A 144179-nucleotide genomic window follows, 5' to 3' on the forward strand; every position below is an offset into this window, starting at 1 on the left:
AAAGACTGGCTTCAGGTACATTGTGACCGCTGTCAATGGGCCTTAATTCTGAAGGACAACACCAATATCCCGAGTTACTCTCAAACATAGTGTCAATGTGCGGTGGGTTAGTCACCTATACAGATATGGGCTAGGCCAAAGTGCACACATGTAAATGCCCACTGTCTCCAACCTGGTCACATATTCCATTTGAGATGCCAGACACAAAAAGTTACATTCCTTGTTAAACCTAAGGTTACGTATTATACTTCGAGCAGGTACAGCAGATTAAAAAGGGCCATGAAGACTGTAAAAAATGAATCATAATATAAATTTCTAAATGGGAGCACATATATAGAAATTATGCTGCCCGGGCACTTTTATCATTTAATAGTATGAAATTTTCTACTTACAAACAGCTCATTTGGAAAGTATTTAAAAAAATCTTATATTTTTATTTCTAGAGAATACAACCACCTCTTGGGACAGTGTTAAATGTGAACAAGCCACAGTAAACACTGAAAATGCAGTTTAACATTACCTTTTCCTGGAGCTAACAGTCCATCTCATTCACCTAGGACATACCGAGGGGAGACAAAGGAGATTTTGTTACAGGGAAAGAAAATATTTTAAGAAGACATTAAGCAACAACATTTTTAAAGAGAACAAATCTGTAAAGCAGCCACAAAAACAGGCCAACCTATTTTATTGCAGAATTGGGCTTTTTTATTTATGACAAAACTGGCATTCAACCTGCCACTCACTTTATCATAACATTGTAGTAAGGGTTTTGACTCTATTTGGGAGGAGAAATATAAATTCCCATAAATTTTTATATTGCACAGCAATCTACAACAAGTGAGGAAAATCTATGCTGCATCCTCATTCGTTTTATATATATTTTAAATTTTTATACATATATTTATTTTCCTTTACATATTGATACATGTAAACAAAAAATATCAAAACCTTTTATTTTATATACTGTCTGAACTCCCTTTTTTTGTGCCAGAATAAACCATTAAATTTTATGAGAACTAGATAGAGTAAAAGGATGGATGCAATTGATGTACGTTATCTATTTGATGACTCAGTTTCATTGTACTTTAGGTAACCAATAAAAGATCTCGGTGCCCCAGGTACTGTGCTGTATATTGCTCTGAGAACCCCTAGTTCTGCCAATTATCATTGGCTAAATGTAAGTGAAATAGAAATATACCTGAGCTACTATTAATTGTGAAAAGTCTAACCTACAAAGGAGAAACACTACTGTTTTCTCTCACTTCAAGTAAAAATTACTGCAAGCAGGAAGGCAGCTGAGGCCATCTTGATCACCAAGTTACCATGTTTGGGATTTTATCTGCCATTTTTTTCTGGAACTACCAACTCTTGTGGTTCTTTGTAGTCAATACAGCTCCACTTGAAGAAAAAAACTTTGCCATGTGAGTTACTCTAACAAAGCCCTGAGAGCCCATTCTCTTCCTCCCTTTCCTCCAACAGCTCTACACCTTCTAATTTGAAGGCCATACATTACAACTACCAGCCTTCTGGATACCAGCCAGACAGCAGGCATTCAAACCCTATTTCTTAATGGATCAGACCATTTCCTATTAGGCCAACTTGAGAATAAACACTATTTTAAAACCTCAATGATCATAGGTCAAGAGAGAAGCAGGTTCAACATGGAATGGAATAGAATAGCAAGCATGTTTCATGCAGAAAGGGAACTTACGGAAATCAGATGCATCTGCATTATGCAAAGAGTCAGGCATGATGTGCCATCAAGACACATTCAATGGGAAGGGTTTATGCCTAAGACAGAAGTTGTAGGTGATATTTTACTTAATCGTCTACTTTTATTTTGAAAGATAATAGTCTGCAAGGACCAAAGACGCCGGAGTAATGGCAAAGGTACAAGGGCTTGCCTGAAATTTAGTAAGAATTAAGCCTTGACTCAGCACCATTAAAAAAAAAGGCAGCAGCAAGGCATTTTAAACTTGAGGGACAGATTTTCTATTCTGCATTCATTTTTTTGACGTGAGATGCAGCTAGACAGGTCACTGCATAAGGGATGCAACATCAAAAGATATGCTGGCAAAATAGAGAATGAGCTATCGCCAACCACGTATCCAGGTACTACTCATTGAGAAGAACTCTTGTCCCACTGAAAGGACTGGCTGAATTAGAAAATCTCCTTACAAGCAAGAAAACGAAACAAAGGACAATCTTTCCATCTTCCTTGCTGAACTCTAACAACTCTTATGGAGATTTCGGAGTAAAACACATGGGTTGCTGCCTGTGAATAAAATCCCTGTTCCTCATGACTGCAATAAACCAACCTGACAACCAAAATGTTTGGTAGTGCAGCCAGTTCTCAAGAAATGGACATTTAGTGCCAATAGCCTTGGCAACTATTGTCACATCTGCCATCATTCCAGCTTTCCTGAACAAAATTATCAAGGAGGTGGGTGGTAGCATCCGAACTCCAACATCATTAGACCTTTGGCCAACATGCTAGCAACATGTTTCACTTGTGTTTAGATCCAGTTGAAGGCCCTGGTTCTAATCTTTGGAATCCTTATTGCTATTTTGGAGACTACTTCTCCCATCACACATACTCTCTGAGGCAGCTGAATGCAATGGGATGTTGCAGTTGACGGAATAAAACTTTCAGGAGTTGATTGTTTTCAGAAGAGGGTGTCCAGTTATGGAATTCCTTATTTAGCATATGTATAATGCACTTGTATGGTGCTAATCATCACAGTGTCCTTATGTTATGGAAATCCAAATCACCCGCAGCCTGATTGTTTGAATGAACTGGGTTTCACAGTGTACTCTCATACATCCTTCTCTAATGAATGCTCAAAAATATCCTGGCATTGTTAGCAGACTAGAACCACCACTACTGTAATTAAATCATTTCCAGAAAGCATTCAGTCCTCCATCCCTTTCACAGTCAGGGCCCTTTAAAGATGCCTCTCGCTGAACACCTAATCATTGAGGCATCCAAAACTAGTTTCTCAAAAATCTTGGCTGACATATTTCTTCTCACACACACATTTATATCTTTAAATATTTCCTTTTTTAAAAAATGGCAGCCCATCACAGATTTGCCTTACCTCTTCTCCAACATCAGTGCTGACTAAATAAAATGAAATAGTGCAGATAAAAAGCCAATGTCCAAAAAGCTTCATTAAAATATTATCCTCAGCATACTTATTGCAGGAAAAATAACTTCATCATCTTCTGCCTACTAGGACTATGCTTGCTCTAAATATAATTTTTAGTCCAAAGACTTGTCTACCTCCTCTACACTTAACCCCTTTAATTCAGAGCTCACAGCAACCAATTTTAGAGGTTATACAACTTGCTGTAAAACTATACAGCTCAGACTTGGAAAAAGACAACTATCTTAATTTATCTACTTTTCAATTATTGCTTTTTTGCAGTCACTTTCAACCTAGATTTTGGACCACTTTAACTCTATTTAAAAATTATTTAAAAAGTTTCATTGAACTTCATAGAACGGATTATAAATGAACTTGTAATTATATCAATTTCACAAGCCTTCAAAAAAGCATAATTGACATTTGTTATTAGCTGTTTGTAAAGGCACGATAGCATCTTCCCTAACTTTCAAAATTATTTTTCTTAACAGCATGAAAACTTCTATATTCGGCAAGAGCCCTGGATCTCTGGAGAACACAAGTCTGTTGGATATCTTAAAAAACTTACCAGAGAACAATGCATGTTAAGGAAATGCAGGTTGCTTCCCTGTAACTGGAGGTTTTTTGAGATGAGCCGCCGCATAGTGACATTTGTGGGATCAAGGCGCAAATGCCACAAGCTTCTGGAACCTTCTGGAAAGTGGCGTTCACTGTGCCCACTCACCCTCCATCCCCTTCCCATCCTGGAGGGTTTTGTTGTATTAATTTAGATGGAGTATATGTGCCCAGAGAGTAAAAGATGTTAACATGACTGTGTCACTGTCCAACATTAAACAGTTTTAAACAAGGGTCAGGGTCAGGTATAAAGAAACCTTAACCTGCTTAATAACATGGCAAACACACCATTAAATACCTTCTTAACCTTTTATTAAGCATACAGAAAAGGAAAAACAGTTAAAGCATTTGAAATGTAAAGTATCAAGTAATGTTTTCATTTTAACAACATCCCTTGCTCCCCCTTCCCTGGAGTTTTTAAGAAGGGAAAAAACCCTTTGTTTGACAGTCTCTAACACGGCATTAAAGATGGCAATAACTCTCCTTTTAGGGGGGAAAAAAGTTAACTGAGATGGGTTGGAGCTGTCGACACTGCGGTTGTTAACGGCCAATCCCATTTCCTAGAAGACAAAACAAGACCAACAAACACCTAGGGAAAGTAAAAAACAGCAAAGATAGAAAATGAAGCTTCTGTTTCTGGCATTGACTCTCACTTGCAACCCCAGTGCTTGAGAAACAGAGGCATTGCACAGGATTTTAGCACCCACTCTGAGACCTGGCAAACTTTACCAGCATCAGGCTGCTTAGGGCACTGCATTCAGCTGCTTTTTTCTGGTCTCAGGCTTGCAACAGTGCTGCAGAATATGTAGCTTTCTCTAATTACACAGACGGAAAAAGGAGAGAGATAGAAAAGAAGAAATAAGCTGTGGAAGGAAAAGGGCACATGGTGGGTGGATGGAGGGTGGGAGAGAGACATCTCATGTGACAGATGATGTTCTGAGATTCAGCTAGGGTGACCAGATGAGAGATGTGAAATATTGGGACGCAGGGAGGAGGGGAGGGGTGCCAGCAGAGCAAAAAAAACCCAAACAAACCCCAAGAACCGGGGCGGCGGAGGAAAAAACAAACGAAAGCAAAAAACCCCAAGACCATAGGAAAAAATGTTGGGGGCTGAGCACCCACCGGCAGCTCCACACCAGCTCCCCTTCGCTCTGCCTCCAGCTCCCGAGCTGGCTGCCGCGTCCTGCTTGGCCCCCCTCCAGCGCTTGCACCGCCATACAGCTGATTAGCGCAAGCCGGGGAGAGAAGGGGGAGGAGGAATGCAGCTTGCTTGGGGAAGAGGCGGGGCCCAGGGCAGGGATTTGGGGAGCGAGAGGCGGAGTTGGGGTGGGGCCAGGGTGGAGTTGGGGTGGGAGGGCACAAGCCCCCTCACCTGTGCGCCAGAGGGCAAAATATTGGGACAATTCACGTCCAAAGTAAATATCAGGACGTTTGGTCACCCTAGATTCAGCCAATGCTGGTAGAAGTGGAAGTATTGTCTGGGTCCTTCTCTCTGGCCCAGTCTGGTCAGGACATTTCAGAATTAGGATGAATATCCACAGTCTCAGGAGATGGGGGTGGCAGCCAAGATCATGACGCTTGCTCCCACAGCCAATATTTCTCCCTGACATCTTTCCTTAAAAAGACTCCAAAAAAGCAGTGATGTGTGGAATAGCCCATCTCCATTATTTTGTCCACCAATTAGGCCAAATATCTGAAACGACAATTTTGGTTTATTAGTCTTGAACTCCTTTGGTTTATTAGGTATGGTTTTAAACACAGGCCTTGAGTTATATTGTGGGCCTTTTTCTTTGGACTAATTCAGTCTCCCCTTTCCAATCAAATTTTGTTATAGGTTATTGTGACATCTTGTGAACTTACTTATTACTGTTGCGCTCACAATTATGGTAAATGTGTAGCTCCCATTATTACAATTCCAAGGATATAGAAGAGGTAGCGGCCCCTACCACCCCTGAGTTCCTGCCATTAACTGAGGAATTCCTGAGATTCTGAAGTGGGGAAGGTGGACAGGGAATGTAAACATGCAGAGGATCATCTCAAAGAACTCTGTTTACAGTTACACCTCTACCTCGATATAACGCTGTCCTTGGGAGCCAAAAAAATCTTACCGTGTTATAGGTAAAACCGTGTTATACTGAACTTGCTTTGATCCACCGGAGTGCACAGCCCTGCCCCCCCCCCCCACCCAGCACTGCTTTGCCGTGTTATATCAGGTGGTGTTATATCGAGGTAGTGGTGTATATTTCAATTTTTTTCCTTTGAGTGGTCTTTGCATATTTCTATTTGTGGGAGTTTAAGGAGTAGTACAGCTCCCAAAAAGAGAGAGACTGAGGAGACAGAACTCTGAAAAGAAGCACTGGCTCTGGATGCCAGGTCATGACTGAACAAAGACCACTAAAAATCTCATTCTCCCCAAATCAAATTTTAACAAGGAAGAATTTTTTCTAAAACCATATACACCTCTACCTTGATATAACACGAATTTGGACATGACGCAGTAAAGCAGGGCTGGGGGGAGGAGAGGGAGGGAAGGAGGAGGGCTGTGCACTCCGGTGGATCAAAGCAAGTTCAATACAACAAGGTAAGATTTTTTGGCTCCCAAGGACAGCGTTATATCGAGGTAGAGATGCAGCTATCGTAACAACAATGCAATGAATATAGCACAAGGAGATGCCTCAGAACCTGAACTAGGACTGACATTTCCAGACAGCTGACCCTGTTGGGTCATAGTTGTAGAACATATAGTGCATTTTACATAGATAACCTTTCACTCACTCTCCTGGCTGATGTAATAAAAGTCCTCATGTATCAAGGCAAAGGAAGATCAAGCATACATCAGACCCCACCTGGGAATCCTCCAGGATGGGAGGTGGAGAGAGAGGTAAGTGGCCCCTCTGGCCCAGGTTCCAGAAGGCTCCAGATGCTCACAAGGCAGGACAGTGATCCATCCCTTCAGCGTGAAAATGCAGAGGCTCATCTTGAAGAACGAAGGGGGCTGTCGCTGAAAACAACAGATATTTCCAATGTGTTCCGCACACTGGAGTTTAATGAAGGATAAAAAAATTCTGTAGGCTGTGTGAAAACCAACTCTGATGTAACACAATGTATGTGCTTAGACCATTTGATGAACTAAAGAAGCTGAAAGGTGTGTTTCAGTTCAACTTAGCAACAGCATCGCCTGAGGAACTGCTTTAACAGAAAGTAAAGAAAAACACACTCACAATTAAGCAACCTCCAACAAGTGTGTAGCTAATAAAAGGTGTTTCTCTCCTCTTTTATTGTGTAATTCTTTATCACAGAAACATGATATTTACATATATACAGACAGACAGCTGATCATAAAATCTTACTGAAGAATTAGTCAAAAAATCAATTTACAAAAACCAAAAGCTGTCAAGAGAGATTCTGGGTGCAAAAAGTCGAGTTCCAAGGGGACAGCTCCGTACTGATAAGGTTTTCAGTTCTTCAGGTTTTGATAACTTTAGACAAAAGAGAACTGATCCAAAATGAGCTAAATTTGCCGGCTGTACATTTGAGATGAGGCAGTTTTTTAAAGTGTTCCTCTTCACACCGTTTTCTTGATGGTCAATTCAACAAGTCTCAGGAGGCACTAGTTTGTATGTTTTTGGAAGCTGCAAGCATTGCTCTCACTTTGGCCATAAGATCCTGTAGGGAGAATAGAGGAAAAATAGTAAGAAGTTTCCTTAGTTTTTAATCAAGAGTTTGAAATGTATAACTCAGGGATCAGCAACCTTTCAGAAGTGGTGTGCTGAGTCTTCATTTAGTCACTCTAATTTAAGGTTTTGCGTGCCAGTAATACATTTTAACGTTTTTAGAAGGCCTCTTTCTAGAAGTCTGTAATATATAACTAAACTATTGTTGTATGTAAAGTAAATAAGGTTTTTAAAATGTTTAAGAAACTTCATTTAAAATTAAATTAAAATGCAGAGCTCTGTGCCACTGATAATCAGCTCGCGTGCCAATGGCACGTGTGCCATAGGTTGCCTACCCCTGGTATAACTCTCCACACTGAAGTCAGCAGTCCTACTGGTAATTTTCCCAGAGCACTGGCCTCTTGATTTCACAAAACCACATACTGTAATTATAAACTAATATATCTGCTGGCTAGCAATTTTTAAATAACTAAGAATTAAATCTCACTGTAAATAATCTCAACAATATGAAAGAAATGAAACAACAAATGATAGGGTAGAAAGTGTGTGAGGTGAGTAGATGAAAAGAATAGAGCCGAGGAAGTGGCTATAGACAATACACATGAGAGGAAGGTTTGTTTACCTGCCATGTCCACAGATTCGGCCAACTGAGGCTCCCGCTGGCCATGGTTCACTGTCCCAGGCCAATGGGGGCTGCAGAAAGCGGCGTGGGCCGAGGGATGTGCTGGCCGTCACTTCCTGCCGCCTCCATTGGCCTGAGGGCTTACCCTGGCGAGCCACGTGCCAAAGACTGCCGATCCCTGTTCTACATTATACAAAATATCTAAAGGAGCATGCTACAATGATGTTAATATACTTCAGTAAGCAATAAAGAATGTCTTAATTTATACCTGAGTTATTTTACTTTGCACTGAAGACACGATTGCTGAAGAAATCTGGCCGTCTTTTTCCTGAGAAACGCCCCTAAAAATTAAAACTTAAGAATTAGAAATGTATATATTTTCTAGCTATATCTCATGCAAAAATTCTGTCTTGTATGTGCATGAGCCTCCCTCATATTGCTCAACAGTTTTCATGTTTCACTGGATTATAGTCAATACAGGCCACTGGCACAAAGGTTCGCTCTCACATACCTGTGGCCAACGCTATACAACAGGGGTTCTCAAACTGGGGGTCGGGATCCCTCAGAGGGTCGCAAGGTTATTACATGGGGGGGGTCACAAACTGTCAGCCTGCAACCCTGCTTTGCTTCCAGCATTTATAATGGTGTTAAATATATTAAAAAAGTGTTTTTAATTTATAAGTGGGGAGATCGCACTCAGTGGCTTGCTATGTGAAAGGGATCACCAGTACAAAAGTTTGAGCACTACTGCTATAGAGAGCTCTGAGTATCAGCGCAGGAACTGTGAAGAGAATCTACTCAATGGGGTAATTCAGTTATGAATCCTCAATAACAATTACAATCAAAAGGAGAAACTTCAAGAAATCATCCCAACAAAGTGTTATGATTTTTAGTAACATTAACCACATTTTAACTGTACGATTTAGATTATTGAGATCACTTTGGTTCAAGTTGCACTGAGATGTGTATATGGAAAAGTTGCACTATTCCTGTTGTGCCTCCCTTAAATGACTATTTCATCTCTCACGTTTTACACACGTTCTTCCCTGGGCAATTGAGTTCTCCATCATTTCCTCCTGGTTGAAATGTTTATTAGAAAATTCACCCTTTTTGAAATTTTGCCCTGAGAGTCTCATAGGACTCCTCACAATCTCAGGTCTCTAGCACAGTTCTAGTACCCTCCCCTCTCCCCTCCCCTCAAAAACCCACAGCGGCACACATACCTAACTTCCTGGAGCTCTGCATAACTTGCATTACAACTCTCCCCGCACAAATCCAATCAAAAGGTACATTCATGGTCAAGAGCTGTCCGTATCCCCATACACCATTGTGAAAGAGTGTTACCTGCAGCGTTCTTGGCTGGATTCCCTACTCTCCACAGGAGACACACTAGTTGAATGTACAGAGTTCTTATGTGTGGACTGTTTGCCAGGTGACATGGATGGTGAATGAGACCTAGCTTTGGACTTGGTACATGATCTAGACCGTCGTTTCTTCTTCTTTTCATGGGGGCTTCTGAAAAAGGAAGGATTTTATTAGAGGAGATTTAAAATTATATGTTGTTAACCAGTTTAAGCAGAAATCGAATTAGACATTTCTAGCAGATTTTCTAACCCTCCTGGATGCGGTGCTCCTTGTGCACTGAGTACACACTGTAACCATCATACCATGGGTGGTTATATTCCTATGACAGTAGGAAGGAAAAATTCCCAAGAATCTTCATATTTAACCTATACATTATGATCCCCAGACTCCAACCCAGTCCTGAGCATTAAGAGTACTTGCTCCTCAGCCCTCATTTGACCTTCACAGAAACACAGGCATTAACATACTGATCAGGAATTGGATGTTTCAGAGCAAGGTGCAAGAAAATCTTGTAATGGACAACTATAAAAGAACTTGGTTATAGGGAAAGTTTGATCCTAACTCCCTAATGACCTGGAATATGAGTGTTCACAGTCTTTATTTTTTAATCCATTTTGATAGAACTATGGACAGTTTTGTCAAAAAGGCAAACTGATACTGTACATTTTCCTTCTAAGCCAACAAATGGGTTTCTGTGACCAAACCTACTGCATGACAAACTTCAGTCTGAAACAAAATTACATCTGAGTTACTATCTCTCTCAAATAGTCCTACTCAAAGCAATATGCTTGGGATTGCTTTGAGTAGACAATATGACTGTTAGCTGTAACTGACAATCACTACTAAAAAACCAGAGACAAAGTAGATTTATGGGTACATAAAATTATTTTTATTGTTGACAAAAGAAGGGGACAACACAAATATTCTAAAACTATATCCAGCACTGAACTCTAATGTTGAATTCTATAGGTAACCCTGGAGACTGAGTAATCTAGACCTTTATAGCTGGCTATGAATTTACAGACTAACATCCCAGTTGTGTAATTAAGATTACTGAATCAACCTCCATGCAACAATTCATTGGGTTTCTGTCCCCTTACTCTACTACTTTACATTCTCTCTATTTTTAAAAGCTTAACAAAAAACAAAACTAGTAATGTCCACTAAGGAATCCAAAAAGTTCTGCTATAACTTTTACAGTCTACTCATTGGAAGTAGATTACAAGTTGCTTGATGCTTCTACTGTGCCTTAACATTTCAAGTCGCATTCTAAATGTCCATTATTAGCTCATTCCAATTTCCATGGAATTTTTTGCCCCTGAATAGCCCAATTAATGTACTTTGTAGTGTATTTACTAGCCTAAAAGAGTATCTTTAATCAGAAAGTTATAATAATGTATGGAATGAAGTTCTTGAAAATTTATGATTGCATAAAAAAGCCTAGCACAGCTCTGGAAGATGAGAAAAGAAAAAGCAGCAAAGAGTCCTGTGGCACCTTATAGACTAACAGACGTTTTGGAGCATGAGCTTTCGTGGGTGAATACATGCATCTGAGGAAGTGGGTATTCACCCACGAAAGCTCATGTTCCAAAACGTCTGTTAGTCTATCAGGCGCCACAGGATTCTTTGCTGCTTTTACAGATCCAGACTAACATGGCTACCCCTCTGATGAAGGAAAAAGTGTCTCACATTTCTGCGCTTAGCAGTTTTCAGGATGAACGGAGGTAAAGTTGCAAAAGTACAGTCTTTAAAGCACTATATATACACACCCCATATTGTTCTCTACATCTTATTCTTTTGGGTAACATTTCCAGTGAGCTAACATTAGCAACCAAAGGTAATGTTCAGGGCAGTCAGTGGAATAATTATTATGTTTTAGATAAATACTACGCACAGTCCAAAGGTAACTAATGCATTCTATAAAATGAATAATTGATAACATTAAACAATAAACTTGCTTAGGGAATAAAACATCAGTTTTGCTGAAACAATGTAACATGAACGATGGCAAACAAGTACTGTAAATCTTTGATGCTTAAGACTTAATCCAGGAAGAGACTTCACTTTTGAAATATCAGTTAACATTTGGAACTTAAACACAATCTTATAATTACAAAACTGTTACACTTTTACTTGCATTTAAAATAGAAAACACTATTTGTGACAAAAAACAAATACATTAATTACTTATACTTATCAAGTGATACTGAACATCAGACAGGTTCACTGACCTATTTAAGCTCCTCATTACCATAAGGAGCAAAGCCATGGGACTCAGCTGTCCCTTGATTGGTAAGCTGTGTATTTTAATTCCTGAGTTTCTTAAGCAGCAAGCCATAATTTTGTGCTGTGAACATATTTCACAGAGCACAAGTTTTTAATAGTGCTTTTTTAAAAGTAAAAATATGTTTCACTGCAAGCTGTTTTAAGTTTTTATTCCAACATGCAATGATACTCTAACAGTAAAATATCAAACAATATTATATTAATCACATCTCAATTTTCCATGGCTTATTTCTCAACAGCCCATACCATATACAGGATATACTTATAAACAGTGTCCCAAATATATATATCTGGAGTGGAAGTACCATACACATTCTTAAACTAAGGCCATTTCTTGTCACTTTTTGATTTGAACATACTGTACTTTTTTCAGCAGTCTCATTGTAGGTTGATTATTACAGACAATTTAGAAATAAAGGAAGAGGACCTACACTGGAAAAAGCAATCACATGATCGCTAGAAATATATCTCACTACACTTAATGAACAAGAGGTCGCTAATTCATTGAAGTTGACAGAAGAAAAGGTGGCTTCTGGGTCCTTGCAGGTAGTATGTTTTCCATTCATAAAAATCTAACAGGCCAGCTTCACTCATGATTTTTTTGCCTAGAAATCTTTCACTGAACCCTAGTAATATGACTGGTAAGCTCTCAGAACTGACTGCATGTATGTTTGTCTAATACTGTTTCCCCGTTCTGTTTTTTTTTTTTTTTTTGAATTTTTGGCATTTACTGCCAGTTTTTATTATGCATTGTTCAGTGAACCATATCCACAAGATCTTAGCTTCAGCTTTGTGCTGGAGATCTGCTAGATATGGTTTCTATCCATATTAAGAGCATAATGCTATTTAAAATTATTTTAAAGCGTAAAAACAGGTTTCCTTCTTGAATCATGAAGCTCTTCAAAGCAAGCAGTCACAATTTATCACCCCTAGTAGAATCCTCTATTCATTTAAACTACTGAATGGTCAGCAACTCATGCCACTAAATATTGAACTTAAGTGGATGCACACTCAGTGCATGACTTGGGGGAAAGGATTCATTTTCCCCGACATTCTGGTTTTTCACGGAAGGGAGAATCTTAGACTTATGAATGTTGAGTCTTCTGATCTACCTGACTCAATCAACCAGGACTATGCAACAGGGTCTTCTGTTACTATGAGGCAATAAATATGAAAAACTAATTAACCAGATGAAGTAAACTGGTGAGGTTTCCTTTAAACCAGTGGTTCTCAACCATTTTCTTTTTGAGCCCCTCTCCAACATGTTATAATAACTCCAGGGCCCAGAGGAGAGGGGGTGTTGAGGGCACCTCGGGACTTTAGCTCTGCGGGGTGCCGGAGCTTCGGCCAGGCCCCATAGGCATAGTTTGCCTTTTATTTTGCTGGGGCAGGGTCCGGTGGGGCTTGGGCCAGCTCTGCATGGCAAAGCCTGGGGAGAGAGTGCCACCTCCACCCTGACTCACCTCAGCAGGCCACCCAGGCTGTCTGAGTTAGGTTGTGGTGCAACCAAAAATTATAACTTAAAGGGGAGGGTGTGCTGAGCTCAAAAAGTTTGAAAACTGCTCAGGGTGCAGACTAGGTGCAGCTAGGAACTGTATGCAGGCGGGGGGGCAGCACAGGGTGCATGGAGAGCGTAGGTAGGGGCTGTGTGCAGGCAGGGGCATTCTATGGTTCCTGCTCCCAGGGGCTCTGCTCACCCCAGAGCCAGGTCCCCCACCCGGGTGGCTCCTACTGGCTGCATGAGCAGTCAAAGGGGGCTAGGAACTGATGAGCAGCTGGGGCTTTGGGCACCTGCAGTAGGAGACGGGGGTATGCTGCAGCTGTCCGCCCAATGGTACCAGCAAGAGCAGCAGCTGCCCTGCATTGCCCGGCTTCAACTTCCTGCTTCCAAGCTGGCCAAGAGGCAGGGGAGAGGAGGAGGTGGGGTGTGTGTCTGTGCCCCTGGGACTGCCCCACTTTGGTTAAGGCACTGCAGTTTGGGGGGCAATGCCCCTGGTGTCCTGCCCAACTTAACCCATGGGCTCAGGGCTTCTCCTCATGGACCCACAGGGGCCCACGGACCCCTGGTTGAGAACCGCTCCTCTAAACTGTGCGATCACCCCCTGTATTAATAAGCTGCAGGAGTAAGCAACTTGGATCCTATCATGTTTTTAACTTTTGCTGTCAGGAAGCGAGTAAAAGGACATATAATTCCTCAACTTGGATGCACTGCTGCTATGCAATAGGATACATAATAGGGATTATTCTCATTTTTTTAAAAAGACAAGTGGAGACCAAGTACTTTTTTAAATCAAACATGGACAACAATGAAAACAATTTGCTCCTTTCCCACCCCCAAACAGATAAGCAATCTGAATTTGGGACTGAGTAGGATTCAGAGACAGGCATAAGAAACTGTGACATGCACACTTTAGATGCAGTTACCCCAAAGAGTGCATCTAATTTAGCTTTGTGAGTGCATATGCACGTTTGCTCCCAAACTGAGGAGTGTACACATTGCACAAATATTTGCACATCTAAATTGAGGGTGCAAGAGTACATGCCCATCAACCCTTAAAAACTTTGCAAACCTGTACTGTTCAATGGAGCTCGCTGACCTGAAATGATATTTTACTTATGTAATCTCCTCATCACAGACTAAAACAAGATAAAGCTTTTCATTTCACAAAGACCGCATCTGTGTGGAGCATGTAAAGGCAATGGAAAAAGTGATTCATGGTTTATGATAGAACACAGCAGTAATTAATTTTATTAAATTTTTGCTGTGTTTTGGGCTGTTAAAATAAGTGATTATTTTTTCAATATGCTTAGACTTTATATTGATTGAATAGCCATAGTAATGTAATCAAAATATATTTATGCTTAGTAAACTATGCATTTTAGCACAAAAATGAAGATTCAGAAGAAATCAAATTTTACAACAGGTGTTTTAAATGTAATGTTTATCTCACAATGCTTTCAGAATGTGCCTGTTTAAAAATTTAGAACAATGGTAGATATGTAATTACTTTAATTTATAAAAAGATATTGAAAAATTCTTTTATTAATAAATATTCACCATAAGAGCAGCACATGACTAGAGAAGTGAAGTGTACAAAAAGTGAAACAGTAAAAAAAAGCCCCAGGTAAACAATTTTTTTTTGGTTTTGGAAATATTTTGGGTCTAATGTCCCTAAAGTAACACAGCACAAACTGCAGTTTCTCCTTTTCAGAACACAGACTGCATAAAGTATCTCTGACAAAAGTAGGTAACTGAGCATTTATTTTTCTCATCGTGAAAACAAATTCCACATTTCCAGTACATAGGCAGCTGCAGTATACATGGTAGAAAGAAACCAGAACTCCTACAGGAAAAAAAACCTGACCATTTTACATGTAGGTTGAGTTCCACTTGTACATTCAAAATATATTTTATTCTAAAACGTAATGTGTGCTAAAGTATGTTGTTTACCCTCCCCATTTCCATTAGCTAGTTTTAGATCCGATCATGATTATGCAATTTTCACTCAACTAAAATGTCAATATGGCATGGCATTTTGGCACACTCCGTTTGTGCAACTAAAGCCAAAGAATCTTACCCAAGGGGTAAGGAGTGTAGCCAGCCCCTGGGAATTCCAAGTACAAATCTGAACGGTTTCCAGTATTTGCAGGAAGGAAAGCACAGCAAAGATGTTTCAGATTGCGAAAGGGTTAGAATACTCCAACTACAGTGCATCAAACAGCAAACATGAACTGTAAAATAACCTGTCACTGTACTAGATACATCCAAAGCATGTACATGCTCATCACTTTATGCTGTAGACCTGTACACACATTCTATACATGAGAGACCAGCGTTTCTACTTGCAAACTGTTTTTTCACAGGTTGGCTTGTTAATCATTATATAACTCATAGCTGAAATAAAGCCTCAGCTCACAAAAGAAACAAGAGCTCACAAAAGAAACAAGCTTTACATAAACAGTACACAACAAAGCAACCCACAATATTTAAAATCCCAAATGGGGCATTTATCATGACTGGTGCACATACCTGGAACGTGTGCGTTTCCTACTCATTCCAGGACTGTTACTAATGCGATAAGCTGTTGGGACAGCCTTTTCCTCTCTTCGCCTTTCAGGTGAGTGGACCCTTCTCCGAGGAGATCTAGATCGTGATCTGAACGAAAAGGAAAAAGTTTTATTTGTCGTTGTTGTTAATGCCATAATTTGTTGTATTATTCTTATTTCACTGGATTATGTTGTCATCGAACCCAACTACGGTGCCTTTCAAATGCTTATTTGATTTCATATAAACATGGGATATTCCTAGTCTCTAAGGCTTGCCAGCGTCATGAGGGTTTCTGACCATCAAAATATTTTATTTATTTATATTAATATGTATGAGAACGAATGACTTGCTCTTCACTCTCAACAGGGGAAGAGGTGCCACATGAACCACTCTATATTAGCATTGGGCTGTTAGAGTGCAGTTAATCAGCTACCTCTCGTGGGAGACAGAGTTTGCTAACTGTTATAATTAAGTCCATTTTGGTTTAAAGCCTAGAATCTTAAGTTAGACTTGACTTTTTCTTTCCAAATTAGCAGCATGCTCTAGTGTTGCTGCATTATGCAGGTAAATTGAAAATAGTGAAGAGACTGAGTTAAAAAGATCATTTTGTTCTGAAAATTTGTAAAATCTGAATATTGACAAGTCAAAGAAACTCTGTTCCTTATTCTGCAGGAAAATCCTGATTACTCAATACTTTCAACCTATGCAGCTAACAACTCCTGACCAATACTGTTTAGCATTAGCACTTCAACTTGAAATGTCTGGCCTACAGAGAGAAACAAAGCGTGCCCAGTCATGATCAGAGATCAACGTAAGAGCACATGCTTATCTCAAAGATTTAACACTAAGTGTCTGTAAAAGTAACACCTGAGCATTTTCCAATAGAGAATACATACAATAGGAAAAAAGCAAAAATCTTTCCTTTACTTGAAAAATATCTTAGTAGTAGTTAGCTCTGTTCCCAATAAAATATGTAGATCTAATCATTTTGCTTAGGGATTTTGAATTTTTACTCCACTCTCCTTTATACAAGATACGTTACCCCATGTGCCTCAAGCATTCATTTTCTTCAGAAAACCTAATTTTGCAATGACTAAGAGACAAGCCATTTGTAAATCATAGATCCTATTACAGTCAAACAGACCTACTGAAAGGAAAAATCACAACAGCAGTTAAGTACCATATTGCTATTTAACTGCTTTTCAATTTAGAAATCTGACCTTTACCAGGCCTTTCAGAAGGATTAAAGGAAAAAACAGATTATAAAGTTTGAGGTCAGTCAGACACCTTGACGTTTTACCAGGATTTCCCTCTAAAGAGCTCCAGCAGTCAAATCTTTTCGTTGTCGAAGCTGCCTGATAATTTTCTCGCTCTGTTGCTGCTGCCATTGATGAGTTGCTCAGACTCGGCTCCATGCTCAGTGTCCCTGTGGATGCTGTGAGTCTGTGATATGGAGGCACACACTTCACATTGAGAATAAATGTTCTAGTTTTGGTATTAACTAGAATCCTGAAAAGACTTAATCCCTTAACCAAAGCTGAACTTTAGTGATAGCATGCTTATATGGACCAGCCTACAAAAGTCCAAACAATCAGAGAAAAATGCATTAGCTCAAAATATTTACGAATTGGGTATGATTGTTTTGGTTCTATAACATTTTTCCAATCATTTCAACCTGAAGAGATTTAGCCCCTAGCCTTTAAATGATTAAAAAATGGCTTAACTTTTTCACTGGAATATATGGAATTATTATTTTAACTAGACTTCACGAGAAATTCATAAGGCATTGTACTCCTTTAAATAAAGTAAGTTAATACCAGTAATACTGTTTAATAGGCTCTCACAGAAATTCATTATTCTATAAAGTTGTCAGGTCACATTACATCTGAGGAAAGTGGAAGTATTTGAATAGATATTGCCTCCAAAACGAATGGATGGATTTTGGAGCAACAGGAACCACCCATTTTACAAATTAGGTGAGGGACAGCTATTTTGAGGTAATTTTTAGTTGAATTTGTGAAACTGGGCCAATGAAAAACACAGCACATATTTACCTATTGCATCCAGCTTGGTTTACAAACCCTTTAATGATGCACCCGGCTCCTAATTATTACCCATGGTTCATTAACTGGATAAATGAAGTAGGTGGTTTAGCAGTAAGCTATTACCAAAATATACCAAGAAAGTTATTAACATCAAAATGGAAGTTTAGAGCTTTCAGCTCTACTCACAAGTTCAAAATGCAGACTTAACAGTTTATCTGCGAAATCATTAAATCATTCACCGTGTAATGAGTTGCTTTGCAGCCCCTTTTCCCTCCCTTCTTCCCACTCATGCCCCATGCATTATCCTAGTTTTTGTGCTATGACGATCTATTTCATACAAAATAGGAAGATTCATACTGTCATTAATATGGTCATTATTTACATTTACTGGTCACCAACTGTGAAATTTGAAACTTCTCAGCTGGAACATCATGCGTAAAACTTCAGTGACTGACATTCTATGCTACTAAATCAGAGCACCACTATTAGATAAAATTTACATCAAATTTGTTATGGTGCTTTGAAGTTTATTAGGAAAAAAGGGCACTGATGGAGTGTTGACCATAGCTAAACAAGAAGGTCTCAAAACTTGCTTGTTTTCCAAAACAGTTCTAACAAATTCACCCATATCTTTTTGGATTAGACTTTAGTTACTAATTTGTGAACTTGAGGCAATCTCTTTATGGAGCTTAAAATATCCACAGGAAGCAGTGCTGCAACACACTTTGGGGCTATTGTGCATGTTTTACTGCTTTCTAAAACTCTAGATGCATCTTCTTGGTCTGCAATCAAATCCTTGGTCTATCGAGAGCCTTAGGAACTAGTTTCAGGATACACATTTAGGAACAGTAATGGAAGGAATACATATGTATGTAGAGGAGTAATTGTTAACACGACAAGGACTGCAATAAAATTGATACAGCTGGGTTCCTCGCATATCTGGTTTTTACCTTGTCTAGGAGAATTGCTTTGATCACAGTTTAAGCAATACATAGTTAATATCTTACATCACCCTGAATCAGTGATGTTATTTGAACAGGAAGTGAATTCTGCAACTTCAACTGTAAGGTACAAGATTAAATTAAGTAAACTTTTTAAAAATTAAGCTATATTAACATCAATGGTGCATCACATATATTTACTAAGCTGTGACTCTAGTATGTTAACAGCGTAAGAACAAATAAAAATATATTGCATGCTTAGTCTCCTTTATACCAAATGGCAATTTGCCAGTGCAATTTGCTACACTTCTAAAAATAAATTATTACACATAAGGATTTTTTAAATGTTATGTAAAAGCCTCTAAAATCACTTGCTTGAGACACATTTGTCTTATTGCTTATACACAAAAAAAAGGTAAAACAAAAATTAAATATGCTCTAAAAAGTTAAACAAACATATTTTAGCTTCACTTCCCTCAGCTCATCCCCTATTAACTTGCCCCAACAAATTAACTACAATTCTTATGCTTTACCAAATTATCCCTGTAGAATGTTATGCCCAATGTATTTTTACAACTACATAAGCAATAGCAACATGGAGCCTGTAATTCACATATTATGGTAAATGGAAAGTCAAATTAACACCTATACACAAATTCTTTAACATCTGAAAAGATCTAAACCAAAACAAAGTCTTCCAAATGAAGCGAAATGTGTGCCAATAGGTCATTATTTGTTTTTACATTTCACAATGTAGAGTTCATTAATGTTCAATTAAAACATACCCTAATCAGAAATATTGGAAAAAGTACAACTCCTCTTTTGGCTGTCACAATTAATTTAAATTACTAATAATTTAAACAGCTTCAGGACCAAGACACAAATCACTACTTTGTAGATACATAAAGTTTAATGTGCTGGTCTGTCAGAAAGCCATGACATTTTGGTAATTCTGAAAAGATATCCGAACTCTGGAGTGCTTTGTTGAACAGGATCATTAGTTAAACTTAAAAAGAGAAGTTCAGTAGGAAGTCTCTCTCTCCATAGTTACGATCATTCTAATCTGCTCCAAGTGAAAAGTAATCACTAACAACTGCTCTGTTAAGGTCCAAGGGTTAGGATCTGCTGCACAGCACAAAATAAGGTTACAAAAGCATAACACATTTGTTTAAAATAGTTTTAAAGGTTGACACAGACAAATAAAGTAACAGAGTACGTCTACACTATGGACCTGTACTGTTGCAGCTGTGCCACTGTAAGGCCTCCTGTGTAGCGGATCTATGCTGGTGGGAGAGAGCTCTCCCAACAGCACACCTAAACCACCCCCAATGAGAAGCAGTAGGTAAGTTGGTGGGAGAGCATCCTCCACTGATATAGTGCTGTCCACACCAGTGTTTTTGTGGGTAAAACTTACGGTGGTTGGGATGTGTGTTCTTCACACCTCTGACCAACAAAAGTTTTGGGGACAAAAGTGCTAGTGCAGACAAAGCCTCTGGCTGTTAGAATTTATGTAATTTAATAACAGTGTCCAGGTATTATAGGATAGCCCTTTATCCCAGGTCATTGAGTGGGGCTGCTCATCATAGATCTTTACAAATAGTTTAGAGTAATGTAATACAAGTGGGAAACAATATTCTTCTAATTAGTCTCTACATCTAAACAAGGTGTGGTATGGTAAGAAGTCGTAACACTGGGTCTTGTGGGAATCTAAAGACTGAGCAACATACTTATTGCAATGTCTGACTCTAGGCATACAAAACAAGACAGACGTGTGAAGAGCCACATTTTGTATGCGACGACAATGCAATGCTTTAACAGCACTATTGAAAAGATTCCGACTTACCTATCAATTCAATTGCAAAGGTGTTAAACTTGCTTTTGTATTAAGTGATAGACTGAGTTATTTCAATTTAGAATTTTTTCATTTCACATTGGTATTAAAGCTCATCTTTGACATTTTGACACTGGAACTTCTCCATAAACTTATGCTGAAATCATTTTGTAATATTGTCCATTGTAATATTGTAACTTTCAGTTAAATTGTTTTACCAGTGTGGTCATGTCATCATCATCTTCACAGGCTTGCACTGATAACCATTTGACATTGTTCTGATACGGTAAAATTGTAGCTACAGGCATTCCAACATGATACAAAACCCTGGGTTTTAACCCAGATTTCTGGGGAGTGATAAACATTAGGGCAATTTGATAGGTCTGGACTGGACTGCCATTTCTGACTGGTTATTTGAGGTTTTCTGTTCTGTGGAGCTGTTATTTTTGTCAGTGTACTTTTACAGTTACGTCCAAGGTACAAAGACCCCAAGTAGGCACTTCCCTCTTTTTGATGTATATCTAAATCACTCTCTTCCCAATGTATTGGGATCACAGCACTTATTAACACACACAATGACGGTTATACTTTTGTTTCAACACTGCAGTGTCATGCATGCAAAGCCTATCAAGATATTGTTATGGGAGCTATTTTTACAAAAAAGATTTTATGAAGGTGACAAGTACCAAGCATATTCAACAAGATTTATAAAATTTTAGTGCCAGTTGGTTCTAAACTTTAAAAACTAAAACAAAGCAGCATTGCCTACTTAAAGGATTCTTGTCTTTCAATGAATCCTTTTCTGTCTAGAACTTGGCAAAGAAAGAAAAACGCACTGTATCCAGAAGTTTCTTTTGTTTGTTTGTTTTTAAAAGAATATCCTACTAAATACTCTGCAAAGGTAAATGAATTCCTCTTTGTAAGTGAGCAAGCCTGGAAACCACCCTGATGCTTACCATTAGCCTGAAAGTGACAAGGAAAGCAAGCCAAGGCCTGTTCAGAATTGCACGCGGAAAGCTGAAGTTATATACATTCATATGTGTATCTACATAGGTACATAACAAAGATGTAAAACCCTACTGTCAACATTACAAAGTACATATGAAACAGCAAAACACTGTTTTGAGACCCCTTCACTAGAGATCAGATTCTTCTATGTTCGCTGGGGCTGCATCTGCACCTTCAGTCCCAAAGGTATAAAGGATGAAGTGGGGCCACGGTTCCTTTGTCAATACTAATCCTACAGGAGTAAGTCTCCACATTAACAGGGAAGGAGGGTGAGCCAGGGGACCAGTATGGGCAACACATCTCGAAGAATCAGTTACTGTAGGATAAGTAAGTGTTCTTTTTTCTTCAAGTGATTGTCTACACAGATTCCACCGTTGATGACTAATAAGTAGTTGTCTATTTGCTTGGCAGTGGGTATGTGGAGTCCAGCCTAAAGGCCAATGCAGGACAGATCTACTGAAACTGGCAACCAGTTAGGAGTCCTGTACTAGGGAATGAGTAGTAACTGTGTGGATCAAGTTCCATTCTTCTGCTCTACAGACCTCAGGTATGGCTATGTTACGCAAACAGGCACCGAAGGCTGAACCCTTGTGGAATGAGTTATAACATGGCTGGGGGCTCTTTCCTGGTTAACTTGTAGTAAGTTCTTATACAGTTTGAGACCCACTAGGATAACCACTGAGGATATAGGTTGCCCTTAGCCTGTCAGTAAATGCAACACAAAGTTTAAGGGTGTTCCTAAATTTCTTAATGCTGTCACTATATCAAGCTTCACACAGGGTGGGGAGAGACTTAGGAAAGAAAAACAGAACATGAAAACTCATTTACGTGAAATTCCAAGACCACCTTGGGCAGAAACTTAGGGTAAGGTCTAAGAGTAACCCTCTCTTTGTGAAATATATATGGAGCACCTGGCATAGGAGCCTGACTCTCCCTTACCCTCCTAGCTTTGCTTCCTTACCCTGGCTACAATTGAGAGGGTAGGGAGGGCGTGCACAACCCATCAGCCTTGGGTTCCAAGGATGAGGGGCTCTTGAATTGATGGAAAGATGCATGAGCCGCTTCAGGAATTTTGTCACTAATGTGGGAAGATACAGTGTGGCCATGAATAGGGCGATGATACTGCCAGATGGATTCTTATTAACAGATGGAGTCCAGATTGCTTCAGGGCAATAGTCCAAAACTGACAGCGGTGTTGAGGGCAGAAAGCTGGTGCTGAGATGTCCGAATAGAAAACCTTCTCCATTTAGCTCTGCAAATAAGTCTAGTTGAAGGTTTCCTGCTCTGGAGCACAATGTTCTGAACTGCAGCAAAATAGCTTTGATTTATAGGTAAGGCCCTACCAAATTCACTATCAAATTTTGTTAATTTCACAGTCACAGCATTTTTAAAATTTTGAATTACATAGTTCAGACATTTAAATCTTAAATTTTACAGTGTTGTAACAAAACGTGTGCTATTTTAAAATGGTAAAATATAAACCCAAAAAGGGGGTTCTAAGGCTAGCCTTACACTGCCTTCAGAGCTGGGCGGACAGATAGCAGCAGCTGCTGGCCGGGTGCCCAGCTCTAAATGCAGCGCTGCTGCCAGCAGCAGCACAGAAGTATGGGTGGCAATACCATGACTCTCCTCTACAATAGTCTTCTGTCCCTCTTTTCGAATGGGGACTCCCAGTTTGAGAAACACTGTGTACCTTTGTATACTTTTTTTGCCATCGTATAGAGTAAAAGTACACAAGACCAGATTTCACGGTCCATGACATTTTTCACAGCTGTGACTACGGTAGGGTCCTATTTATGGGATTTATTCAACCAGCATCCAGGATGTCTCATGCCAGTATGCTGGGTGCGGGCGCAGGAGCTAACCATTGTTCTGGGAGACCTGAATAGAACAGATAATATGGTTGTGCTGACAATCAACAAATCTGAATATGAAGAATTGCCTGGCCCATGCTGAGACTACTATGATTATGCATCTTGCATTCTGCCTCATTTCTTCACAGAACTTGGGGTTTGGTGAAAGGCATATTAATCTCAGGTATCAAGAAATGAAGAAGCCATCTGATAGGGAATTTGGGACTTATCTATTATGTAAATTAAGAGGCCATGAAGGGAACTCCATGGCTCAATAGGGCATGAGAAAGGAATTCTGTCTCTTTCATAGACATGCATGGTATATACCAGGGTAAACTTCTGAACAGTAGCTGGAATAGACCAGGTAGCAGCACTGCTTCCACAGATCAGAAATGTATTTGCTTTTCTTTATCATGCTGATTAACCTTTGATTAATACGCTGACTGGGCCTGGATTATCGGATATCTCATCAATAATCTAAATTGAACCCTAATACATTGAACTCCAAGGGCATCCTTCTACATTGCTCACAGTTGTAAGAGGCAGTTTACATCATGCTTCTTGTGTGGGTGGTGGGAAAGGTAAGGGGAGTTTCTTGTGAGAGGGTCCCTGGGAGTGTGGGTATTGGAAGGGACAAACTGGATGGGATGCCCTTTATTTACACTGTTAAGGACCCTCCAGTCTGAGGTAATCACAGCACAGATTCTTGAAAATAAGATAGGCAGCTATTGGGGGGCGGGAGGAGGAGAGCTGGGAGAGTGGGGTTAAAAAAATAAAACAGATCCCGTGGTGGTCCAAGCAGGCTCCTGACAATAGCATTGATTCTTCTGCTTATTTGAAGCTCCAGATTGTGGAGCAGCTGAGGAGCGAGCAGAGGGTTTCCTCCACTTTCATTTCTTCCTTGGAGGCTGTGAGGATCCTAGTGATAATCATGTCAAAGAACAATGCCTGAAGTATGGTTTGTCTTGGCTGCTTCCTTTTTGGAGCTGAGACAGAATCCCAAGGAGCACAAAGCTGCCCTGAAATCTTTCAGAATATGGAGTGACGCATTAGTGCCACTGTTAAAGAGATTGTTGCCCTCAAATGAAGAGGTCCTTGACTGTTGTCTAGACCCCCTGGCAGGTCCCAGATGACTTGAGCCCTGACAATCTCTCCACAGCAGCTGCAGTGGCCTTTGTTCAGATGAGTGACAGCCACAACCAGCACAGTCTGCAGAGATGTTCTGGCAGTTAGGTGGCCCTCAGTCGTAACAGATTTCAGTTGGTGCTCACTGGGTAATTTATGCACCACATTGGATAGTTTGTACCAATTCAAAAATATACATTGAGAGTATCACATGGCAGTCTGCTACCCTCCTTTGTAGGTTCACAGACAAATATACCCTTTGACCAAAAAATCCTAGCTTTTTGAGGTCTGCCTCACGAGCTGTAGACTCGTTCTTTTATCCTCTCCTCTAAGCTTCTACCTCCAGAGAGCTAGATATAGGATATTTGGTAAAAGTATTCAAATCCCTTAGCAGGAATCCAACATCTTCTTTCTGCTTTTTTGGAGGTAGCAGCTTCCACCTCTGCTGTGGGCCAAACTGATTTGGTGAGTTCCAACAGATTGAATGGCATGGCCAATCTCTCTGGAGTTGCACATCAGAGAACAAAGAATTTATGCTCCTTCTCTTGTATAATCTCCAAAGAGATATCGAAGATGTCAGTCGTACTTGTTATGAAGTCCTAGATATCTCTGAATTCATCTGTCAAGAGCAATGAAAATGGGTTCTCTGCTTCATCTGCAAAGGAAGACATTGGAACCAGAATTTGATGATTCTGCTCAGGAGATTGCTCTTCTTTGCCACTCTCCTCCTGACTCTGCAGCAGCCATGGATGGAGTTGCCTATGGAGGTTACATTTGCTTCTTCAGTGAAATGACCTGTCTCTAAATACAGTGGAAGACACTAGCTTTCTATAGTAGGGTTCAAGGCCCCAGAAAGCAGGGGTATAGTGGCACAGTGAGGGATGCTAGGTGGAGTGCTCTTCCTAGCTCCCCATACCGATTGTTTTCTGGATTCTCTCCCTGATTCCCATTGAGCTACTTGGGAGGAGAAGACAGACAGGTAAGGGACACTTCTTTGCTATGTTCATGGAAGGGGAAGAAGGAGCATATCTCCTCTAAGGAAGGGGGGTTAGAATACAGAACACTATGTAGCAGCGGGTTAGAATACAGAACACTTCCTGGGCCAGATGTGGAAGCTCTACGGTAGGTGGGTTTATAAAAACCTCCCCAAATCTCTCTAAAACTCCAGAACTGAGCCGACCAACACATCACTTGGCAACTTATATTGCTTCAGTGCCAAAGAAGTTGATACTAATGTCTCAGTCCCAAAGAGAGAGTCTGTACTGATGTAATGGGTACAGTCATCAGCAAGAATGTGGTAGTCAACGAGGATGCTGGGTACTGAAGCCTCTGCTGAGGGGCCAGTACTGGAGGCAGCACAGTCCTTAGATTTAAACAGTATCACATGAGCTGCCACAGATTTCAGTATTGACCTATTGGCAAAGGTATTCTCTTACTTATGACTCCTGACTGAGCCTGGGGCCAAGTCATGAAGACTCATGTGCCTCCTGCTAGGTGCTGGGAAAGGCAACCTATACCTTGTCTCATCACTTGCCTCTACCAGATGTCATTGCTGATGTAGTTGGGGATGAATAAGGGCTAAGACAGGAAGTGGCCTGGGAGTTTGGAATGGAGTCATGGCTCACCGGGACACTGACCAATCCAAAGATTGAGGCTTCTCTCAAGATTTCTCAGTCTGAGAACATCTGCACTGACTTCTCCACAAGGAGAAGTTTCATTCTCACCTCCCTCACTCTCTGGATACACCTGGAGAAGAAATGATACATAGAACAATGTTCCAGAATGTGTCCTTCCTAAAGGCATATTAGGCACCAAGAATGTCCATTGCTGACTGGCCCAGCAGAGTTAGATAGGGGACATATCTAACAGGCATGTTTAACACCCTAGTGATTTAGCCTCTGCCATGGTCATAGCACCTCCATATGCGGCACAGGGGGCTGTCCTCAACAAAATGAATCGTGACAACTGAAAGAGGATCAAATTCAGGGTTTTATATACATGTAAACAAGCAAAGGAAACTTAACACTAACACTCTCCTAAATCTAAGGTGAACTGCAGAGGTAGCAATGACACCAGGAGTTCCACCTCACAGCCACAGGAAGTAAAGAAGAGCCTGAGAGTTTGTTGGGCCGGCTCTTCCCTTTTTTGCTCTCAGATGAGCAAGTTGAGAGGGCATGGCACCAGGGCACCTCGGGTGCAAGCATGCCCCAAGGGACACAGCTAGCCAAAAGAATCCGATGAACTGCATAGGCCGCATGAGCAGGAAGAGTGGAATCTGCGAGGAAAATCACCCAAAGAACTCTAAGTTACTAAAAGGGTTTGGGGACTTTTTCACAGTGTGGACCACATCTCAAGTGTCTCATGGACACCGCCTCTCCCATTTGCAATCACGCAACTTTCCTGTGTTGACTGAAGTATTTGCTTATGTGGTAATATAACAGGAATGCAGTTCTGTATTTTTAACTGACTGTAATGGGCTTTTTTTAACAAAGTTAGTTATGCGGTTTTCTTGTCTCCCTTTCCAGTCTATTCTGTTTCTCTCTCTTGGACGCCCTGCTGGCCCTTCATATCATCTTGGCACACACTGCTCAACTGCTTAGTTTCATTCTCTGTCTCCTGAGTGTGCTGCTCTACCACCCGCTCCTCTATTTTCCATTGCTTACCTAGACATGACACCTTGTTTCCTTATTCCCTTCTGCTCTACTTCTCTATCCCAGTACCAGCTCCTGACACTCTTATTTGCAGTTTGTCCTGCTGGTGGCCCTAGTCAGAGGACAGCTCATACGTCGTCTTCTGCCGAGGCAGCTGCAGACTGTCCTCCCAATTGGCTCCTCACCTTTGTTCCCAGCTATTTTACAGGTGTCCAGGCTCCTCTCTGAAATGAAGACTAAAACCACCTGTAGAAGTAGCTGGAAACAGAGGGAGTCAGCGCCCTATGACTTAACACAACCATAGATCATAAACAAGCATTTTGTGGACCAGTGAGAGAATCATTTAGTAGATTCGCTCTAAAATTGTGATTAGAAACTATCTTGCAAATACTTAATGAAATCTTTCAGAACATTATCAAATGTAAAGATTATGTATTTACTGAAAGTTTTCCAGTTCTCTTATCTATATTATACACGTTGATTTTCTTTCTGATATGTATAGAAAAAGGTGCAGAGGCAAATTAAATACTAGCCCAAATAGAATAGTAAAGCATACTTTCCACTTCCAAACCCACCTTGAGTGCCTGACAGTTCTATAGGCAGTGGGAAGTGAATGCTTTGCTTTTGAATGTGATCTAGACCTGGACTTAGATGATGAATGATATTTGGAAGGGGACCGAGATCTTGTCCGAGATCTTTTCTTGTGTTTCTTTTTTTTCTTTTCCTTTTCTTCATCTCTGGGAGGATCTTTGCTCTGGCTTGAAGGCTTTTCTGATGATTTAACTTCCACGGTGGGCAAAGTTCTGACTCCAGTCAACAAAGGATATGGCATGTTACTGACAGCCTGAAATAAGAAATAAATCAACTATTAACCTTGCTTTCAGTTTTCAGCAAAGATTATGCAGATTTTCAATGTGAGGAAATCTATCAGATCTCACACATATGCATGTTAGAAACAGACTGGCCTAGTACACTGAGCAAAGAGCTAGGAGCCAGATATTCAGGTCTAATTCTGAGACTGCCACTTACTTGCAGTGTAGCCTTGATAAAGTCACTTAGCATCTCTTTGTAATGGTTTTGCTATATGTACTTAACTGACCTTTGAGGGAAGGAATACTGGAGGAGTCTTTCGGCAGTCATATTAAAAATTAGCACTCATTTATTTTACTAAGTATTTCTTTTGACTTATGAAAATATAAACTGAGACATCTATCAAAAGCCCTGGCTACCCCAACACAAATTAGAACAAAATAATTAGCTGCTAACTCCACAAGAGCTACCAAAACATAACCCCCTGTCAATACTTTACATTTTCAAATGCTGCAGAAACGTTATAGAAAACACAGTCTGGAGATGTAAGGCTGAAATCTTTTAAAATGTATGTATGCTTCTGCCAGAGCTTAACATAGGTCCACATTGCCCCCCATACTCATATGCAAACAGGTTTGTGCATGCCTAATCTGCGCACAATTTTGAGATTATAGCCTTGGTTTTAAAAGATTAATGATGGTTCTGAAGAATCTGGTAGTATCAGATAGACAGGTTTTCCTCAGTTTATGCCCTCAATTTGAAAGGATAAACTGGACACATTTACTCTAAAAAAGTAATATCTGTATACAGTCAATATTCAGTTTTAATCTAACAAGGCAACCTTTCACCCACCACGACTAGTTGGACTGCAATGTTCACAAAAGTTGTAAAATGAAGAAAAAATACTATTATAAATCACTTCTCTAGTTGCAAAGTAAACATTTTGTATAAAAAGGGTTGTGAGCCCATAAAACTGCCTTTACCCTATAGTTCAAAAGGGTCATTGCTAAATTCATGCTAAATGAATAATTTAGACTGCAGTCAATTAAACACTGCACATCCCAAGATAATTTCAATTTATTATTTTTTGCCTCAGAGAACCCTGCTGAAATGGCTTGCTGAGAACAAATCAAGTTAGCCACTGCAGGTTTGCTCCTTATTTCAAATTCTGTCACTCCTCAAACTGCTGTTTTTCAAGGCACCTGGAGAAATCAGATTTATCCCACCATAATTTTCACTCTGCTTGGTCTGACACTTCCACCATTTGATACTGGGATACCTGCTGTGACTGGAACAGCAACTAATATATTAAAACTTGGAATAAGCAAATCAGAAATTGGTGATCCTTCTTGCTCTCCCCCTTTCTCTACTGTGATTAAGTCAAGTCAACACTTCAATACATTTGGATAATTGGAAACTCTGTTTCATGTCAAATATTATGCCAAAGTCATGTTTCTTTGATGAGCTTTAATTGATGATAGCTATTTTACAATATTTACAAAAAACATGGCAATAAAACTGTACTGTGGTAGTATGTTTCAAAGACCATAAAGACAACAGCATCAACACTTGAATTAAATGAGACTGCCCCTTTTATTTCAGGATGATTAGTTTACTAGAAACCCATCTCAAATAACGCTAACCTTACAGCTTTATCATCTCTGATCTTTAAGGTTCCCAAACAGACTACTATGGGCCTACTTTTGTTCTCTGGAAATGTTTCATACTTCAACAAGTGAAGTTCCCCAGTTTTCTTTTTCAACATAAACAATTATGTAAGAGATTCTCCTGGCTTCTCTCCCTCCTACCATGTCACCTTTCTTCATTTCGGCTTCCCAAGGCTTATGTTTAAGCTCTCCAAAACACCAAATCAATAAGCAATTGTGCTCTATGCCTTTCCAAAAGGAGGGATGAGAAAAACTTTAGGAAACTAACAGAAGCTGAAAAAAGTGAAGAAAATCTGAGAAAAAGAGGAACCACTGAAAATAGCTTAATAGCCCCTTAATAATGGGTACAATACAACTGTACAACTCCCAATTACCAAAAAAGGCTTATGTAAACTAAAAATATATACACAGCTCAGTTAAACATTTAAACACTTAAGCTATCTGCTTCATCTTGATGCTATCAGGCACACAACATTGTTATGCAATCTTTTACTAGCTTCATGCAAGAGTCATTTCTGTGTTTATGTGAAAGCTCCCCAGTCTGAGAATAATGGGCTGCTCCTCGCTCTCCTTGATGTTTTTAGAATACATTATAATTTCCAATATTGTAATATATTTCACAAAGGCATCTTCAGAACGTTGTATCATAATTTTAAATAGGATCTGAGTGAGAAAGCAGATGCCAAAAGGATGAAGCAACCAAGATTGTAACTGCAATTAAACAGGATGTGAATGAAGGTATTAGTATTAAGTACTATGTCATTATTCCAAATGGCCCTATCACTAGTATGGCTTAAATTAATTTACCTTGCTACAGTACTCATGGCAAAGCCTTCTGACTCTTTCCCCTGGTTGATGACACTTCCCCTCTTGGCATTTCTGAAATAAAGAATTCCAAGTTTTTGGCTGACAATCCAGGAGGGCAATTGTTCCCCTCATGTGACTAGGAACACCACTTACTTATGATGACCATGGCTGCCTCAGGTCTGGGTGCTATGTTCTGATGGTTTGCATGAGGTAGTTATCCACAGACTAAGCAATCAATTAACACCAACAATTCATTTCACAGAATGAAAGTAGAGTAGCTGTCTCATCGCTTATCAAAGTACTGACATGAAGGCAAAAAAGCTGTGAATCAAACACTACCCAGAGCAAGAGAATTCTGAGACGTAATTTAAATCTAGCTATTGAAAAAGATCGTGTCACCTGGGAACAAAATGTACATACAAACCTAAACATTATAAACCAGACAAGCCAAATCACATTAAGTGGCTCTTCATGTTAAAAAAAAAGCAAATGACATGCATCAGGTAAACACTTAAAAGTACTTTTCAGGTGAATGAATTAGTTTTCAAATAACATTAACATAGCACTCCCTTTGCTGAAATTCTACAGATTTAAGTTTGACAGTCCCTGTGAGTTTTATACATTTACGATAGTGGGGAAATCCTGTTGGAAGTTAAAAGCATTCACAACTCAAACACAGTTTGAAGTATAGTTGGGAGAAACAGCTGTTAATGAAATTTGCCACCAGAACTTAAACTTGGCTTTTATTGTATCAAGAGGAGTATGACTATGCTATTTAATGCAGTTCCTCTGTAGACAAGAACTGCTGAATTTTTAAGGCTAATTTCTTTAGCCATTTTTCAGAAGGCAGAACAGAGAGAACAGCAGCCTTTAATCTCTTTCATATACATGTGCTTATGCACACTATAGACCTGAATCTCCAGAACAGTTATTGCTGTTTATACATCAATTACACTAGCATAATACTAGTGCAGAAGAAAGGAAATTCAAGTCCTATATTACATAATTAAAGCTAGGATATTATTTCATTTAATACGTGCACACTCAGTAGAAAGCTTGCTGGCGTATGATGGCTGGTCAGAAACATTTATGACAAATTATGTTTTCAAATGTATTATTTAAGCAATCCTGTAAAATTAGAGAATTTTAAAGAATCACCTTTCCAACAACCACAGCTAAAGTTAAAATACAGAAATCCCAAATCTAACATATATGAACCTAAAAAGCAGAAGTAAGCTCTGCATAATACCATAACACTACACTATTCAACAAGGTAACGAACAGTCTGTTATTCTTAAACAGAGATAACTTTGAAATTAAATTTACATTTGCAGAAAATATTTAACAAAAAACTGTAATACTCAAACACAACACCTAGTGCGGCCCTGGTAATCTGTTAGAGATTGAGAGGTGTATCTAATTTACATATTGATTCTCATTCACCACAAATTAATGCACACAACTATGATATATACTCGATTTGTCTTTCACCGTAATAGATTACCTCAAGCAACCAATTTTTGTTCATCAACAATAAACCCACAATTTATCAACTTTGTTCTTATTTTGCTGTTGTAGAGACAAGGTTAACACTTGCTACATTTCAAGGCAACACAGGTCATAATTTGGATATTTAAAAGAAAATGTCCAGAGAAAATAGGACCACTTAGCTGGCCTCTCACTACCTTGTACGTGATATTCTACACAGTAGATGAGTAGGATTATACAACTAGGCAACTTGACATGCCTCTGCCTTAAATTATACACAAATTTTGAAACATAAATAAGTACCACAGTTGGAACAGAAAAATCAAACAATACAATTATTAAATACAGTATTGAAACATCCAACTCATGAAGAAATGCTGTATTAAGCATCAAATGTTTTCCATTAGTGCAACTCTTACATCTCTGGATCACCTAATTTTTTCATGCAGCTACCACAGTTCAGAGGTATAAACACAACACTGCTCTAAAAATCTATGTAACAATCAAGATTTTAGCTGTTAGAAGTAGGTAGGAAAATGAACGTACTACTTATCGCACACCTTAGGTCTGCACAGTATGTCATATGCAGGATTAATGGTCTGAAGTCTTAACCTTTCATTGGAAGTGTAAATGAAATGGCTATAATTCAAAATAATCCAGAAAATACATCAAACTGCTATATAGAGATTCAAATGTGGTTGTGGGTTGAGGTTATTAAAATGGAGATAGTCACTTTTCATAACATTATATTGGCACATTCCATGGTTACAATATTCTGGTCCAGTCCATTAATAATAAAAAGTTTGGAATTATAAATTGTATGTCTTGTACATAAAGATGCATCAACTGGGTTTAACCATCCTGTTTATTTAATTAAAGTCCTATAGTGGTAGTTGTAGTAAATTTGCCCTCCAGTAAATATTTTTAGAGACCACTTTAAAGTATTCCTAAATTCAATGATTATATATGACCATCACTATGCAGCTGACAACTTTTACTGGTTTTATTAGGGCCTTACAACAGGTTTCACTGCACAGTACACTATGCACTGTCTAAATTTAGATCTTTATAGGGTAGAGATGAGTATCTTCAGGTTCAACAGAGCTATCTTGTAGCAAGTGTATTTTATAGGTTTTTTTAAAAAACGAGAACCTTCTATTGTCAACAAATTTCATAATATGACATTATCTGGTTTCATCTCCATCCAATAAACAAAAGTAAAACAGCTGAAGAAAACTATCATGATGGGTTTCTCTGGGGGAAACTTTATCAAGGCAAAGTTCTGCGTATTTTGTACATGTAATTGTATGTGTTTGTATTTTAACATCCTCTAGCAAAATTAGTGAGACTTCACTGAAGTGCTGTTTTAACAATATGTAAAGACAAAAAATGTTACTGATGAATGAGTGCTTTACTGATTTAGTTGGGGATTGGTCCTGCTTTGAGCAGGGGGTTGGACTAGATGACCTCCTGAGGTCCCTTCCAACCTCGATATTCTATCATCCTATGATTCTATGCTTCTGTTTTTTAAAGTATCATTTACCTAATTTCATGTTTCCTTGCCACTGAATTGCTGTATAACTAGAAGCCAATAGTCAATTAATAGCCAAACATGGGGAAAAAAATCTGAAATCCATGAAAACAAAATCTGAAAGACATTCTAGCACAAAAAAACCAAAACAAATTTAAAAAAAAAACAGAAAACAGCAGCTTGAGAAAGAGCATACACTTGACTTCAGTACTGACAGTTCAGCAAAAAACATTCAAGCAATTTGCCATAGGGCCTCAAATTACAGCCATTTCTTACCGTGAGAATAAACATGTGGAATCTTCTCACAAGGACAGACTATGAGACAAATTAACTTTGAAATGAAGGGACAGAATACTGGTCATAAGTATATGACTACAATTGGAATGACACATATTGGAAACCACAAAGGGCAGAATGGATCAAAAATAGGTACCAGAAACAAAGCAGTCAAGTTACAGGATTTATGAAAGGAACAGAATGATTGACCCTCATTTTTAACAGTAGCTTCTGATGTTTTACAGCTAAATTCCAAGAAGGGCTAGGATCAAATCAATAAGTCCCCATGGGAGGCTCATCTAGCAGACTAGATGAGAGCCCTTAGTAAGAACAGTCAAATGTTTTCCCAAAGTGCAGATAAACAAGGCTATAAGAAAGTTGTGGTTTTGATACGGTCACATCAAAACCACAACTCTGCCCCACATCTAGCCCTACTCCCCACCACTAGGGTCCCCAGAAAGGAGTTGCTATCACAGCCCAAAATGGGCAGTGGCACGTGGACTGGGCATCAGGTTCTCCCTCCCCTGAGCCTCTGCTCCCTAATAGAGGCTCATTTCAGCACAGTCATCGCTTTGATGCTACTGCCAGTGGCAGGGACCAGCGTCTCCACAGTTGGCTTTGTGTGCCTCTGCTCCCCCCCGCAATAAGGAGAACCACCTGACTTGAAATAGCATCTCCCCTCCTGTGCCATGTCAGAATGCCACTCACTCAAATTTGGCCAGGACTCCCCTCCGTCATGTGGTTACCACAACAAAACTTTCTGACAGCCTTGTAGATGATGGAATCACAGAGAAGACATGTCATTGCGGAAAGAACAGAGAAGGGATTTGGAACTGAAGAGGCCGCTACCAAAAAACTTAACATGTGGGTACACTGTGAAGTTTTTGAACTATTACTAGGGCCAAAAGACCACATGACTCAAAATGTTAATTACTAGATTGTATTTAGTTTTTTTTTTCCCTCAAAGAAACCTGTCACTTAGTAAGTAAATATATTTTATGCTATTTATTTATTTATTTTAAAAGAATGGCCGAGGATTAAGGCCCTGATACTGCTTGTACGGCAAAACTTTAACTGATTTCCACGGTGCATAATCAGGGCTTAAATGAGAATATTTTGAAAAATGCATTAGTTACATGGTGAAATGGAAGACCCTGAAAAAACTCACATTTTACCTATGGCCACTGATCTCATAATATCCATTAAGAAATTAAAGTCCATTCCACAATCAAAGCAGGTGACAACATACTAATTTATGTTTTTAAAATAATCCATTTAATAAAAAATAAATAAATAGAAGCATACAAAAATCCATGCAATCCCCAACTGTGTATTACTTAATTGTCATACTCCTGACTGTATTAGTACATATGAAAAATGTGTGCATGTCATTGATTTAGATATCCTGTTTAGGCTTGGCAAATTTTGAATAGCTTCCTACGTTTAGACTCTGCATTATGAATTTTTATTTCAATTGTTAACATGTTACCCTTCATAAAGTTAAGAATACTCATACACAGCACAAAAATAAGGACAAACATCTAAAAGAACAGAACAAAGAACAGATCTTCAAGCCTAAAACAATGAAAGGCCAACAGAGAGATTGCTTCATGCTACACAACTGTCATATTCAAAGAGGCAGAAACAGACAACATTTGGGACAATCCATTGAAACAGATTACTTTCAAGTTAGATGTTTGACTGCGTTTCACAACTTTATGATTGTATTTCCCTCCCTGTTTTTTCTAGGTATTTAGTAAGTGCTACTGTTTACAATTTGGGTAATTCTAATAGCCCCTCTTCTGTGGTTCATGCTACTTTATCATCCAATGTTTTGATATTTTATAATACCAGAAAGACTGGTAAGGGAATCCTTACTAGCTATACGAATATCTGGTAAATCATGACTTGTTCACAGAAACCTTAAACTGGACCACTAATGCAAAACTGGCTGTCGCCAGCAGGCTGCAGCCATTCTGAAGTAAACTGCAGCCTGCCCTGACATTGGCTTTCTCCACTGCCTGATCTAGCTCAAGGAGCCTCCTCCATGCTGCCAATGCATCTTCAAAAGCCCTCCTTTTCTCTTCCCCAAATATGCCTGTGGCAACTTTACTGATTGCTCCTTGCCATCCCAAAGAGATTTCACTTAGTGTACCCGTAGTGAAACTTGATCTGGACTGCAATAAGGGAAGATGAATGCGTCTAGTTAAGTCTCAACACCATTCTTGGTCAGTAGAGGCTATCAATACTTATACACATATTTAGAGTTAAACCAATACAAAGAGAGTCAGAATTAGGTATTTAATCTATTTCTTGATGCAAATAAACAAAAAAGAATGAAGCTGCGGTTCTTAAAATAGGTATCACGAGAACACAAAACCATGAACTCAGCTCACGGTAAGTACATACATTTTCCAAAAATGTTTCCATTCTATTCGTAAATATTAAGTCTCATCTTCATCCATTTAAAAGCATACTGAAATGCTTTCAAAAAAATTTTAGAGTATGTTTAGTAGTGCAGGCTGAGAAACGCTTTGTAAGGAAGTGACTGGTAAATCTTTTATAAATCAGAATTTTCCATGTACCTTGCATACACCGGCTGCTCATAAAACATCAAACTAAACACACTGACTTTTCAGTGCTACCATACCGGTGGTATTTTTTGAAAACAGAAAGGGCATCACTATCTTAACCAGGGTTGCTCAAAGTGATACTCCAAAGTTCTCCTCAGGGCTTCCCACCTTAGGTCAATTTGCTAACTTCTTTGCTAACTTTCAGGACAAATTGCACTTTTTCTTTCCTCAAACGAGACGTCTCCTAAGGAGATGAGTTGATGGGTAGGGTTTTCTTGTTATAGTATAGGTGCATTTTAAAAAAATAAATACACATGCAGAAAGCAAAATATTGAAGAAATAGTCCCCTTTCAAGTCTGACCTTGAAAAGGTGAAGAGAACCCTCTATTCCCACTGGCTACCAGTGTCACTGAGTTCTCAGTAACTTATGGTGCTGGGTCTCTATTCACCAAGTCCTAAATTGTTTCTGGTGCTAACTGTCTCAAGGGATGTGCATGTATATTGTAGTAATAAGTCAAGATAAAATGCTACAAGAGAACCACACAAACAGTAGTAAAAATGGATATTATACTAGTTAGTGAATTATCCCGCCAAGTTTCCATTATGCACACTAGATATTCATCTCCTTCACTTAATGTCTTCTAGTTCTTGCTGGTTTCCAATGCTCCTTAACAGAGAGATATCCTGTTTTTGTTTTTTTTTAAATACAGCTCTCATTCTTTATCTTTGGGTTCACTCTGCACATATAGTTAAGATTACAAAGCACATACTGATCATCTGAGTTATGTTAAAGTGCTGCTTCCTCTCCACCCACTTGAAGCAATGGAAGATTGAAGTAGAGTTCTCGCAGACTTCAACTGATGTAGAAAGGGACTAGAGCACTTCACAGACATTTTTAATTTAACTGTTTGGCAGGAAGGTGTTTTAGTTCTAATTTATTTAACTCAACCAAGAACATGAAGTTTGAGACAGTCTGACCAGAACTATTTCCTTTCCTCTCCACTGATCAGCTTGTCTCTCTCACCAACAGAAGTTGGTCCAAAAAAAGATATTACCTCACCCACCTTGTCGCTCTAATATCCTGGGACCGACCTGGCTACAACACTGCATAATCCCACTGGTCATTCTCCAGTCCTCTAAGAAGTCTTGTAGTTAAAATGAAAAGTCAAGAGTTCCTAGAGGCCTCAGCCAGGTTGGGTTCCCATCATTCTACATGTTATACAACCACACACTAAATACTACACATCAAATGAGACAATATTAACAAGGAAATACTGGATTCCCTGATTACTTTTTATTAATGTTCCCAGACCTTCCAATACTTCAACAAAAAGTCCCTTCAGCAACTGAGTCCAAGTTGAATTTTAATATTATTTCAGGATCACATTGCTCCTGAGTTCATGAATGCATTTATTTAATCAATCAATGCTCCTCCTGAGAATGCTATTATTCTCCCTTTATGAAGAATGCAGGCTCTGCTTTAGTTCCTGACATAGGCAACAATCCTCTAGTGTCTAGATATACACCTACCTTGTTGATGATCTGTAATTGAAAAGTGCAAGCTAAAGCCTTAGGTGCAAAGCTGGAAAAGTACATAAGAATGGCTATACTGGGTCAGATCTATGGTTTATTTAGCCAAGTAACCTGTTTTCCAACAGTGACTAGTGCCAGATGCTTCAGAGAGAACAGACAATTTATTCAAGTGATCCATCCCTGTTGTCCACTCCCAGCTCTGTCAGTCAGAGGTTTAGGTACTTCCAGAGCATGGAGTTATGTCCTTGACCATGCTAGCTATCATCCATGAACCTAATTCTTTTTTGAAGTATTTTTTTTTACTCTGTTTAGCCATTGCGGCATTTTTTCGGTTCTCTTACTTTTTTTTTTTTAATTTGAACTATACATATAGTTTGAGCCTCTATTATTGTGTAGAAATGAAAATCAATTAAAAATTAAATTAAAGATTCTCCTAGAGTAAAAAAGAAAGCTACAGTTAGCCTGGTAAAATTTTAGCTCTCATTTAAGTTATAAGATGGGACATGCATTGTGATTAGTATTTCACGATTTAATTACGAACCAGAGATTGATGCCTACTATTGTCTATGATAATTATTTCATGCGGTGACAGAGCAAATACATTTTCACTCAAAAGACAGTTATATGGCTGTAATAAAAATGCAAAATTATCTCATTTTAGAGAGCTTCCAGTTATTCAATTAGTCCATTACCTTAAAAATCAACAGGATAGTCTCCTGATAATTAAAAACAAATATACTTTTAGAACGTGTGTTAGCATTTAACTTTTTTTGATCCATGATGCTTTTTAAAAAGCTTGGCTAGTTAAAATGCAAATCTTATAAAAAGGATCTATGTAATTCTTAAAGCTACAGGGCTTTAAGAAGCGAGCAAGATACTGTTATGATCAGCTGTTACCAGTAGACTAACTTGTAATAGTCTTATCCTAGTGATAAATTATTTGGCCGTTCTATTGTCTGCTGAAATAAACTGGTTAATGATTCAGTAATCATCTTTAATCCAGATATGGTAAATTCTAGTAAGCGGCTCACACTGACAAGACAATTGCTCCTAATTTCTTCGGAGACAATGATCAAGAGAGGCATTTAGGGCAGTGAGGTGACACTACTGCTAGTTCTACTATTCCCCAGAACCAGATCTTAAGACATCAACATTCAAGCAGCTTTCAGCCTTTGCCTGTATGAGAGAGCAACACTGTACTGACTCACTCAAAGATTCTGAAAATTCCCCAGCTGATTCTTGCCTTGTATTAGATCTAGTGAGGTTGACAACCATATCGGCAGACAAATATTTTAGTGGTAGGAGAGAGAGAGAGGTAGGAAAGCAGCCTCTCACAGGCCACATCTACACTCAAAACATTGCTACAGAATGTCTACAGCTACCCTGTTGTAGCACTTCAGCACAGAATCACTGAATGTCAGGATTGGAAGGGACTTCAGGAGGTCATCTAGTCCAACCCCCTGCTCAAAGCAGGACTAATCCCCAAACAGATTTTTGCCCCAAATCCCTAAATGGCCCCCTGAAGGATTGAACTCACAACCCTGGGTTTAGCAGGCCAATTCTCAAACCACTGAGCTATCCCTCCCCCATTGCTGTAGGTAATCCCCTTCTCACAGTGCTGTAGGTAATCCACCTCCCTAAGAGGCAGCAGCAAGCTTGAACAAAGAATTCTTCTGTTGACCAAGTGTCTACTCCAGGGGTTAGACTGGCTTAACTGTGTCTCTTTTTCACATCCAAGTGTTGCAGCTATGCTGATCTAACTTTTCAGTGTAGACCAATCATAATTTTCTTGCTGGTATTCTCGACAGACAGTAAGAGGTAATCATCCCCACTGATCAAAGATTGAGCTTTATAAGAAATGTGCAACGTGATACTTCAGACCAACTTGCAAGTTCCTCCAGTACCAAAAACACAGGTTCCTTACACTATATAAAGGTTCAGTGGAAAAGAGCAACAGCAAAAATAAAACATAAGGGACCATGTGATCCCATTAGTTGTGCATATGCAACTTCCACTGAAGTCAACTGATATGCAAATGACAGGATGATTAGGCCCCTGGTTTCTCTCACTGCTAGTCTTTCAATATAACTCAGTGTCCAATTGCCTGGGGCTTATTGTGCACACACCTTGTTTGGGTCTTGTATTAGCATTTCCAGCAGCATAGTTTTACACTAAGTTTAACTCAATTTTCAGTTCTCTAGATAAACCACATGTATGCAAACCACAGCTGAACTGTACTGAAACCTCAAAATGCCTCTTCTAAAACCCAGTTATAAGTTAACAAGCAACAGAGGAACTGAAAATGAAAAATGCTATCAGATGTACTTTAATCTTGAGTGGGTCGGATACTGATCCATTGATTTTCAATGTAGCGTTAGATTTAAATTTGACCATGGTTTTTTTCATTTGACTATATAGAACATACAAACTGACATAGTAATAATATTTCTCAAATTTATCTACCAATTGTGATAGATACATTTCTGTTCATCTAAAAAAATATACAAGGCATCTGAAAAGACAGATTTCTAAACTGAGGTTTCTGTTATCCAGGCAGAAATTGTAACTTCTAAGTCAGCTTAATTAAAAAATAACAGTCAAAGAATTTCTGTGCATAGGTTCTCTCTATTAACCACTACGGTACATGGAATTTACTCTTAATTTACCTCTATATTGAAGGAATTCTCCTCAATTTTCTCAACTTCTGCTTCTGCCAAGGGATTCTTCAGGGTCTGCAAGAAGAGTGCAGCTTTCCGTTTGCGTTCCGCTTGAAGCTGCTTTTCTTTTGATTCCTTGGAGGCCTGTGCTAGCTTCTCTCTTGCGGCAGCCGCCAGTCTGTCCTCTAGTTTTTGCTTTGCTGATGGGGAGGAACATACAAACATGCACTGAATTTACAAAAAAACCCTCTGTCTCTAACTCAAGTATCTTCACATTTCTTTCGGAAAGGATGACAATATGAAGCCACAGTAGTCTGTAGTCACAATATGAAACTACTAGCCTATAAAAAGAATGGCTGTTTTTCTTCAAACGTTTTTTATTACAAAAAGGAATCAAGTAACAGAGGGGTAGCTGTGTTAGTCTTTATCCACAAAAACAAGGAGTCCGGAGGCACCTTAAAGACTAACAGATAGTCTTTAAAGTGCCACTGGACACCTCGTTGTTTTTACAAAAAAAGGTAGTAAGCTAGCATGTCAAGGTTTTCAACTTCTTTCTGAGTTGTAGTTACTGCATTCATAACAACTCACTATACTCAGGTGTAGACACTGTCTACATTGAGGTTTAGGCAACTATTCAACAGATACCATTAAATGGACTAATTTTTAAAGAATAAAATTTCTGATTAAATAGGCAGTAACCCTTTCAATAGTATGTCCCAATTGCTATTTTAAAATTTCTTTGGTGGGGGGGCAGAGAGCGATAAGAGTTTTTCTGCTTCTCTTTTGTGGATTATTAGGGTCTTCTCAACAAGAAGAGCTGTGCGCCCAAACCCACCAAACCTGTGTAGGGATACTAATCCCTTTCCTGCCATTCCTCACCCTATTTACATACATATTCAGTGGCAGCACAAGGCTTTGTGTTGCTGCTATCATTTTAAATGTAGACTGCTTTTTATACTAAATGGTTAAACTCAGATAAAAACCTTTCCTCTACTTCTAAATTCAAGATTTGTAGAGTTGTCCTAGGGAGTGAGAGCCTATCCATTCCCTTCTTCCCCAAAATGTCTCAAGCTGGAGACAGAAGGGGCGCTGATGCTCACAGCCCAGCACAGCCACCTTGGGGAAGGGAGAGCGGGAAGGAGGGAATTTTTCTTCATAAGCATGAAGTTTTGCTTAGATTTTTTTTTAAAAATAAGCGTTTCTTATCTACTCAGAGGATATTCCCAAGAGTTCAACTTCATTCTCATTTACATCACTTCCTGTCCTGCAAGACCTACAACAGCCCTTCTCAGAAGTACAACCATTGTAACTGTGCAGTTTAGGACATGACTGTAGGGAATTATTTTTCTGTAGCATTATGAAAGTGGCTCCCTTTGGTCTCTCAGAGTTGATAAGACAACTCCCACCTTTTCATGCTCTCTGTATGTGTATATACATATCCTCAATATATGTTCCATTCTATGCATCCGAAGAAATGGGCTGTAGCCCACGAAAGCTTATACTCAAATAAATTTGTTAGTCTCTAAGGTGCTACAAATACTCCTGTTCTTTTAACTACATTTGTTAATTATGAGATTACAAAATAAAAGTGATTTTTAGTGTAGAAATGTAGTTGCTTAATTACTAGTAATAGATACTTTGAAACTTTTTATAAGGGGCAAAACCCATTTCTTGAGAGACTTTGCAGTGCTTTGCTTCTACTGAGACATTTTCCTTAGATGAAAACCTAATTAGACTTGGTATGAAGAAAAAAGCTAGATGAAGAGAATTCATTCCTATATGTGAAAATAGTCCTCATATCCACAAATAGTAAACACACCTTTTCTCATGCACATTAAGGTGATCACTGACTTTTTTCAATTAAAATAAAATATACTCAAAGATAAGGATTAACTACAGATTCAACAACAGAAGATGCATTGAAATAGGCTGGTAAAATAGAGACACACTTTGTATGTATAATAGCAAATTAGGATTTAAAATATATATATTTTAAATCTCACGACCTGTAATATATGGCATATTTACATGCTGTGGGTTTGTACTAGAAGTCACAGCAGTTAGACCTCCTGCCATAAGAAACTTTTCTGTTCCAGGTTGCACCATATCTTGTGGAGTTTGTGCTGGAGAAAGATATATTGTTCCAAAATGCTATTTTAATGATATTTTTGCACTTAAAAATACAGAATAAAAGATCACCTATCATATTCTCTAAATACCTTCGCCAGCCATGAAGAATGCTAATATAAATCCAGTTTTCTGTTCTTAGCTAAAAGTAATAATCCAAGCAAAAAACAAAAACAAACCACTCTGCAGTACAGTACTGATCCTCACCCCTCTTTATACCCAATGCTCCTCAAAGTTGATATAAACTCTGCAGCTTGCCCCCCTGCTTTTTTAAACATACAACTAGTACAAGCAACATTCACTAATGATTAGTGAAAAAAAGTTTTAATGTATTGTGTGAATCTCATAGTAGTTTGTATAGTCATTTTCAGTTTCCACTATAATTTCCTGCATTCTACACAGATGCTGGATGGATATTTTTGCCGTGTCAAGTTTTTGGTATGTATTTTCTTTTAATGGCTAACATTTTCTATGTGGTACACAATTCTTGTTGTTAAACAACTGTATTCCATGTTTATATTTATTAGTTACTAAATCAAAAATCTTGTATCTGTGACAGATATGCATCATTGCAGTAGAGTATAAAGCATAATGCAAAAAGGATATGCTATTAAGCGATTCCACGATACATTTTCTGAAGCAGCAATATTCATTTGCAGGATAAAAAGATACAAGTGACCATGAATACTGACATGTATATAAAAGCAAGGTTTTAAAAACAACCTACATCAATGTTTTGTTTATACACATTGCCAGCATCTTCACATTTATAAAATTAACGTATAATGTGAAATGGCTTGAGGGTGTTTGATCCCCTTAAATGATCACTTAATTCAAATCTTTTCTGCCCCCAAACACACACAATAAACAGAGCAACAGGCAAAAGCTTATAGCAATGCATTACACCAGTAACAAGAGAGCAATATGTCTTTAGAGAGTATGAGTCAGATACATGACTGCAAGAAAGCTGGAAGCATTAAGGGTTCTACAGAGAAAGCCAACAAAGAAAGGTGTGTCCATACATGTTAATACAGCCTTAAAACTAAAAAGTTTAATATTTCACTGAGGAGCTATAATCAAAACAAAAATATCATATGGACTAATAAAGTCACTCTGCTCCAGTGTATTAATTTGTTGCTGGTAGGGATGTCAGCTTGATTCCTTACCATCTAAATTGACAACAGCAATGTATGGGAAATCTATTTATTTGAGGAGATTAGCAGGGGAAGTAGAGAGAACAGTGATTCAAAACATTTTCAAAAACAGAAAACATAGTTTAAGATCCAAAATAACTAAAACCAAGTCTTATTTACAATGCTTTTGAGGTCTGAAAAATTCAGACTAGTTTAGGCAATTTATCATTTTCAGCATTATTCAGCATACCTTGTTTGGCTTCCAACTCCTCTTGGGTAAGCTGAGGTTTTTTCTCTTCGGCAGCAGTACACGGAGTGGTGAGTGTTGGATTAATATTTGAAGAGCCGCTAGCATTCTCTTGGCCTTCCTTGCCCTCTTCCTCCTCCTCATCACTGTCATCATCTAGCTTAACACGGTTTTTCTCCAAGGGAAGGAGGTCATTTTCTTTGGCCTTGATTGCAAAGCTTATTGGAGCAAATGATGCTGTTGGATAAAAGAGTAACACTTTTATGTATCACTAGCAATACTGTGGAAAGCAGGTTAAATTCTTCTGCTTAATTAATCATCACCTCTGCAGATTAAATTCTGAAAGATGAAACATGACTGCCCCATTTTTACAATCCTCTCACCCAAAACCCAGTGTGCTGTTACCAGTACACACTACTCTGGGGAAAGGGAAAATGGCTGATCATTCCCCCTCAGACAATGTTTTCTAGCTGCTTCTATAAATTGCTCAGCCTTCTCATTAGAGATACATTTACATGCTGTTTTCTGTACTCATCACAAAAAAAGTTAAATAGAACTAAATTTAATATTTATATCTGGTCAAAATAAAAAAAAATCTTTGTTTATCTCATCTCTTCCTTGCAAAAACTAGTATGCAGCTTTTGAGTGCTTAAGACCAGCACATGCTGATATTTTCTACACTCTTAAATAATTATTTTGTTTAAGGTTGGGCATAATTTATACATTGTGTGCTACAGCTGAAATAAGGAGAACTTTAAAAATACATTCATGAAGTTTGTAGCTTGGAAATGCTTGAGACATCTAGATTTGTAGTATCGGGCCAAGGGTAGGCAATCTATGGCACGTGTGCCGCCTTTGGCATGTGAGCTGATTTTCAGTGACACTCATACTGCCCAGGTCTTGGTCACTGGTCCGGGGGGCTCTGCATTTTAATTTAATTTTAAATGAAGCTTCTTAAACATTTTTAAAACCTTATTTACATACAATAGTTTAGTTATATATTATAGACTTATAGCAAGAGACCTTCTAAAAACGTTAAAATGTATTACGCGAGACCTTAAATCAGAGTGAATAAATGAAGACTTGGCACACCACTTCTGAAAGGTTGCCGACCCCTGTATTAGGCTGTGTTTTTTTACTTTATATCTTACAACTCTTGCTGCGTGGGGGTAAAAATACATTCCTCCTCTGCATTTCATACAACTTGACACCTTAAAACTGAAGCAGACAAGCAGTTACTAAATAATCTCAGTATAAAAATGGCCTGTAAAAGGCAATAACTACACTACATCATTGTTAAATCATTATGAGGACAGATTAAAAAGACAGACTTTTCAGCTTGGAAAAGCGACAACTAAGATGTCTGTACAAGCACAAATGATGTAGAGAAAATGAGTACTGGTAAGTGTTATTTACTCCTTCCCACAAGAACCAGGGGTTACCCAGTGAAATAAATAGGAAGCATGTTTAAAACAAACATAAGGAGGTAATCCTTCACACAGTGCACAGTCAAGTTGTGGAACTCATTGGCAGGGGAACATGTGAAGGCCAAAACTGTAATGGGGTTCAAAAAAGAATTAGATAAGTCCTTGGAGAATAGGTCCATCAATAGCTATTAGTAATGGTCATGGATACAGCCCCAAACTTTGAGTGTCCCTAGTCTCTAACTGCCAGAAGCTGAGAGTTCACAACAGAGGTTCACTCAATGATTGCCTGTTCTGTTCAATCCCTCTGAAGCACCTGGCATTGACCTCTGTCAGAAAACAGGATACTGGACTAGATGAACCACTGGTCTGACCCAGCACGGCCTCTCATGTTCATTTAGCTCAAACTTCAATGAAAAGACATCAGTTTAGTATTTATCTGCTAGTTGTTGAGCTGCCTTTTCTGACCTGCCACCAGGTTTGACAGGAGGAACACACTCAGAGCTAGTCTACACTGGCAACTCCCAGAACTCTAAAAAAAACCCCACCTCAACGAGGGGCGTCACTCCCAGTGCTGGGAACATGGCTCCCAGTGCTTGGGCACTGTTTACACTGGCACTTTACAGTGCTGCAACTTGCTGCTCTGACGGGAGTGTTTTTTCGCACCCGAGCGAGAAAGCTGCAGCACTGTTATTTGCAGTGTAGACAAGCCCTTGGTCATCCAATGGATCAATTGTATAAAAAGTTACAAGTCACAGGTTGAAAAAATATTCTAAAAAACACATGGACAAGAGGCCAATGGAGCACACAAGCTTTTATTAACCCTTTGGTATGAGCTGTTGGAATTTCCTAATGAAAATTACTGAGAATTAAACAAGCTACTTAGAAAGAAAATTCTTTCTGCTAAAAGGCAAAAATGTTCAGAGGCTTAGATTTGTTATAAAAAAACTAATATGCTAAAAAAGTAAAGATGAAATTCCAAGGCAAATTAAAAAGTTCACAGGAAATAGTTTTTTTCCATAACAGTGTAGCACTCTACAAATAGAATAATACTGAATATACCTTTAGTATACTCAAAATACTGAGAAGTGGAAATAGCATGCAATTTCTACTTGTCATTCGGACAAAACAGGACATCTATAAAACGGAATGCTGAAGTTTCAAATGGTATCAATAATGAGAAAAATATCTGTCATATAGAGTCGGTCTCAACATCAGGTCTAGAAGACCCAGATTCTTCAGAAATATTAGCTGACCTTACCACGATCTGAAAGAAATGTAAGTAGAGTTCTGTGCAGATCATTCTGTAGGTTTTTGGATCAGATGTTATTTAGTCCCTATCTTCTCTATGTGTTTTTATTTTAAACAAAAAGGGTTTGTCCCAGATGGGGAAAGAGTTGCAGCTGATCACACAATCCTGATTTAAATAACTGTACAACCTTAATAGTAAACCTTTTCGTAGATGTCCTTAGGGGAAAAAAAAAGTATTTATTGATATTTGTGTGCGTGTATATACAAATAAGTAAAATAAAAGGACTGGGAAAAATACAAAAAGAAGCTACATTCTGGAAGAAATGGCTAGATACCACTAGAACGCACCTTGTGAAGCCCCTGGGGGAAAAAAAACCTTCCCACTGCTGTCTGAATGTCCATGAGAGCAGGATTCCCTCTTACAAAGCAAACAGCAGTCCGCACTACTCACTTTTAACCTGTGTATTTTTCACCATATGGCTAAATAGGCAATTTACACATTTATAGTATAGCCTTCATCAGTTGATACCTTACAAACTTAGCAAAAAGCTCTGTGCAAAATTTATTATCTATACGTAAGGCTGCGTGTTTGTCACCAGGTCACAGATTCTGAGACTTCTGCAGCAGCCTGGTGCGGCTGCCCCGGGAGCTGCCTGAGCAGTTCGGGCAGCCCCTGGCCAGTCACACTGGCTGCTGCTGTGACAGTCTCGGGCCTCGCCTCTCCACAGCAGCAGGAGTTTGGGTGTGAGGGGGCTCAGGGCTGAGGATTGGGGTGATGGGCAATGCTTCCTGAAGCCACTTTGGATCTTAAGTGGATTTGCTTAGGGATGCAGTCAGTGGCAGAGGTGCTCTCTGGGTAGTTGGACAAGAACTCATCCATACTTGGTCCGGGGTAAAAGATGCAGACCTGAATAAATTAGTTCTGGGACAGGTCTGGAGTGGAGGTGACTGTGGCTCCCTGAAAAGACCAAGGGATCTAGGTTCCCAATGAGAGCCCAGAAAACTCTGGGAGGGAAACAGAGCTAGAAGAAGGAAGGGAAAAGTCAATAGGAATAATTACCTGGAGCCTCTGGAAGAAAGGGGGTTGTCTGCATGGGTCCGAGACTTGCTACTTGTTAAAGGACCTTCGTATGGAGATGGAAGGTGTTCTCTGCCATACATTGTTTCTCTTCCCTCTAGCCCCCAGAAGGTTCTGGGGTTGGGTCTGAAATCTGCCCTTTGGCATCTACTGGAAGAGAAATTTTCAAAACCCCAGTTCTTACTAAGACGATTGTGTAATGTCTTTAATTATCCCAAGGACTTCAGATTTCTGAAGACCTCTGTGGTTCATGAGCTGCTCTACTCTTGGATTAAGATTTTTCCTTTAAAGACATTAGAAGTCACTGACGGAAGTTTAGCTGTTCTATTTGCCCATTTGTTTAGCATAAATCTTGTGGAGGCTCAGGAATCTTGTCTAAACAAGATTACTAAATTGTGTATTAGAAATAATTCATGTTAAACAATTTAAGAGTCCTGTCAACAAAACAAGAGAGAATTATGACCTAATGTGCTTTTATCTTTGCAGCAAGCTGTAAAAAGAGGGGGGAAATAATTTTTTGCTTCCTTTCCCAATAAATCAAGTAAATGGATGCCAACAGCCCAGGAAACAGGCCCTTCAATGGAAATATGTCTACCACACAGCCTTGGTGCATTTCAACTCCATTAGCTGATTTTGCAAGGTTGGTCTGAAACATATCTTCCCCACTGTCCTTCAGCTGCTAAAATCTCACATGCAGAAAATTCATCTAGCATTAAATAGACTACTTCTTCAGCAAGGCTTTTTTTTCCAGCAAATGAAGAGATCAAGTAATTGTGGAAAGTGACCTTAATATACTACCAATATTTGCAGCAGTTTCAACTAGACTACAGCATTTTCCAGATGAAATAATCAGGAAGCAGTCTTAAAGATTCCATTTTATCCACAACCCTATTTTGCTCAGTGCTTTCAATTATTAAACAAAACATATTTATGTCCTTATGTTTTTAAATTGCTTGGCAATTCAAAGTTCAAACACTAACCATATAAAAATACGGTCTAGTGCTGTAGAACTAAATTTATTAAAAATTGTATGCTATTTATTGTCAAACAGTAGACATCTGAAATAAACTAATCCTGAGACATACAAACTGTTTCAATCATTAAAAATTTTGAGGCTAGTTGCATTTTCTTATTGTGCATAAAATAACTCAGTACAGTTTCTTGTACAGAAAAAGTTGGCAATATATAATAGATACCAATGGGCAGAGGGGAAGAGAAGATGGGAGAGAACATTTCATAAGGGTAGCCCTCCTTTTGCCAATGCAAAAACCATCCACAAATTTGAGTTATTATTGCAGGCACAAATCAGGTAGTTAAGAGGCACATAAACTCAGATTTAGACCTGGTCTACACTACAAACTTTGGTTGACATAAGCTATGTTAAGTCGATCTAATAATGTATGCGTCTACGCTACTGAGTCCCTTCCGCTGACCTAAGTGGCCTGTAAAGTTGACTTTGGTATTCCACTTCTGTGAGAGGTGTAGCACTTGATTCGACATCCACGGGTTGACACAACTGCGTTGTATAATTCGAATCAATTGGCCTCCAGGAGGTGTCCCACAGTGCTCCACTGTGACTGCTCTGGAGAGCACTTTCAACTCCACTGTACGTCAGCCAGATACACAGGAGGCCTGGGAACTTTTTAATTTTTATTTCCTGTTTGACCAGTGTGGAGAGCTCACCAGCACAGCTGATCACAGAGACTCAAGGCTGCAAACACATTCCAGCATGGAGTACACCGGAGGTGGAGGATCTTATTGCTGTGTGGGGAAAAGAATCTGTGCATATAGAACTCTGATCCAGCAGAAGAAATGCTGACATCTATGCCAAGATTACATGGGGCATGGAGAGAAGGGCTAAACAAGGGATACGCAGTAGTGCCATGTGAAAATAAAGGAGCTTCAGCAAGCGTACCAGAAAACAAGGGAGGCAAACAGTCTTTCTGATTCTGCCCCTTTTATGAGGAGCTGCATATGAATCTTGGCAGCAACCCCATCACTACCCCTAAACACTTCACAGATACCTCCCAGGAGCCCCGGCAAACTCAAGCAACAAGGAGGACACTGTTGAGGATGATGATAAGAAGAATGTGAGGCAGGCAAGCAGAGGATCCATTCTCCCAACAGCCAAGAACTGTTTTTAACCCTGGAGCACATCCTTTCACAGGACCAGTTGGTGTCATGCTGGGGAAGGCACCTCTGGTGAGTACACATTTCCAAACAAACTGTAGCGGTTACATGCTATTATTTATGTTTAATCTGAATAAAAAAGTAGGTGTAGTGGGTATCGGTGGCCACTCCAGCGACACAGAAGGTGCTCTCTGAAAAACACTGCTTATGTGCATGAAGACAGCCTGGGAATTCTCCATGGAGATCTCTAGGAAGCTTTCATGGAGGTACTCTGCAATCCTTTGCAGAAGGTTTCTGGGAAGGGCTGCTTTATTTCGTCCACCATGGTAGGACACTTTCCCGTGCCACTCCAGTATTAACTCTGCTGGCATCATTGCAGCATAAGGACCAGGTCTGTACCCAGATGCTTGCAGCATCTGCTCCCTTGCTGCCTCTGTTACCCTCAGGAGAGTGATTTTGCATACTGTAACCCATGTGATATGGAGAAAGTTTTCAACGATAGCCCTTAAACTACAAACAATTCAAGCAAGTAATCTGTTCTATTTCATTAAATCTGGGTCACACAACCACGTGCCCTGGTTGTGGTTGGAAAGGCTGACCGTGTATTGCAAGCAGCACTGAAAAAAAGGGATGGAGGTGGCATCTTCCTGTTTGTGTCCCTTCCCCCTCAAAACAGTGCTGCTTTTATTAAAAACAAACTATTTGGGGGGCACTACACTGGTGCCTGTCCTCAAGCACCATTCTGGTTGCTAGGGGAAGTGGGCTTTATTCAAGTTCCAACCTATGATCCCAACGACGTCTTCACAAAAGCAGCAGCGCAAGTCCTCTCACCCATGCTTCCATGGCCTTACTCGCTGTGGCTGGAGCAGCAGACCAACTCTTGCAATAGCCAGTGGTTGTGATTACGCTGTAGCTTGCAGTGAAGTATATTGAGGGGTGTATTTTTTTTTTTTTAAAGTTAACCTTGTACCAGAAACAATGTATGAACTGTCAATGCTACCCTTGTGCTTTGCATTCCTTTCAGCTGAAACCTTGTCCATCAGCGCATCCTCCACACAGGGACAGAGACTTCCCCAGCTTAGAAGGCAGAAAAAGAAGACTCTGGAGGACGTTTAATGAGTCAATGCGTGCCTCAGAGTGACAAGACGTTGCTCAGAGCATGGAGGATTATACTTTATGAGAACCTGGGCATGAACAGGGAGGACAGGAGAGCATGCCACGCAGGAAGAGATGCTGTGGATTATGAAGGAGCAATCAGACATGTTGATTCGTCTGGTTGAGGTTCAAAAAAAGGCAGATGGATGCTAGATTCCCTCTGCTGTCATCATCGCCCAGTTCTACATCCTCTTCCTCCATACGTTTTATGAGGCTTTCCTTGTCCCTCTCCCTCCTCACAACAATATTATCAGTCCTTTTGCCGCAGGTTAACTTACTTTTTTTTACTGTGTGTGTGTAATAAAACTTAAAGGATTGAAGAGAAAAGGCTCTTTATTCATTCAACACATGGTGGTTGGCGTGGGTGGAGTTTGTAGGGGAGAAAATGCACTGGAGGGAATAGTTTGGTAAGGAACAACACAGATAAGCATCACATTACTCTGGTTCATTGCTAAAATTGGTTTTCAAAACCTCATGGAGACGCAGAGCCCCTCTATGTGCTCTTCTTAATGCCCTGGTTTCTGGGTGCTCAACATCTGCCAGGCAATCTGCCTCAACCCCCACCACCTCAGCTGAAATTTAACTCCCTTTGTTTCACAGATATTATAGAGCACATAGCACGCAGCAACAACAATGAGAATATTGCTTTCACTGAGGTCTAACCTAGTAAGCAAACAACTCCAGCGACCTTTTAAATGTCCAAAGGCACATTCAACCACCATTCTGCACTTGCTCAGCCTATGGTGGAACGGGTCCTTACTGCAGTCCAGGTTGTTCGCATGCAGCTTCATAACTATGGAAGCAAGGAGTAGGTTGGGTCTCCCAGGATCACGATTGGCATTTCAACACCACCAATGGTTATTTTGCAGTCTGGAAAGAAAGTCCCTGCTTGCAGCTTTCTGAATAGACCTGTGTTCCTAAAGACGCACACGTCCCATCCTGCACCTTTCCCACCATCCAACACTGATGTAAGTGAAACAGCCCGTGATCCACCAGCACTTGCAACACCATTGAGAAGTACCCATTTCGGTTTATGTACTCTTTGGCAACGTGATCTGATCCCAAGATAGGGATACGCGTTCTATCACCCCAGTACAGTTAGGGAACCACATCATGGCAAAACCATTCACTATGTCCTGCACATTGCCCAGAGTCACAACCTTTCTTAGCAGAAGTCTGCTGATGGCCCTGCAAAATTGGATCACAACAGATCCCACGGTAGATTTACCCACTCCAAATAGATGCGCCTTACTGACCAGTAGCAGTCTGACGTTGCAAGCTTCCACAGAGCTATTGCCACTCACTTCTCCACTGTCAGAGCAGCACTCATTTTAGTACTGCTGCACTTCAGAGCTGGGGAAAGCTCTCCACACAGTTTCTGGAAAGTGGCCTTATGCATTCGAGAGTTCTGCAGCCACTGCTCGTCATCCCATAGCTGCATAACAATGCTGTCCCACCAGTCAGTGCTTGTTTCACTGTTTCAAGATGACGTGTGACTGTTGCCAGCAACTGCAAATTGCTCCACTCTATGTCTTCCAGCAGGGCTGCCTGTGTGGCACCACATGGTTGTGAGCAGCGGCTCCTGCGTCAGCTGGGTAAATAGTGCAGGATAAGGCGCAAGGTGTTTGTAATGCTCATAAAAAGCGTACAGCTGAGCAGGGCCCATGCTTATTGTGCTATGGTGTCCGCACGTGTAACCCAGGCTTACGAAAAAAGGCGCAAAAAATGCCTGCGTTGTTTTCTGTTGATGTCAGAGAGGGAGGAAGGTAAGTGCATCATGGGAGGCTAATACCATGTTCCTATAACCATCTGTGCCAATGTTTTGGTCTCATAAAGCATTGCAAGCCCAACCCAAAATTCCACTTGGCTACGTGCACTGTGGGATAGCTACCCACAGTGCATTGCTTCGTGCATTAATGCAAGCCCTATTAGTGAGGACGCACTCTGCTGACACAATGAGCATACCGTGGACAAGGAAGACTGACTTGCTTAAATTGGAGGCTCGATGTCAACTTACATGAAGTCAATTTAACTTTGTAGTGCAGACATGGCCTTAAACCTAGCATTGGTTTTGAAAACAAAGAAGGCCCACAAATATGGAGGCTAGGACTTGGCCCATCTGAAAATTTATACCATGGTTTCTAAACTTAAGAGTGAGCCAGGACATACCATTTGTTAACATTTAGAAATTATGCAAGTGTAGTACGGCTATGTAAGCAATTTGTGCAAGTGTAGTATAGATATGTAAAATTATTAATATCCACAAAATTTTACGTAATTGGTCTATAAATATCAGTTCCTTTTACATACTAGTTTTCAATCGTATACAATTCTGCTTTCTTCAAACTTTCTGACATTCAAGTCACTATCCTCTTGGGTTTCAAACTCAAAGTCTGACACACTGAAGTATGAAAGTAATCAAATTATTCAGTTTGGTACTTTCTGATACCTTTACACTGAAGTCCTTTCCTTGCTAATTATAGATTTGTTTTAAATGTATGCCTACAAAGACTTCATTTTCCAACTGTCTCAACTTACCTTTCACCAATTTACCATCACTGATAGTTTTACTGACAGGTGAATCCTTTTTAATTCCTGGGGCACCCATCTCAGATGCATCTTCAGAAGTGTGATCATCCAGAAACTGAGTTTCACCCTGTGTGTCTGAAGCAGTATCTGCTGGAACATCTTCTGATAAAGATATACCCTTTTCAAAGAGAAATTCAAAAATGTTAATGACCACAGCTAATTGCTGAAAATAACGTCTGACATGCAATCCATTCACAATATACAGCGTAAAGTTGACTACTCAAATGGCTCCGCCCTCTTATACAACAACATTTTAAAGACAAGTTTTAGAAAACGACAAGAAAGAGTGGCAAGAGGAACAGAATATACTCCTTTGTTTGCCTTATGTACAGCTTTCATGACTCCAGCATCTTTCCTCTGGGTAAGGACACATGCAACTACTTTTACTGTTGTTGCTTTATTTATGTCTTTGAAAGATCTATTAAAATTAAACTATTTTATCTTAATCTTCTTCCTCAGTCCACTCCCACCCTATTAACTAACCCACACAGGAAAAGCCTAAGAAATCAAGTACTCCAAAGACCAACAAGCCTGAGCACTGTTTAAAAAGGGAGAGGAGTGCAAGTTCTAGCACAGTCATCACTGAAAATGCTCTACCACAAGTCGTCTCCACCATCAAACTGGGGAGATTCTTAGGTCAAGCACCACAGCTGATCACAAATGTCAGTCTCACCTAAGGAAAGAAACAGTATTAAGGACTCTTTGAATGTAGGAGTTTAAGTCAGAACAAACACCTTAAACGTTCATTTGGTTTCTGGGTGAGTCAATTAACACCACTGCAATGTCACAGTTCACTTCATTAAAGAGTATATGCAAGTTGTTTCTTCTGTGTCAGCTCCGTGATATATACCGGCCTCCATTGACTGAAACTAAGCTAACTTCAATCGTTTCCAAACCTGTGTCTTTCACACTGCAGTGCAATACATGGATGCTTCTTTTCTAATCTCTGAACAAATCAACTCTCTCATACATGATACCACTCCACTGTTCTTTAAGTTAGTTATACTAGTCCGGATTAAATGTCAGAGCTCTGCAGATGATGAAAATTCCATTTTGCAGCAAATTTCAAGGTTTTAAAATCTGTTGTTGTTCTGCATTAAAACAAAAACAATACCTTTTGAAGCTCTGGTGACATGGAATTCTGTCAAAACAATTTTAAACATAAAGGAGAGGTTACTCATTTTGTGCAGACACTGATGTTCTTCAAAGTGTGTCTCCCTGAGGATACTTCACTTAAGGTGTGCATGAGCCTCCCGTGCCTTGAATCGGAGGCTTTCAATAAAGTGCTCATTCAGCCTGCACCCGAAGGCCATACAGCCTTGTGCCCCACACTGAGAATGTATAGGGCTGCATGGGCGAACCACCCTTCTGTACCTACTCTACCACAAAGACCCACAGAGGAAATGAGACAGGAGTGAGTGGGTAGTGGAGCACCCAGAGGCGTACACATCTCGAATCCCAGTCACTGAACATGGTGAGTAACTTCTCTTTGAGTAGGGTCCCTAGAGGTAACTCCACTTCTGGAGACTGCCAAGGAGTATCCCAACAGGAAGGAGGGTGCTTCAGAGCGGAGACTAATACTGACGACAGAACAGCATTGCCCACTGCAGCATCTGATCTAGAGGCATGAACCAAAGCATAGTGTTTGGAGAATGTATGTACTGAAATCCAAGTTGTCATACAGATAAATCAAGACCTCATAGAATGGGCTAGCACTTCAGATGGAGACTGAATGCTGACTGGCTCATAACATGGCAATATGCCCCGAAATCCAATCTGAAAGTCTGTGGGTGGAACCTGTGGGAAGTTTTCTGAACGCTTTGGTTCTGTTCAAATAGAAGGCTAGTGCTCTTCTGACATTCAAGCTTCCTGCCTAATCTGATGTGGTTTCAGGAAAAAAATCAGGAGATGAAAGATCAAACTCAGAAAGACAAGGTGGGTGAGGTAATTATCTTTTACTGAACCAACTTCTGTTGGTGAAAGAGACAAGCTTTCAGGCATACTCAGAATTTCTCTTCAGGTCTGGGAAAGGTACTCAGGGTGTGTCCACACATAAAATGTTACAGCAGCATAGCTGTGCCGCTGCAGCACATCAGTACAGACAGTACCTACACCAATGGGAGGGATTCTCCCATCAATGTAGATAATTTACCTCTTCAAGAGGTGGTAGCTAGGCTGATGGAAGAATCACCAGGGGTTAAGCTGGTATCTCACAGGAATTTTTCACCCTCCGAGAGACAACCCATACCTAAGTAAATTCATAGTGTAGAAAAGGCCATGGAGGGCCAAAGTGAAATACAAGGTGGAATTGTTTTCCATATGTTGTAAGAGACACAAGTTAACACATACTGCAAGGTGAAGTGGCCAGCTAACACCTCTGCAGTCACAGAAAAAAGGAAGGTCAGTGGGTTACAGATTGTGGTAATAAACCATAAATCCGGTGTCTTTATTAAGTCTACAGTTTTTAGTGTCTTGTAAAGTTAAGCTCTAAGGCTAGTCTTTTGAAAGTTTCCTTGGAAAATGAGGACCAAGGTCAGATATAGAGCCATGGTTATGAGAAAAGTGTTTACCCATGGGTGATATGGCATTTTTGTCTTATTTTTCTGTGTGAGTTCATTCGAGAGTGTAGTGACTGTATCATTTCACTCACATATACAACTTGAAGTGTACTTTATGCACTACACTAAATGCCCCAATAATAACTATGCCAATGTTCCAATTTGGGGTGCACAGCAGACCACTGAGAGGTTGTATCACCTATTGCCTGGAACCCTCGGTGCTTAAATGCTCTGCTGTTGTGGCTCACAGCTCAGATGCCATCAGCCAGCAGAAAACATGCAGTTCCTTGAGTGTGTGTGTGTTGAGCAGGTCAGATTCAGCAACTCCGACTCCAGCAACCTTCTTGTTACACTATAGTCACACTCTGGGCTCACTTGGCTACTAGTAGCCAAGGCTGGTGGAGACCAACACACACCACCCGAATTTCCCCCAAATCGTCTTCCCTGAAATGTCCAGTCCTTACCTGGACCATTCAGAGAAATAATGAGGTACACTGCTCCTTTAAAGAAACAAAAGCACAGCAGCTTTCTGCTTTAACTAGAGTTAATAATCACTTCAATTCAAACACAGCACTGGGTTGGCTGAAGAAATTAAGGATAAGGTTCAAGTTCCACACTGGAATAGGCTGTCTAATCTGTGGAAAAAGATTTATCAGTCCTCTAAGGAATCTTGACACTGTGGGGTCAGCAGAGATTGATGGAACTCACAGTGAGACCCAATGTTTTTAATTCTACCAGGTAATCCAGGATAGTGGCAAGGGAAAAGTGAACAGCTGAGACTTGATGATGGGTACACCAATGGTGAAATCTCTTCCATTCCTGAAGGTATTTCTTGTATCAATCTTTCTGCTATTAAACAATACTTGCTGTATCTCTGTTGAATGGACAATCCTTGTCACTGAGAACCATCTAAAAGCCATACTTAGAATCGCAGAGCATCAAAACTGGGATGAAGTGCCTGAGTGTTCTCCTAAGACAACAAGAGGTGACTGTGTGGAAGTCTCAGTGGTGGACGAGACGTGAATCAAACTAGGTAAGGATACCAAGCCTAGTCAGTGCAATCAAAATGACCTTGTCCTGCTTGATCTCGTTGAGAACTGTCAAGGCAAGAGTGTTGGTGGAAAAGCATAAAGGCGGCCTTTCAGTCATGAAATGAGGATGGCATTGAGGACAAAGTCCACCTCTCAAGCAGAACTTCATGCACTCTGCACAGGCTGTGATGGTAAAAAGATCCACTTTTGGAAACCCCCCCCCCCCCCGTTAGAAATATTTTGAGGAATTGTGAATCCACCTCCCATTCACAACTCTAGGAGAAGCATCTGCTGAGGTCATCAGTCATGGTGTTCTATATATGTAGAACAAAGGAAGCTGAAATGACTATCTGGTTAGCTATGTATCAATTCCAGGGAGAGAGAGACTGAGCACATCCACTCTGACAATTGAACATACAAAACATACAGGCAACAGTGTCACAATCCTGACAGATTTGGCTCTGATAACTGGAAGGGAGCATAGAAGGGAGATGACTTCCTGTCTCTGCAACTGATTGTGAGATGTGTCCCTGAAAAGGGACAGGGAAGAGGGAATATGAGAAAGGAATGGAGGTGAAAGACAGAAAATAACCAGATGTTATGACCTCCAATATCCATACATCAGATGTTGTTCTTCCCCATGAAGACTGAAAACAGGAAAGTGTCCAAAGGGGAGTAGAGGGAGAGGCTGAAGAACAGTATCAAGCAGAAGGTTCAGACTCTCGACCAAACCATCAAATGCCGAACATCTGGACAACATTGGTGGCTGAGATGAATTGGTGGCAGCAACAGTTGACTTTTTTGAATACCTTGTCTCTTAGCTGGTTCAGGTGGTCTACGGAAATTAGAAAAGTGAACTGGGTGAGATCTCTGTGCTGTTTGAGACCTGCTACATTCTCTTACCTACAGGCGTAAAAAATATGAGGGACCTATGCATGGCCTTCAAATCCTTCAAGATGTCAAGTGACCACCTGTACACAGTGACCACCAAAGGGAAGGTCCTCTGCAGTACTCTGTACCTCCCTAGTGAAGATGGACAACTGGAGCCAAGATATTCGTTGCATCATGATCACAGTGAAAACGGTCCAGGCTGCAGTACAGGTTACATCTAAGGAGGCCTGCAATAGTGTTTTTGCTAAGAGTTGCACTTCATGGTCTTCAATTCTTCATGTGAATTCTCTGGTAAAAGTTCAATAAAACTGTTAAACTCATAGTAATTCAGATAGTCATATTTTGATGTAAGTGCTTGATGATTCATTAATCTGAACTGTAACGTTTCAGAGGAATAACTTTTACGACCAAAGAAGTCAAGCCAGTTTTTGTGATAAGAGGTAGACTTAGTATTGTGTTGTCTACCATGTTCACTAAACTGCATCCACTACCTGGGAATTCGATGTTGGATGTGAAAATAAAACTCTGACACCCGAGCTGACACACAGTTATTTTGTCAGTAAGTTTATAAGTAGTAGGTGATGTAGATGGAGTCTGCTAGATGGTATTGGCAGGCTCTAGCATAGTTTTATTGACACGGCGGGCCATATGTACAGAAGTATGTAAAACACTCAGTTTACGAAAGGAATTCTGGACCTCTACTAAAGGTGTTTCATCAGCTCCTGTAACTGCCTGAAGTCAACTACCAAGGACGGTGGTGGGGGCATTGCAGTCTCAGATGATGACGAGATATTAGTGTGAGCTGTCACCTCCTTATGGGTAGGGCCCTACCAAATTCAGGGTCAATTTCAGGGCCAGAGGGTATTAAAATTAGTCAATTTCACATTTTCAGATGTTTACATCTGAAATTTCAGTGTTGTAATCATGGGGGTCTCCCACCCAAAAAAAGGGTCATGAAGCTGTTGTAGGGTCTTGCTTGACTCCTGCCATCACTTCTGCGCTGCCTTTAGAGCTGGACTCTGAAGGCAGCAGCTGCGGCACTTCTGCAGCCAGTGGTGGAAGTGGGTCTGATCTCCGACATGCTGCAGGGAGCGCCCCAGCCAGGAGCTCCTAGCTGCTAGTCCTGGTTGGGCTAGGAAGGGACAGGACTTCCTCTTCCCATGCATGTTCCTGCTCACAGGGAAATCAGACCCACCTCCAGCTACCTTCCCCAGTGCTGGTGTACAAGATAGTTCTTGGATCCAGGGTCAGAAGCTGGTCTTAGGGCTTGATTTGTCATCAAGAGCTCAAATTTTATTTCCTTGTTCTCACAAGATCTACTTTTGAATGAGGAGCAGATCTTATATTTTTCTTCACCACTTCCAGAGGAGCTACGCAGAAACACTAGAGAAATGGAAGAAAAGAATCCAAATACACACAACCCCAAATGTCTCTCTCTACTTTGTCAACACATGTATTCAGTTTCTCAGAAGGACAGGCAAGGGCTTTATAACCTGTTTCCTCTGAATACAAATGTTAAAGAATAGCAAATTAATGCAACTTTCGTTAACTGCTGCCTATGCAAGGTAGTCAAAAACATTTCATACTAAGTCTGTTGTTGAAGCAGACTTATTTTGTTCATGTACATTGCCTCTTTCTTAACCTTTTCACTTATTCAGTGTGCTTTACAATATAATAGAAGGATGCAGGACAAACGATATACGAAAATCCACCTAACTTTTCTGAAAAGGAAACAGACATTTCTGAGAGAGCTGAACTTCTCAATACAAAATCAATTATACTTAGGATATGTCTAGACTACCCGCCGTATCGGTGGGTTAAAATCGATTGCTCGGGGATCGATATATCGCGTCTCATCTGGACGCAATATATCGATCCCCGAGCACGCTTATATTGATTCCGGAACTCCACCAACCCCAACGGAGTTGTGGAATCGACAGGGGGAGCCGCGGACATCGATCCCGCACGGTGAGGACGGGTGAGTAATCCAATCATAGATATTCGACTTCAGCTACGTTATTCATGTAGCTGAAGTTGCGTATCTAAGAACGATGTCCCCCCTTAGTGTGGACCAGCCCTTAGAGAAAACATGTTTTTTCCACTTTTTCTTTGAAAGAACGTATGCATGTTGCATAAGATTTTCCCTCAGAGAAACTGAAGTCAAATATTTTATCTATTTTTTGTAACATTTCATCAAGTACAATTACTACAAAATATACGCTCTTCACTAATTTAAAAAGAAACTACATTTGCGTGTCTTAATTGTAAGATATTACCTAAAACCCATTCCCTCACTCCTCTCCAATAAATATGTAAATTAGAACCACTATAAAAGTCAATTTACCAACAATTTTGCTTAGATGATACCCAACATATAACTTGTTATATATATAATTCTCACTTCATGCTGTTCAATAGACTGAATTTTATAATATTAACTCTGGCCAAAACGGCTATAATATGATGGAGCTGGAAATCTTCCAGCCATTTCAAAAGAGTAGTCATATTAGCTGCAATATATATCAGTAACCCTGCTGGTAAAAAATAGACGTAATATTTCTTTTGGGTTTTTTGAACTTAAAGTAAATCTTAAAAACTTAACCACAAACAATGCAGTAACATGTATTAAAGGTTTAAACAGTGAAAACTATGAGTGAATAAAGAGGCATTCTGCTGTTCCTGGTTAATAATGAATATATCAGATAATAAATTACACATAAAAACCAAAAATTACACATACAAATTGCCTGCAATGCCTAAGTAATATGGGATGATTTGAAAAGAATGGTTTTCTATTAATTTCTTTGTTTTGCCAGTAGCGTTACTTCAGCTATTTTTTTTAAGGAGGTGCAGTTTCAAAATTAATGCCCAAAGCTCCCCTCCCTCGAACTTGTATAATTCTTGGTCTCAAGCTCCTTAAGGGGCCTTCAGCAGAATCAATGAAGATCATTTACAATGATCAGAATGAAAGGTCATGCCACTTCTAACATACAATATCCTGTTTAATAATTCTTAATTTGTACTTATACGGCTCCATGTCTAGTTGGCAGCCAGTTTCAAGCGGAGTGGCCCTAGGGTCGGACCTGGGGCTGGTTTTGCTCAATATCTTCATTAATGATCTGGAGGATGACATGGACTGCACTCTCAGCAAGTTTGCAGATGACACTAAACTGGGAGGAGTGGTAGATACGCTGGAGGATAGGGATAGGATATAGAGGGACCTAGACAAATTGGAGGATTGGGCCAAAAGAAACCTGGTGAGGTTCAACAAGGACAAGTGCAGAGTCCTGCACTTAGGACGGAAGAATCCCATTCACCATTACAGACTAGGGACCGAATGGCTAGGAAGCAATTCTGCAGAAAGGACCTAGGGGTTACAGTGGACGAGAAGCTGGATATGAATCGACACTGTGCCCTTGTTGCCAAGAAGGCAAACAGCATTTTGGGCATTGCCAGCAGATTGCGGGACGTGATCATTCTCCTCTATTCGACACTGGTGAGGCCTCATCTTGAGTAGTGTGTCCAGTTTTGGGCCCCACACTATAAGAAGGATGTGGAAAAATTGGAAAGAGTCCAGTGGAGGGCAAAAAAATGGCTAAGGGGCTGGAGCACATGATTTCTGAGGAGAGGCTGAGGGAACTGGGATTGATTAGTCTGCAGAAGAGAAGAATGAGGGGGGATTTGATAGCTGCTTTCAACTACCTGAAAGGGGGTTCCAAAGAGGATGGATCTAGACTGTTCTCAGTAGTACCTGATGACAAAACAAGGAGTAATGGTCTCAAGTTGCAGTGGGGGAGGTGTAGGTTGGATATTAGGAAAAACTTTTTCACTAGGAGGGTGGTGAAGCACTGGAATGGGTTACCTAGGGAGGTGGTGGAATCTCTTTCCTTAGAGGTTTTTAACGTCAGGCTTGAGAAAGCCCTGGCTGGGATGATTTAGTTGGGAATTGGTCCCACTTTGAGCAGGGGGCTGGACTAGATGACCTCCTGAGGTCAACCCTGATTCTATGATTCTTTGACAAAGATCATGGGGGAGCTAGTCAGTGACTTTAAAACTACTCCAAGTTGCTGCTGCTGCTGCTATAGAGAAAATTTATTTCCCTAGCAGCAGCAGCACTACATCATTACCATTTCTTGCTCTGAAGCCCCCTGAAGGGAGAAGGAAAGAGGTGAGGTTGTGAAGCGGGCTAAGAAGTGAGCTCCTTGCTTTAAGCAATAATTCAGGGCAGATTGGAAGTATTCACAAAACCATCTCTCAAGAAGAGGGCTGGTTTTCATGCACACCTGGATCCTCTTCCATAATAGCAATGGCAGCAGCAGAAGCACCTCTTCTTCCTCCCACCACTGTTTTGGAACCTCCTTTGTTCACTAGTTTTTGCCATAACTCCCACAAAAGAGGGAAGGCGGGTAAGAGGGGAGATACAGGGAACCATCTGAGTGGCTCCTTGCGCATCTGCGGAGGGTCACAGGACAGAAGCTGGGACTCTGCTTGTTGTCAGGCCTCCCGTCTGACAGTCTTCTGTCTGAGTCTCAAAGATCACCCAGCCCTTCCCCTCAATCAGAAAGTGAAGACAGGGTCATTAAGAAACCATTTCAGTGTAAAAAGTAACTTATAAATGGAAATTAAAAACACAGATTGGGGCTTAATTATTTAAGAGCTTTCCACATTAGAGCACAATTGTTTTGGCTGTCTGCAACACTTTAAGCTAACGATGCATGTGAAATAATTAGCAACAGACTTCAATAAGGAGAGAGAAACTGGAAGCCTCTTTCTTACTATGGATACTTTGAGCTGCCATTGGTATTTGTGAACTAAATTGTTAGAACACAACTCCCTAGATGCTTTGAAATCCTCAACAGGGGTGACACTATTAGAAGTACAAGTTGCTTTATTGTCATAAGATTCAATTATTCTGGTAGGGGAAAATGCCAAGGTAAAAATATATATACCAAGTGAAGGCTATTTGGCATGTTCTCCATAAAAAAGAGCTGAAAGACTAAAGGATCTCAGAAGTACATGAACAAAAGCAAAAAACTTTTTTATTCCAATAACCTTTCCCTAATAGATTGTTTGGCTGCTTCTCAATATACTTATTGTTTAAAGATTTTAAATGTTAAGGAAGGACCCATTCCATATTTCAGCCATCAGAGGTTTTCATCCATCCCTCCCTCTGCAGCCATTCATTGGCCAAGCATGAACTAATCTATAAACAGTTTATAGTGATAATATATAACAAAATAACATTAAGGACTTGATCCAGTACCTGCTGAAGTTAATGGTAAAAGTTGATTTAAAGTGATGCAGAAGCAGGCATCAAAGGCTTTATATTTAGTTATATGAATAAAGTATGCAAAGAAAATACCATTAGCCATAATATTAAAAGCACAAATAGCTTTCATCTTTTTGAAAAGTAAGGGAATTATCTGCACAACTACACAGGGGAAAGTTCATATAGTTACACAAAATCTCAAGGAACTTATTTAATCATGCTCCATTGGCTTCTTAGCTATACTGATCACCAGGTCTGAAAGTTACAATACTTCAATTTTAAATGGAAATCCTTAATATCACTTTTCTTTGATGCATCATTTCCTCCAATTTTTTTAAAATAAATTCTTAATCTAGGCAACTAATACAGAATGTAAGCCCACTGCTTTTGCTAGTATACTTCATGAAGAATAGCTGGATAGTAAAGAAAAGAAACTTCTGCATAAAAATGATTAGCTTCTATTAAAATCTTGTAGTTTTAATAGGCTACGAATAATTTACAAATAAATTGTTTTCAAAGACACTTCATTCATTACTGAAATCCAGTACAAGTTAAAAAGCTACACAAGATAAAATCTTACCAAGTAGAATAAATGATATAAATTTCCTAGAAAATTGCTTCAATTTCACAAATTTTCTGGAGTACAGAAAATATGCCTTATAAATACTAGCATACACTAGCTAATAAATTAAGTAGGACTATGTTAGAACTACATTAAGAATTTGATATATCCATGAAAAGGAGGAAACTGTTAGCAAACAGACACTGCCCATTACTCACCATTAGCTGCAGATCTTCAAATTGTGAATGGTTTTATGTACTAATGAACTAATTATATGCCAAAGTTAATTGTTTAAACCAAAATTACTGTGCAACATATTCATTCCTACAGAGTCTACTAATTTAAGAGGAGCCTACACTATGTAATGGAAAATTTGTTAGTAAGAATATTCCTTAGCTGCATTATTGCCACTCTATAACCCAAGTTCACATATCCTTGAATTTGCACTGTAAACTCTCTAAAATAGTTTAAAATAGAAATGCATACATTTAATCCTTATATGTGCTTCACTGAGTTATATACAAAGTTACTGTCGCTTTAAAAGAAGCTTCTGGTTAGAAGATATCTGAAGACAAAGTTCTGAAAGATTCTATAGCAGTCGTAGATGGCTAATGAGAGAGTTAAAAATAGGCATCTGCTGAGAGTCATGAGATCAAACTGCTTGGCCAGATGCTCTAAAGAAAGGGTTGGGGTTTAATTACTGCACAGTAATTTATTTGTATGGATGTCATCACTGCTTCTAGGAAGAGTCCTCCCGCAGCTGCCATTGCTCTACAGACAGCTTACTAGGAGCCTGACAGGCAAAGTTGCTCTTGACTGGGTAGTTTGGTAAGAGCAATTTAAGCGTCCTTTTTAGAATCACTTTCAACACGCTGCTTTGTCCTGTTATATCCACAGCCTGTGAGAATACTGAGCCTGCTCATGTGGCAATTTACTACTTAGCCAAAAAGCTTCATAAATCCACAGAAACTGTAATTTTCTTGCCTTCTTCCACTTCGCTTCTCTATCTTCAATCGTGTGTGTTCTGTTTTCCCCAAAAGCAGAAATTCAGTGGGACGCAGAAAGAAGCAGGTCTTCTCAATTAAAAACAATCAGGACAGCTGCCAGATTACACTGACCTTCTCAGTTAAAGTTTCTCTGAGAGGTAGTGGATCAGAAAAAACTTAAGAGCTGCCTTAGGGACAGCAGACTGAGGCATGCAGGAAGAGGTAACTGCTACTGCTACGCTCCTAAGCTTCATGGGAGCAGAGCACCACTCTGGGTTTTGGATCTCCACATAACAGCCGCATAATTTGCTCAAAAGGTTCTCAGGACATTTCACTTTTCACATTGTCATGAACATTGTTTGCTTATGCTATACTAGACTAAAGCTACAAATCTGATGGATTTATGTTACACGAAATAAAAGGCATCCAAGTCCCATCTCCAACAAAAACACACTCTACAGGAATCAGTTTTACATATTACTCTCTGAATGTAGAATACAAAAGAGAACAAAATGATCTACCTTCCCCACCACCTGTCCCATCATAAACATACCTGAGAGCTGTCACTGCTCTCTTTTTGAAGGAAGAATTGTTTCTTAAATTCATAGTAGGGATTATATTGATGCCATGGTTGCAGGAACTCAAACCTATTAAGAGAGAAGGACAAGTAATTTGAGAAATATACACATGAACAAAGTAAATGCCAACGATCATTTACCATCTCACTACCTCAGGCACAGGAACACTATTTGGTGTTCTGAAATATAACAGCTTATGCCTAAATTCCCAGGAGATATACGCATTCAGAAGCGCAACTTCTGGATTCTGAGTTTTAGCATTAACTTTAAGTGGTCCCTTGAATTTTAACACAAAAAATTACCAAATACCTTCCTTAAAACATTTTCCTTCAGAAATGCATGCATTGCCAATAAAATAAACAGTCCAGCTGGTTTTTTTAAAAAGAAGAATATAAAATGAAAGTTAAGAGAAGACTTTCTCACCTCAGATCATTCTTGGCACGAACACTGGTTTCAAACTTAATTCCATTCCTAGCAACATATTCAGCCAGCTTGTCAATAACAGGTTGGATATCTGGAGGTGGTGGGATAATGGCAACCACTGGAGCAATTGTGCTGCAAACATCAGAAGTCCTTTATTTATAAATAGGATATATGAACACATTTCAATTTGATTATTGCTTTACCAAAAATTTTATACATAAGTTCACTCTTTGGGCTGTTATGTACTTCTAGAGATTAAATATTTGCTTTCAAGCAAAAAATTCATTATGATAAACCATAAATTACGATAAACCATACATGCAATCGATCATCTGGTTCACCTAGTCTCATAAAAATGACATTTTCTGCATCAATGTTATCAGAAGAATCTCTGGAAACAATCACAAATACAGCGATTAATACAATTGTTTTAAAATATTTTACACTGGTTTATACAGTAGTGGTGCACATAATCCAAGCTGCTTTAAAACAAAAACAGTTGTTACAAGTGTCTAACTGATCACAAGCAATCTAACTTGGTATGTTTCTAATGTCACATAGCTAAATTAAACATGCCTCAGATATGGATCAATTTCATGCAGGAAAAGAACACATTTAATATTTTAAATGGATTTTGTGTGTGGTAATAATTACGTTTCTAGGAATTTATAATGCATTTGTAGTGTGTTCCTTACCACATCTGATCCAAACTATGAACTAACCATTGCCCCTAGATACTGTCAATAAGAGGCATGCCATTACATTGGTGAAACTAAAATTAAACTTTCATTGCTTAAAAAACAATATTTTTTCAAGCTGAATATAGGAAACATACATATAACATGAAAGTATGGTACCTTGGAGCAGATGTAGTAGAAGTTAACCCACTATTGGAATCAGTTGTATCTGGGGGAGGTGGAGGTGTAGTACCAGGAGGTGGAGGTACTGATGTTACTCCTGTAGTGCTTGATACAGTCATCCCTGCAGGCAGTGCACTGTAATAGGTAGCAACATCAATTCCTGGGGGTGGAGGTGCCAGGCAATAGGTTCCATCAGGTAGCATATAGTAACTGTAATACATGGCTGCCACTGTTGCTATAAAGAAATCCAAAAAAACCCATTTGTTTTAAGATCAACAGTTCAGGAAGTTTGCAGAAAAAGCACATGGTAAAAAAAAAAACAGATTTTCTGCACTGCTACGGTAACTAGAATGTCACTGATTCATATTTCAAATCAAGTAATGTTTTATTTATTTTTCTGGTATAGGAAATGGAATATGGTTCACATCAACACATTTAGGTTAAATGAGACAGACATATTGAACGTGGCATCAGAGTACATCCAAGGCCAACCGGAAACCAAAGAGGCACAAGCAATGAAGTGAACCACTAAAGGCACATAAATTGCATGTTAGCCTGCTTTTCTTCTTCATGAAAGTTATACTTTATAAGTTTTAGCTAAATTAAAACCATGTGTGCACTGTAAATATTAGGAAAAATAATCTGTATTTTATACTCAAAATCAGCTTCTTTAATTTGAGGAAAGAAAATTAGAATATTAATCAGAGAGGTACTAGTAGAGTAAAATTAATTTTAATACAGAAAAGTTCTAGTAAAGGTTTACGTATTTCTAAATACTTTTAGAAAAAAAGATTAATGAATCTTTCCAGATTACCCAGGACAAGTAAAATGTTAGTTTACATAAACGGCCAAAAATCCAGGTTGCCTGGTTAATCAATTTCCCTCCTTTTAATATTAAAGATATAGTTGCATTACAAACTTTTGGACTTAAAGTTACAATTTAATCTGTATCCAGTCATGAAGAATAAGAAACAATTTGCCCAATTAATTAGCTTAAAAACTATATATGCATGCACAAAACCTGAAACACTGAACTTTGCCGGGTTTTTGGTTGTAGCTGGAATATGCCTTACAGAGAACTGTCTATTTAGAATACTTCAGCACTAGCTTATAGCCTCACTGTCATGGGCTGCAAAAGCCTGCATAATTCATACGCGCCAGTGGCACAACAAAATTATAATTTCATCCTCAAGAGACAAAAAATACAAAATTCACAGCTGTTAATGTGTTATTCTATTAGTTATAGATGTATGAATCCCTCATTTATGAAACATCAGCTGAATGTACCACTGCTGTTCCTAACTAAACACCAGCTGAATGTGCCACTGGTGTTTAGTTATGAACAGCATAATTTTCAGTTGTGATAATAAATTGGTTAGTCTCATCCCATTGCCAGTGGATTTTTCTCTACAGTAGACAGGACAAAGTTCAGAGATGTTCAGACCTGGAGAGAGAGTTTAAGCTTATCTCAAGTCTCTATTCAAAGCAAAATGTATGATGGTTGGGTGAAGGGCTGGTCTAGAAAGGCTCAGGAATAGAAAAGTAGTGGTACTGTACACTAAACTTGAGATGCTTCAATAGACCTGTGTAGGAAGTTTGAATGGCACATACTTGTAAAGTCAGGTCTTCAAAAGCTTCATTTTCATGAGCCCTGTATTTCACCCATATTTAAAATCTAACAGTGGAATTACCACAGCTGTCCCTTGCATTCTGCCTTACATCAAGGAATAAACAAACGAGTATTGCGAAAGAAATGGCATCCAGTGGAAGCCAAATAGTCTCAAAAGAGAATTGGGGGGTAAACATGGCAACTCAAGATGCAATCTCCATAACAAAACAGCATAGGAATGGTAATAGCTGCGCTAGACTTGTCTCTCAGATCAAAGAGGTTATCTCTGAAGTACGGAAAAGAGAATAAGGGCTTCAACTTGAGAGATGCCTACAGTTAAATGCACATGGTATAAGCATGAGGAATCTTCAATTCAGCAGGCCTGCTCCCAATTCCCATCTTTGACAACAATGAAACCCCCACACAGCTGATTTCACTTCAATGCAGAGAGCGTATCAGGCTCCTCATACACTGCCCCATGCCTGTACAGGAGAACTGCCCTGGTTCTTCTATAAGGTGGTATTCCACAAATGCAGGGAAAAATGAACTACCTCCATCTAGCTCAATAGGGTTTTAATTCAAGAGGTTCCTGTGATTCCGTGAGGTTCTTTATTTTACCACGGAAAATTGCAATGTCTAGTTTTTGAAATTCTACACTCCTTCCCCTCTCTTCTACCCGAAACTTTACTCATAATACCCGCAAAGAACTGTAGTAAGAACGATACACCTTTTAGCCAGTGATTTATCAACGGCTGGTTATGTTGCTTAACAGATTTAGAAACCAAAGAAAATCAGTGCAATGATTTCACATTCCCAAAATTCGAAATTGTAATTTAAATCTTTATCTGACTTTAAACATGCATTCTATCAATTACTATGCAGCAATATTTGTAAAATTTAAACAATGGAACAGAAAAAAAATCCATGCAATAATTTCAGATGTGACTTAGTAAAAACTCTGCAAAATACAAACAGGATTATGTGTAAATTTTTAGAACTTGATACAGATTTGAAAATTATGACCAACGTTTAACATCCAATACTCTGTATATGGAAAGATTGGTGCATTTCTTGATTGTCTAATTATCTGACTTCTCCCAGCCCTTCTTAATAGAATGACTGATTTAGCAGAGAGCCTATCACATCTCCAGATATTCCCTTACAGTAAAAAAATAGCAAGAGAAAAAAATTCACATTCAGCATCTTAAATACACTGAATTTATTGGTACTAAATCACCACTGAGGAACTTCGCTTCTATAGATGAGCAAAAGGTTGACTACCTGGCCATTGTGTTTAGAAGATATTGAGACAACAATATACAGAAAAATTTATAGCTATTACTGCTTTGCTTCTGAGGGATGTGATCCTAAAATTTATCATCGAATTCTTGAATGTGTCTTGAAGAAAAAATAAATTGTACTGCACTGCAATTTACTAAGCTAAATTACTGATAGACAAGATAGAAACCTATTCTGTACAGATAGAGCCAAACAGATTCAATGCTTATACATGGAAGGACATAAGTGTAACAAAATTCCCCAATTAGTCTTATCACCACCTTTTTAACATATAACTTTTAAGCACAAGCACATATAATATATTCTCCACACCATAATAAAGATGTCATTTACATGGGAAAAAATTATAAAAACAAAAATGTTCCTTTTTTTCCCCTACATTTATGGAAAAGCCACTGCTATGTTCTGCTTTTGTTAAGTAGCAATTATGACAGCTGGATCCTGAAAGTATAAGTACCAAAAACCAAATCATAGAAAAAAAAAATCTTTTCTAACAATCAGCAAATCTAGAATACCCCTGCAGTCTGTTACTTGCCTACTTCCTTATTTAATCTCGAGAGAGGCTCATTTAAGGTCTCTAGATCATCTCGTTTCATCATGTACACTGTACTTTGCTTTTGGTGGATCTGAAAATTGCAAAATAAACTTCCAACCTGTACAAAATTCAACTCACTAATGAGCAAAAGAGCCGCTTTACTGTGAAACAGATCTTCCAATGCTCCTCCCTTTAAAAGACGCATTTGACAGAACTATTTGTGTGAATAACTCACCTCAACCGCTCAGCCATTTAAAATATGCTTGCTTAGAGAGCTGAAGAAAATGAACTATAGAAAAATGACAAATTTAAGCATAACTGGCATTTTGAGTGCCTCAGTTTCCATTTGCTTAAACCCAAAACAGCTGAAAGGGACCATATATTTAAGGAATGCTAAGCACCTGCCTTCTAAACATTAGGATGCTTTAAGATGTCTCAAAATTAAATCTCCCCAAATCACTACCCACTCTTTTGAGAATGTAGGCCACAAGGAATCAGCTCAAGGCAATGAATTCACCAGACACCTAGCTAGGCTTGTATTAAAGACTTGAGCCTGAATGCTGTCATCAAAATGAACTTCCAGATTTGGATTCAACTGTTTTGGATGCTAATCCAGTCCTCTCTAGAAACATCAACCACTAGTCACAGATACGACCCATCCTAAATTACCATGATGTTACTGTGTAGATAGCATGAAACAATCATGTCATCCTTCATGACATATTCAGATTTATTTAATGGATTGCAGAAAACGTCCATAGATTATCTTGTATTATCACATAAACCACCACAGTCAAAGAATACTCAAATTGGACACCATCTGACTTTCTAATGTAAAAAAAAAAAAAAAACTCAATATTCCTCCCACTCTATCCCCCAATAAGAAAAATTTGCAATGGCTTTAAAGTGGAAAGACAGATGTTCAATTTCTTACCACTGAGTTGCGGAAGCAGACAAATTTCCTTCAAATTTCTAGCCTTTCATAGAATCATAGAAGATTAGGGTTGAAAGAGACATCAGGAGCTCATCTAGTCCAAACCTCTGCTCAAAGCAGGACCAACACGAACTAAATCACCCCAGCCAGGGCTTTGTCAAGCCAGGCCTTAAAAACCTACAAGGATGAATATTCCACCACCTCCCTAGGTAACCCATTTACCCTTTACTCTGCCCTACCCAAATATTTTGTATCTATCTACTTACTACAAAGCAAATATTATAAATGAAGATTAGCAAAACTCTACAATGGATCCTCTACACATAAAGGGGCACATCTCCCTTTCACTTCAAGGAAACCTCTATCCTCTTATGCAGGAGCTTAATTTGGTCCAATGACTGTGTCAATGAATACTGTGCAAGAACTGTGGATGATTTTAACATAGGTATTGTGGAAATTTGAATTCTCCCAACTACCAAATGCGGCAAGGTCTTAGAAAGTAACTAATTAGTAGCTAATGCCCAAAAAAAGAAATATAAAGTTATTAACAGCCTACAGATTTGCAGTTTAAATGCAGCTTGCATAGGACTGGCTCAGCTTGCTAAGACATTTATCCAAAAGGTTCTTTACTAAGTGATGGCATCAACAAGCTGAAGGGTTGTCAGCTTCCAAAAGCAGACAAAATCTAGACAAAATATAACTCTCAAACTTTAAGCAATAAGATACAAGTACACTGTTTGCCCCAGGTGGTTAAAAAATGCTTTCAACATTTTAAAGCAAAACACTTAAGTCCATTAAGGATCAATGTTTAAATTAATGCTTTGCATGAGCGCCGGGCTGTTGAATGTTGTCAACGGCAAGATCAGGGTCTGAAAGAATAACCAGCAAGAGTGCACTATAAACCCCTTGAAAAAAATGCATTGCATAGCTTTAGTTATAAAATCTTAATCAAGAAAACAATAGTCATGCCTTAACAGGCTTTAACATCAGTATGACATTACAGTAACCCAAGTAACCCGAATTAACAGGGCAATCACCAGAATGCATTACTAGGATACTGCCAAAAACAGTTTTTCTTAACTGTCACTAACCACTAATACACATAACTGAGCAATATCATGCCACGAAGAGACACTCAAGAGATCATTTTATTGTCAGAAATATGAAGATGAAGAGCCCTTTGTAATTCAGTTCTAGTTAGTGCAACAATTTATGCTATGCCTATTCCTATATGTACTCCTGTTTTCAGATTAAAACTATCCCCTTCAACAGTATCCTGCAACACCAAGTTCCACAAGTTAATTTTATATTGCATCAAACTATTATTCTATTTACACGTTTTAATTTTGATGCTTTAGTTTCATCATATCCTTTCTTAGTCTTCTATTTATCACAGAAATGAATTATGCTTTCTCTTTAGTTATATAGTTTATACCACCATTCTATTTTATCTCCTACTGCTCTGCATTCTAACTTGACTTCACTTTTAAAGTCCCTCCTAGGAGAGAATCACCTTTTGCTGGACCTTTTTTATTTCCATGCTATTTTGAGATAAAGAGAAAAGGCCATTTTGTAAGAAAAAAGGTAATATGAAGTGCAATCATCCAAAATTACTATTAAGACCTTGCTATTTTCTTTTTTAATTGGTGGTTTTATTTCTCCCAAGTTGGATGGGGATTTATAAATATAAATAATTTTAATTTAAATTAATTTATGCCCTTTTTGAACAATTTACCAGATAATTTTTACTACCAAGAAAGACCAAGCTACATGATGATCACTAAAACACTTCAGAAATTATTTAAACCTGCTGTACTTCATTTGATAAAAGCTTGAAGTCATTTAGGCAGCAACTCTGTGCATTTGGTCTATTGAAAAGTAGACTGATCATAGGAAGATGGAGTCAATGCTCATATACAACCCATGGTTAGAGCTGCTTTCTTTAAATCTATACAATATATCAAAGAGGGAAACCAAGCATAATGAGCTGAGTATTTAATGAGGCTTGCTGGCATTAAAGTGCTGCCAGAGTGCATTTACAGTAGTATTTCTTGTGGAGCTACCCTAAAAGTGAAAGCAAATTAACTAATTCTTCTCCAAAGCCATATTTTTGGAAGTTGGGGGTGGGGAGAATTAAAAAAAAAAAAACAAAAAAAAAAACTCCCAAACCCATAACCAAAATAAACCCAAAACACAAAGAACCTTATGCAGTGTTTCACACACTGATTCCTTTAGCAAAATCAATACTCAATCCTCTTCAAAACCATTCAAAAGCATAGCACAAATAACACGGTACACAATAACAACAGCATTTACGTGTAAGATAGTTATACATGCTGCATGCTCAAAGGTAGACTATTTTGTAGTTTCACTCTAATACATTGAACAACCTTTCAACAAAGAATCCCACCTTGCAAACTTGGCAGATCCTAAATCACCACAGGCTTATATATAAATCATAGTAGTTGACGATAGTTAACAAGCTGTGCCACATTCACAAACATCTGCACTATTCTGATAAAAAGTGAGTTCCATAAGAAAGACCATGAATGATATTATTTGTCCTTTCCAAACTAGAATGTTTCTACAGGGAGACAAGCAAGGGTTGGTTGTTTTTATGGTGGCAAATGAGCAGAAAACTGGAGAGGTAAAACTTGACACAGTGCTAATTCTGTGATTCTCAGCTGATGAATCTTGTCCCACTTATGGACAAAAGGTGATCAAGAGAGACAGGTAATACAGAAAACACTTCACAGCTTCTAATTCCCTGTTCATAGATACGTTCAAAATAAATAACTTTCTTTCTCAAAGTTTTCCATTTCCCAGGCTCAATAGAGATCTTATTTCTTATTTATAAAGCCTCTTATTCAGGCACAGATTTCAAAAAAATTGTACTGCTTATACTTTCCAGGATAATCACTTGAAATTTATGCTAGGAGGCACTGAACAAGTTGGGTCATGTGGACAATCAGTCACTGCATTTTGGGATGTTCTGAGCAAACTGATTAGTTTAGCCAATCAAAAAATAGCAGTTGCAGATGCATTTGTGACAAGACTAGCAGGAGGATGAGAAAATTGTACACCTATCAGATGTTCTCTGAGACTGTCCACCAGATCATCATGAAGCACAGCAGCACGGAACGGGTATCCTGTTAGTGGGACAAGTACATTGTTTTCAACATCTACTGTGTTTCTCATTTTGAGTCTGGAAAAAATAGTAACATGCACAGAAGGTTATGAACTCCGAGAGTTTTGTATAACCTCAAATTTAGTACCATGACTGATCTTACAACATTAACCGTCCTCTGAATCTCCTTGAAATCTGTCCTCTGGTAGGAGCGATCGACAAGGAAATGGAACTGGCACATATCAGCAAACTGAGACGGCATGAAGACTGACCATTTCTGATTCAATCATCAGCAATTAACAGAGCATTCAGTCTCTCTCAATAGGTTCATCTGTCTCTAAAATAAGTAGGCCTCAACCTAGTGGAGTACTTGTTGTAGAGTAGCACCAGAACTTTGAACTGAATCTGGAATCGGACACTGAGCTTGAGAAGCTCACAGGAGGCCTGGTCTGAGATGTTCATGTTGGTCTTTCTTGTCCAGAAAGCAATTTGGTGGACACTAAATAAGCTGTAGTTTCAAATGCATTAGTCAATTCTACACAGAATGAAGTGGACCGGAGTGACGTCAATTAGGGAGTGATGAAACCATGGAATGGAAGTGTCCAGAGGTGGGAAGAGGCATTTCTTTCTATTGTTACTATGTGAGCACCCAAGAATGGGAAGTTTAAAACACTGATGGCATAACATATATATGTGCAATACTGCTAGTGTACTTCATACTGAACGCATTAAAGACAGTTTTGTTTCATTCCTACTAGACACCCATCTGCATATACTACGGACCTAGTATAAATCCAAGTAATTTCCGTTCATCCCAAGCGATCCCAAGATAAATTACTACCAACTATATGGCAGTGCAAGAAAGCATGGGGCTTGATCTTGAGATTTCATATGCCCACACTCCCTAGGAAATCAGGTACAGGTACTGGATTTGTGACTGCTGGAATTATATGGTATAAAAGAAATTCCATTTTCTCTCAAAATAAAAACAAACAGAATCTCTTCAAGGCTTAATTAAGACACCAGAAAAATAATGTTACACTGGAAAGTTACCAGTCCTTAGATAAAAGGACTATCCATCTGGAAAGATAGATCAATACTATCACCTCTCATTACTTTCATCTATAAAGAGGACAATTCTCATATTTACTATAATCTTTGTATCATAAAGTACTTACAATCTGCAGGATAGTCCACCTGTGATGTCTGTATGGCTGCACCATCTGCTGATTGTGGGGTAGATGAGTTATTGTCAGACTGAGCTTTGCGGACAAGTGCTGCAAGTGGATGATCAGGATCCACCACTTTTAAAGGCTGCAGAAATTGTAATGACATCAATGTAACACTTGATCAACAATTTTAACTACAAGCATTTAGAACTTCTGAATTTGAGGATGAAGAACAGCAATATAACACCCCCTTCCCCCAATGACTTCAGAATGCCTCACTGTTATGCTTTAGAGAAATAACGACACAGCATTCGGAACACAAGTCTGAATGGATCTCTTGCACATTAAAGGTCTACCCTTTACACCTTTTATGTCACCCTGACTAGAAACCTGCTGAAAAGTGTTAGATTTATCACAAAAGCATACCTGAAGTGAGCAATAAGAATGACAAAACAGCATACAGTAACTCCTCGCTTAATGTTGTAGTTATGTTCCTGAAAAATGTGACTTTAAGTGAAACAACGTCAAGCGAAGCCAATTTCCCCATAAGAATTAATGTAAATGGGGGAAGAGGGGGGAGAGGCAAGAGGTTAGGTTAGGTTCCAGGGAAATTTTTTTCTCCGGACAAAAAACTATATTATATATACAAACAGTATGTGTTTTAAACAATTTAATACTGTTCACAGCTATGATGAGTGTGAAGTTTGCTTGAGGTGGTGCAACTAGCTGCAACGAGCTGCTCTTCCTGCAAGCAGTGGACAAAGCAAGCAGCCGCTAAACGACATTAGAAGGAAGCATTGCACAACTTTAAATGAGCATGTTCCCTAATTGATCAGCAACGTAACAAAGAAACGTTAACTGGGAAGACTTTAAGTGAGGAGTTTCTGTATTTGTACATTTTTAAATAAATCTGTAAGATGAGGAATTCTGTAGCTGCCTTACAAGTAACATGCTATCAAAGCTAGCATTAAATATCAATGGTGGGTCTTGTGAAAATATGAGGTATTTCTATAGAATATGAGGATTGGAAGAGACCTCAGGAGGTCATCTAGTCCAATCCCCTGCTCACAGCAGGACCAACACCAACTAAATCATTCCAGCCAATGTTTTTTATTATTGGCCAATTAGCATTTTTACCATTCCCCTTAAACATCCTCAAAAAGAAGTGAAAGATTAGTCTCCATTACATTCTTATAGCTGTTTATGCCATTACCATTAGCAAGGTATCTTGAATAAATACAGGAAACAAAAATGCTTAACAATCTTGTAAAAATAAATGGATAACACTTAATTGTCAAAATGTCATTCAATTAAACTATCATTAGATACTAGGATTCTATTTAAGTGTAAAAAGAAAACATTAAGTTGAGAATGTATGAAGGGACAAGATCTCTTAAAGAACTGTTTATCGCTGATATATAGTTAATATGGAAACAATCCTTTATTGTTATGCAACAGAAAAAGGTGTATTCAAAGCCAGAACACCTCAAAGATAAAAGTAGACTGCTAAAAATAATATAATTTACATGTCAGGGTTCACATAGGATTTTTTTATTCAAGTGATCAGGAAATAAATGTTAAACTATTTTCCTAATAGGGCAAACTTAACTTGAAAATAAAAAGCAATTTTTTTCCCAATAATTTCAAAATCAACACTGATACTGCAGCAGATCTGTGATTGAGAAGTTTCTCCTTCACAACCCAGCTTCTTGCGCTGCTTGACCTTGTGCTTAAGACATAAGATTTTTGTCATTAAAAGTATGTCACAATTTCAGCATAACTACTTCACAATAAAACAAAATAGAGGAGAAGGCTGGTTGTCAGGGAATAGAACTAACTATTCAAACTACTAATCTTGGCAATTTGCTAGGGTGTCCAGGAAATTAAGAAAGCATGAGGCAGGAAAACTAAAGCACAGAAGTTATATATTCCAAAGTTTTTACCAATATGTAGGCTCTATTTTTTCCAGCTGTGTCAACAAAGCAAGGGAAGTATGGCATTACAAAGACTGTACCGGATACAAATCAGAAATTGCAACTTGAAGCATTACAACCTAGAACCATAGTTTTAATATGGTCAAATACCTTTTATTAGTAGTAGTAATTTGTATTACAGTAGCACCTTGGAACCCAAGTCATGGATAAGGACCCCATTGTGATTTATATTCTACAAAGAGAACAAAAGACAGTCCATTCTCCAGATGGCTTACCTTCATAAGCTCTTCAAGTCTATTGCACTTTTTTGAGGCAAAGAGACTCGGATGCAGGTAGTTGCCGTCTTCATCATCGTCATCCTCCTCTTCATCAGAGTTAACTTTTGAATCTACATGAAAGCCAATGTTTAGAGGGGGGATTTTAGTTTGATTTCTCTCTCTCTTGCCATTTTAAGAGGTGTCAAGTAGGGAGAAAGGGAGCAGGAATAGAGTTAATTTTTAACACCGTTAGAAGCTATGGCTTTAAGAAACTCAGTCTTTTCAAGGAATAACCTACAGAAATTCTAATGTGTGAATGAACTTTTAGTTCTTTAAATCTGGTATGTTGTATCTCCTTTTATTTTCAGTAACAGCTACAGAACAAAAATGAAAAGCCTAATGAATCTTGACAAACTAAACTATTACACAATACTATTAAAATGTTCTCGTGACCATTTAAAAGTTGGCATTATGTAAATGACAGATGCATACATATTTGAACAAGCATAATTTATAGCAGTTCAAGTTCAAATGAAATTTATGTGCAAGTAAATTTCCACTCTCACTTGCATATGTAGTTGAAGGCTTTATGTTAAGTTTTTTCAACAGTGTAGGCCAAGCCCATGGCTACAGATTATTAAACCCTGAAAAAAGGGTTAAAACAAAAGAGGCACAGTAGCATTACTGGCTATCATAAATTATTAATATTAGAGTGAGGGTGCGCAAATGCACGGCAGATTTTTAAACTACTTTATTTTGATAGTACTACTTACATATTCCTAAAATTTTACTTGCGAATATTGCAGCTCACACATATTGGTGCTACATATAACTTTAAGTTGTCAACATTAAGTAAACCATTATTTCCTGTGTACTAATTAGCTGAATGTTTTCTCAGTGATTGCCCTGCTCCCCCTCTACGCAATGTATTCCCCTTTTGGGAAACAAAGATCAATAAATAATTCAACGAAGACTTCAGTTCTTTTACATTTGCACAAGATTTAGAAAAAACAGTATCATGCAATTAATTCTACAAAAAGCAAATGCTACCAGAAAGGTGCAGAAAGAAATCCAAACAAAAGCATTTTTACAAACATGTGGTAACTTTCATCCAAAAGCAAGCTATATACAGTGATCATGTACCCATGACATTCAGCCACTTCTGAGGTAATAAGCAGCCAAAAAAATCTTACTGCGTTATATCAAACTTGGTTTGATACAGAGCGCGCAGCCCCGCCAGAACGCTGCTTTACCACGTTATATCCGAATTCGTATTTATATTGGGTGGTGTTATATCGGGGTAGAGGTGTAGCAGCAATGCACAACGGTTTAGGACAGGCAGTGATCACCACCTTACCCAAATGAAACTGCTGGAGTAATTTACATAGACAGAATGTAGTAACTCCCATGTGGCCCTGCCTTATTCCAGTTCAAGTAATTGCCTCATTTTTGCAAAATAAAGCAGAGAACATTTATAAAACTACACATGATCAAGACATGCATTTTATATCAAACAATAACTTACTCTTTTTTTCTTCCATTTTGTTTTCAGAAGGAGCAGCATATCGTCCCTCCTTCATAGCCTTCTGAACGAGTTTGTAATAGGGGTTGAGGTAGTGATCGAATCGCAAGAAGTCAAACTGAGAATTGCGGGCTTGCTTGGCTTTCAGCATAATCTCAAACTGAACTCCCTGCTTGCACACAAAATTTGCAGTACGCTCTATAATTGCATGCATTTTTGCAGTTGGTGGCTATGGGAACAAAGTAAAAATACTTATGAACACATTTTACCAATCAATCCATGAACAATTAAGTAAATTAGTGAGACGCCTATCTAGAGTTAAAACAAAAGAAGAGCTTCCATATCTGGAAGAAGCTTCTTCAGCTTCCATATCTGAACAAACCCTGAAGATTCACCATGTTTCCTTCCTGTAAACTTCTCCCACTAGTCTCTCTCAACACAATTACCATTATTTCTGCTGAAGGCAATTAACAACACTCTTGAAGTATGCAAATAATGTCCTAGACTGGTAGAGAGATCGATATTAAGTAGCAAGACTTCCTCCAGGAAATCGTATCTGAGCAGTGTCCTCTGAACTGCCATTCTTCTGTGCTGCCACAACCAACCACAGTCAAACCTATCAAAGTTTGAATGTTTTTTTCAAGGAATAAAGCTAAACAGCACTACATCATTCTCACCCCACTAGTGAGGACTACTGAAAGCTGCCCCCTACACTTCCGAATAAAATCAAACCATCTGGAGAAGAACATAATTTAAGAATTGAAATGCTTCATAAGGAGTACTGCTCACTGTCTTTATTTAATTCGCTACTTGGCTAAGTCTATTTTTCTTAACTACACATGATGAATTTCTACAATTAAAATAATTACTGATACCCAAGAAGAACTAGATGCCACATTAATAGTTCATTCTATGTTTTTACATTTTTTGCACCAACAGACAGATACAGAAATCTGAGTAGATCATAGCAAGTTTCCATTTCAAAACAGCTAAGGCAAACCATACTATTAAGATTGGTGCCATTTGTTTAAATGTGGAAAAATATTTTTGTTTCAAGGTGATGTAAACACAAAGGATCTTTATTTTGGCAAGTTTATTTCTACTGAAGTCTTTATTAAAATATTAATTTGAAAAATAATCCCACTTTTGTCTAATGTTTTCCCCAACTGTTACAAGTAACACCTGAGGTTATTATAATTAAAAAAGTTAGCAAAGAAGTTCTCTACAGTATAAGTTTATTTACTTGTGTATCTGACAGAACTATGTGCACAGCCAGTTTCACAATGCAATCATTTAATTAGTTGGTCTCTGGTGGCCCTTTTGAGCAGCAATAGGCGAGAGAAACAGAACAGGAAAATATTATCGAAGCCATAAATATCAGCAGGAGGCAGAAGATGTATCAAACTTATTTTTAACTCTTTCTCCAAATACACTAGATTTAAAGTTAATGGTATTCCTTTCAGAACAAGCCACTGAAAAATATATGCTATGATTAATTACTGCTATGCTGACAGGGAAACTTATTACTGAGATTATTAGTACTACTGGCCTGTAAAAATAAAGTGTATTTTTAAAAATGGGGTTTGGGATTGACAGTAACTCCGAAAAAATAAAAAACTTGCATTTTGGATAGTAACCTTGGATTTTTTGATAAATGGAGTGATGACACTTGGCACATGTCACAAACTTAAGAGAGGACCCTAGCAACTTCTAGAGGGTCCTTGGAGGCACAGCATCATTAGCCATCTGTATGCCCTCATAAAATCAAAGAGCAGTATCACAACTGCAGTCTACCAGGTGAGAAAAAAGATATTGAAAGGAGAGAGAAATGGAGAGCCCAGAATCAAGCGATTCCATTGTGATCAGAGTAGTTCATCTGGATTTATTCTTAATGTACCAATGGGAAAATACAATTTAATAGGGTTCCACCACTGACAGCAACTCAACCTCCAACATTTATAGCACAGAAACCCTACTGCAAAGACAAATGCATTGAAGATATATTTATGGCACATTATTATATGTCTACTGTAGTTTCATTACATAAACATTTCACAGAAAGCTTTGGAAAAAACATGACATTAATAAAACAAACATTTCAAATTGTAAAACAAGGTTATAAGATCTGTTAAATGAATAGCTCTGATATGTACCACATGATACCAACATTAAACAGGATGAAATCCTTCAATGAATACCTAATGAAGACAAAGCTATGGTATACTGTGTGTTCCAGTATTTACTGCACTAGTAATACAGTGTTTACTCAGAATTCTAGTAATTTTTGCCAATTAAGATCTCATCAGCAAATTGCTAAGTAATCTGTTGCCTCTGAGCTGAGGCAATTCCACAGAAACATTTTCAAAATATTCTATAATACATAGGGATAGTTTATATCATAAAAATCTCTGTTTATATAAAACATGAAACATATTGAATTCCAAGCGTTTACAAATGTAGTCAACCATCAATGGTACCTCACTCCAGTGAAATCAAACTTCCATGAAGAAGGAAGAGTTGATTCAGCCTATGTTTTATAGAAAACAAGTAAATTGTATCAAGTTCAAAAATTACATTGCATGGACTGTGGTGACAACACTGAATGAAAATAAAACTTCTGTGGTTCTGATGTTCCCAAAATAAAGGAATATATTTCTTAGAATTTATTAATTTTTTCATCACTCCATCATAGAAGTGCTATCTAACATGGCTATAGCTCATGTTTGCTTACTTAGTGCAAGCCCTATTTTAATTTTTTTCCCTCTTTTTTGTAAATTAAGTTGAATTTAAATATATTTTTGCTCAAGGTTTTATCTTTGTTCCAAATGAGAAGATAAATAAAAATTGTATCAATGTGGTTTCTTTATGCTTTTATTTCAAAGAATTTGCAAAAAAGTTTGCCATTTTATAAGCACACAACCTTGTTTGTTGGTGGATACATTTTGCAATTTTAAAAATAAATACAAAAACAATTACCTTTTCTTCCAGAGTACTTTAATCAATACTGTAAGTGATGCTAAAAGCACATTACAACAAAAATTACACTCTTTCAATGGAGGAAGTAAAATATGACAGTTCTAATTCCGTATTACCGTGGTCAGTTAAAATTAACCCACTAATTTTAAAATAGCTGGGTAGATTTTAACTCAAAGTCAATGGAAAAATGCAGTTAAAACCTTATGCCCGGCCATAAAACTTTATAGAAATAAAGGCAGTATTAAATATACACACATACCAGTTCTACATCAGGGGGTACACTCAGTCCCAAGGGAGCAATGAAAGGTTCTTCATTTTCTTCGACATTTTCTGCCTGAGCTGCTTCTACAGTAAATGACAAAGTGAAATGTTACAGTACAGAACTAGTCAAAAATTAGACATACAAAATATGTATTAAAATTATGAATACTGATAGGATCTGTGGTTCAATGAATCAGAATTCTCTAACTCAGTGGTTCTCAAACTTTTGTACTGGTGAACCCTTTCAAATAGCAAGCCTCAGAGTGCGACCCCTCCCATATAAATTAAAAACACTTTTAAATGTATGCAACATTATAAATGCTGGAGCTGAAGCACGGTTTAGGGTGGAGGCTGACAGCTCGTGACTCCCCTCCCCCCATGTAATAACCTCGCGACCCTTTTAGGGGTCCTGACCCCCCGTTTGAGAACCCCTGCTCTAACTGCTGGACCAGGACAAGTGCTGAAAAGTATTTGCACTACTCACCATGAAGTGATTTCAAAGGCACTGGACGCTAAGAATCAAGTTATGCTAATTACTATCGTGCTTTTTTCTGCAACGTGGAACTTACTTATATTAAGCACTGGTCCAGTGTTTGAGTTATAGGATATTGTACCAGTGGCTTATTAAAGGTTGAATATCTGACAAATCATCAGCTCCTGATCCAGCACTGAACATAAACAAGTCTGATATTGCAGGCAACATTCATTATATCCTGAAACACTTTGTGTCTATTTTTTTAAATAAGTTTTTCTCTTACAAAATTAAGGTACAATTTCCTTTCTGCGACTAGGCAAGCTGAAGAGCTCCCGTGTTCCCAACGAGACCAAAATTTATGCACATGTGCAAATTACTCACATGAGTAATCTCATTAACTTCAATAAGGCTCTGTGTGGGCACAGATGTCCACTCATATGCAATGCATTGCAGGATCAGGACAAGCACAAATGTGAGGGAAAAAGCGTTTTGTTTTGTTTTTTTGTTTCTTTTAAACACAAAGGTGAGTTTCTATTGCTTTTCATTATTTGGAATAATAAGTATACGTGACTAAAAATGTTTGCCCTCTACTAAATATTTACTTAATTAAAATGTAGTTACTATTTGCACGGAAAATGTGTATTTTAACTAGTCATTGTTTTAGAAGGCTCCACTTTACTAGTTTAGACTTAAATAGCTTCAAGACATGACTGAATCCACTCTCACCTTGACAAACCAGAGAATGCTAAGTGAGAAAAACTGAATGAGAAAATGGGTAACATAAACAGCATTTTATTTTTGTACTTCCAAGCAGTTCAACCAACACAGTGAGGTTCAATATTTTATTATTGGTGTTCACCTTCTGTGACCTATGAAAAATAATGCTAATATGTGCAATACTGCTAATATGAAGAGATAAACAAAGCAAATATATTTAAAAAAGCAACGGTTCTCCTCTACTACGATATGTTAATACTACACAGTTCCACACATTAGAGAACGATGCATGAAGACATGCTGGTCTGATTTCAAACAGCTGTAGGCCACACTGGTAACGTTTCCCTCTAGCTGAACATACTTTAAATGGAAGATTCAAGAAATGATATTTAAACTCTTACAAGTCTCATCCCTCTCTGAATTGTAATGGTCTCTTTCCCCTCTGCTCCTTTCATTTCATATTGAGTTTTTGAATAAAACTGTAGATATTTAATAGATTTACACTATACAAACTACTTTGCACAAATATAAAGGAAGCAATAATACAGAACATATTTATTTTTACTGTATATTTAATAAATCTTAGAAAAAATGTTTTGTCCATTTGATTTTATGTATAATACCTTTTTTGAAAATTAAAGATATGAAAGTATTAAAAAATACAAGTACAAAGAAGAGCATGACCGCAACATTAAAATGGTATTCTATTTAGTAATCTTTAGAACTGAAGCAAGTGTTGCTCCTCCATACTATCCTGCAGCAAATAGCAATCTGTCATTTACTGTACAAGATGTACATCAAAAAAATCCAGAAAGTAAACTGTTAATTGAGGTATTTCATTCTGAATAAAACAACCCTCTGATATAAACTTTAATTCAAATAAAAATAGATTACTTTATGGTGGAAATAAAGAAAGGAGGAGCAGAATAGGAAAGTATAAAACTTCCGTGAAAACAAGAACCCTCCTTCAGGGGAGGCACTGAAAGTTCATTTTGTTCAGGCCTCTAGGAAAGACGTGTTTGATGGGATGCAGACATGATGGCTTTGTTGATTACTTTATTATTTGTGTGAAAAGTCAGCAGGATCGGGGTCTAAGTCTGTTACAGGTTCGTGACCTATAAAACTATTTGCTTTATTTGGCATCCATAGTTCAGAATGGGCAATTACAAAAAAACCCCAAAATAAACTACAAACATTTTCCACTCCTTTAAAAAAAATAAGTCTAGGGGATTTTAGGTCAAATGTTGCAGATAAGAAAAACAAGATCCTGAAAGTGGAAGCAAAGTTATACTAAAGAAGTTTAGGCTACACCTTGACACTAGCAAAGAGTTGTAAATTTGTAACTGTGATTAACTGGCTTTTTAAAGTAATGAACTTATGTACTTTTCCAAAACAGAACTAGATTAAAATTGCTTTCTTTAAAGTGATAGCTAAAGTTCACATTAACAAGTTACACTGGTGTATATAGTCCAATAACTAATTTCTGCTCCACGCTGACTTGTAAATAGGGCATGTTTACAATTCACAGGTCAACATTAAGGGAAACCTTAAATGCACCATTCTGTTGAAAGTTCATAGCACAGTAAAATACAGCAAATTACAGAAGATAGATCTTTTCATCTGCTATAACAACTGTCTTCCCTTTTCCAAGAAAATCTACTTTGCTACCTCCGTTTGTTTCTACAAAAGTATTTTGCGCAACGTACATTTAAACGAGTTCACTGTCAGGATTCCATTTTAATGAATTGCCTTAGGAACATCTGTTTCCCTTCAGCAGCACTGACTCTCAAAATGCAGAGCAAGATCTGATCCAATGTACTCTAGCATTATAAAATTTTAAAGTTATTTAAACTTAGTGAAAGAAGAATTCGAGGGGAGAGGGAGGGAAGGGGAGGATGGGAGGTGTTATGTTTTCTTTTTGACAGAAATCATACCAGTATTTAAGGAGAGCTTTTTAAAGGATGTTTAAACAAAAAATAAGAAGTTTTTAGAAGTGCCAAACACTGATTTTCAGGGGCACTCACACTGCCCGGGTTCTGGTCACCGGTCCGGGGGGCTCTGTATTTTAATTTAATTTTAAATAAAGCTTCTTAAACATTTTAAAAACCTTATTTACTTTACATACAATAGTTTATAGTTATATATTATAGGCTTATAGAAAGATCTTCTGAAAACGTTAAAATGTATTATTGGCACGCGAAACATTAGAGTGACTAAATGAAGACTCGGCACACCACTTCTGAAAGGTTGCCGACCCTTGATGTAATTGAAGACTAACATAATGCCCTGCAGAAAGTGGCCAAATAAATTTGCACTGGTAGTGGTTTTATGACAAGTTGGCTGGCTTTTTATGGGGTGCAGGCTACAAGTCAAGTTAGTAAAACTTGAGAGCTGCTAACCATCACTCTGTGCAGCCTGTGTTATTTTGTAATGTAGCTGTTCTCACTTGAGCTGAGTTAACTCTGCAGTGAAGACATAGCCAGAGACAGATCTCATAATGCTGCTCTGAAGTGAGCTGATAATCATGTGGCTGCTTTACAGATTTCATCAAATTGGCTCAGGCCTTTTCAGACCATAAAATGACCACTAATCTTGACGAATATGTCCTAATTCTCAAGGAGGTTATAAACCTTTTGCCTTGTTTTCCAAGAGGCATTCATATCTACTTAACAGAAGAGGAAGCGTTTCCCCATGCACCTACACAGAAAGAGGGTGGGGGGGAAAGACAACTGAGGATTTCAAATATACTGAACATCAGGAAGGAAGGCGCAGGCTAAGCCAGAATTTTCTTTTTTCTGAACATTGGAAAATAGGAGTAATATTTCCTGAGAGGAAATTAATTCCTTATCCACCTTCTATGAAACTCTGGTCTGCACACATCTTCAAAATTGCCTCTGTGAAGGACTTACATTCAATACAGCTACAATAGCTCAGATTGATCAATGTAGCTTGGCACAGAGACTGACAGGCAACAACATGGAAAATGAATAGAAATGATGGTCTCAAACTGATGTGATATCAGAGTACTGAAAAGCAAGTTACACTTCAAAAAAGCATACCTTATTTTTAACTCAAAAGGTTCTACTTGATTCACAAGGAGTCACTTGGTTAACTTTGGTGGTCCTGCTGAGTAAAAGAAACCTGCAACAGATAACCTGCAGTGATTGACAGAACTTATACTGAGTACAATGGTGAATCTGTGTGTAAGAACTTCAAAGTAACTGATAATGTGGCTTTGTTGGCATTTATATTTCTGCCTTTTTATATACATATATAAAAAATTCAAAATCCTTGTTGATGCTTCCATTACGTAGTCGATACCATCTTTTCCAGTGATTAAAATGACCTTATACTTTGTTCAACTCTCTCAAACTGCGCAGCCTACTTGAGAAAGACCGAGTCCTAATAAAGTATTGGATCTTGCACTGAACAATCTTTGCCACTAAGAGTCTGAATATATAGAAAGGTCTTCAGTTTTCTTGGTCAGCGAGGTACCAGTGGCATCAACTCAGTTGCTTCATCATGGTTTCTCTCCAGGGTACACAGAATGAGTACAAAGCTGGACTTCCCATTTGGCTAATTTTGGTTTCCATGTCTTTTCCTTCCAACGAACTTCTTCATTTCTGAACTCTCTTCTGATATAATTCTACCAAGGGATTTTCCCACAGAACCACTCTCTGGCTAAAGATACTTGACGCTTCACTTCCCTTGCATCATGATGGACCTGCTCAGTTGGCATGTTAGACTTCCCTCAGATGTGTAAAGCCACTGGTGGACAACAGATGTTTTTCTTCCCATTTAACTGCCAGACTCGCCCTTCTACTGTACAGAACTTCAAAGTGCCCTCCACAGTCGACCTATAGATCTGAAAACATGCTGTTCAACATTTTTGGGGCATGTTTTAATAAGTCAATGTGCGACCTGCTCTGGTAACACAGCATTCTTCCTGAAATTCAGACGTGGGATCAGTCCTTTAGAACAACATTGTGAGTCTCTAGTGAATCCTGGCATGCAGAACCACCATCACCTCTTTCTTCTGATTGAGCCCCGATTGAAGAACTGGAGGACCAGGATTGGTAATAGCTTTCCTCAGTCTTTGTATTCTCTAAGGAAAGAAAGGCTCTTTCACTCCATGAATCTCCCAGTGAGGTGAGACTGAACTACTTACCCATGTTGATACAAATAATATAATAGAGTAAGTAGGATTGTATCACCATGGGTAATAAATGTTCCCCAGCAAATGGAAAGGGTCCTAATAGCTGTGAACAAAAACTTTCAAACATGAGTAAGTTGTAAATTGCAGTGCTGACACATTCTGAATCTATATAAATCTCTGATTTAAGGCCTAAATCCTAGCCTCAGTGCACAATCAGCCAAGCTGTGCATCTTTCTGGCTCTGTTCCATCCAACTTGTGGCTGTCTGGTTGTTGACCGGATTGAGAAACCTTACAAAATATGACTTTCTTCTGTGACAGTATTTTTCTTCTCCACAGTTGTCTATCTTGGTGACATACTAAGATTCTGCATTTTCTGAATATCTGTTTCTCCATATGCTTGGTAATGGTTCTCGCTGAAAAATTACTTACCTTAAACTTAGCTGACACCATAGCAATTTTGAGGATGGCTGCGGTTTGCTGCTCCAGGCCAATGGGGGCAGCGGGAAGGGGTGCGGGCTGAGGGATGTGCTGGCCGCCACCCCCCATCACCCCCATTGGCAGTGGGAGCCGCAATTGGCCAAACCTGCGGACGTGACAGGTAAACAAACTGGCCCAGCCCTGGCAAGCCGCGTGTCAAAGTTGCCGACCCTTGCCATTGGTTCTCAGATAATGACCTTACGTAGTTACTGTTCACCTCACGAGGCTGTACAAAATTCCCCCATGTGAGGCAGAGAATGATGAACCTCAGACTTGTTCTTGACCGCCTTGGATTTTTCAAAAGATTTAGGCATACATGTTTTCATCAAGTCACAGCATCACTACAAAGTGCTCACACTGAGGAAAAGTAAGGCTTCCTTTGGAAAAGAGCCTTACTTGAAACTATTTTTTACATATATACAAATGCTGATGCTATTTCCTCGAATGGCTGATAGCCACTTGTCTCATAGTGATTAAAAACTAATGCTAAATAGGCAGAAGATGAGAGAAAGCTCTTGCAGTCCCTGCCTTGAAAAACAGAAGAAAAATATATTAGAAAATAAGGGGCAGGCAGGCCCTACAGTGACTCTGCCATGGATTGAGAGTTCAGTCCCAGTAAAGTGTAAGAACGTACACAACCTTCTACAGGGATCTGCAAAAAGGATTTTATAGGAGAAACTTTAAAAAACATTACAGACCAAAGTATAAACATACAAACGCCAGGAAATGTACAGATCAAGAGCTCTTTCTTCAGCCCTGATTAATTCTATCATCCATTTTTATTGCCTGGGTCTCAGAACACCAGGCTCTCTAACATACTGCAGTAAGCAATCATTTTCAAATTGCTAAGTAATGTATTGACATTCATAGATGCCCCAACTGATGATGGTAAAAATCAGGAGTGTTGAGACACTCAAGACAGCAATATTTTTAAAACACACAGTGGATTTTGTTATAAATGCAAAGTATTTTTATTGAAAATGAAATAAAAGACTACAACTCTGAATGTCATGTTATCTGCCAGTTACAGACTCCTGTAATGGCACTTTAAAGAAAAACAATTTAAAAAAATTTAGGATGATGAATTTTAAAAATCATTTATTAATAGACTACAAATTATACATCTTAATTTTTCAAAATTCTTCTGATACAATTGTAGGAGGGTTTTTCAGCTGCCCTATTTATGTTTCCAGGGGTCTTTTCAGTTAGTCAGTTTCCTCCTGCTGATTATAAACAAAATGTATAAAACACTAAAATAAGTTTTTATAATTTCTTGAACTTCAGTTCTTAGCTGTAACTTTTCAGATAAATATGATTTTCAAACAGAATGTAGCCCTTCAAGCCAATTTTAAGTTTAGTTTACATAACTATTTTGCATTTATTTCATTTGATGTGTTTTTAAAACAGTGAAACACACATTCTTCCAGCTTTCATATAAAATCCTTGCTAGTTAACGGAGTCAATGAGGGCTTGATGACATCTCCAACATAAGACACAACCATCTTCCCTAAACTACCGTCATAACATGAGAAAATGAATGCCAAACATGACAACTATAGACCATATTATTACAGTAATGTGCATAAATGAATTGGTAGACCCAGTGTGTATTACTGAATTTTGTGAATAAAAACACAATCAAAAGACAAAGATAATGCATCACCAAGTTTATTGTTTCTTTATCTTGACAATTATGGCTTTAATTATAATATTTTGCAGTAACTTGGGAAAAGTAATATTTTGAAAAAATAATCTAATCTTCTTAAGATGAGAACTCATTGAAGCATCTCCTATAAGAGTTTTGCTGAGATGTTACCAACTTTTTTAAAAAAGCCCTCAAATTATGACATGTACATTTTAGTGAGGTATGGATTCACAACTTGCAACTGTAAAAGTAGTAAGGCTAGGTGAAGGTGCTTTTACCATTCCCTGCCAATCCCCAATGTTTATTTGGATTTCTCACCTCTTTCTCTGGAGGCCTGCTGCTCCTCCTCCTCTGTGGGTTGTGAAGGATCATAATAATCACTGCCATAACTGAATCCCACGGCATTATAGGTACCATCTTCTGCTAAAGCTTCACTCAGTCTCTTATATTCTTCCTCTTGAAGAAAAATGAAAATTCTGATTACTACTATGAAATAATTAATCTACACTATTTCTTAAAAAAAACCAAAAAACTATACCAATGTTTTCAACCTAACTTTTAGATAAAAATTGTGTTCTTCACACTTTAGGTATAGTAATTTTTGCCAGCAAGTTTGTGAAAACCAAAGATAGCAGAACGCATGTGCCTTTTGTTGATCATTTCCTCCTGCTGAGATAAAGATTTTTGTGGTTATACAGTCTAAGATAATTAAGAAAAATGCAAGGATGTTCAGTTATACAATACTGTTAAAGAAGAACAGTTAAAAGGATGGTGGGGGGTGTTTTGTTTTTTCAAATCCCAGTCTGCCCTCAAAATCTGGGCAATTTCTGTGTGGATCTATATATAAACTATCCTGAGGTCCTCTCAGACAGGCAAAGACTCCTGTTTTTCGAATCCACTGGGTACTGTCAAGATAATATCAGAAAGAATGAGTATAAAATGAGTGGGAGTAAATTTAATGTTTTAATTATTTAAATTTAATTAAATGTGTTCTAACTCAGGAAAGTTTCCTTGAGCAATACCTTGCCTCGCCTCCTCCTCAAGCAAGTCCGTATGCAAGGCTAAATACCTCTCTTCATCACAGAGGGCATCTATTCTAGCCTCCTCTTCAGATAATTGATAATCTCTGTTCCACGTGGAATATTCAGCGTCATATTCAGAGAGGTCATGGAGGTGACCACGTCCATCATACCTGCAAGATGAAAAGGCTGGTCAATGCAGAAAACTTAGGGTTTGGGTTTGTGTGACTACTTAAAAATACTTACCCATTAAAATGAAAAAATACTAATATGTTAAAACGTGCCTCATTTTAGAAGTTACATTTAATTTTGCTACTCATTTCACACCAACTATCAAAATGAAATATTTTAATAGTCTAAATTCCTCTCTAGCAGAATAATAAAGAGTACAATTAAAGGCAAAAGTATCCTTTAATAGTTTAAATGGGATCCATTTCCTTAATAGTTCTTACCGTATATGGTTCAACCAACCATTCAACGTCACTTGCAAAATACTTTTTCTGGAAAGTCAAATAGCTTACATTCACACAAACCCGAATACATAAATACCTATCCGTAAGAACCAAACGGTCGAAATTTTCTCGCTTCTTTCTGCTAGTCCCGAACTCTCAGGAGAAATCTTCACCAAAGAAACTTGCGTCCATTGGAGGTAAAATCATGGCTAGGCTCGGCCCCTAGCCATTTGGCTGAGGAAATAAGTTCTGGGTTATGTGATAGAGAGACAAACATACATAGGAACAGTAACATATACATGCAATTTAAGGAGGTTCACCATAAAAATGGCACCAATAACCAACGATGTGATTTCATCTCCTAAGCAGAAATGGTTTTGTGCGCAGAAAAAGTGCCGCATTAACATAACGTTTGACATATTTCTCTGTTACGTATCAATATTAGAAACCAATAGATAATAAAGAGATCGTAAGCTTCATTCCGCTGGTTAGTCTTCACACACACAATTCTTGACTGAGCCATCTTGCTAAATCAAAAACAAAGGAAGTACATATAACTAATAGAAAACGTTACTGAGATATGTTGGTCTTGTTAATCAAGGTGTTTATCCACAGGCAAATTTGTGCCCCAGTCTTCCCACAGTAATAGGCTTTCTTCAACTGGGGAAAAAGATCTCATGCTGTTGGGGATAAAAATCTGAATTTCCAAAGGAGCTGATAAGGTTAGTGCATAATGTTTCATCTTTTGTTCATAAATGCAAACCTCCTTAACTTACAAATGTAGATTGTTATTGGTTTTAAATGTTATGTATACATACATGCACATACTTAGAGTTTGCTCCCAACAATTTCTGCAGCTGTTCTATCTCAGGCCATTGCTATACGAAACCACAACAGCCTTAATTTACACCACAGAACTGGCTAATGAAATTTCTAATCACAAAAATAAAACTACTGTACCATTAGATGACAGGCCTCATCATGAAGCTTAAACTTCCATATCAACAATAGCATACAACTATAAGCATACAACTATAAGAATACACATCGATTAATTTCTGATCTGTTTTCCAATTTAGATGTTTGACTTCAATCAGCAAAATCATAAACGGGAAAGACCTGTTAGGTTAACTACTCCAAACAAGACATCGTGAATCTTTTCTGCCCAGCCCACTCTCACATAATGGGGTTCCAACCACTTGCTTTCAGTGAATATTTATTCCAATCAAGTAAATGTGGTTGTGAACCTAGGACCTGGAAATCACATGTAACCACTGAAAGAGGCCTAATGAAGTGGGAATTGAGGGAGCAAATGCCTACAGTATGTGATGTGATTGATCCTTTTCAAACCAAAGCCCTTCAGGTTTTCTCACTTGAGTCTTCAGGTTCAACCACAACTGCTTAAAGTACTGTGCTTTTCAAGCCCCCACAAAATAGTCCTGACCTGGTTCTCCATCCCGCCTCTCAAGAACCCCTGAAAAGCAGGTTTTGAACTAATTCATTCCTCCATCTGATCCTGAGTTGCTGAATCTATTTGGGGGTGGGGGGGAATCAAACAGCCAGATCCTGTTAATCCCTCAGACTACAAGCTGCTAACAATCACATAAACAATCAAAAAAGCAACTTTTTTTAGTTGAGGTTAGAAGTCTGAAATTCCTGGGAAGGAAAGCTAATTGGCCTAACTGCCACAACTCAAGGCATGACAAGGGAGCAATCAGGCCAAGAAATCAGCATTTTATGGTCTAAATTAAATGGAGAAATTCAACTCAGCCTAATCTCCCTCTCTGTGCAAATAACCTCTCCCACTTCTTGCTTATGGACCCCACGATATAACTTTCTAATTTATCATTCCCTTATAGCAAGAGGCCCCCTTGTTTTGAGGTGAAAAGCTGCTTGGGGTTTGATTTGAAAAGGAGCATATTATCCCCACCCCTTCCCACATACACCCACCCTGCCAGGGGGAGGAGACCCCAATAAATACCATCTGCCAGAGGAAAGGGAGAGGCTCCTAATCCTGCCAGAGAGGGAGACTCCCATACTCTCCCTGCCAGAGGAAAGGGTTCCCCAGCATCGCCACGGGGACACCCAAACCCACTGCCAGGCAGAAGGGCCTCCTCTTAACGCTGCCAGAGACGAAGCACTCCCCCACTCCTCCTGCCAGATGGAGGCCCCCACACACCCCGAAGCACTGGGGGAGGGGCAGAAAGAGGCTATCACAGGAGATCTCGCAGCAAAGGCTGGGGGTTGGGTTGCACCGACCTATCGATCATGATCTTGGGGTCTCCCATCCAGGGAATGAGGTGCCGGCCCTGCTCCTGGTATTGGGCCTTCTCGTCGTCCCGGAACAGCTTGCAGGCATAGCCGAACACCAGCAGCTCCACGCGGCTGCCCCCACCGCCTCCTCCGGGGGGCCCCGGGGCCGCGCCCCCGCCGGACAACAACATCAGCGGCGGCGGCCCTGCCTCCTCCACAGTCCGGCGCGGCCCGCCACTGCCTCCGTACATCACGGGAGGGTGCGAGGGGAAGGCAGGGAGCGCGCTAACAGCGAACGAAGCGAGTCACCCCAGGTACTAAACTCCCCACCTCCACAACGCCGCGGTCGCCATCGCCCGAGACAAAATGGTGGCCGTTCCGCTTCCGGTCACAGGCGGGGTAAACAAACATCTGGCTTCCGGTAAACGGCAGATTCGTCATAACTCAACAAGCGATGGATTAATCTTGCTGCGCGCCTTGGGGCCGAGTGTGGGAAGATGTAGCCAGGCAGTTGGCCAGGGGCGGGGAACTACTGGAGCAAGGCAGGGTAGCTATGACATGAGTGGCGAAAGTGTCCACGGGAACCGCGGGGCTGGGCCGCGGGAAAGTGGAGGAAAGGGAGGGGAGCTGGAGAGGGGAGCACACGGGGCTATGGGGGAGGGGCGGGCAGGGGCATGTGAGGGCGCGATGGGCCATGGAGGAAGAGGCATCAGAAGCAGCAGTGGGGGGCTGGTGGGGGCTATGGGGAGGGACATCAGAGGGAGCTGGGGGGGGCGGTGGCAATGAGGAGACAGGTGAGGACTCGGAGGGAGAGGTGGGGGCAGGTGGAGGCTATGGGGAGGGGCATCAGAGGGAGCTGTGGGGGGTCAGTGGCAGTGGGGGCTATGGGGAGGGACATCAGAGGGAGCTGGGGGGCAGTGGCATTGGGGGCTATGGGGAGGGACATCAGAGGGAGCTGGGGGGCAGTGGCAGTGGGGGCTATGGGGAGGGACATCAAAGGGAGCTGGGGGAGGCAGTGGCAACGAGAGAGACAAGTGAGGACTCTGGGGGGGCATCAGAGGGAGCAGTGGGAGGACCGGTGACAGTGCGGGGGCAGCCGGGGCCATGGTGATGGAGGGGCTGGGGCACATTGAGTGCTGGGTTCCTGGACGCAGCCAGGTGAGGGTGCAGTGGCAGTTGAGAGGAAGCTATTTCCCTGTGGCAGAGCAGTGCCCAGGTTCCACTGTTCGTGGAGCTTGTGTGATGCCTAGAGACTCTACGACCAGGCTGCTGGGGAAATTGCAAAGTCCAGCACTCAATAGTTAGGAAATGCCAGTGGTTGCCTATGCAACCTGTTTGTCCTTGTTCCTGCCCCCAGCCCTGACATCTGTCCCTTCCCTCTACCCTACATGCACCAGTTTGTCCCTGTCACAGCACAGTCCTGTCTCTTCCCACCTATTTCCTCATCATTGTCCCATTCTCTGTCTGATCTGAGGCTCCTTGTCCCAGTCTTCCTCCTCCATGCTGTCTGGGCCGAGCCCATGGGAGCGCATTGAAAATCCAGGAGAGAGAGTTTCTGTGGTCTCAGTTCCTGTGCATAGCAGGGAATACCAACTGCAAGAAAAGTCTTGCATCTCTGGGAAGGGTTATGGTTAGTGTAGATGGAGACTTCAAAAAATGTATATGCCAAATTAGAATACGTTTCTACTGAGCATGTGTAAACTGAGATATTTTTCAAAGTTTCGTAACTTGCCCAAATTTGGGTGAATTTTCTTGGATACACCACAATGCATCCTGACTAGGGTTTCCAGGTGTCTGATTTGCGACCAGAACACCCAGTCAAAAAGGGACCCTGATGGTTCCAGTCAGTAGTGCTGACTGGGCTGTTAAAAGTCCGGCTGGCAGTGCAGCAGGGCAGGCAGGCAGGCTCCAGGAATGCAGACAGCATATCCAGCTCCTAGCCGGCTGGGCGGACAGGGAGGGTCCATGCGCTGCCCCTGCCTGCAGGCACTGCCCTGAGAGCCAGCTCCGCAGTTCCCATTGGCCGGGAACCGTGGCCTGCTGGCAGAGGCAGCATGGGGAGCCCTTGGCTGCTCCTCCACCTAGGAGTCAGAGGGACATGTCACTGCTTCCCTGCGGCTGCCTGAGGTCAGCGCTGCCCAGAGCCTGCACTCCTCACCACCTCCTGCCCCCCCAACCCTCTGCCCCAGCCCTGAGCCCCCTTCCACACCTTGAACCCCTCATTTTTGGTCCCAGTCCAGAGCACATACTCCCTACCATACCTCAACCCTTGGCCCTAGCCCTGAGCCCCCCTCCTGCACTCCAAACCCCTCGGACCCAGCCTGGAACCCTTTCCTACACCCCAAACCCCTCATCCCTGGCCTTCACTGTCATCTGGAACTCTCAGTCCCTCCCGCACCCCAACCCCTTGCCCCAGCCCGGAGCCCTTTCCTGCACCGCAAATCCCTCATCCCTGTTTCTACCCTGAGCCCTCACCCCTCGGGCATCCTAACCCCCTGCCCGAGCCCAGTGAAAAGGAGTGAGTGAGCAAGGGTGAGGGAGAGCAATGGAAGTGGAGGGGATGGAGTGAGTGGGGGCAGGGCCTCTGGGCAGAGGGATGGGGCAAGGGTGTTCAGTTTTCTGCAATTAGAAAGTTGGAAGCCCTAACCCTGACACCAGGGCAATCCAGCCTGCCAAATTTCAAGTCCTTGCACCAAAGCATGTAGGCTAGAGCTTCTCAATGAAACAGTTACAAGAATTATTTTAGCATGGAGAAAACAACGTGTTTTTCCTTAATCTCATTTGTAGAAACAATTGAACTATTTTTGTTGAAACTTTCAAAAAAAAATTCACCTGAAGTAGATATTCAAAATGGAAAATTTCAGTCCCAATGATTAAATTTTGGTAAAGTTATAATGTCCTATGATGAGAAGTGTCAGGCAAACTTGATTATAGACAGTGCTACCAGTTCTGCCCATAACAGCAGCTCATTGACTTCCTTGTACTTACTGTAGCTAAAGGATTTAATACATTGTTTAAAGATTATGTGTTGCACAAATATTGACACAGAGCTGAGTAGGGCTGCATCTCTGAGCATGAAGGAAGCCTGCCAAAATGTGAATTTACTTAAGGAGAAATCTAGAAAATCCCCTGGGCACTTCATCTGCTTCTGTAACCGTGAAATTGAATAATAATACATTGTGTTTCTATAGTGCCTTTCAGAGTGCATTACGAAACCTAATTAAGCTTCACAATCCTCGATTTAGTTAAGTAAGACGCACATATAATTTTATATACACATATAATTTCACCAAGCCCTGAAAAGCAGTCACATGGTTGAGTGAACAGTCAGTCAAACTCCTAACAGGAGCAGGTAGACAGTGATTTGCCAGAATTGCTGTCGCCATCCTTATCCTTGCAGTAGAGGGTCTTTAGGTGTTTGATATGCTCTCTGCACTGGACACCAGTCAGGTTGATTCCCACCTCTGCCAACCTCTTAGAGAAGTTCTCACACACGTGAGGATTTTGAATGCTTTTCTCAAAATCATTTTCTTTGCATGATTCACACTAGTGGTTAACTGGATCCCTGGGATGCTCCTCTGGCTAGATAGTAGGGCACTGGAAAGGCATCTTCTAGGGTACATCTACACTGCCCATTCTTTGTGTCCACTGCTCTACCTAGCACGGGTTTAAATAGCAGTGCAGATGGTAAGTTGAGGTGAGTAGAATAAAGACATGCCTGAACCCTGTGGGTATGGAGCCTACATGCTTCTCTACATGCCCAAGCAGTGCATCTCCTAGCTACACTGCTATTTTTAGAAGTGTTGTGTGTCCTGCTGCCGAAGCCTTTCCCCACTGCAGGGGAAGACTCCAGCAGTGGGAGAAGTCTGGCATGGGGAGACAGAGGGGAAAGGTTCTGGCAGTTTCCCATGGTACTTGCCATGTGCTGTGGTGGAACATAGCTAGCAGAAGCTATTTGTTGACATCTACACCACTCATGACTATTTTACCCTGCAGACTTAAAGCATTGGTTAAACATTTTAGCCTCATAGTAAGCATATGGCAGAACCAGGAAATAATGAACAACTAAGGCAATTTTCTGAGGCCCAATATGTGGGATCCATCCATCTGACACTTGCTCTGCAGAAAGGGGGATCAGTGGCCTCTATAATGCAATCTCATTTCATTCTGATCCTGAAGAGGGTATTAACATAGTGTCTGAGAACCTCACAATTGTTATCATGTTTCTCCTTACAACGCTGCTATGAGTTAGGAAAGAACTGTTACCCCCATTTTACAGATGGGGGAATCAAGGCACAGAGAGACTAAGGGCTTGATTCGGAAAGGAGACTTACATGTGTCAATGCCTAGCTCCTAGGTGACCTGCCATCCAGTGGAATTCACAGTCCTGAGTTAGGCACCGAGGCTCCTCATACAATTCACAGAGATCATCAGGTACCTGAGAAAGGGATTCACAGAAATCTGAGTTGGAAGCCAGCTAAGCTAGCCAGAACTATTGGGCAGAGGAAAAGGGCAAGGCTTAGGTCCCTGATCAGGGAAAGTACTTGGGCACCTGCTATCACAGCCATGAACCCTCTCCTGGAGTGAGGCATCTAAGCCAGGTTAGCCCTTCCTTATGAAAAACGAGAGAGACATACCCACCCAATTTTAGCCAATGGCCCAATGGTTAGAGCACTCCCAGGGGAGGTGGAAGACCTGTTTTCCAATCCCCACTTTGCCTGCTTTGGAGCAGAGACTTGGATCCACTTCTCCCAGGTGAGTGCCTAAACCACCAGACTACCAGGTATTCTGGGGTGGGTCTTCCCCAGTCTCTCCTGCTGCAGTTGTTCCACTCTATATACTAATTAAATATTCATCGGATGAGAAAGAGAGTGTCTCTATAGCCTGATGGACAGGGTCCTCCCCTAGGTTATAGGAGAATCAGGCCAAGTGCCTTCTCTAATGAAAATTTATACAAAGTGAAACAGCTTCATCAGGAGAGCTAGAGAGCATCCCACTTTGGAATACCTTGTAGCCTGATGGTTATGGCATGCAGCTGGGAGGTGAAAGACATGCTCTAACTCAGACAGAGTGGAGGGGTTTAACCTTGGGCCTTCTCTAGACACTGAGCTATATGGTATTCTGCAGTGCACACAGCAAGTTGCAAAAATTCCCAACCAGGTTGTCCCCTGCTCCAGGCATGCCCACTGAACAGATCCCAGCCAGTGAGATAGGCAGCGAAATGCCTATAATTTTAGAATCCCATTGGGGGCATAAGCATGAATTAAGTGTCGAGCAGCTTGGTGGTATGAGGACTGAGGTGGCTTTGCACATACCCCGTGGCAGAAAATTAAGGTTCCTAGAGACAACTACACGGAAAAAAACATAGGCACATCTTGAGCAAGTGTCTTGCCTAAGATCACATAGGAAGAATAGAGTGAAGCTGGGGGTGGACCCAGGGTCTCCCAATTCCTGTGCTAGCACTGTAACCATTAGGCAGACTTTCAGGGCTCTTAATGTACCAATGCTCTTGATGCTTTTCTATTGAGTAACAATTATTTTTCCTTCAGCATTTGTAATGAAATTTAAAGTTAATCTTACTACTTTTATTTTCTTCTTTGTGTGCACCAGGATCAGCACTGATGTTAAAAACACTCCAGGGAATACAATTGATGTCACTGGCCAAATTACTGCAGTCTTGGAAAACAGTGATGCAGAACAGATATCGGAGTAGACCAACGAACCACATTTATTAAGGAGAAGAGCTAAACTAACCACAGGATACAGAGTCTACAAAATCCAGAACACAGACAAACTGCTTAACTTCAGCAGACTGTAACTCAATACCAATGGGAGAAGATACTCTGAGGTAAACTACAGGCTTCTGCCACAAAGCCTTTATATAGCAAAATGCCCATGCTGCCTCAGTTCCTGATGATTATCACAGCAGTGTTATATCTTAAATTAGCCCCAGTTGGCCTTGTTGGACCTCAAAGAAGCCAATTATCAGGCAGGAGCTGACAGAATTAGTTTCTCTCTTGCTGGATGAAGTTGGGATAAGAATATTTATTATTTTCTCCAGCTTGTCTTAGGTAAGATATCCTACTTCCATTTACTTGGCGGGAGAGAAGCAATAAAATAAGTTAAAATAAAGTTTCCCTTTCTGAGGTTGACACCTGTCTCTTCTCCCTAATTTAGCAGAGGTGGACATGGCCCTATTCAGTTTGCCCTTAAATCAGAGGAACAAAGGGTTTCCTGTGTGCTTGCAAGGAGGTTTCAAAAGAAAGCATGCTGTGTTGATAATTAGCCATTGTTTGTACCCTATCCATATCATATGCACTCTCTCACTCCATAAGAAGGATCTGACCTGGTTCTGAAGATTGTCATATGTGGCTCGGAGGGCGAGTAAGTTTGGCCATCCCTGATATATGGGAAGACCATAGGAGAGAGAAGGCTGCCTTGGTCAAAATAGGAGATAACCAAAGCATGGACAATGTTTTTTGGATGAGAATGTTGAGATGGTGTAATACTTTTCAGTAATATTATAGAATTAATTTAAAAATACTATAGATATTTAGACTACAAAAGACATCCCAGATTAGAATAACGTTGACAATCATCAGCTATTTAAAAATGTTTATATTGTTTTTTTTTAAAGCAAGAGAAATCGGAATAAACAATCACTTCCTAGAAAAAGTGTTGATATGTGTTATAGACAACATCATGAAGGTATAATCTACAGTAGCCCATACTCTTCTTTGTTTTCTAAAGGGGTCTGTTTTGCTGAAGAGAAAGATTTCCTTTCACTTTATCTCCTAGTGTCAGCACAAGTAACAACAAGTTGGGGGAGGAGGTGCTTCCTGGTGCAATGGGCTCATGCACTTGCCTTTCTCCTTTGAAGACGTATGTTTAAACTTGGTTTAGGATACATGAGGAAAAGCATTTGTCTCCAGCCTTGGTTCCCATTTGTTCACTTCACAATTTGGCACAAGGAAGCATCATTAACAGGTAGTGTTAAAAAATAGCCCTGGGCTAGAATAGCAAGGGAGTTGTAGATTTGTTAAGGAAACTTGCCCAAAGGCTGCCTGTGTTAAAATCCCTCATTTACAAGGCTGCTAAACTTCTCATAATTCTATTATCAAAAAAGAAAAGTTCTCTAAATAACTCTGACTTTCTCGATAGAAGTTATAGCCATTTTTGCCAGTGTGGTAGGATCCACAACATAGCACATCCAAAAACATATCGGAATGAGATCACTTTTTCAATGCGGTATCACTGCATAAAGTGCATGATAGTAACAGGAGCACCCTGGGTAGATAAATGATGGATATTTTACCTACAGCAATGCGTGCTTGCCAGTGTTTAGGATCTTTTCAAAGTCACTGTTATGAATGTGCACTGATTCATGAGTTTAGCTGCTCTACCTCTTTGTTTCCATGAGTTGTTTACCTTTCCTGTGCATCGTGAGTCCCCGTGGATGAGGTCAAGATTCCATTTATTGATGTGTCTAAAGGGAATAATGAGTTCCAAAAACTCTGGATACAATTATAATTGTGTGAAATAGATACATCTCATGTTACTTTGCCACAGATATAAAAATGTCTGTACATTTTTGCTACACCTTATCAACTTTCTTATGTTGCCTTCTCATTGAGTAGGACAGCTGTCCTCAGACTGGTCAGGACCCCAAAGTGGGTCGCAACCCAATTTTAATGGGTCACCAGGGCTGGCTTAGACTTGCTAGGGCCCAGGGCCAAAGCCCAAGTCTGAATGCTTCAGCCCTGGGCGGCGGGACTAAGGTTACAGGCCCCCTGCCTGGGGCTGAGTGGCAGTGCGGCTTTGACTACCTTCCCCTCCCAACCCCCCACCCTGGGAGTGGAGGGGGCTTGGGTGATCTCAGGCTTCGGTCCCCCCTCCTGGGGTCCTGCAGTAATTTTTGTTATCCGAAGGGAGTGAAGTTTGAGAACCCCTGGAGTAGGAGGATTTTTCAGAGAAAACTTGGGATGGTGTGTGATGTGGTGTCCACCTCCACACAAGGCAGCAGAGCAGGTTAAATTAAGATAATTAACCAGATGGGCTGTACCTGGGGAAGAGCCAGGGATTAAAAGCCTGACTGAAGATGAAGCCCAGCTGGCAAGGAACAGGCAGGGCTAAGATAAAGCCAGGAAGTTGGCAATAGAATGGGGCTCCAGTGAGTGAGCCTATAGCTGCTCTCTAGATTGCAGAGAGGGAAAGAAGGGACACTAGGTGGAGGTTGTGTAGGGGAAGGCTCAGAGAAAAGGCAGGAAGGCTTAAGGGAGTACAGACTGTGGCTACTGATTAGAGGGTCTGTAAGATGGAACCTGAAGTAGAGGGTGGGCTTGGCTTCCCCTACCAGTCACTGGAGAAGTGGCACCATTGGGGAAGTGAAGGAAAGACTGCCATCTTGGAGGAAGAGACTTTGATACGTTCGGAAAGGGGAAAACACAGTGACCAAGCCAGAGGGCCAAGCATAAAGACACAGCACCCCAAGTCGCAGAGTGAGAGAGAGCGCAGTGACAGTGACTGCAGCAAGCAGCAGAAAGGGGTTTTGGACCAGAGTGGAGCTAATCCCGAAATGTGGCCAGAAGAAGGTGCACCAGTGGTGTGTGCACCCCATGACATGGTGATACTAGCATTATAAAATATTTGTATTAGAGTAGCACCCAGAGACCCAAATCAGGATAAATGATATTGTTCTCTTTTCCCATCCACCCTTTCTTTCTACCTTCATTCCAAAATCATGACTCCAGACCTGCTCTTCCACTGCGTGACTCCAGCCTGTCCTCTCCCACTCTGCTGCTCTTTCACATTTAAAGATCACAACTGAGAACCTTTCTAATGTCCAGACCCATACTCTGAATCTGAATACCTGGGCTGTTCTTTCCAAATGCTGGAACAGACAGGAGCTACAAAGCCTCATCATAAGTCTGTGACTGGAAGAGAGCAATAGCAGCAAGCTGTTGAAAACCAGTGTGTGGTTTTTGTTTTTAACTACAATTAATATCTTCACTGCTGAAATGTATGACATCATTCTATGGATGCATGTTTGAAAACAATGAATTCTAGTTTACACATTCCCCTGGGAGTTGACATTTGGATTTGTTTCTGAGTTGCTTATAACACCAGTTTTCTTGTTTAGTTGTTTTTTTCCAAACATGCTTCTCTACTGGACAATATATACTATGATTAGAGAATTTTCTGTTACATTGCACATAGCACTGGAAAGAAACAGTTTTATAATGTATTCAATTTATAATTAAACAAAAGCTTTATATTCAGCCTTCATCTTCTGGATCTGATTTTCTGATGTTACTATAGAAACGCATGGCATTTACATTTTGGCAAAATCTCCGTAATGAATGTGTGTGTTGTGTTATCAATGGATTTCTGCTTACATTCTGACTTTTTTAAGTAATGTTTTGTCTTGCACATACACATTCGGTAATCAGAATTAACTGCCTCTTGGTAGATAACACAGCAATATGTTTAAGGGCACACTTTCAAAGTTGGTAACCCAGCTGTCTTGCCTCAAGGAAATTTTACATTAAATTCTATGTGCAACAGAACAGCCAGCCTTGTGTTACAATCTGGCTAATAGTATTTGTGTCTTCATAAACATTAAAAGAAGGTTTGCAAGAGAAGGTCATAGCAGGTTTTGTACATTTCAGAAAACAAACTTTTTACCTTAAGCAAGGCTTGCCTGCTGTACGTGCTAGTTGGTGAATATTAGTGAGTATCATTGAGCTAGTGACACGACATTACTGAACTAATGAAGTAGGATGAGATCAATTGTCAAGAAGAAAGTCACTCTTCATACACACAGATACTTGGCATTTATGTAGCACTGTACAACTGTAATAGAGTGGCCTGCCTTTAAGGGCCAGGTTTTTCAACAATGACAAATCCTATTGGCTCTCTAAACAAGCCCCCGACAAGCCACTCCTTAACTAACTAATACTGAGTGCTTCAGTTCTGTTTAGCAGCTGTAGTAATGCATGATAGCAACAGTGAATTTACAGATTACGTCTTGAAACACATTACAGAGGGGGAGGACGAGCATAAGGAAATATTTCACACATGCTTTCTGTTGAAGCGGACTGAGATCCAAGGTGCCTTGTTGAAAGCTGCAAGGCTCTAGCCCTTGGAGCTTTGATCAGCCCAGCTGTTTGAAGACTCTGGGTGGTTAATTGCTCCCTGGTGATAAGGGGCGGAGCTGAGCTAAGCAGAAAAGACTGGTATAAAAAGCCACCTGGTAGGCAAACTCAAGAGCCAGTGAAAAGAGTTTTGGAGGGAGTGTGGGAGAGGCTTTCATTCCAAGTGCAGCACTGCATGTGATATAAAGATGGCCAGGGATGGAATAGTGGTTTGCCTGAAAACCAAAGGGATTTCATGTGCATGAAGTGCAAGTTGGTGGCTATGCTGGAAGAAAAGATTGTTGGATTGCAGGAGCAGGTTAAGATGCTATTGAAAAGTTGAGTAGTCGCTAGGCAACCATGTTCGGGAAACACCAGTATCCCAGGTTCAAGGAAGAATGGAGTTGGCCACCAGGAATCTGAGAGAAAGGAAGTCAGAAGAGGCTTGGTGGTTTGTAATCACCAGAGGCAGAAGGTCATGGCGGTGTTATAGATGGCTGGAGACAGATGCAGATGGGCAGATTGTAGCCATCCAAAAGAAGACCAGGAGGAATTCCATGTCACTAGAAGTTTCAAATCAATATCAGGTCCTCAATATGGCAAATTTGGAAGATATCTCTCAAGATCCAGCAGGTCTAAGGGAATGGACAGATGTATGGGACACACATGTGGATGGCAGCTTGGCCCAACCTATAAGAAAATCAAGCTTGCCCACAAAGAATTCTCAAACTGTCCAAGGAAGATAGACAATCCTTGCTGGAGATTCAGTGCTCAGAAGATTGAAAAGACTACTCTGTAAAGGACAGGTGGACAAATAATATATTTGTAACTGAGCAAATAAATCGCTACAAATAAAAAAACCTTTTTTTACCTTTTCATTGTTTGCACATAGTCAGCAAACAGATCACAATAAACAATACTCTCCAATATATTCAAATTCATAACTTTCTCCAGATCTGCACATGGCTTGCAAACATTTAGTTGTGAATATTCACAATTAGTAATTTGTCCCGTGTTTGGGCCCCAGTTTTGTAGAACTATTTTGTGCAGGAGAACCCATCAACTTGCGTGGAGCAGTTTACTACAGTGGGGTGCCAATAGGGTTGCCAGGTGTCCAGTTTTCAACTGGAATGCTCAGTCAGAAAGGGACCTTGGCGGCTCCAGTCAGCACAGCTGACTGGGCCGTTAAACGTCCAGTTGGTGGCACAGGCAGGCTCTTTACCCGGCTCCGCGTGACTCCTGGAAAGCTGCTGGTATCTCCCTCTGGGTCCTAGGCAGAGGGATGGCCACAGGGGTTCTGCGTGCTGCTCCTGCCCCCAGTGCCAACTCAACAGCTCTAATAGGCCAGGAACCGTGGCCAATGGCAGCTGAGGGGGCAGCGCCTGCAGGCACAGGCAGCACACAGAGTCCCATGGTTGCACCTCCGTCTAGGAGCCAAAGTGAGCTGTCACTGCTTCCCGGGGGCCACCTTAGGTAAGTGCTGCCTGGAGCCTGCACCCCCTCCCATGCCCCTGTCCCAGCCCAGAACCCCCTACTGCACCCCAAATCCCTCATCTCTGGTCTCACCCCAGAGCCCGCAACCGGAGCCCTCACCCCTTCTTGCACCCTAACCCCCTGCCCTAGTCCGGTGAAAATGAGTGAGTGAGCAAGGGTGGGGGAGAGTGAGCGGTGGAGGGAGGAGGAATGGAGTGAGCAGGGACGTAGCCTTGGAGAAGGGGCGGGGCAAGGGTGTTCGGCTTTCTGCAGAAAGAAAGTTATCAGTCCTAGGTGCTAGTAGGCCCAAAGTTCTGCCCAGGTAGATTGGGGCCTAGAACATCACTATTGTTTTCTCTGTTTGGATGGTTACCTAAGCATTTAATGAATAGTTTAAAAATATGTAAGTCAAAACCTGTGGGGAAATAAATCTTTTTTTTAAATAAGTCCACTAAAACAGTCTTACTCTATGTTGTAAACAACACTTATTGGTAGTTATATAAAATGGTTCTTTCTCTGATGTAGAAATCCACGATGAAATTATTTGCAGTGCTGTTTTTGTGCCTACATTTATATACTAAAAAAGTGCATACAGTTAGACTGATATATTAAAGATTATAGACTGCCTTTTATTACACAGTTGCCCTTGATCCTTGGGAGTTCCACCACAGATAGATGGCAGTACACAGCCCTTGATTTCCATTTATTGTGCAATTGAATAACTGTGTCCAGGCGGCTGAAGCTCTCTTCTTCCCTTTTCCAAGAACCAGTGTCTACACTGGGCTTTGCAGGCCTCAAATCTCATAATTTTGTCAGAGAATAGTCAGCAAAGTACAGCATCAATTTCATCCCATGTTGTACTTCTAATAAATGGCAGCCTGCTCATATTTAAATTACATATCTTGGTCGCATTTCCCAGTTAAATAAAAAATGCCAGCCTCTGACAATTTGAGCTAATTCTATTTAGTCACTCATGAAAGACCGATAGTGTGTAGTCTATATACGTAATTCTGTCAGTATCGAGCCAATATGGATCTCTATAGAGCTGGGTGATGAACAGCTATTTGGCTAATTAATTAAAGGCTATTTAGCTACTGCTCAAATACATAACCTGCCTCTTTATCACCTTAGTTTTCCAAACTACAGAATAGCAAATAATCTTTAGTTTGCATAACAAATATCAAGTGACATTTATTTTAGTAAAGGTAAGGCCTCTGTTAATCACCTAAATTTTATCTAGTGCTTGTAGAAGAACTCAGTTATACACATGTTTTAAAATTTAAAATTTATAAATGGCATGTTCATGGTATCTTAAAACAGGTGTTTAGAGCCATCTCCACAGAGAGTGAGGCCGTTAGCATCGCATCATAGAGGGAGCAAACACGAAAAACAATTATTTGCACTGGTGGGACTTACCCCTGTTTCCAGCAGAGATCAGCTGCATTGGTTCAGCTGCCTGCCTACTCTAAGGACTTGCATGAGCGCAGCCATACTAGTCGCTGGCTACTTTATAGCTATAATTGAGACAAATCCCCAGGTTGGACAAGGACAAAGAAGGGCACGCTTTTGCCCTTTAAAATGTCTACTCTTCCCAATAAAACTACAAACCTGCTATGCCGTATTGTGGGGGTAAAGTTTTACAATGGGGTGCTTCATTACCAAGCAGTGAGACATGTGTGTCCCTGAGCATTGACTGAAGTATAATTGCTTGTCTCAAGGATATCAGTATCAAAGTCTCACGTGTATGAAACATTTCTGTAACTGCCTTCAGGAAATCCTTAACAGCATCAAAGAAAGTGATGGTTTGGCAAATGGCTTGCCATTCACTGCTGAGTTTTGGTTTGGGCTGTGCTAATTAAATTGTGCTGCAATAAAAATGTGCTCTTTTTCCCCAAGGGTCTCGATAGATACTATAGTGGCAAATGAAGTTATTATTGTCAGTTCCAGAATGAAGTGGATTTATAGTAGTGAGATATATCAGACCAATTCTATAGCTTGAGCATCTATATATTTGTCTAACTGCGTTCATTCAGGGTAACGTCGGTTTGTAGCATGGAATAGATTTGCTTTAATTGTTGTTCAGCGTCAGCTGCAGTTATGTGGAATGTTAAGTTTATTTGAATTATCCAGTCAAGGCCGCTTCCTATTCCAGCTCAAAAGGCCAAACTATCGCCTCAGAGTTCTAGGTGCAGCTCTTATTGAAGTTACTGGGTCAGGCTATGGCCCCTGCTATGGCACCACCCTTGGGGAATTCCCTCCAGGGCAGGAGCAGCATAGCATTTACACAACAGCTTTACACTACCCAAATCATAACCCCTGCTGGAATCAGAGTGAGACTGAGAGGTGGGAGTGGCCAAATACAGAACTCTCTGGCTAGTCTGAGCTGTGGGGCAGCCCAAAGCTGTTATGAATTAGTGCCACACTTAGGACGACTCTGTAGTGCTGGAGGCTGGCTGCTAGAGTAAGCTGAAGAAGAGAGGGACAAAGGTAGCTCAAAGCCTGAAAGACGCAGCGCGGAACCTGGCTCGGGTAGGGGTGCGGAGATGGAGGGTGGGATAAGCTTGAACTAGCCTGTTTTGCTTTGTGTTGGGGAGAAGTCTCTTTGTGAAATCCTCTTGCTGCTTCTTGGTTCACTGACTCTCTAATTTGGGGGAAGAGGGGTGAGAGAGAGAGAAAAAGGTTGAGATGCTGGTTAATGAATAAATCTGGACTTCACTCCCTTTTCATTTTTTCTTTGTTGTTCAGCTGTACAACTTACTGTTGGATGATAGGAAGTAACAGGTGAGTAGTCTGATGTGACAACTGAACAGAAAGATGTTTTTTAAAACATTCAATAACAAAAAAACCCAACACCCCACAAATCAACAAAGAAGGAAATCACTCAAGGGTTTGATTGATTGATTTGGTACTACCATTTTTGAGTCAGGAAATATGTCAAATTGGAAGGCCTGCATAGTGCAGTGTGGATTCATTAGCACAGCTTTGAGACCTGGGTCAGCATCTGTAAATCTAGCTTTACAATATAGTGTGAACACTCAAGCACAGGCTTGGAAACACAGAGTGCACAAACCCAGGTCCCAAAGACAACACTTAGCTTGTAGTGTAGGGATAACCTTAGGCAGGCACAGTGACTTAGAGCACACCTACACTGCCTCGCAGTTCAGACTACAGAGGTGTGAACATCTGTGCATGCTAAGGTTCTACATTAACTAGGAACCTTTTTGTTCGCACCTGCAGCATCTGCAAGGGGGGAATTACAGCGTGGCACTTTCATGTGTACTGCTATTCATGCCCCCTGTAGCCCAAACTCCAAGGCCGTGTAGACATGCCCTCAGTATAAACTTCATATGTTGACTTCGTTCTGTTCTGTGCAATCTTGTTCGTATGGAAGTGCTGTGAATTTTACCGGGGGATAAATAGTTGTCATACTGAAGCAGAGTACGTCCAAATGCTATTAACACAAAAACAAAATGTATGTTCTTCAGCAGGCAGTCATTCACTCCTTAAGTTCTTTCCAGCAGAAGTAATCTACATTTAATACCTTAGCATCATTTTGTTAAGAACATAAAGTTTGGCATATTGGATCTGACAGCTTGTCCGTGCTCCAGAGGAAAATGAAACACTGCCATGTACATTTGGGGGAATTTCATTAGTTTCTGTGAGATGATGCTTGATTTATGGGATAAACAGTAACACTTGGCAACCTGGATCAGAGCTCCAAGTATTTTCATTGTAATATATGTGTGTGTAATGGCCTATATTGGTGATTAATTGCTGGTGAAGTTTAGGAGAGATGGATAGAAAAACTAAAATTGATATAAATTAAAATGGGCTTTAAATTGTTCCAAAGAGGGCAAGGGACAGAACCTTTTATCTGTGCAGATCAATTGACTGTTACTCTAAGCAAGCTCATATACAAACAAAACATCTACAACAGCAAAGAATGTCAGCCTATAAAGCTAATTCTTTAGATGACAGAGAAGAAGAATTGCACTGCCATTATATTACTTCAAAATTAAGAGATGACATCTCTAGTCCAGGAAATGCACTTGTGGTTTGGAGGGAATTCCACACTTCACAAATGGTTGAACTATTGTTCAATAACTTTGAGCTGGGGGCGTAGAAGTGTTGGTCATTCAGCAATGTCGTTAAGTGCTATGCAAAATAAGATAAATGACGATACAGGCTCAAGATGTCTAGTGGTGAAACCAATGTGTCTTGAATTTCCTCCAGCAGCTATTCCATTAGAAGACTTCGACAATTCTTACTAATTCTACTCCTTTTTAAAAAAAATTTTTTTTTTTTGGCCATTGCCTCTTATGCCTCAAACATGGATTGAGGTAAGAAACTGCCAGTGCTGGAGGGTCCCATTTGTACCACGTCTAAATATAATTTGTTGCTCTTTCGCTGTTGCAGTTGCTGGAAGATCTGCAACTGCCAGCAGACAAGAATGAGAGGCTAATCATTGAAGAAGAGTGTTAATTTAGCAAGTTAGGCAATATGGAGCTGTGTTAACTACAACTGTGTGGGTTTTGGATTGCTAGGAAGCTTTTAATTTCAAACTGTGTGTGTTCCTAACAGGCAGAGAATAAAGAGCAATTCCTTGGAATTTCTGGCCCTGTTTTTGTTCTGAAGCTAAAACAGCCTGATGAAAGAGATGTCTTGAATGGTCTCAAGATGGAGTGTTTGAGGGAAAGGTATAGAGATGATACCGATCTCTCTGAGTGGCACTGGCCTGTGTTGTATTACAGACTATGCTGGAGAGCTCTGAGTCATTCAATGAGCTTCAAACTAAGAAGATGAACTGGCGAAATGGATAAAGCAAATGCGTCTGAGCTTTGAGGTCAATTGAGCATCAGAGGCAGCCTTGGTGATTGAGTGTATTTGGGCCTGACAACTCCGTACTGAGAGCAGTTTGTCCTTTAAAAACTATAGTTTGTGTTTCTCTAAATAATCAACTGGTCGGAAATCATAGAATGGTAGGTCTGGAAGGGACCTCGAGAGGTCTAGTCCAGTCCCCTGCACTCATGGCAGGACTAAATATTATCTGGACCATCCTTGACAGGTGTTTGTCTAACCTGCTTTTGAAAATCCCCAATGCCAGAGATTCTGCAGCCTCCCTAGGCAATTTATTCCAGTATTTAACTACCCTGACAGTTAGGAAGTTTTTCCTAATGTCCAACCTAAATCTCCCTTGCTGCAATTTAAGCCCATTACTTCTTGTCCTATCCTCAGAGGTTAAAGAGAACAATTTTTCTCTGTCCTCTGTGTAACAAGCTTTTATGTACTTGTTATCATGTCTCTGTTCAGTCTTCTCTTCTCCAGACTAAAAAAACCTAATTTATTAAATCTTTCCTCATAAGTCATGTTTTCTAGATCTTTAATCATTTTTTGTTGCCCTTCTCTGGACTTTTTCCAATTTGTTCACTCCTACTAGTACATCCCAGAATGATGTTTGCTTTTTTGCAACAGTGTTACACTGTTGACTCCTACTTAGCTTGTAATCCACTATGACCCCCCGAAATCCTTTTCTGCAGTACTCTCTTCTAGGCAGTTGTTTCCCATTTTGTATGTGTGCAGTTGATTGTTCCTTCCTAAGTAGAATACATTGCTTTTGTCCTTATCAAATTTCATCCTATTTTCTTCAGACCATTTCTTCAGTTTATCCAGAATCATTTTGAATTTTAATCCTATCTTCCAAAGCACTTGCAAATCCTCCCAGCTTGGTATTGTCTGCAAACTTTATAAGTGTGTACTCTATGCCATTATCTAAATCATTGATGAAGATATTGAACAGAACCAGACCCAGAACTGATCCCTGTGGGACCCCACTCGATATGCCCTTCCAGCTTGACTATGAACCACTCATAACTACTTTCTGGGAATGGTTTTCCAAACAGCTATGCACCCACCTTATAGTAGCTCCATCTAGATTGTATTTCCCTAGCTTGTTTATGAGAAGGTCATGTCAGACAGTTTCCAAAGCCTTATACCACAGATATACCACATCTACCGCTTCTCCCCTCCGTCCCCATCCACAAGGCTTGTTACCCTGTCAGAGAAACCTGTTAGGCTGGTTTGTCATGATTTGTTTTTGACAATTCCAAGCTGATGGTTACTTATCACCTTATTATCCTCTAGATGTTTGCAAATTGATTGATTAATTATTTGCTCCTTTATCTTTCCAGGTAGTGAAGTTAAGGTGACTGGTTTGTAATTCCCCAGGTGGTCCTGATTTCCTGTTTTATAGATGGGCACTGTATTTGCCCTTTTCCAGTCCTCTGAAATTTCTCCCATCTTCCGTGACTTTTTGAAGATAATCACTAATGTCTCAGATACCTCCTCAGTCAGCTCCTTGAGTATTCTAGGATGTATTTCATCAGGCCCTAGTGACTTGAAGACATCTAACTTGTCTAAGTAATTTTTAACTTGTGTTTTCTCTATTTTAGACTCTGATCCTACTTCATTTTCACTGGCATTCATTAAGTTAGATGTCCAAATACTACTAACGTTTTTTGATGAAAACTAAAACTAAAACATCATTTAGCACTTCTGTCATTTCCACATTCTTGGTTATTGTTTTTTCCCCCTCATTGAGTAACGGGCCTATCTTGTCCTTAGTCTTTGTCTTGCTTCTAATGTATTTGTAAAATGTTTTCTTGTTACCCTGTATGTCTCTAAGTAGTCTAATCTTGTTTTGTGCCTTGGTCTTTCTAATTTTGTCTTTACATACTTATGTTATTTATTTATATTGATCCTTTGCAATTTGACCCGGTTTCTAGTTTTCGTAGGACTCTTTTTTGATTTTTAGCTCATTGAAGATCTCTTGGTTAAGCCAGGGTGGTCTCTTGCCATAATTCCTATCTTTCCTATGCAGTGGGATAGTTTGCTCTTGTGCCCTTAATAATGTCTCTTTGAAAAACTGCCAGCTCTCTTGAACTGTTTCCCCTTTAGACTTGCTTCCCAAGGGATTTTACCTACCAACTCCCTGAGTTTACAAAAAACTGCCTTCTTGAAATCCATTTTCTTTATTGTGCTGTTTTCCCTCCTACCGTTCCTTAGACTAGTGGTTCCAAAACTTGTTCCACTGCTTGTGCAGGGAAAGCCCCTGGTAGGCCGGGCTGGTTTGTGTAACTGCCGCGTCCGCAGGTTCGGACGATCACGGCTCCCAGTGACTGCGGTTTGCTGCTCCAGGCCAATGGGAGCCACTGGAAGTGGTGCAGGCCAAGGGACATACTGGCCTCCACTTCCAGCAGCTCCCATTGGCCTGGAGCAGCGAACCGCGGCCAGTGGGAGCCACAATCGGCTGAATGTGCGGATGCGGCAGGTACACAAACCAGCCCGGCCTGCCAGGGGCTTTCCCTGCACAAGCGATGGAACAAGTTTGGGAACCACTGCCTTAGACTCATGAACTCACCATTTCATGATCGTTTTCACCCATGCTGCCTTCCACTTTCAAATTCTCAACCAGTTCCTCCCTGTTTGTCAAAATCAAATCTAGAACAGCCTCTCCCCAGTAGCTTTCTCCATCTTCTGAAATAAAAAATTTTCTCCAATACATTCCAAGAACTTGGATAATCTGTTAGTAGTTTAGTTTATAAAAAGCCTCATGTACCTCCCCTTCCTGGTTAGATGATCTGTAGTAGACCCCGACCATGACATCACCCTTGTTTTTTACCCCTTTTATTTTTACCCAGAGACATTCAGCAAATTTGTCTCCTATTTCCATCTCAACCTCAGTCCAAGTGTATACATCTTTTATACGTATATATATGGCAACACCTCCTCCCTTTTTTCCCTGCCTGTCCTTCCTGAGCAAGCTTTACCTTTCTATACCAGTATTCCAGTCATGTGTATTATCCCACCAAATATTTTGCTTTAGAATATAGAGCCGATCCGGTGATGTACTGAGCACCCTGAACTCCACTGACTGCGGAAGAGGCCCCTCACTTTGGAGAATTTTAGTAACTGGGGTCTCATTTTATGTTTAAAGTTATGGTCCCTCTTCCATTACAGTTAGAAGTTGCTGCTGGGCAGGAAGTGAATGGATTTTAATGCTGGGTTGTGGTGGAACTTTTGCTGCTCTCTGACTTGTCATACACCTAACTCCAGGCAATTTCTCATCTTTACGAGCCCAGGTTTTGGAGCATGCCATTCTGAATCAATTAATGGTTTAATTGTCTAAGAACTTAATCTGAAAATTGCCAATGTGGGTTTGGAATGGACTTCAGCAATAAAGTCACGTCAAGCTGCAGTGTTAACAATCTGCCCGTGTACACTGATAAAGCCCGTCTGCCTTGTTCTTTTTAGCATCTGTTAATTCTCAGGATCAAGGGATTATGTTGCTCTGGCTTACATCCTGAGTCCAGTCCTCCTCCTGTTGTCAATAGGAGTATTGCCCATGACTTCAGTGGGAACTGGATCAATTCCCTCTGTGTTGGAATTAGGAGTATCTCATCATATTGGTTTGAAGCCTGTTATTAGCTTGCTAGCTATGTTGGTTCCTATTCGGTTCTTACAGTTGTTTAATATATCAGCAAAGGCTTCTGTTTTGGTGCCAGTCTACCTTTGTTTATAGATACCTCTGCTTTGTTCTGTCATTTGGTGGTCTGGTGCTCTCTCCATTTTTGTGCCCATCATTATATTCAGGTTTATTTTAAGATTGAGCAATCTTCTGGGTATATCTTCACTTTCATGCGGTTATTAATTTTTGCACGTCTGAGCTTTAGTTTATTGCTTCATGTCAGGAAGACCCAATTACCTTTAGTAAGGCACAGGAATTGGATGTATTCCTTTAAATTGTTTGGGAGCACTCTAGTGGCCTTCACTGTCTTCTGTATTTCAGAAGTCACCAGAACCCTGCCAGTGCAGCAGTGAAATGTGTAGCTAGGAATAGCATGTTCTCCATAGTTAATAAAGACAAGTGACTTGGACCCCACTATACCCACATGTTTCTTATTACATGTGTTTGAGTAAAGAATGAAAAACAGCAGTTTTGTCTGGCACTTGGTATCTCTTAAGTATTTCCCCTACTTTTAATATTCTGGCTGACTATTTTTTACCATCCCTACTTGTAGAGTGTTTCATTCTTTTATCAGATTCTTGTCTTGCTCTTTAAAACCAGGCAGTATGATCCACAAGTTTGATCAGGGTTCTCTTTCTGATTCCGCCACTGATTCAGTGTGACCTGTGGGAGGTGTCACAGGCTTAAATTTTCAAAAGTTTCCGCTAATGCCGTCAGAGGATCTCAAAGCCTGTGATAAAGGGGGACTGGGTGTTGACTCTAATTGGAAAAGTACCTGATATTTGTTTACTCCAATTATTATTCCCATTTTATCAATCAAGATTGTCCATTTAATTTTGTGTTTCTTTAGTTTCTGGGTGCCCAGTTTGAGACCCGTAGTGACTGACTTTCAGAGAAGCTGAGTACAATGCCTGGCTCCAGTAGTCTTCAATAGCAATTATAGATTTTCTCCACTGCTGAAAACCTTTCATGTGGACAGTCTAGAAGAATTAGCCCTTAGCCTCTCTATGCCTCAGTCCCTCATCTATAAAATGGAAATAGTGAGCCATCTTTACCATGTTTTGAGATCCTGAGATGAAAGCTGCGATATATAATCCAAATTATTATTTCACTTGCCCATAAAGTAAAGATTTCACAGTCTCAAGAAAAATTACTTATTTCTGGGACTTTTAACGTTGATTTATGCATCTGATTTACTGCTGGATTATTATGGTTCCTGTTGTCTTCCAAACTAACTTATTGCAGATTTCCAAGCAATATGGATTCTGTTGCTCAAGTTCTCTGTTGGAAGTTACCTCCAGGTCACATTACCTGCTTTTCACAACAATTGCATTGACTTCCAGCCAAAGCTCATTAGAAGGCTGCTTTGCTTGGTTTCTATATTATAATGATTTCAGCCCCTCTTTCACAATCTGATGGTTATGTCTGAAAACACTAGTTGCCCTCCTTTTATGAAAGCTAGTTAACTGCTATGCATATGAATCTATAATTCTACTGGAGGGCATGTCCTTGGGTTATTATTGTTCTTTGAGGAATATGTTGTGCTGGAGTTGCTGAAGTACAGGCTATTTCTGCCCTCTCATTACAAGTGGCATTTAAAGGGATCTGGGTAGGCAGGCCCGTATGAAATGTTCAGTGACTCACCAGAGCAGGTGAAACTTGCCTGGCTTTGACATGAAGCCAGAACTTGGCTAATGTTCACTGAAAAGTGATCAAATTTCCCCAGTGCTCTTCGTAGCTGCCCTGTTCGGGATCTCCAGCCTCCCTGCCATGCTTACCATAAGAAGATGACATACTGAGGGTTGACTAGCTCTGCAGCACTCTCATATTTCCCCAAATACTTTCTGAGAGATCTTTCCACTTTCCCCCTTCAGAGAACATCTGGTTTGCCTTCTCTCCAGTAAAGTTTTTGGATGCAGAAAATTGATTCTTTAAGTTGCTGCACCAAAGGTTCCTGTTCCTGTCTCTGGATAATTAAGAAAGGCCTGAGATGTCCAGACTTCCTAGTAACTCCTCAGAATGTTTTCCAAAGTTACCACATAAGGGACTCTGAAATTTCTCAGCCCCTAGGCTCACACGGTGTGGGATTTGCATAGTTTCACTTTTTAGCTCCAGCTGGACCTGAAAGTGTTACACTATTTGTGAGGATGCTGAAACTTCGATGTCAGGATGGCAAATCTCTCATGGCACCAAACTGATAAAACTCAGTGTTTTACTGGATGGCTTAAGGGATTGGTAATGAGACATTAAATCTTTAACATCTAGGTTACATATTCAAATCCAGCCTAGGTCAGTAACGAAAAAGGTTACCAATCTGATGGCTCTATGGCGTCCTGTGTGAAATAAGTTTGATGGGCTCAGTCTAGTTCACTTTGGATAGACTGTTTGCTGGTAGTCTGAGCAAAGAGGCAAAGGTTTGGGGGCATGGTCACTCAAGATCAGCGTTGGGGCACATTAGTTTGGAGAAGCTTGCACTGTCATTGACTGTGGTTCTACCCGGTTTCTGGATGAAGAGATAACTTTGCTCTTCAGGTCTCTCAGTCCAACACTGTCGCAAATTCACTTATTTTCCCACCTTTAAGTTCAAATTAGTTAGCAACATCTTGTTAGCAAAGATCAAAGTTTAGTACCCAAAATGCTTTTTGTGCCTCTCTTGTTCAAAAATCTCCCCTATAGCAGGATTCATAAATATATGTTACTTTACATATTTGACTAAATGTCCAGTCTGTAGGCTGCTGAATTAGACAAGATGTTCCAAGCCCTGGAAAACTAATCCTGAGTACCAATATATCTTTAGGCCTGGTCTAAACTAGAAAATTAAGTTGTCTTAACTACATTGCTCAGGAGTATGAAAATCAATAGCTTTGAGTGATGTAATTTAGCCGACCTAATCCCCAGTGTAGATAGCGCTAAGTCAATGGAAGAATTCTTCTGTTGCATTAGCTAACACCTCTCAGGGCTTGGCTACACTCGAAATTCCAAAGCGCTGCCGTGGGAGCGCTCCCGTGGCAGCGCTTTGAAGTACGAGTGTGGTTGTGGCGGCAGCGCTGGGAGAGAGCTCTCCCAGCGCTGCAGATACTCCACCTCCCCGTGGGGATTAGTTTACAGCGCTGGGAGCTGCTCTGCCAGCGCTGGGGCACTGTTTACACTGGCTCTTTACAGCACTGTAACTTGCTGCGCTCAGGGGTGTGTTTTTTCACATCGCTGAGCGAGAAAGTTGCAGCGCTGTAAAGCGCCAGTGTAGCCAAGGTCTCAGGAAGGTAGGCTTTAGTGTAGATATAGACTATGTTGGCCCAACTTATGTCACTCGGGTGTGAAGAAACTACCCCACATAAATTACAGTGGCATAAGCTCATGTGCACAGCACTATGTCAGCGGGAGAGCGTCTCCCATTGATATAGCTTGTGCTGATCTTGGAGGTGGTTTTATTATGCCCACGGGAGAGCTCTCACCTGTCGGCATAGAGTGTCTTCCCCAGACGCAGTGCACAAGTGCAGCTGTATTGGTGTAGCTACAGTGCTTTACATATAGACATGGCCACAGATTACGTGTGCCAACAGGAGAACCCTCCCATCAGTGTAGGTTGTGTCTACACTGAAGCGCTACAGTGTTTCAAGTGTAGACAAGCCCTAAATGTGAGCTTGGGAGTTAATGTTTGGATAATTATGATAACTGAGCTCTGGCTAGGAGAAGCCTAATAGCATCATCTTAATTGTATTTGTTCCTAAGCAGTCCAAACCCCTGAGGCCACATCAAAAGACTATTGTAGAGTCCTGAGCTCTTTATTTCTCAGCTCCATGTTCAATAGTCTTCTGGGCTGCTATATAGTTATTAACGTTCAGAACAATTAGGTTTACAGAAAGGTAAGCATAATATGTTTTTTCTCTAATGCAACAAGCAAAGGTTGTCAGGTTCTCTTTATATAGACAGCTGTATGCACAAATATTTTTATCTGGAAAAGCAAGGAATTTTGAGTTCCCATTAGCTAGGACCTGAAAACCATTTCTCAAATATATACATTCCTTATGTGAGTAGCTACATTAAAGTTTCATCCTCATGAAAGATTTCTTGCTGTCTTGGCTCACATGTGAAGAATTGCTCTGCTAACCTCCACCTACAAAGTCTCTTGTTCTTGGTGCAGCTTTCCCCCAAGATCCCTTCTCTTCATTATTTTTACTGCCAATTCCATCAGTGTCTTTCAGTGAGCATAAAACTTTGGAAAATGCACGTTGTTCTCCAAAAAGGAAGATCCTCTCAGTTATGAGTCTTAAAATTCAGGCTGCCAAAAATCTAATGACTCCACTCTGTACTTTCCACTCATACGGTAATTCCCATTACTGTTTGAGGTCTGATCAGTTTATTCTTTCCTGGTGATCTGTTAGACACAGAAAATCAGTAGCGTTTCATCCACTCAGCCATGACCTCCAATTTGCATTTTCAATTAGTCTTGTATAAGAAGATCCTTTTGTTTCTTGTCCTTAATGCATTGCAGATTTTTTTTTCATATTCCCTTCACTAGTTGCCATATTTTTCTTGCATATGCTATGTATGCTGAGACCAAATCATTTACACAACAGAAAAATGTGCTTTTATATGCTGTAGCATGCAGTGTCTTATACCAGTGAGTATTCACCAAATTACTCCATTAGTCAAATGCAGTGGAGTCCACTTTGAGGAAACTCAGATATAATTGAAATCCATTGATAGTGAACTAGCATGAACGTCCCAAATCAGGTCAATCAATTTCAGTTGTGATTTTTGTTAGAGTGAAATTGTTCTATGAGGGAAAAAAATCCTACTCTCTTATGGGCTTAAATCCTGAAGTTCTTAATCAGGTTTTATGTAGTCCTTTACTCTTCGATTTGAGTGAGTTTTGCTTCAGAGGAGGCTGAATAAAATTTGAGTAGGGACTTCTAAATATGACCCAAATTCCTAAAACTTCTATTCATCATAGGCAGATGGGTCTGTAATGCCTGTTGTTACGGTCACCTAACACTTTCCATGTTAAGATTGTTGTTAGTTGCTTTTAACTTTGCCAAACTAACTATTGAGGCTGATTTTTTTTTTAAAGCTTCAGCAAAAATTCTTCAGACACTTTAAAGAGCATAGAGAAAAATGTCCTGTCAATGTTTAAAAAAACACAACTGTTTCACTGAGAAGCTATAATACCTCTATGCTTTGGAATTAGGACTTGAAATTTGGCAAGGGCGTCACGCTGGAGTCAGGGAGGTGCCTTTTGTTGTGCCCATGAAAATTCACCCAAATTGGGCATCATTAAAGACTCTGAAAAGTTTGCACGTACTCAGAGGTTCATTAAAAGCTGTCAGGAAAACAGTCTGAATATTCCGTCTGCACAGAGGATGCTCCAACCCCACAGAGTTCCTTGCCAGTGGGGAAAAAACCTTTTTAATTCCTTTAAACTGATATCAGGAAAAGGACAGTTGGGCTGAGTCATGTCAATACAGGGATGGAATGAGGTGCCACAGGACTCCTTGCTGCTTTTACAGATCCAGACTAACACGGCTGCCCCTCTGATACAATACAGGGGCGGAACAGCTCAATTAAATCAAATAAATGGAATATGATACATATGCAAATCTGTTACAGTGCCCTTCGAGTATGTCTACACAGGAGTCAGCCTGCTGCAGTGAAGCATACAGCCCAGGTCCACAGACTGGGGCTTGTGCTACAGTGCTAAAAATAGTTGCATAAACATTTGGGCTTGAGCTCTGAAGCCCATCTCTCCCTCTAGCTGTAACATCTACACAGCTTTTTTTTAATGCCTTAGTGTGAGTCCTGCAAGCCCCAAGTCTGTGGACCCAGCCTCTGAGACTTCCTGCTGTAGGCTGTGTAGATCAGTCCTTTGAAGACGGATGCAATTCAGGTGCTTGAAGAGCAGAGTGCTAAAAAGATCTGTACTGCTGATGCCTTAATGTTCTTTGCAAAGGTATAGGAGAAAATCTACTAAAGACTAATGAAGCTCAGTTTCATCACTAGCAGAAGGCTCACTTCTGCAGGGCGATATTGCACAAGTATTTAAGAACTCAGAAATCTCCATGCTGGTTTAGTTCCTTCTATGATGCTTCTTTTTTTTGCATACTAAACCCCAGGATGTTGTGTGTCTTCTAGTGAACAGATAAGTAATAAATGTACATTCATGAGGCTATGTGTGTGCTTCTTCTGTGGTGTACAATGGCACAGCAGTTAATATACAGCCTGTGCTGTCATTAGTTTACTAGATATAGCACAGAGTGAATGAAGACTTTGCAACACTGGTGTTTTTTTTTTTCTACTCAGGTAGACCAGCAAGTGCCATTTTGCTTCCCTTTGGATTTGCAAATTAGACTTGGAGTAACATCCTAAAGTTTGAAACTCATGTTTTGTTCCCTCTGAAGTTCATTGGGAAACTTTACGGTTTGCACTATTAGCAAAAGATCCAATTTAGCAAACTGAGCCCCACATTCATTATGCATATTCTGTATATCATTGGGAACAAGATGCTCACTTTTCATAGGACAGAGCTTTGTTTAGTCTAGAATTACCTAGACCATTTCTTTTTCCCAGTTATTCACATATATACTCAATAAAAAATCCTTTATAGTAAAATATTTTTAATTGGCTACATAAAAAACTTGGCTGGATTTCTAGAAAAATGTGATGCCAAATACAATAGTTAATAACTAGTAACATCAGGGTTTGCAAGAGCATTGCTATGAGAAACACTAATGCAATTTAATGGCACTTTCTAGAAGGTACAGAAAAAGACAGTATTTCCTCATCTTAGCCAGAATCAGTAGAGGTTCAAAAGACGCTGTTTGCTGTGAGCTTCCCACTGGAAAAAACATTTTAGTTAAAAACTAACATTTAACATAAACATTCAACCTCTTGTCCTTCTTTGATAACATTCTTCCCAAGCCCCTGTCACAGAACACTTTCATTACAAGGGTAGGGCAAGAAAGTATTTACCAGCCTCCTATATGGAGGCAGGGGGTGTTATTTTAATGACTATATGGATCAGCATTGTTACACCAGCTACAAAAATCCAGCACCTGAGAAAATATCTGAATCATAGAATATCAGGTTGGAAGGGACCTCAGGAGGTCATCTAGTCCAACCCCCTGCTCAAAGCAGGACCAATCCCCAACAAATCATCCCAGCCAGGGCTTTGTCAAGCCTGACCTTAAAAACCTCCAAGGAAGGAGATTCCACCACCTCCCTAGGTAACCCATTCCAATGCTTCACCACCCTCCTAGTGAAAAAGTTTTTCCTAATATCCAACCTACACCTCCCCCACTGCAACTTGACACCATTACTCCTTGTTCTGTCATCCAGTACCACTGAGAACAGTCTAGATCCATCCTCTCTGGAACCCCCTTTCAGTTAGTTGAAAGCAGCTATCAAAGATTGTGGCTTTATTGAAGGAGGGAGAAAGGCAGAAGATCTAGACAAAACAATGGATTACCCTTTTCTTTTTCTTCTTTAGGTGAAACATACTATCTTTAAACTACAGATTTTTAAAAACCCAGTTTCTGTGCTCCAAAGGGTGACATGTCATTGTAGTCTGCACTGTGGAGAAAATACTATTAGTCCAATATGTTTTCTCTGCTTCAAGGAATCAAGGAGGTTTAACTTTTTAAAAGAATAAAGCTTTCCCCCTTACTAGAGCTAGAATGCAATCAAAACCGCAGAAGGAATAAAACGATTCAGGAAATGCTTTCTTCTATGTCACAAGGTTATGCATTTAACAGCTTGCCACTGTTTATCATTTCTGATAGAGTGTCGTGCAGTCTATTTGTTTCCCCCCACATTCAACATTTAAAATTAAATTGGCTTTGAAAAACAGCCTGACTGCTCCCTATTTCAGGACCGCAGCTTTCCTTAGTTCAGAAACTGACTAAATTATATGGATGAATTAGATTTCCTTGCTTGCTTGTCTACCACACCATTAACATTGATGGGGATGTGAAATGTTTTAATTCTAACCAACTTCCCTGTTCTCCTGTTGTTTAACTAGCATGCATATTCCAGGTAATCTGCTTTATATTATAATAGACTCTTCAAAATATTTTTAAAGGCATAACAAAGTTCATAAGCAGAATGATACAATTTAAAAAAAACCAAAAAAACACCTCAACAGCGAAGTGCAGGAAAGAACAGCTTTTAGTATTTGAGGAATTTTTTTTTCTGTATACATTGACTGGTTCTGATATAATGCAAAGTTTTGAGGCTTTAAGGTGCATGTTCATCTACCTCTAATCAATATGTTAGTATTCATGGATATACAGGGAACTATGGCTGTCAACTCATCGTATCAACAACTTAATCACATAAACAAAGGACTATTTACAGAGAGTTTTGTGCCTCTGTGAAAATGCAGGGATCCTCTATTTTGGGGACTCCAAAGCTCATGAAATCTGAGTTAGTCTAAAAAACCTGGGGCAGTTCAGAGATTAAAAAAATAGCCATCTATTTAGAATATTGAAAATGTTGCTGAAGTTTTGTCTGTATTGCAGTGTGTGCTTTTTAAACCAAGAGATGAAGTTTCACTGATTGTTATAAACAAAACTTAACAGTGTTTTTTCTTTTGTGAAAAGTATATTTTATGCTTTCATCAGGAAAAATCATTTCCTTTTTTGTGTTTTTTTTACAGAGTTTTGGATTTATATTCTTTTTGTTGTTGCTTGACCTCCCACTTGCCACTTGAGCCTCCATGTTTATTCTTCAATTAATAATGTCACACTTTGTGATCCATTACTTTCAAAGCGGCACAGATTTAAGAATTGGAGTGAATACAAAAGTTCAACCAGCTTATGATTGTATATTAAATCACCACCATAAAATATTTACTATGCAAATACTGTGGCTCATTTTCTGTTAATCTCAGTGATGGCTTTCAAACTTATTTTAAGCAAAAAGTTTACTCTTGAATTAATTACTTAAAATTCCTACCTTCTCCCCAAAGAACAAAAAAAAAAAAAAGGGGAGGGGGGAGCTTAGCCAATTATAGGGCTTGGTCTCATTCCCAAATGAAGTCAATAGGCCTTTTGGCCTAGATTTGTTAGTGCAACTAATTTTAAAAATTAAATCTATTTCGCAGTTAAATTGTTTTCCCTTAAGGCTCTTGTGTTGCTGAGAGCTTCTCTTTTTGATAACTCAATGTGAAAGAGACTCGTTGCTAAGGAAAACTTGCCTCTTGCATGCAACATATGTGAAAGACAGCTTTTGAAACATGGACTAAAGCGTTGAGTATCAACAAGCTAGGCAAATGATGGCCAACTTTACCTGCTGTAATTAAGTTACCTCTCATCTTGTTGATAAACTAAACAAACTAAACTCTTTAACAGCTCCAGCTACATTTGTAACCATAGCTATAGAATTCCAAACTTTTGGAGGGAAAAATGTAGAAAAGTGCTTAGGGAACTAAAAAAACCCCAAAACACATGCTTTCAGCCGGCTAGTAAGTGTGCCAGCAGAAGGTCATATCTCAGTTCATTCATCCAAATGTGTGATTCATGCTTTTGCAGAGACCTGGCACAAGCCCTAGAAATAGAGTTTGAGAGAGATAAGTGGCCTTGTGCTGGCTCCCTGAACATGGGTGAATCTCTCCCCACAATTAATAATACAATAGCAGAGCTCATACTGTTCCTGTATCTAACCCCTGTGATTATTTAACATGGAGAATGTCCCCAATCCGCCATTGCCTTCAATGCACAATGTAGTTCCCTTCAAAGTTACTTTGTGCGTAACGGTACTTATCCAAACACTGAGATTTAACAATGAGAAACCGTGGACTATCTGGAGACCCACTCTGTGTGTCTGGATGGCTGTTCACCTGCTTACAGAACTAATGGTCTCACTGAAATTGCTGCTACTGGTTGCATATGCAGCTGATTGCTGATAAATGGCACCATCCCAATGTTGCTTTCTTGGAAGGATGGTTAATTAAAGTCTCAGAGTCACGTCTGTGAAAGAAAACTATCAGCTTTAGGCAGGATCTTTTCAATCACTCTCTCCCCATTTGGTACCTTTTCATTTCCAATAATGAAAGAAGCTGTGTTGGAGGGTTGCCCTGCACACTTACTAGTTGGATGAAATCACTTTTTTCTAAATTCCCAACCTCTAGTATATCCCTCCTCCCCCAATTTTGGAATCATATAGCTATGGTTCAAATGTAACTGGAGCTGTTAGAATTCAGTCTGCTCAGCTTATCCAAAAGAAAAAAAAAAGATTCAGAGGTGACTTAATTATAATGTATAAATACCTTCCCAGGGGGAGAAAAATATGGACAACTAAATGACTCTCTAATCTAACGGAGATGGGCAGAATAAGAACCAGTGGCTGGAAGCTGAAATGAGACAAATTCATATCAGAAGTTATGCACAAATTTTTAACTATGAGGAGGATTACTCACTGAACCAAACTACCAAGGGAAATGGTGGATTTTCTATCTCTTGGTGCCTTCAGATCAAGCATGGTTGCCTTTCTGGAAGACATACCTGAGCCATGTGCAAATTATTGGGCTTAATTCTGGGCTAACTGGGTGACATTTGATGGCCTGTGATACAGAGGAAGACAGACTAGATGATCTTACGGTCCCTTCTGGCCTTAAACTTTAAGTCTATGAAAATGTTGGCTGGTTACAGCTTTTGTTTGCCCAATCTTGGAGCCCTTATTCAGGGAAAACCTCTATAGCAGCTTCTGTTGGTGTGCTTATAATATCTGTAACACATATTACTCATGCCTTTGTCATCTTATTATATCTATTAGTCATCTGTTAACCCTCGAAAGTATTTATAGATATATCCATAGTGTTAGGCATAATCTTATTAATATAGGGTTCAGGTTTGTCTTCAAACAGTGTAAATTAACAAATAAAGATAATTATAATATATATATATATAAATAAAGATAATTATTTGTCTTAATTCTCCAAGAGGTGCACAGGAAACCACCTCCATGACTACGGCACAAAATGCAATCAAAGATCTCTGGGTATTTTTCCAATGGAGCACGTCAAAAAAGTACCCTAATTCTCAGTGTGTGAATCTATTTCTGTGGCAGATGAGATGAGGTGCCAACTCCCAGAGTTTTGACAAAAATTGTCCTTATGCTTCAGGCTATTTATTATTGCCTTCAGTTCTGAGAGCACCAGGAAAGAATAGCACATTTACTGTATCAGCAGTGGGTAGATAGCTCTTTGTTAAGAGAAATATTGTTTCTGAGAGCTGTAGCTGTCTGAACTAACTGGCAACTTTCCCCATCTATTTAAATGATAAATAGTATGTCTTACGCCAGTCAGCCAGATTTGGCTTAGTTTGTATGTTGTTTTGCCCCTTTATATAAGAAGATTGAAATATAGGGTATGTGCTAGGTATAGGGTACATGCCACTATACAAGGATAGTTTCTCAATAATTGAGGAATAGTGTTTATTGCTCCTAGGTCAGTGTCACATTTGTGTGTGTGTATGTGTGTGTAGGCAAACTAGGACTCTGCATGATTTATCAGAAGAAATTAATTATGCCCCTGCAATGGAGATTAAGCCCGAGTGAGAAATTTACTGGTATTTCTACAGAGAGGCGTGATATGCATTTTAAATACACAAACATGCTTTCTTATAGAATGATAATTGCTTCCTGTTTAATTGTATTACAGCAGGGGTTCTCAAACTGGGGGTCGGAACCCCTCAGAGGGTCGCAAGGTTATTACGAAGGGTGTCACGAGCTGTCAGCCTCCATCCCAAATCCCACTTTGCCTCCAGCATTTATAATGGTGTTAAATATGTAAAAAAGTATTTTAAATTTATAAGAAGGGGTTGCACTCAGAGACTTGGTATGTGAAAGGTGTCACCAATACAAAAGTTTGAGAACCACTGACCTACAGTCTTCAAATGAGACTGGTGCCCTGTTCTTCTAGGTGCCGTCTATGCACATTGCAATTCAGAGTGTGATTGCAACCTGGCTAGACTTGCCTATGCTAGCATCGCTGCTAAAGCAGTGTAGGTAAGCTGGCACTGGCTTCAGCAATACAGTGTACATGCTCATCCCATGCCCTGGGTACTGACTTGTATTGCTGAAGCCTGTGTTGCTATACTGATGCTGTTATTTTTAGCAGTGCTAGTGTGGGCATGTCTACCCAATGTCTACACTTGGATTGCAGTGTAGATATACCCATAGCATGAGACAGTCCTGACTACAAAAAGTTTGCTATCTACAGGGAATTTTGTTGCCCCAAGCAAGGCAGGCAGGCTGCTTTCCGCGGCTTGCCTGCGGACGGTCTGCTGGTCCCGCGGCTTTGGCGGGAGGTCCACCGAAGCCCCAGGGCCAGTGGACCCTCCGCAGGCAAGCTGCGGAGGGCAGCCTGCCTGCCGCCCTTGCGGCGCCGGCAGAGTGCCCCCCGCGGCTTGCCGCCCCAAGCACGCGCTTGGCGTGCTGGGGCCTGGAGCCGCCCCTGGCTATCTAAAGATACAGGACAAAGCCAAACTAGAGGAGAGGAAACTTTAACCCCATTTTACTAATGGGAAACAGGCATAGAGAGATTATGACTTGCCGGATGCCTGTGGTAGAGCTGGATATCAAAGCCAGACTTGCCAAGTCCCAGTTCAGTGCTTTATCCACAAGACCATCCTTCCTGAATATTGCTCATGATACAGAGTGTTAACTTCCTACTGATGAATTTGCTGACTATACTGCAAAGACTTCAAAAGTTTTAAAGAGATTTTAAATAAGGGGCCAGATTAATTCTTGGCATTTTACGGATTGCAGCTTCCTCAAAGCCAATGGAGCTGCTCCTGCTTAGGCCCAGCAGTGAATTTGTTCTAGCAAATTTGGATTTAATTTGGGCATCCCCCAGTGAGGGCTCTGGATCAATATGTTACCCACAGAGGGTGGAAACTGCTTGGTAACATCTTTCTCTTGAAATTTTAACCCAGTAATATGTGCCTGTCACTCTGAATTGGGATCAGCAGGTCACAACACATCACATTTCCTTCCCTGTTGAGCTGAGAAAGAAATATTTCTGTGATGAACAGCTGGCGCAAGTTTCAAGAAGAGACTGTTGGTAAGCAGTTCTCTGAAGCCCACTGGAAATATTAATGGAACTCAGAGATGGGGCTAAGCAGCGAAGTCTGAATCAAGAGCTGAACATCCCTGAAAGTTTGAGGCTGTTTAGGCCTGACCCCTTAGATGGATAAAGTCAAGACAGGAGGTTTGCTCCCCAGCTATACTTCATGTGAAGAAGGGCAGTCTTGGGGTTAAAGCACGGGTGCAGGCTTCAGAAGGCCTAGGTTCGGTTCCCAGCTCTGGGCAGACTCTGTGGGTGGCCTTTGGCAAATCACTTAATCTCTCAGTGCCTCAGTTTCCTTGCTGTAAAATGGGTGTTAATGCTTCTCTGCCCCACAGAATGTTGTGCAGTGATGTGAGGTGTCCTGGAAGAGTGGGAGGAGCCTTCCATAGAGAGAGTTCTTGAAAAATGTTACAGAGAGAGGGATGCAAACCTATCTGTCCAGGAATTACTAATTGATTTGTATGGCAGCAGCCCGTAGGCGCCCCAGTCACAGACCAGGACCCCATCGAGCTAGGCACTGTGCGAACAAGAAGACACTAAGCTCTTTGCGGCAGCATCTAACATATCTTCTTAATAACTTCTTAGCAAAAGCAATAACAGGAAAACCAGCTCTCAACGTTATGTAATAAGACCTTTAAAAATCACCAAAGTAGGGGGATGCGGGGCCTGGGATGTAGGCTCCGAGTTTCTAATCTGCCTGGTGGGGGGCTCCCCCTGGCTCCACTCCATCCCTTCCCCCAAGGCTTCACCCCTGCCCTGCTTCTTCCCACCCCCATCTCTTCCTGCCCCATATCTTCCCCACCCAGGTCTGCCGCCTCCCCCAGTGCACTGCGCCCTTGCTCCTCTCCCCTGCACCCACCCCGCCAGTGACTCCTGACGCCATGAAACATCTGATCCGCAGCAAGCGGTAGGCACTGAGAGGGAGGGGGAGGCGCTGATCAGTGGGGCTTGTTAGTGGGCCGGAGGCACTGGGGGGAGGGGAAAGTTCTGATAGGGGGGCTCCTCGCCCCCCTCCCCTTGCTTGCCGCTTGCCTCCCCATTCACCTCTTCACCCCTCCCGCCTCACCTGCTCACCCACCTCCTGACAATTTTATTGAAGCCTGGGGGCCCCCAAAGTGTGGGGCCCTGGGCGGTTGCCCTGATTCACCGTACCCAAGGGATGGCTCTGCAAAGAAGCATAGGATTTTCCTCATCACAAATATTCAACAAGGAGTGTCATTATTCTTCCTCCGAGCAGCTGCTGTGCTTAGTAATTAGGGAGAGAAATGAAAAGCTTTTATTTTCGAGTTTTATGTTTTTAATGCGGCAGTGGAAGATGGGGGCTGCCAAAAATAAATGGGAAAAGGAGATGTGCTTGATCTTGGGGAAGACCTGTCTGCTGAGCTAAGCTAACTCTCCTTCTAATAGCAAAGGGTGTCAAGCTTGCAAACCTTGTGAGAACATGCTTCCTCTTTAAATTATGCTGCTTTGGGTTGCCCCCAGCATGATAAATCAACAAGCTGATCCCTTTTTTGCTCTTCTCCCAGCAGCAGATTCCTACCCCTAGTAAGACCAGTGATGTATTGCACACTTTACAAAAAGAAGTCATGATCCTTATGCTTAAGCAAAGTGTGTGCTTGATTTCATTGTGACTACCTGACTTCAATGCAACTACTAATTTTTTTAAGATTAAGCACATGCTGAATTAAATGTTCTGCTGGACTGGGGCTAGCATGCTCAGGTTGCAGAATAAATCCTACCTGATGTCTTTTTTTCATAGACATGATACTTGTCGTTTGTAAAATGCTATACAGATACTTACATAATCTAGTGATTAAATCACAGGGTTGCGAGAACTGGCTTCTCCTGGCTCTGTCACTGACTTGGTGTACGTGACCGTGGGCATGTCACTTCACCTCTCCATGTTCCAACTACACACACATAGATTATCTCTAAAGTGCAGATAATACTTAACCCATTTCCTAGGGATGTTAAGAAGTGAAATTGATATCTGTGCAGTGTTTTGCTTGAACAAAAGAGTATAGCATCATGAAACAAACAATTTCAAATCAGATAGTTAACTACAAGAAACTATAAGCAGCGCTGAGCAGGCTTTGATTCATTCCCAAGCCACTGACTGTATATTCTGCAGATGCAGCAATCACTGGATCCCATACATAGCTACCTACTGCATGTAATTTCTGGTGCCGTCTACACAGGAGCAATGCCTGGCAGTCATTGCAGGTCAGAGTATAGTGCATAAACTTTGGAAGCATGCACACCTGAATTCTAAGCCAGGTCCTGTAATACCACTGAGGCTCTTGTTACAGAGAGCCTATGGGGCAGTCTCTGTGACCTTGTCCAGTGTGCCAGAATGAGGCCAGCTAACTTCATGCATCTGCTGTCTCCCTTGGATTTTTTAGCATGTGTGGCTTAGTAAGAACTTGGCACTATGGGTTGTACTTATGTAAATTCAAACCCCTTAACTCCCACAGAAAATGAAGGTTGGCATCTCATTAGTCTTGATCTTGAATTTCCTGCCTTGAAGTGGTTCAATCAGTAACAAAAAAGAGAGAGAAAACCAACCCTGATGTGGAATGTTTGAAAGCAAGTTCAGAAGAGTGGGTCAAAAGTTTTCTGGCAGAACATTTTTTCCATCAGAAAATACTGTTTTGTGGAAACTGAAACTTCCCACAGAAATGCATCAGCTTTGACAAACTTAAGGAAAAATTTCAGAAAGCTGTCTCTCGATAAAATCGAAACTTTCTGCTTTGCCACTTTGGGAATGGAGTGTCTTAAGTTGTTCATTTCAAAATGAAAAGTCATTCTGAAATGTCTCAAATTTATATTGAATTTTAAATGTCTAAATTTAAACTTTTTTTATCTTTATTGAAATGGCTTACATTATCAATTGCTTTATTTGTATTTTGGTAGCAATAAGGGGCCATCACTGTGCCAAGTATTGTATAAACACAGAACAAAAAGGTGATCCCTCCCCCAGAGTTTACAATATAAGTACAAGACAAGTCAACAGTTGGACACAAATCAACTGACTGGAGCACAGGGAAACAATCAGACAAAGTTAGTTGGTTAGGTTAGGTTAGGTTAGCTTGGGTTATGTTAGGTAAAATAATTGATGCAGTTACCTGTGCAAACTACATCAAGGAAAAGTTTTAAGAATGCCTCTGTTCCAGTGACAGCAGTCTGTTACTTATTCATTTTACTTTACACAGATACATTTATGATGCATGCATGAAAATTGCTGTGTTTCTGATAGACTGTGCTAAACGTTTTTCTTGTCACTGTCTGTTACGTTTTGTTTGGGACTGTCACCACAACTAGGTTTTGTAACTGAAGTGGAAGTCTGAAAGATACGTCTCTTGGTTGTTTTTGGCAGGAGGAGGCTCTAAATCATTCAGATAGCTGACAAAGAGAATTAGGAGGGGGTTGGGTATTTGGAGAGAAGGTGAAAAGTCATTAGTAGATTCTCTGTACATTTCAGTGATTGTGAAAGGAAAGAAGCAGTTGTCTCTATTCACAGCAAGCTGAAGATCACTGGCCATCACGACTTCTATAGAAGCCTGTTGCCTGAAGCGCATGTGTGGCAAACCCTGTAGTCTATTCAGAATTATATCTTTCAGAGAAGCTAAAGGCTTGGTCAGTATCTGATCAGTCCTACAGGTTTGTTTATACCATCTCTCCTGTATGGAGTATGTGACTGACTTGTAAGCCAGTGCACATCTGTCCGGAATGGCATTCTGGGATAACTGGGTGGTTGTCCATCTAAAAATGTTTAGCTAGTTTAAAACAAGAAGTTACCAGTCAAGAAATCCACAGTGTGTCTGTTTTTAGTGCTGCTTGTACTAGACAGAGCTATTGGGTCAGTTTCTTACCTGTGCCAAGATCTGCTTGGCCCCCCCAGAAGCAGAAGAGGCCCTGAGGGAGCTGATTATGGGTCCCTGATTCTTAGTAAGTTAGAGCTCCCTACCACACTGGCTGTGATCCCTAATGCAGGCACAAGCCTTTACTTCTCCAACATGTCCCCTCGGCCAGTTTGGATGGAGAGGTTGGGAGAGGAGGCAGCTCTGCTGACTTCATGTCAGTTGAGAGTACCATTCTCTTGGGAAGTGGATGCTGACATACAAGCAGAGTGAAGTAAAACTCAAGGAAAGATCATTGTAGAAACCAATATCTTTGAGAATTTCTCATTGAAATAGCATTCCTGGTCTGCTTTTTTGATCAGGTCAACAAAATCGATGTGTCTCTGTTATGTTTGTGAGGTGCATATGATAAATGCTTGTTATTTGGTTAGTACTTAAGTTTAACCTTTTCCATGCCCATCATAGTGTAGCATTGTTATTGAAGGGTAGGTTGTGGGAGACTTGGGAGCATATTACTAATAATCAGAAGATCTGAGTTTGGAACAAAATTAACTAAGAAAGTTCATTCTATCCTACATCAGCCCTTTCCCTCCAGCAACAGTTGAGTTCATCTCTGCAGGCCAGCAGGGAATCGTTTGAGACTAACTAGCTACTGAAGAAAATTGTATCACTTAATAGCCATGTTGTCTATTTAGTGCAATCTATTATTTGTGCTCCCTTCACCCCACCCCACGCATCCATATTACTACTATGTACAGTTCCCAAAGTTCAACTCCTAGTTGTGGGTGTCAAAAAAAACCCTTAAACATACACACAATAACCACATATGGGGAAATGAACACGGCTGGGGTTTTCTTGTTTGTTTTGTTGTGGTGGTGCTGGTTTTGTTTTGGTCAGCAGAACTGGGAAATTTGGGTTGCAATTAAAGCATCAGCTGAAGTAAAGAATTTTATGTTGTCATAAAAAAACCCCTTCAGGATAATGTAACTCTCTTATGTCTTTATTGTATCAGTGTGCTGCTATAATACAACAACAGTTTGTTTGTTTTTTTATGGGTTTGGTACATGAACTGCCTGGTGATGCACTAATTGCAGCAGCACATTTATCTCCTCCAGAACATTATTCGGTACCCACAGGTCACATATCAAAGTGCACCACTGAAGTACTTTAGTTAGAGAAGACGGATTAACTAGGCCACTCACATGGATTAAGACCATAATGTGGATGATATAGTGCTTACATGGTGCAGGGAGTCATATCAGCTCTCTGAACAGTTTTTAATCCCTCTTTAGATAGCTTCCTTTTGCACCTCCAGTACATTGATTGCATTAGTCACCTCCAACAGTGGGTTTCTTTGTAATTCACTGGCATGAATGATCACAGCTATATACAGTAAGGGTCAAATCCTGATCTCATTTAAGTCAATGGCAAATTTTCTATTGACTTCAGTGGGACCAGGATTTTGTTTCCAATGGGATGATGATTTGGCCTAAGTGTTACTTCTATAAATATGCAGAATAGCCCAGAGATAATTCTAATATCTGCAAAATCGCAAATAAAACATTGTTTTGTAGGTTCAAATACAACTTGAATATATTCAATTTCTTTCCATTTTTGCCCCATATAATGTTAAATAAACTCCATATGATGACCTAAATGTATTCACAATTCCTCCCAAGTAAGATACTTGAAAATACAACATATTTAATCTCATTATGGGTGGCCACGTGGAAAAAAAATTAGCATGCCATGTAATGAAGCTGTCAGAGATTTTGTATAGTGGATGAATACCACAAATCAGTACAAGTTGTTCTGCCTGTCAGCATTCAGGAAACAAGTATGTTAAAACTTGACAGCACAATCTTATAATATGGACAGAAAGAAATTGAATTTTAAAGCTATTAGTTTCCCAGTTTTATACTGACTTGATTTAGCCAGAACGGATTCTCACCAACCAGATTAGTAGCTGCTGGGAGGAGAATTATTGAATTGGCACAAAGAGTTTTACAGATGAATCATGTCAATGTGAAGAAGTCCAGAATTTCATTAAGGGGGACCAAAAACCTTTACAAGAGTGGGCAAATTCAGTTTTAAAACAGCCAACGTCATTAAGTAGCTGCGTCAGCTTCAGGCCGGGATGGTCATTGGCAGGATGAATACCTTTTGCCCAAGAGCAGCTTTTTCCAGCTTAGAGCTGCAAGATGATTTAACAGATCTCTTCCCCTGTCAAGGCCCAGCTGTGGGATGCCAGGCGTAATGAAGATCCAAACGGAGGGGCATGGAAAAAATGTACACAGGAAACTTTTAAGTGATGTGAGATTTTGTCATTCAGTGTAAATCCTTCTGTCTCTCTAAACTTCGGTTGCATGATTCTTTATGTAGATAATGTGGGGGCACCAGATTTGCATGCAGTGCAGGGAAATTCAGGCCTTAAATGAACATCCCATAAAATAATATTTGAATGACTCGGCAGAAAAAGAGCAGATGCAGTCAGCAAGATCTTTTCTTCTAAAGATAATATTTTTATTAAGAAAGAGAACCAAATTATATGTTCTGGATGCGGAGTCCAGACGTCTCCAAAAAGCCAGTTTGGTGGTTCTTCTATGCACACATGTAGAGGAGTGAATTGAACTGATGCTGATGCGCAGTGCCTCTGTCTCCCATTTCACTGTCAGTATTTGTTGAATATAGTAGTATTCCAATGAACCACATATGTTAATCTACTGTTTGAGATACGGGTTGGCAAACTTGCTTTTGGGATGCTTTGTGATGCTTTGCCATAACTCTGCAATGTTTGGTTACTTTCAGAGGAAGATGCCAACAGTAACCATAGAAGCTACCGTTAAAAAAAGGAGGAGCAAATAAGAAAATCAATGAGGTAACTGTCACCTGCATAATCCAGCATACAAGACAACAGCCTCATTGTAAAACGAGTTGAATTGGGACTCCAGTGGTCCCCACAGATGCACATCAAATATCTGTATCCTGGCAAACTACAGCAAGGAGTAGCATCTGACCTTTTAATATGATGTGCAAACAAGGGACCCATTTTACAAATGCTTTGTTTAAGTTTGAACAAAAGCATTAGTAAATGGGTCCTTTATTTGCAGGAATGATTAATGACTCTTGTTTTGGAGTAGCTCCTTGCTAATGACATGTTATATCTACACTGACTGAAGATGCAGTGGTTTGATCCAGCCCTTGTGCTCTGTGTTAGGGTTACATGGCTTCTGAAAGATTTTAATGTACATTTAAAAACATGGATTTTCTACAGAAAGTAGTGTATATCAACAGACGCTTCCTTATTTTAATGCCATGATGAAAGGCAGTACTTCTGCACCACGAAAACAGGAGTAATGACACTTATCAGTTATGTCTTCAAAATACTTAGCATTATCTAAGGCCTTGTCTACATGCAGCTGCACTGGTTTAACTAAAGTCACTCTCCCTCTTGGGCTCAATGTATATTTAATTAGTAATACAAAGTGGAATGGCATCAGCTGGAGAGATCAACCCATCTTGGAATAGCCCAGAGCCTAGTGGTTAGGGCACTTACCTAAGAGATGGGAAACTCAGGTTCAAATCCCTTTTCATCAGGCAGAGAGGGGACTTGCACTGGGGTCTCACTCATCCTGGGTGTGCGCGCTAACCCCTGGGATAAAAGTTACAAGGGATGCTGCCACCTCCTTTATCATCCTCTGAGTCTCTTTTGTGAGGACTTAATGTCCTCTGAGCATGTCTGTCGGATTGGAACCCATGGGCAAGATAGGTAGGGGGTCTACAAAAACACTACTTAGTTTGGGAGGAATGAAAGATTAATAACACAGAACGGTAGACTGCATGGTTTAGACAAATTAGATACTTTGCTTTGATAGGGGATTCCCTCTCCCCCTACCCCCAGGCCTTTTGTGTCTAGGCATTATATATAGCACTTTTTTTTTAAATGGGCACACCTGTGACAAAAGTGATTATCATTTTGTCTGCACATTGGTCTGAATTGAAAAGACGGTTGGAGAAAAATGACAAAAGCCCTATGTATTTCACTACAGCTGAACCCAAACAATACTCTCCTCATCTTGTAAGTGTCTCCATCTGTAATCGTCCCTTCCCTCCCCTCTCATCAGAGCCACAACAGCAGACCAGCTGCTCTACCACAAGTGGAGGGCATATTATGTGACATCTAGCTCATACTGAAATCTCGAGATGACTTACCACCAACCATATAAAATACCCCCTCCCCCAGCCTGTTAATACAAACGACTCTACAGTGTATGCCACAGCTGATTGTGTAATTAGGAGACCTGCGCTGACACAACTTCAGTTATGAGTTTTTGGTGTTTTTGTAAGTCTGGGTAGTTGATTTACCCTCCTGCCCTCTTTATTCTTAAGTGGCAGCTTGTACTGATGGTAAAGATGCCATGAGCGAATCATAATCACGTAAGAAGCGAGGATGCTTGAGGGTGCTCGTTGAATAGCTAAGGCGTTCCCATCAAATGGCATTTCACTGAAGAGCCAAACTAGACACACCATGTCCCAGTTAAGGCTGAGACAGTTCTGCCTGTAATCTTCCACTCAACCCTGCTCCAAGTGCTCTACTTTTGTGGTGGAGAGAACAAAGGCTAATGACGTGACATTCTGTTCCCTCGGCAGCATGTGGGCTAGGAGTGGGAGAAGTCTTTGCTCTGTTCCCCTCCACCATTCAAAAGTGCCTGGCTGGACTCATGGAGGTGAGGGCTAAGCTGCTCCATGAAAACTGAAGTAACTTACTCCCTCCACAGAGCATGGGGACTGAGTCACATTTCTTTCTCTGGCTGGCTCCTGGGATGGTGCAGCTATGTACTGCCCCTATTTACCGACATCAAGGCCTAAGTCTCTAAGGCCTTGTCTATATTGAGAATTTGCCTCACTTACAGCTGTAAGTAGCCAGCACCAGTAAAACCTCCTAGTTTAGACTTGCACCAGCACCACTAATCCCGGCTTGAGCCTGGAGAAAGCTGCATTGGCGCCAGTCGGGTTTATAATCATTAAACCTATCTACACTCGAGTTTTCAATGGGACAGCTACACCAATGTCGGGGGTAATGGCTATTATCAGGGTGAATCTGGGCTGACAAGTGCTAACCCTTCTCTGCCCATTCAGGTGGAGCTGTTGTTTGTTTTAGTATAGTGGGAACATTGTGGACTGCTAGCTCCCATGGCCCTTTTCCTTTTATGCCATTAGCCAGGAATGTCAGTTTAGTTTCACATGTTGTTGTTGGTAAAAATAGATGGATCTCTTAGATTTCACCAAAACACTTTTTTCCAGAAAAGTCTGGGATTTCATAACTGTCACAAAATATATGGTCCTTTTAATATAACCCACTGTTCTGCAAGGGAAAACTATCATTTAAAAGACACATTCTTCCAGTTTATTGTTCGATTTTGCACGTTTCCATTTAACATTACTTTTAAAAGTAATTCCTGGTCTGCTCCTCAGCCATGGAAATAAAATGAAAACAATCTGGATTAGCTGAAAAACTTATTGTTTGTAAGAGCCAGACTGAATTTGGACTTCAGAAGTGGTGAGCTCTGTACTACATCTAAAATCACTGATTTTTGGGGTGGATTCTAAATTGGGCAAAATGATCCTGCCCCTCTTCATTTTACATTAGATGTTTGACTGACACTGGCAGCAAGGAGTTAATCTTGCTTGTGACATGTTGACTTTTATAGGGTTCTTTAGAGAGCTAAGACTCAAACAAGCCCACAGAGACTGAATTTATTAAGATCAGTGATGGTCATAAATCAGCTACCCAAGGCATGAGGTGTGCATGAATTAGTTCCCTGCTGTGTACATGTATTTTTTTAATTCTCTCCTATAAGAATTTTAGGAACTTGCAGGAGTTTTTCTGGTGGTCAATAGCAGATGAGAGAGATTATATCCTTTTATGTTAAGAATAATTTTTCTTGCTGAAAAAATGCTTGTTGAATCCAGTTATTTGACTGTTACACTCTTAAAACCATGCAGCAAGTTACTGAGATTGGAAATGGGTTATTATGCAGGTGAAAAAATCTCATGCTCAGCGTTACAACGTGACTTGATTAAGGGTAACCAAGCTTCCCAAACTTTCCTTGCAGTTTTGTGGAGAGTAACTGGGATCTGGAATGATTTCCTCTGGGATGGTTTCCTCATTTTTCTGAGTTGTAGTAGAAGAACTTAGGAGTTGCTAGACTGGATCAAACCTGTTGCCCATTCAGTATCTTCTCTTCAACAGTGACCAGCATCAGCTGCTACAGAGGACAGTGCAAGAAACCTTGCAATAGGCAATAATGGAATAACATGCCCACAGAAAAAAAAGTTTACTTCTTAACCCATACTAGTTATGCTTATTGTCTGAGGCATGTATATTCATATCCTTTCCAAAACGCTTGTGTTTTTTTGTTTTTGTTGTTTATTTCTAGATCCTTCTTGTTGTAGCTCTGGATGTCCAGGTGACTTATATAAATGTCTGATCATTTTAGAAGTCTTTTAAGCTCTAGGCCTCAATATATTGTAGCAATGAGTTCCACAGGGTGATTGTGTTATGAATTTTTTTTTCATTCAAGGGATGTGTCATGGTGCCCAGAATAGGTCACTGCTGAAAGTGCCAATCTCAGGGCAGACTCATCCAAACTGATGGTATAATATATAATTAGATTTACCCAAGCCAGTAACAAAAGTGTACTCCTGGATTACTGTATTCGCCTGACCATGGAGACACAGACAATCTTCCATAACCTCTCCAGCCCCTTGTACCACCCAGACAAACTGGGCTTTATCATGACAGGGTATTACAACCAAAATCACCACACAAACACATACTAGGATACATTCCCTGTCCCAGAGAGTATATAATCTAAATAAACAAGTGAAAGGGTGGGAAGGGAAATGGTGGCACAGAGAGGGGAACTTTCTTACTTCAGGTCAGCAACAGCTCTGGGAATAAATGCAGAATTCTGATACCCAGTCCACTGATCTATCCACTAGGCAACGTTGCCACATATTATGCCGGCATAATTTGGCCCCTAGAGAGTGTGCACTTTGTACAGATGTTTGGATGAGATCACTTTACCTAGTGGTTGGAATTACTGCACATATATTTGATATGTTTGTTATGAAAACTCAGTAAAATTTTAATCATAACCCAGGTGGTTCACCAGCAGATGATTATCTTGCTGCACGCAGGTCATTCAGGAGCATTCACTGGCCCAGAATCTAAACAACATCTACCCAAGAGAAGCTTTTCTTCAAACATGAATTCTAGAATGAGCAGTTGTATTAAATCGGACCATATGAATTATTCATCAGCTCTGATTTAACATTCATCCTGACACCGAGGCAAAAGCAAGGCATATATTTGCTAGTTAAGAACGATTTACATTACAGTGCATAATAATGCAAATTGTTATTTTATCCTTAACCAACAATATTGTTACTACAATAAAATAACCTTACAGGCACATGGAAGGCTTGGTACTTTTAGTTCCTCTGAGACCCAATGCTAATTCCCTGTATACTAGCATTTTATAATATATATATTTGAAATTCTACCTTTGCATTTAGAATAATATCAGAAAAGGAAAATAAGAGAGTACTTTCCATATCATAATATATTAAAATGGTGAATGTAGTTTTACATTTTCAGTTGCAAGCTGTGCAATCCTTCTTGTCTGCTGTTCTTTCTGTTCCAATTCATTTTTTCAGTAGGTTTTTTCCTCATGCCACACACTCTTCTTCCATATCTCTCCCTTTCTTTACTGTAAATGTTACAAATTAGTTCCTTTGACTTTTTTTCCTTTGTTTTTGCGTAAGAATTCAATACATTGACTTCTGAGCTTAATAACCTACAATGTGCAATGCTGCCAGGAATGCTGAATATCATAGGCTGCTGGCACTAATTATTTCAGCAAAGTCTCCCTGCTGAGTGTTGCAGCTTTCATTCAGTTGTGTTATTTAGTGCACTATAGTTAAATGAGAAGTGGCAATGCTAGTTATATTACCTAAAGAGCAAATTCCCTTTATTTTACATTGATTTGATTAATGTCATTTCAGTACAGGGTATAGGGCCAAGTCTTTACTAATGCAGACTCCTTTTGGGCGAGATGCTAAGGGGACTTCAGTGGGGGAACTGCAGGTGTTTAACAGCACTTAGATTTTGGTCTGTTGATCTGAATGGGAGATTTCAGCCTGGTCTGTCTTGCCATCTCTAAGGGACAGAGGGAGGGCAGCTCAACAGCCCTGCCTAAGCTTCACCCCATTCCCCAGTACAAGCCCTGTACCCCCAGACCATTACTGAAAACATCCCCTTCTGGAGTGGAGCGCAGCAGCCACTCTACACCAGCCACGTGAAACAGAGTTTAGATGAGGAAAACATCTCTAATTGAAACCATAGTGTTACCGAAATATCGGGTCTGCCTAGCTGAGAGCCAATTAACAGCCTGACAGGGATATGGAAAAATGCTTTATTTTGCAGAAAAAGGAGAACCTGTACCTTGGTACAAAAGACTCTGTCTTATACAAATTTCACAAACTTTTTATACACATTCAGACAAAGACCCTTGCGTGCTAATACTTGATTGGTAAGTGTAAAATTTCATGTTTCCCTTATTTAAGTAGAACTAACTGGTTTGAAGCAGGATCTTCCTGCTTTGAGGCAGAGGAAAAGAGATAGTACAAAAATGCAAGCTACTGTGTCCATGAGCAGTACTCACCCCCCCCCCACCTATTGGCCGCTTGTAATCTATTAAGGGGGATCAGCCAGCTTTCACAATAGCATGGATTTAAATAGGCAAAACATAATTAACTCCACTGAAGTTTGGCTAGGGCACTTGGGCTCGCATCCTTGCTTTGATTTAAAAAGTGCATGCTGAGGCTGTATTGAGCACAGCAGATCCTGTCCTCAGTTTCATGTCTCATGGGAAAGAACATGATGCACTGTAGGTGAAGCAGGCCCATTAGTTGCCTCGAGCAATGTTTCTTACCCACTTTCAAAGCAAAGTTTTGCCTCTGAAATAGTCAGACAGATTTTGTTTTCTTTGACTCTTCCTAATATATACAGAGTAAAGTGTGAAGCACAGCATCACCACTCCAACAGAAAAGTGACATGAACCAGCGTCTGCCTTGTAACTGCTTAGAACCATTGGATTCTGGACACATGGGGCTGGAACAGATTGCAAAGACCTGACTTTCCCTGTTGCTATTAATGCATAGCAGAGAGGGGTTTGTTTTTGTGTCTTGATGTGCAGAAAGCTGTCAGCTGGAAGAGAGACAAAAATTGATATTTATGTGATATCAGAAGCAGATGTCTCTCCTGGTTAGCAAGTGCAGCTTTCTCCATTGGAGAAATGTCAACTTTTCCAAGGAGAGTCACCAATTCTACGGGAAGGGCGCAAACAATACTGGCTTGTTCCATGAAAGAACGTTGACATTTTTTGTGTATACTGATGCAGGTAACTTGAAAGCCTTCCTTCAGTTATTGTGTGTGAGTGAGAGCTCCACAGATGCTCCTGGCACACAAAGGAGAAATACAGCTGCCCTGCCACGGGAAGCCCTTGACTCCAGCGGAATTACCACATTGCATAAAAGCCACTGTAGCTGCCTCTGTGCCACCTGCTTCTTGCAGGCACACTTGCACAGCATAGGGTGGGGGGATTCCTGGGCAGGATGAGGGCAGAGCTGAAGTGCAATATGCTCTAGACAGTCCGAGCTGGCAGAGTGGTCCCTAGGGAGCTGTTGCATTCAGTCTAGCTAAGTTACTCTAGGGCCAAAGACCAGGGGAGAACAGTTCAACTGGATCTAGGGGATCTGGCTCCTGGTATATCAATATATTTATAAACTACCTGAACCTCTTGATGCTTAGAAAACTGTACAGATCAGCTGTTTCATAGTACCTAGCCAGTACTGTGTCCTGTCCCCCTCAAGAGTTTGGGTGAAGATGAATATGATGGAAACGGGGAAAGGAAGAGGTTGGTATGAGTTTGGAGTGAAATCAGATTATTGTAGTGGTTCTCTTCTTCACACCCTGAGTTATATGTAGCAAGCCCTCACCTAGGAAACTATACCAGTAAATCTCAATTATGCTTAAATGTCTTCACAGATTGTACATCATCACACAGGTAGTGGTGGTCTGAACAAATATTTGGTTACATTTCTTTAATGATTCATTTATCGACTGAAGCATTGACATTGGCTCTGTGCCTTCTTCTCACCTGGTACAATAGACCTAGAACCAAGTTTGCAACAGCTCTAGTAAAGTGCTGGGAGTTTTCTTTGTGTCGTGGTCTAGTGTTTCTGTATTAAAGCTAGGTCACTAATATGACTTCTGCTGTGTCCTCTCTCAGAGAAAATACTTTCCAACTTCAGTGGGTGGTTTGCCTGATTAAGGATTTCAGGATTTGAGTCACCATGCAATGAAACTGAGATTTCAACGCAAGTATCTTTTACATTATCATTATCCATCCTTTATTCTTAAAGCCATTTCCTTGTTTGTGGTAAAACCCAAATACAATGATAATGATTCACCTGGTGCTTCATGTTATCAAAGGGGCTGAGTAGATATTATATTATATTATTATTATTATTTATTATTATATGCTTTGGCAACATCTATATAGCTGGTTATGCCAAGAACCTCTCATTGAATTTATTTCAGTGCTACGCTTATGTTAAAAAGCACGTCAGGAGCTACGAAGCAGAATGTTACCCTTTACCTGACACTACTCTGCCTTTGCTGCAAGTCCTGCTTCAGAGCAACTTTTTACATCTGGTAGGTGCAGGACATCCATCCATTATGTGGTTCTATGTCAATAAAGTACAGGATTTTATTCAAAAATTGAAGTAAAAAACCCAATCAAGTTAATCCTCCCTCCACCTCCCACCCCAGTCAGGCACAGAAATAAAGCCAACTGATGCAGAGCACGTGCTATTGAAGAAAACAAGATGAATCGCTGAAGGAGGCCCTGGTAGCTGAACCAATGTAGATGTGATTGTTCCTCTTCCTCCCGCCTCCCCTTGAATCCATTAGCTGGCTGTTAATAAGCCATCGTGTCAAAGGTTATTTTGACATAATCCTCCCTCTGGCTTCCTCCTTCTCTTCCACTAGTGATTTAGTGCCTGGCTTTACTCTGCTCTGAAGATACTTTTTTTTAATGGATAAGTAGATGCTTGCATGTGCTCCACATATAAACTCTTTGCAATTAGGGTAAGGCACAGAAGCATAGATAGTTATGGTTTCACAGTGTTAGGGCTTTGGGCTTGTCTACACTTGAAATGCTACCGCAGGACAGCTGCAGCACCTCATCAGTGTGGACACTGTCTCTGCAGTGATGGGAGGGGTTCTCCTGTTGCTGTAGTTAATCCACCTTCCTAAGAGCGGTGGCTAGGTTGACGGCAGAATTCTGAACAGAATAGTAGCTACTGGAACATTTTGAAATGTAAAACCCTGCAGCATTGTCTAATGTTCTATTGTATTACTTCTGAACTCACCAGCTGAGATAAACATCTCAGAGAGACAGCGTGTCTGTTTAATTACTTTAGATTACACTAGATATCAATTTGCATTATAAAAGTATTAAACTAAAAAACAGATGCTCTGGACATGCTCAATTCGTGCATCAAATGCGTCCTACTAAAAATTGGATTTAACTGGTCATCCAATTATCTGAAGAGGTGATCTTTTCAATTGTATTTTACTATGTCTTTTTAGTAGCTAATACCTTTCCTTTCACTCTGCTTCCCCTCCATATCATCCATCTCATTAGGAGACTGAGGTTTCAGCTGACCCCTTGAGGAATTCAGTGCATTAAAACAAATGAAACTATGGCATAATCATCTTAGAAAAACATACACACATGATAAAATGTTCCCTCCAGGTGGAACCATTATTGAAGATTACACGAAGTAGAGCCATTTAAGGCATTGTTTAATTTAATTGCTAAAGTCCATTTTAATTAGCCAGAGCTATGGTCCTACTGTAATGAGCACTGGTGTAGAATAGCAATGAGAGAAATGTATAGAAAATAGTGACCACTGAGCCCAAGCCACCTAGAGATCTCTGGGTTCTTTCAAATTTGCATATTTGACCTGAGAAACTAACAATGAATTATGGCATGACACTGATTTGACAGTCTTATAAAGTTTAAGACTATGACAAAATCAAGACAGTTGTTCTGCACAGGAATTATGCAGTTGAAGACACCCAGGTATAGATTCTCAGGCACTGGGGTAGGTGTTCCAGCTGCAGAACTTTGTAGCAAAGGAGACTAGACATGTAGATTTAGGCAGCAATGTGGTTATGAGAATAGAGCACGAGACTAGTAGTCAAAAGATGTGGCTTCCATCCCAGCTCTGCCATTGGGTAATTTCCAGATCAGGTAGATGTACCCATGCTAGTGCTGATCAAGCTAGTGTGCTAAAAATAGCAGTGTATCTGCAGGCGGTGGCACAAGCTAGCCACCCAGGCACATATGTCTAGAGTTTCAGACGGTATTGTACACAGCACAGCTAGCCTGTCCCACTACCCATGCAGCTACGTTGATATTTTTAATATATTAACTCAATCAAAGCTAGCATGGGTAAGTCTGGAAATTACATCTTTAGCTGGGGTGTATGCATACTTACCTGCACAAACACCTCGGTCATATTCACTTCTCTGTTTCCTGTCCTACCCTTTCCTTGTGTATTTCGATTGTAAGCACTTTGAGGGCAGGGACTGTGTCTACCGCACCCAGCACAATAGTGCCTGATTTTAGTTGAGGCCTCTGGGTTCCACTGCAACACAAATAAATATTAAAAACTACAAGACTCATGCTTTCACTATAGTCTTCCTATTGTTTGCACAGGAGTGTGAGAGTGATCCAGAGAGAAGGAAAAATAGGAGGAGACAGGAATTACAAATCCCAGAATTATGGAGAGGGATCAAATAAGGATTAGTCCAATGTTAATGCAGTGTATATGTACAGCACATAGATACCAATGACAGACACTTCAGAAAGAACATAGCTACAGAGAGCGAGCAGCGGAGGGATGTTGAATGTGCGATACAAGGGTGGACACACCACCTCATTCACGCAGCAAAGCTTATTTGTTTGGTATATTAATAATGTGCACTTATGCAATACAGCACTTTTCAACCACAGCTCACAAAGCACTTTACAAGGCAGCTAAGCATCACTGTCCCCATTGTAAAGATGAGAGAAATGGAGCCAGAGCGAGACTGTGGACTGGATTTTCAAAGTGCTCAGCACCCACATTTGGGGCTATATTTTTCAAAAGTGCTCAGCAACCGGCAGCTCTCATTGAGCCCAGTGGCGAATCCCCACCCTGCCTACCACACAATACAAACAGGTAAATCTTCACCCTCCAGGAGCTTCCACAGTTCCATGGTTCATACACATAAACGTGTGTGTGGTTTTTCTAAGATGTTTATGCTGTTGTCTCATTTGTTTT

General features: G+C 40.1%; 1 protein-coding gene and 1 long non-coding RNA gene across 11 annotated transcripts; one reads left to right on the forward strand and one right to left on the reverse strand.

Moving 5' to 3' along the window:
• Positions 1-7007: 7007 nt before the first annotated feature.
• SFSWAP (splicing factor SWAP) lies at positions 7008-94040 on the reverse strand. Of its 10 annotated transcripts, none has more exons than XM_050923490.1 (20): positions 93669-94037; positions 90961-91130; positions 90257-90394; positions 82466-82551; positions 79234-79459; positions 77727-77839; positions 75527-75662; positions 66842-67079; positions 65985-66134; positions 65537-65630; positions 53636-53804; positions 44063-44296; positions 40562-40752; positions 30495-30566; positions 27786-28054; positions 17044-17199; positions 15739-15864; positions 9402-9572; positions 8326-8398; positions 7008-7427 (listed from the first exon to the last, which is right to left on the reverse strand). In XM_050923490.1, exons 1-20 carry the CDS (start codon positions 93911-93913, stop codon positions 7362-7364), a joined length of 3123 nt encoding a protein of 1040 aa, XP_050779447.1. In that variant the 5' UTR covers positions 93914-94037; the 3' UTR covers positions 7008-7361. The 10 variants fall into 10 exon arrangements, with proteins under 10 accessions (XP_050779447.1, XP_050779448.1, XP_050779456.1 ...); XM_050923491.1 differs by having other exon boundaries at positions 65985-66116; positions 93669-94036; XM_050923499.1 differs by having other exon boundaries at positions 91008-91643; positions 93669-93765.
• Positions 94041-94107: 67 nt separating this feature from the next.
• Positions 94108-102930, forward strand: LOC127034590 (uncharacterized). The gene is made up of 3 exons (XR_007769428.1): positions 94108-94209; positions 99273-99510; positions 102413-102930. It is a non-coding gene; the product is annotated as an uncharacterized LOC127034590 (long non-coding RNA).
• Positions 102931-144179: the final 41249 nt, after the last annotated feature.

This window comes from Gopherus flavomarginatus, chromosome 15, assembly GCF_025201925.1.
Source record: "Gopherus flavomarginatus isolate rGopFla2 chromosome 15, rGopFla2.mat.asm, whole genome shotgun sequence".
NCBI lineage: Eukaryota > Metazoa > Chordata > Testudines > Testudinidae > Gopherus > Gopherus flavomarginatus.

What these genes read in the sequence shown, in the direction of transcription:
- SFSWAP (XM_050923490.1), bottom strand. Translation starts at nt 93,913, where the DNA reads ATGTACGGAGGCAGTGGCGGGCCGCGCCGGACTGTGGAGGAGGCAGGG. An exon ending in GGTGGACTATCCTGCAGATT is followed by an intron (nt 67,080 to 75,526) that starts GTAAGTACTTTA and finishes ATTTCTTTATAG; the next exon opens with CAACAGTGGCAGCCATGTAT. An exon ending in TCCAGCCAAGAACGCTGCAG is followed by an intron (nt 8,399 to 9,401) that starts GTAACACTCTTT and finishes TTTAATTTTTAG; the next exon opens with GGGCGTTTCTCAGGAAAAAG.